The sequence below is a fragment of the Hibiscus syriacus genome, unplaced genomic scaffold (genome assembly GCF_006381635.1).
Source record: "Hibiscus syriacus cultivar Baekdansim isolate YM2019G1 unplaced genomic scaffold, ASM638163v2 tig00111231_pilon, whole genome shotgun sequence".
Lineage (NCBI taxonomy): Eukaryota > Viridiplantae > Streptophyta > Magnoliopsida > Malvales > Malvaceae > Hibiscus > Hibiscus syriacus.
The window spans coordinates 18,970-144,652 of record NW_024063027.1 but is presented as its reverse complement, the minus strand read 5'-3'; the positions used below and the strand labels follow the sequence as shown (position 1 = coordinate 144,652).

Genomic DNA, 125,683 nt, shown 5'->3' with positions numbered 1-125,683 from the left:
GGTCAAGAGTACATCAACTTGGAGCAAGATATGGTTTCATGACGTCTAATAGTGCAGAATCAATCAACACTCTAAGTCGTCATTCCCGGAAATTACCCATTACTATGTTAATGGAGTTTTTTCGAGCCTCTATTCAACAGTGGTACTACAAGAAAAGAAACCATACAGGTATTATTTCTTTGAATTCGTAACTTATCATATATTTTACTAAGTATTATTTATTTAAATTTACAGGAACATTGGAACATCGTGTTACACCATGGACTGAAAAAAAGATAACAAAACGTGTTGTGAAGTCAACGTCATGGAGAGTTGAACCATGTTCAAACACTTTGTTTGAAGTACTGGATAATAACTTAAATGGGCTTGTCGATCTAAATGCAAGGACGTGTAGTTGTATGAAATGGCAAACATCTGGTTATCCGTGTGGCCATGTTATAAAAGTTGCTCTTCATCTAAACCAAGATGATTCAAGCACATACGCTATGGATTGCTACACTACAGAAGTATATCGACAGACTTATGCCGAGATTGTCTACCCTATTCCACATCCTTCTGAGTGGGACATACCAGATGACTTACAAACAGTTTTTCCACCAGCCATGGACAGAAGGCTACCTGGCCGACCAAAAAGTCACGATCGTATACCGTCTAAGGGTGAAGAGAAGAAGAGATCGACATGTAGTCGGTGCAAGGAAAGTGGTCATACAAGGTTGACATGTGGATCACCAGTGCCATCACAATCATCTTTTCCTCTACCAAAATATGGATATTCATCAAAATCCAAAGCTCATATGGTGTCAAACAAAAGGCAATCAAAATCGTAATCATCTTTAAAATCCCAATCACAACCGGCTTCACCTTTTGGGACTGTTAACTTAGGTGATTTTTAAATGCAAACGTTGTATTATGTGTATTTTATGTATGCACTTTTAACATTTTCAGTTAGGCATGTATTAGTAACTTGAGTTTGAACATTGCTATGATCTGTTCAGTTGTTATCACTTATTAGACATTCATTTGACTATCGCAACGGGGCTATCGCAATGCGGAAATGGCTATCGCAATGTGGAAATGGCTATCGCAATGCGGAAATGGCTATCGCAATGCGAAATGAAAATCGCAATACGAAAATGAAAATCACATTGCGATTTTCTCGTTGCGATTTTCATTTCGCATTGCGATTCTCTCGTTGCGATAGTCAGTTTCGTGTTGCGATAGTCTGTTTTGCCTTCAACATAATGCAGATTGAAAATCAACAAATCAACTATTACATTTCAATCAATTAAACAAGCACAAATAAGAATTATGTACACATCAATTAAACAAATCAACATTTACAAATCATTTTTTACAAATCAATTAAACAATCAAAAAATAATAATAAGAATTATTTCCTCATCAATTATTGAATCAATGAATCAACTTTTTCACCCGTACATCCATTTCACGCAGCTCACTTAAGGATTAACCTGCAGAAACCAAACATTTGCTCAAACAAGACTTCCTACACATCTAAAACCTACAAACATCAAATTATTGAATTCTAGGTACTTAACCAAACATTTTCAAACCAAAAGGAGTATATATTTTAACAAAACTTGCATTTGACTTACCAATTAACAATGGATACTTTCATAACGCGGATGCAGGTAGGCAGCGTCTCGAATATATCGCTCTAGCCATATAATGCCGAAACCACAAGCCTACTGCAGCTCTATCTCTATCGGTGGGAGGTAGAAACTCTGTGCTTCCCATCGTCAAACGCGCCAAGCACATGCATACGAGAGGACCACAATCCCCTCTAGCTCCCGGTGATTGTTGTGGCGCGGTCTCGTCTCTGACAACTGTAACATTTAACTTCTTTGGCTTCTTGTGTCCAGAATGAGTCCAATAATTAATCCCATCCAAGAATTTAGCCAAATGAGTGTTCAATACCTTGATAATATCTCTCAAATCAGACAGTGATATGTAATTTATCATGCTGTCATATACTATTATCTTCAGAGATGGGAGCTGAAGTTGGACGAGAAGCCAATGACGACGTTCCAAAACAGGGATAAACATCTGCAATCATAAGTAATAATTCATTTATTTGCGCACTTATTTATGAACACCTTTAAAAAATTTAAAAAATAAATACTAACCTTATCGACCTCCCACCATGCAGGATAAAGTTTAGCTTGTCCATTGCCCAACGAAAATGATTCATCTCGTTGATTCTTCAAGTAAACTGCTTGAAAAGCCACCGGCATTATTGTATATCGCGAATTTTTTTAATTTTTCCTAAGTTTCTTTATTATTAGAAGACGTGACACCCACGCATCGATATGCTGTTTTACAAAAAAGACATATATTAGTGAATTACATTAATTTTTAAAAAAATTAATCAAAATCATATATAAGACAAATATAAGACTTACCTCCCCATCGAAATAGCCATTGTCTTCAACCCCTGATAACACGCCCCACCAAGACCGATTAAGCAACAAATACATCTCATCGTTGAGTTTGCTTATGTCAGTGTAACACTCTTGGCTCCGCTCATGTAGATAAAAATCAACTGCGGTCTTAGCCCAAAGGGTATTATCCAGAATTGTTTCCGGTAGTTGTCTCCTCTCCACTTCAGATACCGGAAGGGTATTAGCCGGTAACTCATACGAGAGCCAACTCTCATCCATCATGTCCGGCAACGGTGGGGGTTTCTCAATAATTCGATATATTACCCCATGTGAATCGGGCTCTGGAATGGTGGGAGGGACCTCTTCAACGATGACAGTGGCCTCTTGAACGGTGGGGGGGGGACTCTTGAGGGATGATAGGGGCCTCTTGAACGATTGGAGGGGACTCTTGAGGGATGACAAGTGAGTCGGGCTTCTTCTTGCGGAGTCTTCGCACCATTGGGGTGAACGGAGACGTAATAGCACGTGCACGCTGTCTGATGCGTGAACTCCGTCGTGCAAGAAAAACCCGACGTAAAGCATCCACCTTATTGGGCCGCTAAAAAAATTAATACATAAATCAGTAAATAAACAAACATTATATTAAACAAAGACAAATATGTTTCAAACTTGCATTGTATTCACCCAAGTCATTATTCTATCATAGTTCACAAAATGCATCAGATAACATTCCAGAAGTAAGCACTTATATAAACATTTAAAAGGACAACATATATAAACATTCCAGAAGAAGAATAGTTTACTTTCGCAACACGAAACTTAAAATCGCAACGCGAAAATGACTATCGCAACGCGAAAATGGCTATCACAATGCGAAATGAAAATCGCAACGACAAAATCGCAATGCGAAATGAAAATCACAACGACAAAATCGCAACGCAAAACACAAATCGCATTGCGATTTTCATTTTCTCGTTGCGATTTTCATTTCGCATTGCGATTTTGTCGTTGCGATTTTCATTTCGCATTGCGATAGCCATTTCCGCGTTGCGATAGTCATTTTCGCGTTACGATTTTAAGTTTCGTGTTGCGAAAGTAAACTATTCTTCTTCTGCAAATTGAAACTTGAATGGATTGCATTACTTCAACCAAAAGACAAAACCAAAAACAAATACTAACTTCACAGGGTTAAAGAATAAACAGTTTAGCAGTATTGGCAGCAACCGAATGAATTTACTAAGCAATCTAAGTGAAATGGTTAATATAAGTAAAATTACGAGTAAATTTATCATCAAGTTAAATATGAAAATTCTTAAACTTACCTCGTTGCGTAGAGTATGAACCTCATTCTGCAACAATGCTATCATCTCACGTAGAGCGGCTACCTCACCACGTAAAGTAGACACCTCAACACGCCATGCACCATCGTCTTTGCGTAAAGTACCGACCTCCTCACGCAAGGCATTGACCTCATCACGTAACTCCCCTAACTCATCCCGTGGAGGTGGAGGTGGAGAACAGGGATATAAACGTCGTGGCATCTTTGCCGGTCGCCTATCTTGAGGTGATGGTGGAGAAGAGGCTCGATGATGTGACAGAATAGGTGATGGCTGTCGTTGTGGAGGTGTATAGTCGGGTCAATCAGGTGATGGCTCTGGGTGAGGTGATGGCTCCCGAAGTGGAGGCTGCTCATCATCCGTTCCATCAAAAAAACGCTTACTAGCTTGCCACCAATCAGTGGCAAGCTCAGCTTCCGTGGGTGTCAGCCTCTGTAGTGGAGTGTTGGCCTCCTAACAATATAAAAGCTCAAACAAAGTTAAACGTGTACTAGTAATAACTTGTTTATAAACATATGATAGTATTTATGTTAACTTACATTATTTATTGTCGTATACCGTAGTAAATCTTCTCATTGCAAGGTTCATTTCCTCTTCCAGGAAATAATCCTGGGAATATCATTTGAAGTTTTTATTGCATATGTCTGCATGGCGAGAAAGGCCTCAAATATCCAAATCTACAAACAATATAATAACAAACATTAGTAATTGTTAAATAATTAATTATAATTTTGGAAACATTATATAAAAATTCTTACCTTAAAGGCCCAAATAAAGCCTGTCAAAGTGTATTTGGAACCATCGCCATGCAAACTTTTTCGATCATCCAAGACATACGATAACTTATTCCATGTAGCTTTCCATAAATACGAACCCCACGGAAACAGGTTCCACGCATTTAGGTCTTCTACCAATTTGATTAGATCATTCGAAATAGGTTGTCTGGCCTCTCTGCCTAAAAAGTTGGCATGCAAAAGTATTAGAAGGCATACTCGGACAACATCGACGTCATTCATCCGAGTAAAACCATCTTTCTTATTCAATAATCTCGTCAAGTCTTCCACGTGTAGATTCGGCCTCTCCAGCTCAGGAAAAACCCGGGATAGCCATGATGGGCGGGTAATATGTCTAGTGTACCGACCTACATCATCGTGTCTGAAGCGTAGACCGGTGATTAAACAAAACTCCTCCCGCCCAAAACACGTATACGCCGGTGGAAAATCAAACCATATCTCTTCATCACGACGTTGTATAGTATCTGGTAGATCGCTAGTCATGGTTTGAAGAAATAGGTGTGTCAACATCGCATCTCCACCGGGATGTTGTACTTTCAGCCATGGCCCGAAGCAAGTATCCTCAAACATTTTTCTTTGTGCAGGTGAAAGCTTCGACGCAATTGTTTTGGCCAGGCTTACTTTATTTCTTAAGGTCAATTGAGCCGAATAAAAGTTCTACAAAAACAATAAACATACTAAGTTAGATATACCAAAAACTACACTGTAAAGATATACCAAAAACAATAATAAACATAAAGAGTAGTAGTTTATCCTTCAAACTTAAATTTGCAACACTGTGAATTTCGTATTTGTCTTTGTTTTTTGGTTGAAGTAATGCAATTCATTCAAGTTTCAATTTGCAGAAGAAGAATAATTTCTGAAAATGAAAATCACAACACGAAAATGACTATCGCAACGCGAATTTGACTATCGCAACGAGAGAATCGCAACGCGAAACTAAAATCGCGTTGCGATTTTGTCGTTGCGATTTTCATTTCGCGTTGCGATTCTCGGTTGATTTAATAAGCAATCTAAGTGAAATGGTTAATCTATTATTGAAATTACCAATAAACTTATCATCAATTTCAATATGAAAAACCTAATAAAAATGCAAAAATTTCAAAATGAAAATAATTAAAAAAACTAACCCTCGGTGGTTGATTTGGTTGATTTTCCATTTCTGATTGTGAGGGTGGCTCTGAGAGAAGGAGATAGACGAATTTCGCCGGAGATGGGGACGGATTTCGTCGGAGATGGGGACGGATGTTGCCGTAGAGAGTGAGAGATGGAGATGGGACTGAGTTGTGATTTTAGGTTATGAGTTGCGATTACGGGATATTCTGTGGATTGTTCAGTGTTTCAATATATTAATATTCGTGTTTGGAATTTGAAAATAAAATACGCGTTGCGACACTAATAGCGCTTTGAAAATCGCATTGCGATTATGTATTATCTCGTTGCGAAAGTCAATATCGCGTTGCGATTTTGTATTATCGCGTTGCGATAGTCAGTATCGCATTGCGATTTTCCCAATTCGCGTTGCGATTTACTTATTCGCATTGCGAATTGGGAAAATCGCAACGCGAAATTAGAAAATCGCATTGCGATAGTCATAATCGCGTTGCGAATCTGGAAACTGATTTGCGATAATGGAGATCGCGTTGCGAATTAGCGATCGCATTGCGATTTTATTGGTCATTTTGGCAAATCCGGAAAAAATTGGTTAAAATTATATATTATATGAGATTTTTTGTCACTGAGATTATTTTCTCTTCAATAAATTCTATATTATTTTGATTCAATAAGGGATAAAATCAATAAAAGAAGCAGATTCAGTATTATTTGGCCGATATGTATTAATGTTTATATAAAGAACATTGTAGCATTGATTATAACATCATAGCTTAACGCTAAAATCCTGAAAATTATTTATGCAATTCGATGAGAATATCTAGAATTACACCTAAATAGAGTTATAAACGAGACGAGACAGATCGTGAGTTATTCGAGATCGATTTGATTAAAGCTTGATAAATATTTGACTGGAATGGATTCGATCTGAACTCGAGCTCGACTTGAGTTCTTAACAAGTCAAAACAAACTATTTGATACTTGACTCGAAAAACTCACGAGCAACTCAGAAATATAATATATATTAAGATTTTATTTATTTTAAAATAAATTATTAATAATATTAACATTTATGTGTTGTTGATTTTTTTTTAAATTAAAGTATAAAGTTTTCATGTATTTAAGGTTCATGTTCGAGTTTAAGTTTGAGCTTCAATCGAATTAAGTTTAAGATTTTTTTATTTTGAGTTTTTATGAGCTTCAATTCATGGTTTTGAGTTCGAGTCGAACTTGAAAATTTAAATATCACGATTTTTTGAGCCGAATCAAGTTTTATTTTAGAGTTTTCGAGTCGAGTCGAACTAAGTAAACTCCATCTCAACTCGATTCGTTTACTGTCCTAGACTTAAATAAATAATTCGTTGTTCAAACAAAAATAGAGACACCAATATGGTTCCTTTAGGTTTTTATGATTTTAATTTCTTTTTCATTTATAAAATAATTTTATAATTTTATATAAATATAATGTTTTTTTTCGGAATTTAACAAAATTAAAGTACAGGGAATAATGTGTAACTCGAATATAATGAAGGGATTAAATATAGAATTTTTCCAACCAAAATAATTACAGGCTTCGTTGAAAATTGAAATTATGAATAAAAGACGATCATTATTATCCACCAATTCGTATGTTTTTTTTAAGAATACAGGGGGGGAATCAACAAAGATTAAGCAGTGTTAATCGAATTCTAGTCCATACCCAGCAGTGGGGTAATAACCAAAGGAGGCTGAATATAGCGAATCGTTCTACACGGTTGGTCCCAAGCAATCCTCTCCAACGCATCAGTAACGCTATTTCCTTCACGCAAAGTATGAGCAGCACCTTGCTGCAAGAGCAGAACCACCTCTGTGCAATCAGATTCCACAATAACATTAGTAATCCCCAACTCCCACGCCATCCTTAAGCTCTAATAAATTCCCCATAATTTCGCATCAAGCACCGAGCACTACCCCAGAGCCTTAGTAAACCCCGTCACCCAGTTTCCATGTGAATCGTGTATAACCCCACCGCAAGTCGATAGACCTGAGGACTGGTTATGAGCACCATCAGTATTTATTTTGCATAAGCAAGTAGGATGGGGTTTACAGGAAACAAGTTCACGATTTGCACAGTGAACAAACGGATCGCTTGAGATATGCAGCAACGCCGTTTGTTTCGCTTCAACGCACAGCCGATGGCCACAACTAAGAATACTTTCCCAAAAAATGGCATCCGTCTCAAAGATTCGTTTGTTCCACCGAGTCCATAGGCACCAAAGTAAAGATCCGAATAACAAATCCCACTCAAAGCCATTGATCGGAAAATAAGATGTATTCGAAAGGTTGGAGCGGATCCATTCGGCCAAATCCATAGCCAGAAATTCTCTCGGTCTCTCCGGTCTAATAAGAGCTAACCAAGTGGAAATGGCAGCATCACAATCTCGGGAGATTGATTCCATCGCAGCACCACACAAGCCACACTCAGGATTATTTTGTCATATGACGCCGAACACGTTCTTCATTGGCCATTAACCTGTTCTTACAAATTAATCAGCATAGCATTTTAATCTGATAAAGGCCTCTATGCTTCGAGATACTACGCCACACGCCAGAGTCCATCGCATCTAAATCACCAAGCCTCCGAGTTTAAGCACTTGACGTGGTGAAGCGTCGTTTTTTATCCCACTTCCAGCCATGGTAATCCTCTCCACCAGACGGGGATGGAGGTTTAACCGCTGCAAGAGCTAAAATAATAGAATCCAGGAGGGAGTTCCTAAGTTGGTTCCATTTCCAATCCTCATCGTTCCCAACCATAGAACAAACCGGAACAGAAACCATAGGGTCAAGAATGGTTCCTACATAGTAATTTATTAATGGTCCTACATCACCCACCCAATCATCCCTCTAGAATTCAATTTGTGAACCCGAGCCGAGAGTCCAAGTTATTCCTTGACGAACTTCTGGCCGGACCATATTCAAACCTCTCCAAAATCGTGAACAACCATTCCGGAATAAAGAAAATGGCAGCATATCCGTCACCTTATACTTAGCTCGCACCACTTTGACCCATAAATGGTCTTTGTTGGAGAGAAGACGGAATCCAAGCTTCACAAGAAAAACCTCGTTCTGATTCTCCATTCTCCCTAAGCCAAGTCCGCCCTTGCTTTTAGGTAGACAAACTTGCTCCCAACAGACCAAGTTTGCCCCTCTCTTTTCTCCTGAATGACCCCAAATAAAGTTCCTTGTGAGCCGCTCAATCTCCTCACATATTCCTTTCGAAAGATGTGTGTTTTGTATTACATAAGAGAGGATTGTATTCAACACAGATTTGGCGAGAGTTACTCTACCAGCTAAGGAAAACGTTTTTGCTTTCCAACCAGCAAGACAATCACGGACACGTTGAACAATGTAATGATATGTGTCAATGGTAGCACACTTATGTAGCAGAGACACACCAAGGTAACGCCCCAAATCATCAACTTTGATAAATTGAAAGCCACAACTAATATCTCCGGCAAGGTGATGATCAACATTACTAAAGAAGCAAATGATGGCCTGAACTATAACAAAAATCATGGATGACCCTCTGAATAACATCCAGTTGTTCTAATGAAGCCTCGGTAAGCAAGACAAGATCATCAGCCAAAAATAGACGAGTCAAAGGAGGGCCTCCCCGTGAAAGAGTAATTGGGATCCAATTACCATCCGAAACTTCTTTCTAAATAGCCTGAGCCAAGCGTTCCATACATAAAACAAAAAGGTACGGCAAGAGGGGATCGTCTTGACGAATACCGCGGGAAGGAGAGAATTTCTCCAATAAAGCCCCATTCTATTGAATATTTGTAGAGACCATCGAGACACAATTCATGATGAGATTCTAGAGGTCGTTTGGGCATTCGAAATCCTACAGAGTATCGTCAATGAAATACCACTCAAGACGGTCATAGGCCTTCTCCAGATCTATCTTAATTGTCATCCAGCCTTTCATGCCTTTCTTCGCGTCGAATGAATGACCTATTGAGCAATTATGATGTCATCGGCAATATTCCGCCCCGGTACAAAGCTAGTTTGGTTGTCAGATATCAACCTCGGGAGGAGGGGTTTGAACCGATTCACAATCACCTTAGTGACCACTTTATACGGGACAATACAAAGGCTTATTGGCCTGAATTGAGAAATATACTTAGGGGTACTAACCTTCGGAAATAGAGCAAGAATAGTTTTGTTCATATCAGCTGGCATTGAGTGAGTTGCAAAACAATTCTGAACAGGCTGGGAGATTTAGTCGGGTCCATACTAAATACAGTTTGACGAATCTCCTCATCAGAAACTTGATCCAAAAGCATAGCAATATAGTCATCTGAAAGAATAGGGAAACGACCACGGATATTACAAATGTATCCAAATTCCTCATCACTCGTGAAAAGCTTTTTGAAAAAGTCAACCGCAATATTACCCAACTCCAGTTGATCTGAACAACAGGTACCATCCAAATGTTTTGACATCATAATAGTATTTCTTCGACGTTGAAATTTAGCAAAGGCATGATAAAATTTTGTATTTCAATCTCCATTTAGCAACCAATTTGAGCGAGATTTTTGCATTCAATGACTCTCCTCTTGTGCAAGAAGTTCTTCTAACTTTCGTTTTAGCTTTTATTCTAACTCCAAGAGATCATCCATCGGTCGGTCAATGGATAAGATCAGAGTCTATCCGCCTTAGCCTGTTCATTAATTTTTTCTTTCGTTCACCAATTAGTCCAAAATTGGAAACATTCCAGTCGGCTAGTTTAGTCTGAAAATTTGCCAAATTTGTAGCTAAGTCTCGCTCTCCATGCCACTATTCGTTAAGCAAAGTTTTGAATTCCCCATGGTGTTGCAAGGCAAACAAAAAACAAAATGGAATAGCCTCATTATGGCTGGGTGCAACGGTAGTATGGAGCAAGAATGGGCGGTGGTCCGAGTCAAGGCAATCAAGATGAAAGTTAGTTGAATCAGTGAAGGTAGTCAACCAGCTGGAGTTAACGAGACAACGATCTAATCTATGGAAGAGGGAACCCCGAGACCAAGTAAACGGAGGATCCTGAAACCCTAAATCCAAAAGAGCACAAGTATCAATCAGATCAACAAAATCCCTACTCACGCCTGAACGACCCATAGCCCCTCATTTCCTCTCATCACAACTGATAATAGCATTGAAATCCCCCACCAAGAATCCAGGGAGTGTGCGGACCATGTTTAAGTTTATTTAACTGAGACCAAAGATGCTTCCTGTAAATATGTTGAGGGTTACCATAGACAACCGTGATAAAAAAAAATGAGACGAATCCAACTTGAGGAAGTAATAGAGCAGTGAATAAATTGATTAGAAACAGATAAAATATCAGCATGCACCTCATTACGCCAGAGAAACCAAATACCTCCACTGAAACCTTGAGCTTCAACTGGAAGGAATTTGGAAATGCTATCATAGTAATCACATAGTCCACTCTTGCACCACTGATACGAGTCTTCATTAACGCCATTACTAAGGGATAGTGATCCCGAATCAATTGGCGAAAATAGCGTCAATAAGTGGGGCTAGCAACCCCTTGACCATTTCAAAAGATGCAGTTTAACATTAAAAATCATTGATTGGATTGTGCCTCAGCACCTGTAAGATCCGAGTCCGAGAGCAAGGAAACATTCTCCATAACAACATCAGCCTGGCTCTCCTTGCCCGAAGCTGGAACAAATTCATTCATCTTATCAGGAAATTACACAGTGGCATTTCTATTAGGATTAACCGGCTGAATCCAATCAGTTAGTACAGGGAGGGAAGGGGTCTTATATGGATAGAGTTGTTTCACTCGAAGACTCTTCGTTCCCACAACGAGACTACATCTATTACTATGGTTGTCTTTAGTCCGATCAAAGATAGAAACAACTCCATGCTGCCCAGAGCGAATACTCGACTCTAGAAAGTAACACGAACGTTCTTGTCTGCTCTCATAGTTTCAACATGTGGTTTTACCACGCGAGTAGGGGGCCCAATAGTACTGGAGTCAGTGATAGCTTTGACTGCAGAAGATTGGGCTTCAGGAGATCCTGTAGAAGTACTCGCACCCACCGTATTCACCTTGGATAATCTATCCTTCTGGTTATTTATATTCCCTATTGGAATGGCTTCCATAGCGTCTTTCTTTCTATGCGAGGTTGTATTATTTCTGGGTTTAGAGTTTTCCTCAATAGCGACCACCAGGCTAGGAACCTGTTCCAAGTAATAAACATCCAAACTTTCAAGAACCGCAAACCTGACAGTGTTGTTAGGGTTAATATTATCACCCTTGACCGTGTCCACTTTCGCATTAGCTGTGCCTTGTTTAACACGAAGACGACGCCTACAGGTCGGAGCTAACATCTAGGGACCATTAAGGTCATCTCCTTTCTTCTCAATTTGTCCACCCTCAGCAGTCTGATTTTTTAAAAGAGTACTAGCACTCACCGAATCTCCAATGGGTATATTCTCACACACGTCCCGAATATATCCATAAACTCCACGCCGAAAGCAAACATTCTGAAGCCCCTCCTACTCAATTTTCTGGACAAATCCATCGATATCAATACATGGTAATAGCGGTTTGTTCACATCAACTACTGCTAATCGTGCAAATTTCTCTAGTTCACCCATGTTGGTGTTATAATCGATCTTAATGACACTCCACAATTCAGCCGTTAAGAATCGAAACATGAACTTTGTGTAGTACCAATAGGGTAAACCTTGAAGACGAACCCATATAATAACATGAGAAGGGTGTTCTTTTGCTGTTGAGAAATTGCGGCTCCAAGGTTGAACGGTAAGATAACTCCCGAAGATCATCCACTGGCCCTCAGATAGGACTTTGGTATAATCATCCGTACGACCAAACTGAACTAGATAATAATCATGATCTAAATCTACTACTTGTATTTGACCTTGTGGGTTCCAAAGTTGATTAACCTTAGTCAATAGAGCATGATAGCATATAGATTTACCAAGAAGACGCACGATCACTGTTTGTTTCATGTTTTGGTCAATCGTTCGTGTACCCTGGTAGAGAATTGTATCACTGGATACGCACCATTTCGATCCATCACAACATCCCCTTCTTGAATACAATTACATCATCATCTTCAAACTCGTGAAAAGGGGGATGGGTTACACTAGCAGAATTAGCAACAGTTTCAACATACGTCATCACTCGTTCAACACCCTCAGTATTCACATGAGAAGTAGGAATAGACATGTTGAGATCTTCATCCATCGGGCTAAAAAGAACTTGGGGATCCATCTTTGTGCCACCAGTAAGGCGGCCCTTCTTCGTTTCAGGCTAAACCATCAGATCGGCTGAAGAGCCTGATCGTTCCAGCTAGGGATCAACCGATATACCCGCCGACAGTAACACCGATTGGTCAGAACCACTCATCAAACCCTAGTTTGCTATAAAGAATTCCTGAATTTTCGGAGCACACTTAATTCGTATTGTTTTATGAAAAGAGCATGGGAGAAGAAACTGTTGAATGTCATGCAAATTTAAGGTTAAACTACATAAATAATCCTCAAACGTTTAGAGTACTTGCATATTAACCATTAAATTTTTTAAACTTACGATCTAATCAGTGGAATTTAATTCATTCTTATTACAATCACAATCGTAAAAAAACTAACATGAAACATTAACTCTTTTTTATTCGATCCTTCCCAAAAAAGGAAAATTTAAGCTCTTTTCTTAATAATTAACTATCTTATAGAATGATTAACGACTTCTATATATTAATCTTTCTCCTCTTTTCCTTTCACTTTTTTATTCGATCCTTCCCAGACATCTATGGTGCTCGAACCTAGGTCCTTAAGGAATATTAACAATTCTTTTACCACGGAGGTCACTTGACTCATGCTTAATGAAATAAATTAGAGTGGTTAAAATAGGAAAGATTTGAAAGTTGAGTAGTTAAATTAAAAAATTTTAATTTTTAATACCAAAATAAGAGTGAGAAAATAGTTGAGTGATAAATGATGTATTTTACCTATAAAAATATAGTTTTGTTAAATTTTTAACGAACGAACTACTAAACTGAAAAATTAGAAAAAAACTATAGTTTAAATATTGAAATAAACCAAAAATTAATAATTTAGAAACCAAACGCCTAATTTACCTAAATTAAAATTGGAAAAAGTGGATAGGGGAGAAACTGATAGTCTTTACTAAAATTTAGAAAGAAAGAAAAAACAAAGGATTAAAATCCTAAAATTAAAAGTAGAAACCATATGATGGAAGTCTGGTTAGCAAACGTTGACCTTCGTAAAAGCCTTTCCAGATAAACCAAAAGAAGGGGTTGTGATAAGCTGAACAAATTTCCAGATTTCCTCTCTGCAACTTAAACAAATTTAAGCTGAACGATTCTTGAATAGAATGGCTGCTGAATTGGTGGGTGGAGCTTTCCTTTCTGCTTTTCTTCAAGTTCTGTTCGATAGGATGGCGTCTCCTGAAGTCATAGACTTCATCAGGGGAGAGCGACTGAACCGCCCACTGTTCCAAAAGTTGGAATCCACCTTGCTGTCCATCAGTGCCGTGCTGGACGATGCAGAGGGGAAGCAAATCGTGAACCACAATGTAAAGAAGTGGCTTAACGAACTTAAAGATGCTGTTTATGATGCCGAGGACCTCATGGATGAAGTTTCAACCGAAGCTTTGCGATGCAAGCTTGAAGCTGAATCCCAAACCAGCACCACCAAGGTACGCAAGTTTTTCTCTTCACTAAACCCATTTCATAAGAGAACTGAATCTAAGCTTCTAGAAATACTCGAGAGGATTGAGTATCTTGAAAGACAAAAAGATGTGCTTTCTTTGAGAGAAGGTTTTGGGGAAAAGTGTTTGAGAAAATTACCTGCCACTTCCTTGGTGGATGAGTCGAATGTATATGGGAGGGATGATGATAAAGAAGCTATAATGAAGTTGTTGCACACAGATGATTCGAGTACCGATGGGATTGGGGTGGTTGCTATAGTTGGTATGGCTGGGATTGGGAAGACCACACTTACCCAGATTGTTTACAATGACAATAAAATGAAGGAAGTGTTTAAGTTTGACCTCAAAGTATGGGTTTGTGTTTCAGAAAACTTTGATGTTTTCCGAGTGACGAAAGCGATCCTCGAGGCCATAACTGGTTTGAGTTGTGATGTTGGGGAACTTAATTTGCTTCAAGTTAAGCTGACTGATTGTTTGATGGATAAGAAGTTTCTTCTAGTGTTGGACGATGTTTGGAATGAAAATTATGTCCATTGGGAGGCCTTGAAGAAACCTTTAACTCATGGAGCTCAAGGGAGCAAGATCATTGTCACCACACGAAATGAAAGTGTTGCCTCGATTATGCGCACCGTCCCTTCTTATCATCTGAAGCAGCTAGAAGATGAACAATGTTGGTTGTTATTTTCCAAGCATGCATTTGGTAATAAAAGTTCCAGAGAGGACGTAGTGAACCTAGAAATGATTGGTAAAGAAATTGTGAAAAAGTGCCATGGCCTACCTTTAGCAGCCAAAACAGTCGGAGGTCTCCTTCGATCCAAAAGGGATGTCAATGAATGGTGTAATGTGCTGGAGAGCAATATGTGGGATTTATCAAATGACGATGGCAACATTGCTCCTGCTTTACTACTGAGCTACCATTATCTGCCCTCATATCTAAAGAGATGCTTTGCATATTGTGCTATATTCCCCAAGGATTATGATTTTGAGATTGAGAATCTGGTCCTGTTGTGGATGGCCGAAGGATTGCTGCCACAACCAACACGAAACAAGAGACCAGAAGATGTCGGGGTTGAATACTTCAACAATCTACGGTCAAGATCATTTTTCCAACAATCAAGTGGCAATAAAAAGCTCTTCGTCATGCATGATCTCATTCATGATTTAGCCAAATTTGTGTCCCAAGGGTTCTGCTTGAGTTTAGAAGTTAATGATTCTAATAAAATCCAAAAGACGGTTCGTCATTTTTCATATGCCAGAACTAGTTATGATGATTCTCAAAAGTTCAATGCCTTTCATGAAACCAAGTGTCTGCGCACCTTCCTACCTCTAAACCCCTTTAATTGGTTTGAAATACTACCTTATCCAGTGTATCATGATTTATTGCCAACATTAAAATGTTTACGAGCTTTATCTTTGTCGAAGTATGAGAATGTAACGGAGTTGCCTGATTCAATAGGAGACTTGCAACTTCTCCGCTATTTGGATCTGTCATACACTGCAATTGAGAGACTACCGGAATCTGTTTGTGCTTTGTATAATTTGCTGATACTATTATTAGCAGATTGTGGTTCACTCATTCAGTTGCCGAACCATATGGGAAAACTTGTCAACTTGCGTCGCCTTGATATTAGCAGGACACGGAGCCTCAAAGAGATGCCACTACAAATGAGCAAATTGGCAAATCTACAAACACTAACTGCTTTTATTTTGGGGGACCATAGTGGATCTAGCCTTTCAGAACTTGGGAGCTTCGGCAACTTAGAGGCAGTCTAGCTATTTTCAATCTTCAAAATGTTGTCGATCCTAGAGAAGCTTTGGAGGCAAAATTTAAAGACAAAGAGTACCTCACCGAGTTGATATTGAAATGGAGTGGTCATACTCTTGATACATCTACTGAAAGAGATGTACTGAGCATGCTTCAGCCTCATACAAACTTGGAAAAGCTATCCATTGAATCTTATGGTGGCACAAAATTTCCTGATTGGTTAGGGGATTGCTCATTCTCAAACATATCATCTTTGCAGCTTAGCCATTGTAAATACTGTTTCTTCTTGCCACCACTTGGGCAACTACTATCCCTCAAAGAGCTCTTTATCATTGGATTTGATGCTGTTGAGAGGGTCGGAGTTGAGTTCTACAGAAACGGATTATCTACGGTCAAGCCCTTTAGGCGGCTTGAAATTTTATGGTTTGAGAGGATGTCGGAGTGGAAGGAATGGCTTTTCTTTGAAAAAGACGCTGAAGGACATTTTCCATGTCTTCAAGAGCTTCATATACAGAAATGTCCCAAGTTAAGTGGGGCTCTTCCGGACTACCTTCCTTCATTGAGAAAATTAATGATCATTGATTGTCAGCAACTCATGGTTTCACTTCCGCAGACTCCAACCATCTACGAATTGCACTTAGGCTATTCAGATAAGGTGTTTTTGAAGCATATTCTGCCTGGACTGCACAAGTTTACAGTCAGAGGATTCTCCACGCTTGAATCTCTACCTACAGGGATAATGCATTCCCTTTGTTTACAAGTGCTGACAATCTGTGATTGCCCATCTCTTTCGTCGCTTCAAGATGTTATGCTGTCCACTTTGAGAAGACTTGATATCATGAGGTGCAAGAGACTAGAATTGCCTATGTGGTCAAGTTATGCTTCCCTGCAAACATTGTGGATGTCCTTTAGCTGCTTTTCTCTAAAGTCCTTTCAGCTACAATCATTCCCCAAACTTAATCATCTCCGAATAAGAGGATGTAATTTAAATTCTCTTTCAGTTTCAGAGGGCCATTATCAGGTTCTTCCATCTCTCAACTCCCTCAGAATCAGTTTATGCCCAAAATTTGAGTCATTTCCAGTTGGTGGATTGCATGCTCCTAATCTCACAGTCCTCGAAGTTTCCGACAGTATGGAACTAAAATCACTGCCTGAAAATATGCACTCCCTTCTTCCGTCGCTGAACTCGTTGAAGATACGCAACTGTCCAGAACTTGAGTTATTTCCTGAAGGTGGGTTGCCTTCGAATTTGAACTCATTCTCTGTCTCGTTTTGTGAAAAGTTTACTGCAAGCTTCAAGCACTGGGATTTGCGGAGGCTTGGCTCCCTTAAATACTTTAGCATCAGGGGAAAATGTGAAGGTGTTGATTCTTTTCCAGGTGAAGGTTTTCTGCCTTCAACACTAACATTTCTTTACATTGCTGAAACTCCCAACTTTAGATCACTCAACAACAAAGCACTCCAACATCTCAGCTCCCTTAAAACTCTCAAAATTCGAAGATGCCCGAACCTTCAATCTATGTCCGGTCCTGAGCTCCCAGAAGCCCTCTCTGTTTTAACAATTAAGGACTGTCCTTTGTTGAAGGCAAGGTTGCTGAAAAACAAAGGGGAAGATTGGCCCAAAGTTGCTTTTGTCCCCATAGTTGAAATTGATGATGCGGTTATATGAGCTTAACACATCAATTCCGCAAAAGTTCCATCATGGTTGTAACTTGCAAACTGCAATTTGCCAACTATTCTGCATGTTCAACAATCAACCTCAGAAACCAGTTCTTTTCCCAAACTGGTATTGAATCTTGGTGTAGTTGCCTCAATTTCTTGATTTGTTTTGTCTGGTGCTACACATGAATTGGATTCTTAACATATTTTGTTATAAATATGTTTAAAATAAGATATATTATATAAAGTTTGAAATGTTGATGTAATCTTGTAGCTCATTGAGGTAGGTTGTTAATGGAAGTTGAATTTAGTATGAAGCCCATATGAGTCGGCCAACTTCGCTTTAGCCGAAATCATAATAAATCCAGAACGATTCTCTCGTTTAGTCGTCTCCTTTCCCTTCCCTAATAACACAGACAAATATCGCATAAAAAGAAAGGAAATTTGAAATCTGGGTTTCCTTCTTTTGAATCGCCTCATCTTTTGCGATTTCCATTCCCACCATATTCTTGTTTCTTATTATTGGATAAATCGCTGACCCAACATCATCACTCTTCTTCCTTCATTTTTTTTCTCACTTTTCCTTTATAGGGGAGGGGTAAAATTCAACATGTTCTACAGGGGGTAAAATTCACTTGCTATTCTTCCTTTTTTGTTTCTTGTTTGATTCATATATGTGATTTTATATTGAGTTAACTACATGGTTAGTCACTTATCTTTTAGTTTTGTACATTTTTAGTCATTGATTTCAAAATTCATAGATATGATAACTTATGTTTTTATTTAAACATGGTTTGGTCATCCGGAGCTAACAACCGTTAATAGCAGTAAATATTTTGATATATTCACACATTTGGTTATTGTTATTTACATATTCTCTCAATTTAGTCATACTTTTAATAAATTAAAATAAATTATATATTTTTAAATGAAAATAAAAAATAAAATATTTTTAAATTAAGTTAAATATAAAATATATTTAATAAGTTAATATAAAAATATTTTAAGTTAATATATATAATTATATTATATATATATAAATTTCTAAAATTTAAAATTTAAAAGTCTATAATATATATAATACACACATAAAGTTAAAAAAATTCAAATTACATAATTGAAATAAAATTATTAAAATTTAAAATAAAGAAATATAATTAAATTTCAAATGTTTTGAAGTTAAAATAAAAATTTTAAAAAATAATTTAGAACATTATTGTGTCAAATTTTAAGAAATTAAGATTTTAGAACGTTAGATTGAAATAATTTGAGGATTATGAATAAAAATGAAAATATATAATAAATCGGGTATCTGGTCAGAGGGTACTCGGTTAACCAACAATTTGTGACCCATGCTCAACTATGAAACCTGGTCGGGTACCCGATCCGAAAAATCGAGTATTTTTATTATAAATACCCGATATTTTTTGACTGGGTCAGCGGGTCGGTACTTTTGAACAACCTTACTGGCATAACATGTGGCATCGTTCGATTGGATGATTAAATTTATTTTAATTTATTAAAAGTATGACTAAATTGAAAGAACATGTAATACAAGACCAAATGTGTGATTATATCAAAAATATTTAATTGCTGTTAACGGCAATTAACTCGGCGGGGTGACCACATCTTAATTAAATAAAAACAAAAGTACCAAATCTTGTTTAAATAGAAAACGTAAGTGACCATATCTTATGTATTTTGAAATCAGTGACCAAAAGTGGACAAAACTGAAAGATAAGTGATCAACCGTGTAGTTAACCCTTTTATTTTCTGGGTTTTGTTTTTCAAGTCTGTTCTCTGATTTTTTTTGAGTCTGGATTGATGAACTTTTACAGTTGAGTTTTATTTATTTTTTTGGATTTTTTTTTTTTGGATTGTCTTTTATGGCTTAGCTCAATTTTAGTCATGATGAAAGAATGAGAAGCAAATAATGAAAAAATTGATAGACTTGAGCTTGAATGGGATAATGGTTTTGTAGGTTTGCATTTGTACTTTTAGTGTTTTTGAGTATGGTGATGTTTTTCTGGATACTCTCAATGTTTGGAAGGTAAGCCACCCTCGAGTGCATATGAAGCTTACCCAAGGTTCCATGATACATGTTGGATACCATTTTTAAACTTTAGCTAACAGGTTTTTCGTGTGTATAAATGTATGCCACCTTTAATCTAAGATATCATGCTCATGTTTGAATCTCAACAAATCTCCTAGGTTTGAGAACTCTCCCATCCAAGTGCCCTTGTCAACACTCTGAGCTAATGTGGACACATGCCCTTAAGTCCACACTCGACCACCCCATATCTTGCGATATTATTCCCCTGCATTTCTGTAATTCTTCGATATTTTGTTCTAAGCATGATTTGATCCTAGGCCCCTTGAGACTAAGAGGGAGATTTCAAGTATATGGGGGTTTTATACACCTTTAGTAGTCAACTCTTTAATGAGTGATTTTGGTTGGTAATTGCTCAAATATATAACAAGTGATTAGTCTTTTGAATGAAATGTAATAAACAGAAAAGGCGATATAATCAAATTGATGAATCATTTTATTCGTGGTGAGTTGTGAATTTACATAAAATTAATGCCATATAATTGATTTTTCATTTTTCTTCATTTTTCTTTGAAGCACTGGAAATACAAGTATCCATCCTTGCATTGCTATTTTATAGAGTTTTAATTACCAGTGTTAAAGAATATATATCAATATTTATTGAAGTATTGACTGGTCTTCTCTGTTGCCTTCATGATCTTTGGAAACCAAAGTAAATATATTGATCAAGGCCCTTCATTCTATGGTAATTCACCAGGTTCAAGCTTTATGTACACTGCCCCTCCTCCTTACTCATATGTTAGCCAACCTCCACCTTTCCCTGTCGTTCGACTTCATGGTCTTCCCTTCGGTTGCACAGAGGTTGACGTGGCCGAGTTTTTCCATGGTCTGGACATAGTTGATGTCCTTTTTGTCCATAAAAATGGCAAGTTCAATGGTGATGCTTTTTGTGTTTTGGGTTATCCTCTTCAGGTTGATTTTGCCCTTAAAATAATAGGCGAAACATGGGCAGGAGATATGTAGGAGTTTTCAGAAGCAAGAGACAGGAATATTACAAGGCAATAGCCAATGAAGTGGTTGACGCTCGTGGTGGTTCACCTCGCAGAAATGCCCCAAGGGCCAAATCTAGCGACGAAGCAAAGGAGTCCGCTGAACATACGGGGATATTGAGACTGAGGGGATTGCCATTTTCTGCTGGAAAAGATGATATAATAGACTTCTTCAAAGATTTTGTGTTATCAGAAGATGCAATTCAAGTAGTGTTGAATTCAGAGGGGAGGCCAAGTGGAGAGGCATTTGTGGAGTTTGAAAATGCAGAAGATTCGAAATCCGCAATGGCCAAGGATAGGATGACGCTGGGGAGCCGTTATATCAGTTTCTCTTTGGAGCTGAAATTTTTTTAGTAGTTTTCTTGATTTAGGAAGATGAAAGCTTCATCTTTCATTAGGCTTTTTATCTTGTCGTCATTGATTGTGTCCTAGCAAAGTGATCACTTGGTTGCAAGTCTAAGCACGAACCAAGTAACTTCAATGGTCAAGAAATTTAGCTCAAAATGTTTACCTCTATTATTTTGATCATTCTTTTTTTTAATTAAATTTAACCCTCAACCTTTTAAAAAAAGTTGGTGTTATTTTAAATAAAATATTAATTAAAATAATAAATTTTTAATGTGATGGATCCATATATTAAAAGATAAGATCTAAAATTTTAATACTTTGTTCTAAATAAATTTGTATATACAATTTTTTTTTTCATTTTCATTACCAAACTAAATTATGTTTAACATTTTTCTTAAAATAATATATGTGTAATTGTTCTCGAAGTCATGTACTTTCGCCCTTGATATTCTACATCGAGTATCAAGTATATCAGTTTTGGTCTTTTTAGTCCTCAACCTTTTTTTTAAAATCATATTTAAAGTTTAGTTTTTATTTCATTTTAGTACCATACCTTTAAAAATTTTAGTTTTTGTTTCATTTTAGTATATTGTTCAAAATTTAACGTCAAGTTTTAAAAAAAATTAAAAGTTTAGGTACTAAAACATACCAAAACAAATAATTTAGGTACTAAATATGTTAAGTTTTTAAAGACATGTATTAAAGTGAAATAAAAACTAAACATCAGGTATGATTTTTAAAAAATTGAAAGTTTAAATACTAAATCATAAAATACACTGATAGTTTAGATACTAAATACATAATTTATTCAAAAATAATAATATTAGGGCAGCGGTCACCCCTGCCCAAAATTTTCCCACTCAAATATTAAAACCCAACATTTGTAAGCTTGTGAAAGATCTCTCTTGCAATTTGATTTTCATTTGTGTTTTACAACAAAGCCCTAAGTCCATCTCTATTCCCCTTCCTTTTCTTCAATCTGATGCTTGGTTTTCTTTGAATCACCATCGCCTTCAAATGATCCATTTTTGGCCTGTGATTTATTTTACTCATCTCTCAGAAGTTTGAGCTTATTTGCTTAGCTTTTTTGTCTCTTTACTACTTTTCGGTCAAATTCAGTAGAGCTTAGCTTTTAAGTACTCACCATGTTTAACCGTTTAACAAGTACTGGGATGACAGAATGAAGAATCTCTTCATTCACCCTGCAATTGTACTTGTTCTCTTTCTCCCAAGTTTAGTATTCTAACTGACAAGTTTCCTCTTGATTCTGTCTTTCAATGGCACCCACCGGCAGAAGAACGTCAAGAAAAGCGAGCAAGCCACGAAGAAGTCATCACCGAAGGAAGCTTGACAAGCCCAGTATTCAAACGACATCAGTGTTGTTGGAGGATTTGCCTTCCAATTCTTCCCCCATAAGCTCAGATAATCTTTCCACCAAAGGAGTTGATGATGATATAAGTCCTTGCTCTACCCCGAAAGCTCCGAGGTTTCGGATACCGGAGGTGGAAACATGCCCTCTGGCACCCAAGAAACAAAGGGTTCTCTCCAATTGCTCATTGCAAAGAACACCTATTACTTTCTTTGCTCCTCCGGAGTTGGAGCTCTTCTTCTTCTTTGCACATAGGGATATCTCAGTCTGATGCCCACAAATATAAACACCGTTTCATTAGTTTTAAGATTATTAGTTGTCTCTTTTGTTTGATTTCACCGAGTACAGTTTAAGAACTTCTTTTATGAGTGATTTGGAGAAGGAAAAGTTGGTAGCTATTTTGCTTAGTTTTTTGGGGCAAATTTTGTTGGGTTTTCAAGTTTGTAGGGTATGCTAATCACTACATCTAGCTGGGGCTCCCTCTCCAACTAAGTTTAGCTTTAATTCCTTCTTTTTTTTATATTTTTCAGATGTATTGCTGACTTTTGGAAGTGTGCAATATTGTAATAGGGTGGGTGTCATTTGAAGGTAAGTGTGGTTTTTGTTTGTTTAAGTCAACTTTAGAAAGTGAAAGTATAGATGCTTCTTCCTCTATTGTGCAAATCCTTGAAGTTTTTATGTTTTACCCATTTTTTTAATAGTATAAGACTGGTTAAAAAGTAGTATATATTCAGAATCATTATTGGTCATGACAATATACTCGCACCTTGTAAAAGTAGTTATTTGAACAAGAGACTTCTAAAGAAAATAATATATTTTTTACTACTGAAATCGTTTAATGAGTTAAGTTTTACCCGTTTTTAAATTTACCAAAATGGGATTATCATGACTGCTAGGCAGCAACTTTTGAGTGTATGAGCTCACCCCAACATGGCTAAGAGAATCCAATGAACAAACCCGTGTGGGTTTTATCATTTAGTGGAGAATCCAATGAACTTTCTCAATTGGGCACTCTATCATGAACTTGACAAATACCCCTTTCAATTCTCTATTTTCATCATTCTTCTTCCATTGCATGCCCTATAATGTATTTCTTTTGGCTAGCTTTTTCAACTTACAAGAATATTATTATTAAATCATAATAAAATCATAATGATAAATAAAGATTATAAAAAACTTTGTTTCCTTTCAACTTATTGAATATCTTCAGTAATAAAGTAAAATAGTTTTTTTTATAGAGAATTTGGGTTTTTAGTAATTTCTTTCGCAGAATATGTATCTGTGTTAATAATTAAAAAAAAGTAACAGATACTACCTTATAATCACATTATACTTTTAAAAAAATATTTTCTTTTATGCATAATGGTGAACTTTGTCATTGAAATGATGTACATTCATTTAGTTTCTTCCTAGGTTTGAACAATTTAACATAGTTGATTTTAGTCAAAATTTACTTTGCAAGTAAAAACGTAAAGGTGATTTTGTTTAATGCCAAGGTAGTTTGTTGATAGTTTTGTTCTTGTTTTAATATAAAATGTGTAGAGGACACATCATTTGGTCCAAATTATGGAATCTAATAAAAAGGGAATAGGAGCCTCATTCCTTGTTTAAAATATGTGATTAGGGATGGACATGGGTTGGGTTGGGTCGGATATTTGGTACACCGATCCGACCCGACCCGAGAACAGTGAATCCTCCAACTGAGATCCGACCCGATCCGACCAAAACAATATTTCACCCGACTCGATATATAACTTAAAAACCCAACCCGACCCAAAATAATAAAAAAATATTATTTTTATTCATTAAAAACAATGACTTAATTGAAAAAAATAATATATAGAGGGGTATTATTATAATTATTCCTAAATATATAAAGTAAAATTATATATTTTTCGGGTTGGGTCTAATATTTTTCACCCTAAACCCAAACCAAACCCAGACATCACATTTAAAAAACTAGACCGACCTGACATGAACCTAAATTTTTTAAATAAAAAACCCAACCTGATCGGGTCGGGTTCAGGTCCCATACACATCCCTATATGTGATGGGTGATTGTGGTTAATTTGTGAACATTTTCCATTAATTAGTTCGCCTTTTTCTTCCTTATATTTTATCTAATGATTGGTATGATTTTTTTTTCATTTTTGTTGAATCAAAATTATGATAGGGAAAATTTTGAAACTTAATGTTTAGTTTAATAAAGAATGAGAATTGATCCCTCAATTTATGTCAGGTTCAAACCATATATTTATAGTCAATTAGTTATTAATTGAATCACTACTGAATTATTAAATAATCTTTCAACATTAAATTCTCACATGAAATATGTAATAAATAATTGTTTTCTTTTTAAAAAATAACATAACATTTGGAACTTGCACTTTAATACTACATGTACTTTTAAAATGTCTAATGTGATACTTATATTTTATTAAAATAAAAGTTTAATTAGAAAAATAAATACTAAAATTATACGTCTGATTTGTTTTAGGTGTTCAAAGTTTTCTTTGTCGAGATAAGTATATATTGTTTATTTGATTACCATTTAAGGTGCTTGACCGTTAACGATTGTTAAATAATCGATTATTCAATAGTACTTAACACGTAGCATGTCTCTTTTAATTTCTTCTAATTTTATTTAAAGACTATAAATTAACAATAATTTTCTAAATCTTTAAAATTCATAAATTACACAAAATCCTTAAATCTTGAATCTTAAATCCCTAAATCTTATTTATCACTATCAAATCAGCCACCATCGATCACCCTTCTTCTGTCACATTCCCACCGATTGACCCCTTGATGTCATACATCTTCTCCCGTAACAGAATAATCGCAACACTTAGTCACTAACACCGTTTAAGAGATTCTATGAATTTGGAGATTTTTTTGAGAAATTATAAAATTTAGTGTTTTTTAAGAAAATTAATATCAAACATAAATTAATTGTATGTGTTAAGCAATTATTGGTTGACAATTTGTTAATATTTGTTAATGATTTGTTAACATGATGGCCTAAAAATGTCAACATAATGAACTTTACGCGCCTTAAAGGGTAACCGATAAAATGTTAGACACATACTTTGATTAAAAAAACTTTAGCACATGTAACAAACAATAGATATAATTTAAGTACTTATTTTTTCAATTAAGCTTAAAACATATATTGTGCTTCTTCAACTATGTTTCTTTATTATCATGGTAACTGAATTAACCTATTAGTATGTCGTACTTGAATTGTCGTTTCATATTATTATATATTTAGAATAATATTATTTTACTTGTTCTCTCTATTCAGGATTTTACCTTAATTAATCTATGTCTATTTATGTCGTGCACTTAATTTTGATGAGTGATGCTTTAATATATATATAAATATGAGGTTGCAACAGCAGTATCGAAGTCACAGCCAAATTTAACCTTTATGGAGAAGTGATATGTTTCACCACAGGCCTAGAGATGATGTGTATATATATATTTATAATAAAAAAATTTGCAGTTTGGGGTACAAATATCACTGCCTTGATGTATGATTAGATGACTGAAAAAAGAGAAAAATCAGTGATCGATGCTTGCCTTTCTTGTCTCAACTTTTAGAAATAAATAATTGTAGGAGTGATGTATAATTATATGATGAATAAGGGGGGGATAGTTTGCATTAATATTCATGCATGCCCCTCTGCTTAATTTCAATGATGATGATCAGGTCCCCCTTCCCCTCGGAGAAATCCACCTTTCTCACACTGCATCCTATACATATATTGAAAGATATAGAGATAAACATATACATGCTATCATGAGTAATGGTATAGAAAATGTATGTACCCTGAAATTGAACTCCTTTCACAAATAGACAGTAAATTAGTACAGTAACTTTCTTTTTAACTTTGAAGTTAAAACAGTTTCACCGACTGCAGTAACTTTTAGTGTACGTACCATTATTCTTTGTGTACACCCTATCTTTATATAACAAATATAAATTCACTTCCCATTTTTCATAGTATAGTATAAAATGATAATAACAAAAATCACACAAATAACTTCACAATGAACAAAATTGTGCACTACTTACTCTACATTTGATCTCACAATAAAACTTTTCAATTTATAGGGTGCGGAAAATGATAATTTTCCAAATAAATAATTATTTGTTATTAAAAAAACCAAATAAAATAATTGTTATTAAAAAAACCAAATAAAATAATAAGAAAATGGGGGAAATTAAAAGCAATGAGAGAATCGAATAGGGAGGAGTATATTATTTTTCATATGTACATAGTTGAAACAATAGCCGCCCCTTTATATAGTTACACAAAGCTATGATATATTCATTAATGTAGAAAATGATAATTATTTTAATTAAAGAGCATGAAATAAAAAAATATTTTTAAGGGTTAGCAACATAATTGATCATTTATGTTTGTATTCTATTCATTTTTTTCTCATCGATTTTGTATTATGATCACTTTTGTTTTTGTTTAATTAAGATGTGATCACCACATGTTAACTGTCATTAGACCATTAGTGATTTGTTGAGTTGACACAGTAATTACATAAAATATAAAATACATAATTTCCACGTGGATTCAGTTAACTACATGATTGATCACTTATATTTGTGTTTTGTTCATTTTTTCTCACTGATTTAAAAAAACCACTACAGTAGAACTGGTCTATAGCAACGTTTTTTTGTCCTATAGCGGTGTTTAAAAGCGCCGCTAGAAATGCTACTGGCGCAAAAAAAAGCGCCAAAAAACATCGCTATTACAAATGCATCAACTTTTAGTGGCGTTTTCTACTAATAAACGCCGCTAAAGGTCATGTTATTTAGCGGCGTTTGTATACAACGCCGCAATATGTCAGCCATATAGCGGCATTTTTTGGCACAAACGCCGCAATAGGTTTGATATTTATAGGCGTTTTCTTGAAATAGATCCGATATTTAGCGGCGTTTGTAGTCACAAACATCGCAATAGATTTGATATGTAGCGGCGTTTGTAGTCACAAACGCCGCAATTGATTTGATATGTAGCGGCGTGTCCGGCAGAAACACCGCAATAGGTTGGTCATTTAGTGACATTTATTCCTAAAAATGCCGCCTAATATGCACTCCATTAGTGGCGTTTTGCCCGTAAAACTGATTTTAACATATCTTATTCGTATTTTGTATTACCCAAATTTAACCTGTAACAATATCCAACAACTTGCAGTAAATTTAATTACGATTCGAATTAAGTAATAATACATAAAAACATAAATAAATCAAAGTTTACAAACATCGAAGTTAAATATAATGTAGTTCAACATTTTTCAATAACATAAAGTAACCATTAAGCTAAGAAAACACCTAGGATGATGAATTCTTCGTTTGTTTCTGTTGCATCATCTACCTCATAGCTTCAATTTGTTTTTGAAGCTCTTCATATTTTCTCTGAAATGTTGCTTCTCTCTTTGCTTCTATTGTTGCTCTCTCTGCTTCTCTCGCTTCTTTGTTTGCTTCTTTCGCTTCAGCTTCGGCTTTCATTTGAGCAATTTTTTCATCAACTTAACTCAGCTGTTGTTTTAATCGAATAACTTCTTGTTGAGAAGACTGGCTGTGTGATGGCATGTACTGAGATGAGCTAGATCCAAAGAATTTGGTTGGAGTAACGAATGATCCCTGATAGTGAACTCGACTATATCTTTCAGGACCGAAAACTTCAGCAATAACTTGATTTTCAATCTCCTCCGCATTAATAGAAGCATGGGATTAAGTCGTAGCTTCGTACTCTACCCTTTTATCGCTCAATTTTTCTTGATAATCAATTAAGAATATAGAACAAATTCAAGAATTATTTAAAATATGAAATTTTATACTATAAATATAACATAATGCAAATTTTATGTCCAATAAATATACCATAATTTCTGCAGCTTCAGGAGCCATATGAGAGCCATATTTTTTGTACGTGTCATTTCAAAGAATTGTATTCGACCAACTCTACTGCCGAACGTGATTGGGCGAAGATGGAGACCGGAGGCTCAACGATGGTGATTGGGCGCGACGATGTGGGCTAAAGATGTTGTATACCAGAGTGAGGAAGAAGAAGTTTTTTAAAGAAGAGGTTGAAATAAATTTTAGGGATCGGGCAGGGGGAGGCATATGTTACCTTTTGCGGCGTTTTTTCCAGTAAACCATCACTAATGTGGGCGTTTTGGCGGCATTTTCACAAACGCCACTATAGTCCAAGTCTCTTGTGACGTTTCTTTAAAAACACCACGATTGTCCGATTCTATAACGGCATTTCTTTAAAAACGCCATTACTGTACAAGTCTACAGTGGCATTTATTGGAAGATGTTGTATACCAGAGTGAGGAAGAAGAAGTTTTTTAAAGAAGAGGTTGAAATAAATTTTAGGGATCGGGCAGGGGGAGGCATATGTTACCCTTTTGCGGCGTTTTTCCAGTAAACCATCACTAATGTGGGCGTTTTGGCGGCATTTTCACAACAAACGCCACTATAGTCCAAGTCTCTTGTGACGTTTCTTTAAAAACACCACGATTGTCCGATTCTATAACGGCATTTCTTTAAAAACGCCATTACTGTACAAGTCTACAGTGGCATTTATTGGAAAAACGCCACATTTTGTCGTTCTATAGCTGCGTTTTTGGGGGAAAACGCTGCTAATCTTTACATTACTGGTTTTTTTAAAAAACGTCGCTATATGCACAATGTTATCGGGTTTTGCTTAGTAAACGCCGCTAGATGTTGAACTTGTTGTAGTGAATATAAATATATGATTACTTTCGTTTTTATTTAATTAAGATGTAGTCACCACGGATTAACTACATTAGACCACTAACGATTGTTGAGCTGGCACGATAATTAAATAAATAGAAAATATATTATTTCCATGTGAATTATACGTCGATAAAGTTTTAAAAAAAAACTTTATAAACATAAAATAAAAAGGTATCACGAACTATTCCTTTCTTAAACTCCCTAAAACAAAGTACTCTTTGAATTAGTTTTCTTCAAATCTCTAAAACAACACCCTTTTGATATCCTTAGTAGCTCTTAAATCCTTAGAAAAAGAAGAAAAAAACTTGCGTACCTACTAAGAAAAATATTATGGAATCAACACCGACTATTTAAACTAAAACTCATGTCATAAAAATATTGGTGGGGCACAGTTAAGGGCAGAAGATTTTTGTTGTTTTTATTTTCTGGATTGATGGAGAACTGAACGAGAAAATTGTAATCCGTCTTCACAGCAGTGAGAATAAGTACGAAGCCATGTTTGCCATGCAAATGCAACTGTCATTTTCCAGAAAAGAAGGATCAAAAGCTAAAATGCTGCCTTCATCTTTTCCACTTTTGCTTTTTTGTAATGAACACAGAATTGCTTTATCATGAACACCATTAATTCACACCCATCCTAAGCTGTTCATTTTCCTGTTTTAAAATTCTAAATTAGTTGTCGGCGCTTTTAACAATTAAATGGAGTATCTAAGTTGACAAGTCCATGGTTGATTTTGCCTGGAAAGTGAATTATTTACGGGTTGTCATCTGTATACATTATGGATCCTTTGTTGGAGAATCATATTCATGGATGGGTATCAGGAATATCTGAGAATTTGCATTTCTTTTTCCAAAACCATGTGAGGGATATACTTTGGAAATTAATTAATATGTGGACCGACTACTTGAAAAGGCTAAAAGGTAGTATATACGTATCTCAAGACATTAAAGCCAACACTGTTATAATCACAGCATCTTCTTTGTCTCACTGTGTTGTTGTACTGCTAAAGTGCTTAAGGATCGGCTATGGATAAAGAGAAGCTCTGCAGATTCTTTTTCAGTCGGATGCAATGCTTGCTGCTTCTATTCTTTGCATTTCAATTATTAAATGAGCACCGAAAATGAAAAGTTGCAATTCCATTTCGTCTTTTATTTTTCTGACCATCCAAACAGATTCTTCTGGAAAAAACATGTGCCGGCTTTTGTTTAACTTTGCTTAGGCCATTGCCATCCAAAGCAAAGAAAAAGCATTTGCTGTGCCTCTTTAGACTGCACCAGGGATTCCATTACTTTAATTCATAGCTTCGTTACATACATTCTCTTTGTTACCCACAGTTATAAGGCTTCACCTTGATTAATTCAAACCGATCCGCGTCGCACAATTGGTTTTGGCAGGTAAATCTCCTAACAAGAATTTTCTGCATACATAAGTAATCAAACTAAGATATTGCTTAAGCAATATCAAGCTACTTACCACTTGAATCAACTCATATCAATAGATAATTTTATATTTTAATTGAAAGGGAAACAACTATACATCAAACTTACATAATATGTAAATATCAATATTATATAAATGGGTGTAAATGAACAGAGTACTCATAAATCGTTCGTATAATGTTTTTTATTAAGCTAAATAAACGAAAATAAACAATTTTTTGTGTTCATTTGATAAACAAACACTAGCATAAGCGTGTTTGATTCATTTATGTTCACGAAAAAATTCATTTATAAGCTCGTTTATTGACTAACTTATAAGTTCGTTTATTCGATTCTCTTTTCTCCACTTTTTACATTTTAAATATTAGTGAAGATAGGGACTAAATTGAAGATAAGGTAAACTTTAAAATTTAAACTGTGAAGCTTAAATAATTTAAAAATCATTGGCGTAGTTTCACCATTTTGTTGCCTTGCAAATAAAAGGATCCAGAACGTTAAATCAACGAACACGAACGCCTTTAAAAAAAATAAACGAACACCTAAAAAAACAAACAAACACAAACATAAATTTATCTGTTCAGTTTCGATTCATTTACACCCCTAATTATAGCAACCTAAAAAAATCTTGAATAGCACCCAACACATAATACATTTAAGAAAGCAAAGTAAGCATAACTTCTTTAATGTATATTCCCTTCTTTCTCTTCTTTTCCTTCAATATCTTATATTCCTTCGTATATTTTTTTCTTTTCCTTTTCTTTCCAAGATAAAAGCGTTAACTCTATTTAGCATCTTCCCAATTAGGGTACCCAATCTTTCAGAGGATGGAGAAGGGTGAAATTTCAGGTATCGCCATTTGTTTTTTTCACTAACTTTGGACCACAATGCCTTTGTTGAACATATCCTGGTGAGACAATAAAGTATAAATTTGTCTGCAAATAAAACATCCTATTCATTGGAAAAAGTTGGAGCTACTGTTTTAGAAACATCATAAAGGAAGAGATAAACTATACCAAAAAAAAAACATGCATGCATGCATGATAGATTTACTGTGATTAATTTATGTTCTGGAAAAAAAACTCATTTTTGTACCAAATTTAATTGAGCCGAGCACTGCACAGAATTATACTGCATGCAGATATAATATATATAAAAACGCAGGGCTTACTCTTGTGTTCTTCTTTCTTTAAAACACATTCAGAGATCAAAAGCATTGATCTATTGCCAGTCCTTATTCACTGAAGAATAATGTTAAGGGCGGCTTTAAGATGACAAATTTTATGTTAACTTTGGTCCACAGATGCCTTTGTTGAACATTTCTTTAGTAATTTAAGACAAAGCATTAATATCTTTCCAATTGGCAAATGTTTTTAGTCTGCAGGAATATCCAGAATCCAGCCATAGAATTGAGTAAGTTTGATTAAAAAGATTGATTAATTTCTTACATTCTTTATGTCAGATGCAGAAGGAAAGGATTCGTTATTGCATATTCTGTTCTTTCTCTTAATTCTACAAACATTAATTTCCCTCCTTTGTACCGGAAAGCATGTTAATTTGCTGGTAATGTAGTAATTAATCTAAAGAGGGAAAGGGAAAGACATGAATGTGATGTTTTATACCGGAAATTTATGTTGCTGCTCTTGGTCCACAAATGACCCTTTATTCCACGCAAAACTATGCAAAGTGTTTATATGTCATGTGAAGATGGTCTTGAAGCCCAAATCTAATCAAGCCTCTGGTTTCATCCCACCCCAATCCAAATCCTTAAGACGCCTATTTCCTTTTTTTGCATTCAAATTTTTACTACAGAGCCTGCGACTCTATTAATCTAGTTTGCTCCATTCGCAAACGTCAAAGTTCGAATTTCTGACCTTATTTAAGAGATCTAACGCCCCATCCCACTAAACCAACTGATTGTTGGTATCAAATAATATTTTAGTATCATTTCTCCCTCACTCATTTTAAGATCATAAGTTATTTTATTGGTTCAAATGGGGTTTTCAGAAATAAGAGATGAGTTTAGGTTTAAGGTGCATTGGGAGGGGTTCTGACTTGTTTTTTCTCATATGTATTTGCTTAGAAATATTGATTGAGATATTATAAAAATATCTGATATCTGATTTATTAAAAGACTGAATCTATAACAAGCACGTCGTTTTTTTTAGAACAATTACTACTTAGGGAGGGAAAAGAGAACTTTGCTCTTAATGTATACTTAATTCATAACCTAAGAGAAAAGGAAAGGGTACCGATCCTTTGTCATATTGAATTGAGACATTTCCTTAGACAAACTTGTACTTACCGCATTTTGTTGATCGGATTAGCACTGATTTTGAGTGCATTTTAAGAAGATAAAATAATGAGCCTTTACTAACCTCGCAATGGTGAGTTAATCAAATCATACTTTTTAGCACAGAAAATAAAACGTAAATGGAGATATGGATGAACCTTCACCAAAAGGTTAACACAAAATAAATATTTTTCACGGGATCTATATTATGACTTCCAACTGCTCTACTGTTTGTGATGTAAGTCTATCCTTTTCAACATACGACTGTTTTTCTTCTTTATTTTCTGTTGATATTACACTCCCATTTTTCGACAAATTCCGAGCTTGAAATGATCTACCCCGCAGTATCATTATGATGTTGATCAGTTTCCTCGGCAGAGAATACAGTCTCTGATGTAACCTTGCTCTCCATTGAATTATCGTTGCTTTCTGTTGCATTAACCATTGTTTGTTTCTCCATCATCCCGGATAGTGCCAAGCTTGGAGACCATTCAAGCACATCGTCGATTATGTTTGACACCCGTTTCTGATACCTGCAAGAGTGATATAAAAACTTCAGATTAAAATTCATAAACGAGGGATCAAATACCACACAAGAAATTGGGGATTGGGGGGGAACTATAAATGTATTAAGACTACGATCGACTTCATGATTCTAGATTTGAGAGCAAAGATGGCTTTCGCAACCAAATTATATATACCCCATGGATCATGATGACCAGATTTCAGTTACGAATAACATCAAGCAAATATATTTTACGATTTTCACAAATCATATCAGCCTTTCTACAACAATAAGATTACTGAACTGTCGTGAGAAACAAAAATAAAAATGCTTATGCAACTATTTAAATAGGAGCAGATTCGCGACTGACCTTGCTCTAGCAGCCTCATCCGGAGCATGGTGCTTCAGCAACAATATGACCAACACAGCTACTACTGCATAGAACAGTCTTGCCGTCCATTTTGGTCGCGGTTCTTCATCCTTTTGGGGCCAAAAAACGGAATAATTCTCGCAATGTTGCTTCCTCAGCAAGGATGTTTGGGAAGAACCAAACACGTTTTCCAAGAATGATCCATGCAGCACCAAATATAGCAGCTCTCACTGCAAAATTTAAAGCCAATGAAATGTGTAAGAAGGTGAAAAACCAAAACAAGCAATTGACAACTGGTATAAAGAAAACTAAATTCAGAGAGAACTGGTAATTTAAACTATATCTTAAACTGATTATGCAAACATAACCTTATACAAACTAGGATCACATTCAGGCAGGTCAAAACCTTCATCTGTTTTAACTCAACAACAATAAGTGCACTTAGCAACACACTTCCACTTCTTACCTACATTTGATGGAAAAGTAGTTGTGTGTCCACAGTGCATCTCTGGCTCACTATGTTACTTCCTTTTGGTGTTTTTGGTGATATAGTTTAATGGGAATCTCTAGTGGAAACTGGAAAGTGAACCAATAGAATGACTTTCATCTTCTTGCAAAGCGTGAGTTTGAACTTTTGTCATTGTTTCCAAAAAAAACATAGCTATATCATATGCTCTCGTACAAGAGAAAGAGAGAGAGAGAGAGCAAAGAAAATTTACCAGCTCTTTATATTATCAGTGTATAAGAAAGTTGTTAATCGGCAAGACAGACATAGCATCTGTAGCAAACAAAACCCTAGACAGACAGTAAAAGGTCTGATGACAACAATTGCAAAACCTTGCTCAATAGGTATGGAATTGTACTACCGAGATCATTGCAAATGCTAGTCACTAACCACAAAATCAAACTAAGAACTAATACTTGCTTCAGACACCATTATAGAATTATGTTTCTTCTTTACATATATAAAAAGTATCCAATATACTAAAGAAGAAAATAACACAGAAAAACTTACATAAAAGCATGGTGAGAATAAGTAGAAGAACTCCCGCACAAGAGTAGAGTATTAGTAGTTTGCATCAAAGTGGATAAACAGGAAACAAGCAAATAGCAAGTGTCAAAACAGGCCAGAAAAATGAGAGAAGTGTCTGCCATAACGGCCGCCGTGTCACAAATGTCCATGCAAAAAAGGCATCATTTTCGGAGAAGACTTGCTCCTGAAAAAAGTGTCAGAATATTGATAATTCCACATAAAAAGAGCATTAGTTTCCAAAAGACATTTGATTCAGCAAAATTTTGTTTCTGCTTTGGTTACAGATCATGAAAAGCATTTTTGTGTGTGTGTGAAACAATCAAAATGTTACGATAGATTACCAAATATATGTACACACACTACTTCAAGAGTTAAATGAAAGAGAAAACGAAGGATGCCAAGAAACAAAAGCACTGAAATTGGGATGAGGGAGGAGGAAAAAAGAACTTTTAAACTGAAATATGTAGAAAGCAAATTATAGTGAATGGTTATAAATAAAACAAAAGTCACTATCCTTGAGATCAAATATATATATATATATATATATATATATATATAATAAACCTCAGGGCATAGGAGGCTTCAGGCTTTACGAATGACTCAATAAGATAGAAAAGTCACTAGGAGGCTAGAACAACACAAAATAATATTATTAAAAAAAGGACATCGTTGGCCAGGTCATGGGTATGTCTATGCCTAATGTATTTGCACATGGTAAACATAAATTCTTTAGAATTATTCTTTGAAAAAGTTTGCACTGGAGTCGTTGTGCAGAACTACATTTAGTAATTGTGGAAAGAGAACTCATTGCACAAGACAATCATGATCAAACACATACGTTACATAAGTGAAAGCAGAAAATCATTTATCAAATATTTTAATGCTAAAATAGTAAGGAACTCACAGGGAAAATTTCTAAATGTGCAGGCCAGGTAGACAACTTTTTCTTCCCCGGACGAACAGTTTTTACGACACGATCGCAACGCACCAAAAGATTTTTTTGCAACAAACTGTTTGCAATAACTTCAGTTTCCAGATTTCTATCTGACTCCAGTATATCTTTAAGCTCAGGATGATTTTTGATAAAGTTTACAAAATCCTTCCCTCTGAAATATTCAACACGAGTTTCCTGCAAAATAGCCCATCTAGACTCTAAATCTTTACGGTCCCTCACTTTCTCAGCAAACAACTGAAACACATCCTTCTTGGCAGCTTGTTTCTGGGTAGGAAGGAAATGATACATAAATTAGACTAAATAAAATTCATGAATCACAAGCAAACAAAAGCATGTCGAAAATCAGGTAAAGTCAAGCCTAAAAGGCAATAACCACAAACCACGACAGGAAAATAGACACACGAGCACAAAATGCTAGTGTAAATTTGTAAAGCGTTAATAAGTTAACATGTAATTTCGATTCACCAGGGAAGCAACATTTTCTGAATCGTTGGAGAAACTAATACGAAAGTAAGTCAACATAATTTCCTCAATTTCTTTTGTGTGATGATTACTACATAAGTACTATCTAAAGTTGAGTAATTTTAATTTTTAGGTGGGATTCAGATACTGTCACTCAAAACCTTAATTTTCTTTTGGTAAAAGGGGAATATCGGATACCACAAGATGGAGCATTCTAGAGCAACGTAACCCTTCCAAATGTAATGAATAATTCAGACATCCTATACGTGTATCCATTTCTGGGAATCTATCCCTTCGTTTCTTTACTGCTAAAGATAATTAAAAAGAACGTTCCAAAAAGAATAAAACTAACACACACACAAAAAAAAAACTGCAGTGCATCAATACAATTAGCTGGCACCAACAGTTAATACGAATGCGATTAACAATTCAAATGAAAAGTTTTCTTTACTGGCGAAATGATTGTAGTATTTAAATTCAACCCATAAAAATAAGGATCAAAGCCAAATGAAACATAAATAAATAGAAAACCCTAGATCAGAGAAACGAGGGGGAAAGACGGACCTTGGAAGGGGTGAATGAACTCTGATCTCTGCTTCCGTTTTGTACGGCGGCCGAAGATCTCCTGGCTTTCTTCTTCTCTGCTGCTCCAGATTTCTTCATTTTTTTTCCTCTGCTATTTGGTTTCCTGTCCTACTAATTGTACTTCCAGTTGTTTTCTGGCTGATGCTTCAGTTTTATGTTATTTTTCGTTTCTGTTTCTTTCTCCCTTTCACACTGCCCGAGTTCTCTTGCATTTATATATCATGTATTACGGAATCCCAAATGAAATCCTGCATCTTTCCTTTAGCCAATAGATTTCAGCCATGTCAGCATCATGGTGACCTGGATTTCTCTTTTGTTTTCTGCATATATATATATATATAGAACGAAATATACATTACGAAAATGAGTCAATGAGAACTATGTATTATATTGTTAATGTCTTTTTATTAATTCAAAAATTAATAAATATATAAATTTTATAATTTGGTAATGTTTTCTTATGATTTTAAACTTGAATAAAAAAATTTGAAAAATTTAAATATCTTTAATAATTTTTATAAATTAAACAAATTTATAGGATTAGCTTGAATAAGCATGTGTTTTAGCATAACGATTATCATTGATAAATGGATCAAATGTATATGTCATGTGTGATGTGATCTTCGATGTGCGTTTGGTTCACAGAATGTAAGATTATCAGTGGGAATGTAAGATTATTAGGGAATAAGATTACAAGGAATATTGTATTTTGTGTTTAGTTGATTTAGCAGGAATGTAAGATTATGTTGTCTGGTTAAAGGAATAAAAGATTATTGAAATGTATATTTGATCAAATTGTCCTTATTATATATTTGTTTTTTAACAAGTTGAAAAATATTTATATATTTTCTTTAAAAAATTTAAATTCATAAAATTTATATATATTTTTTTACAAAATTAAAAATATAAAAAGGTTTAATGAAAGGGTAAAATTTTATTTTAACCTCTGAACTTTATATAAAATTTTAATTATAGACTTTTTTGTAAATCTAAAATAATTTAAGGATAAATTTGTAATTTAACATTCGTAGAATTTTCATTATTCAACGACAGAAAAATGATATTTTAGTCCAAAACACTTGTAATCCAACAATACCTATGGAAAGAGATGTAATGACATTCTCGATAATATATCCCAAAAAATTCACTATTGGTAATTTTACATTACCGGGAATGAGATTCCCAGCTAACCAAACGTGGGAATGTGGATTTCATTCTCATGGGAATCCCACATTCCCCATCCAAACGCCGCCTTAATGAAATCTCGATAAACATGACAAGTGAATTATGTTAAGTTGAAATTAGAGAAACTGTTGATGTTTGATTGTAAAATTATATTGAATAATAAGATTTTAGAGTTATTTTCTTTGTACATCCTTAAATTATGATCATTTTTCTAAATTGATCCTAAACTTTTTAATATTTTAGTTTCATCCCTAAACTATGAATGCCATTCTAAAATTGTTCTCAAATTGTTGAATATTTTTGTGTCATCCCCAAACTATATCCTTCATTCTAAATTGGTCCCTAAACCTCTTCAACATTTCAATTTCAACACAAAGTTTATGTATATACTAATCACATTCCACGTTAATAAATCGTTAGGCCAATATATATTATTATAAGTTTGAAAAAAAAAGTTTAGGTTAAACTATGATTAAAACTAATTACATATTTGGATGGATTTGGGGAATGAAATTGGAAGATTTAAAAGTTTGGGGACTAATTTAGAATGCGAGTCATAGTTTGATGATGAAATTGGAATGCTCAAAAGTTTAAAGACTAATTTAGAATGAGTATCATAGTTTGAGGATGAAATTAGAATATTCAAAAGTTTAGAAACTAATATAGATGAGAGCCATAGTTTGAAAACATATGGTGCAATTAACTCTAAGATTTAATCCTTTATATACTTGTATGTAGTTTGTATCTTGAATAATAAATGTATGCTTGGTGACTTTGATAGCTGAAAATCAATGTAAATGGTTTCTTATAGTTTAAGAATGCATTTTAAGTTTTTATTTTTTCTTAAGAAAGTTACTTTGGTATTTTTTTAATGTTCGAGTTTCGAAACTTAAGCCCTAATTTTAAAATTACAAGCTAAATTAATTTCTACTTTTCATAGGGCATGTAAATGGTCCTGATTATAAGGTACTTCTTTATTAAATTCTTCGACAATGAATAGTTATAAAATAGTCTTCTGACTAAAGAGTATTGCTTTATTGAATTCCTCAACTATTAGAAAACATTTCAAGGCAAAACTAATCCGGAAGCATACTTAGATTGGGAAGCCAAAGTAGATCATGTGTTCGAATGTCACAACTACTCATAGCAAAGGAAAGTGAGACCGACAACAGTGGAGTTTGTGATTATGCCCTTGTTTGGTGGGATCAATTAACTTCTACAAGAGTAAGAAATAGGGAACAACCTATCAACAACTGGCAAGACATGAAGGCCATTATGAGGAGAAGGTTTATACCTGTGCATTATCACCGAGACTTGTTCCAGAAGTTGCAGAACCTTAAGCAAGGAAACATGAGCTTAGAGGATTACTTTAAAGAGGTGGAAGTAGCCATGATCCGTGCAAATATTGAAGAAGACCGGGAGGCAATTATGGCAAGGTTTCTGGCAAGTTTGAATACTAAGATTTCTAACACTAGATCTGGGCCGTGAGCTGGGGCGCTGCAAATTCGGGGTGACATATCTGTGTACCGATGTGAACTCTGGTGAGAAATATGCTTGTAAATCGATATCCAAGAAGAAACTGAGGACTGCGGTGGATATCGAGGATGTGAGGAGGGAGGTAGAGATAATGAAGCATTTGCCTAAGCATCCTAATAACGTGACATTGAAGGATACTTATTAGGATGATGATGCTGTTCACATTGTTATGGAACTGTGTGAGGGGGGAGAGTTGTTCGATAGGATTGTTGCAAGGGGACACTACACCGAACGAGCAGCCGCAGGGGTTATGAGGACTATTGTCGAAATTGTTCAGGTTGAATTCTGAATGATCTTTCTGTTGTTGAATTTGCATTGTCATGCACATCATGTTTATGGTCTTACATGAGGTTCATTTGCTGGAAACTAGTTTAAGCCTTTCAGTATTACAGGAGCCTCAGATCTAGTTTTTCACTTTAATTTCTAACTATAATTTCACTGATAAATGAGTTTTTCTTATTGATGTGAACCTCTTTGAAACAAAACAATGATTTCCATCGGTTTACCGGGTTGGTTTTTGTAGGTTTGATATGCTATCCGTTGCACTTAAACCCAGTTCGGTAGATTGAATCTTGTCATTTGATATAAAAGCTACAGCTGTGAACAATTTCAGCCATTCATTCGGATTGATTATCTCGGTGTTTTGCAAGTAATAAAAAACCAAACTCTTGTTTTGTACTTCCAACTTTCTTTCCTTTCACGTTTCACTGATCACTGTCTATGTAACATTAAGCAATTGCTTTCTTTTTTTCTCTATCTTGATGATGGTGCTTTTATTTCAGATGAAAACATTTAACCGGCTGTATTTGATTTATGTTGCAGATGTGCCATAAACAAGGAGTCATGCATCGCGATCTCAAACCTGAGAATTTTCTGTTTGCAAATAAGAAGGAAACTGCACCATTGAAGGCAATTGATTTTGGGCTGTCAGTCTTCTTTAAACCTGGTATTGCATATCAACTATTCCATTAATTATCGACTAGATGAATTTCACAAGTCTTCTCTCCTTCCATCTTTGAGTTGTCTCCTTTTTTATATTATGCTCAAGCTGCTCAAGTTTTCCTCAAGAATGTTCTTTCTTAACAGGTGAACGATTCAATGAGATCGTAGGAAGCCCATATTACATGGCACCAGAGGTTCTTAAACGAAATTATGGCCCAGAGGTCGATGTCTGGAGTGCTGGAGTTATCCTCTATATTTTACTCTGTGGTGTGCCACCATTCTGGGCTGGTTGGTCTTTAAATTTTCAACAAGTTCTCCTTTTTATCATTCAACTTCATGAAGGTTACATCTCAAGATAAATGTGAAGACAGTGTGTGTGCTTCCAGAGTTTGGGAAAAGATAGAGAGAGACTGAGCAGAAAAATAAATATAACATTGCAGGTGTATCTTTTTGCATACATTTTCTCTATCTACTCCCATGCCGTCGTCAATATATATATAAGAAAACGTTTGCGTTTGCATGCAGAGACTGAGCAGGGAGTAGCGCAGGCAATTATTCGCTCTGTTATCGACTTTAAGAGGGACCATGGCCTAAGGTTTCGGACAATGCAAAGGACCTTGTAAATAAAATGCTTAATCCTGATCCAAAGCTACGTCTTACAGCACAAGGAGTGCTTGGTAACCTTCTGTACATCTTACATGCTTTCTGTATGTTGATATATATTTTCCATGTATGAAAACTCATCCAAACTACCGTAACCAGAATATCCGTGGATTCAAAATGCCAAGAAAGCACCCAATGTTGCATTGGGTGAAACTGTGAAAGCTCGGCTCAAACAATTTTCTGTAATGAACAAGCTGAAGAAGAGAGCTCTAAGGGTAATGATTCGCAGAACTCTTGTAGTTTATCTACTTTAAAGTTATAGGATGCAAATTTTTGGGGTCTACCTATTAACCTGCTCAATATTGGCAATGTACGTACACCCACAATTTATACTTTTAATGTTTTAAATTTTTCGATTTGCAAGGTGATTGCTGAGCATTTGTTGATGGAGGAAGCAGCTGGCATAAAAGAGGCCTTCGATGTTATGGACACTGGAAAACAAGGCAAAATAAACCTTGAGGAGCTTCGGGCCGGGTTGCAAAAGCTTGGCCAACAAATTCCTGATGAAGATTTGCAAATCCTAGTGGAATCTGTAAGATCATATGAACCCCAAAATCTTGTTTCCAATTCCTCCTGATCTAAGAACTAAAAGTATGACTAATGTAACCGATTTATGTTTGTGGGGTTATTGAAAGTAGGCTTCATTATGCCCTACTGTGCGGCTTGATTCTTCTCCTTTTGGGAGATGCATCTTGCACGAATTCTATAATCTGCTCCTCCGTTTATTGCATACACTCGGTTTACAGCATTTGACCTCCTATAATTAATGTTTCATATTTAAAACTTTCGGTTTCATCAATGGAATAACTGCAACCTGCTTTTAACAGGCTGATGTTGATGGCAATGGTGCTCTGAATTATGGGGAGTTTGTAGCAGTTTCGGTTCACCTTAGGAAAATGGCCATGATGAGCACTTGCATAAAGCTTTTGCCTTCTTTGATCTAAATAAAAGTGGTTTCTTAGAGATAGAGGATCTGCACGATTCCTTAAATGATGAAGTTGATACCAGTGAGGAAGTTATCGATGCCATTATGCACGATGTCGACACTGACAAGGTGACATTTTCTTGCTTGGTTATAGTGGATTTGATTTGAACTTGTCAAAGCGTTTTCTTGACATTTTTGCCATGAAATTATCCATGCCAAGGGCTGACACATCATCTTATCAATGCTTATCGTGCTTGTCTCTGTATTGCACCTGATCATTGCTTTAAACCACCACTACAATCTTTGTTTTACGAGCTTGGTTTCGAATGTAGATATGGTTCAAAGCCTAATCTTTTGTTGCAGGATGGGCGCATAAGCTGCGAGGAGTTCGTTGTGATGATGAAAGCTGGCACCGATTGGAGAAAAGCATCGAGACAATATTCACGTGAAAGATTCAGCAGTCTAAGCCTGAAGTTGATGAGAAATGGTTCATTGCAATCAGCCAATTGAGTACAAGTCGAATGTAGATGAATAAAAAAAAAGTTAAAAGTACTGTTTCTACGAAAAAGAAGACGACGATCTCCTTGATTACTGTTTGGTTTATACTCTCGATTTCGTTTTATTATTTCATTTTGTTTTTCGAGTGGAACCTTTGAGGTAGATACTGGTAGATTGATGTCCATGTGTTTTATTAGCCGAGTTACAGATGAATTAGTTGCAAAAAGAAGGAATTAGAGGGGAAATGTTCAAGTGATGTGATCCACAATTTTGTTTGTGGTTGTAAATATGTCCATATCTACAGTCTGTCCAACGGGTCTTTTTCGTTAAAAAAAGGGAAGTTTGTGGATGTCTACCATTATGTGCCGTCTGTTGAAAGACACAACTACTTTGTGCCTATTTTAGGTGATTTCCCATGTAACAGAATTCAGTATTCATTGCCCAATGTTTCTTGTATTTAAAGAAACAGATGGTTTGTATTCCTACCTGAGAAAAAAATGACTCGAATAGTCGAATTTAATTGGTAATTGTTGAGTCGAGCTCAAACTACTCAAGTCATCAAACTAGTTGAAGTTGAAATCAGAACTAAAAATAAGCAGGCATTCCTTGAGCTTGAGTCGAGGTTTGAGCCATGGGTTTCGATTGAACTCGAATTTCTCATTATTCAAGTTATGTTAGGCTCTTACTCGGGACCAGAAGAAATTGGCATTGCACATGATATAAACAGTTTCATTGTGCAATTTTCAACCTCAATACTCCCACGACAGTTAATACAAGAGGCTATCAAAACTACGTTTAAAAAACATAAATAAATGGCTTCTTCAAATGCAAAATTCATATATATATATGATCATTTAATTTTATGATTATTAGCCTGCCCTTTAAACTCAAGTTTCTTCACTATTTAAGTTGATCAAGTTATGGATAATTACCTGCTTTTTAATTTTATGGATGAAGTTAAACAGAGAGGAGGATTCTACAATAAAAAAGATGCAAGTTTTCATACAAGCAAGTACATGAATCTCGCACATTGAATACAAAGGAACGTAAGGTTTCTCACTTGCGACAGATTCTGGCAGTAGGCATTGTGACACAAATCGGAGCATACTTTTTCTTTGCTTCAGGAGTCCCATTTTTTGGCTCTACACCCATGGCAACATTTGCAAACGAGCAAGCAGCAGCTGCTGCAGCTGCAAATATCAACTCCCTCCTCCCATTGCTGCTCTCTGGTTTCATTTCCAAGCCGCCCTTCTTGCCTTGATCCGCGCCGGCTGCCTTCGCCACGATCGCACCTCTGCGAGCAGGTCTCCAAGGAAGTCTAGTCAAAGCGGTGCTTGAGCTCGGAAGGAGAGAGGCGGTCATGCTCATTGAAGCCATGTCTGTGCAAGTAAGGGAAACTCCTCTCTTCTTCAAGTTTTGTTTGTGAGTGAGATGCTGGACTTGGATTGTATTTGAGAAAATTGAGTGAAATAAAGGCCAAAAGTGGCTTGTTGGTAACCCCTCATCCATTTCCTTATCCAAAGAAATGATGGGGCAAATGGGTCATTGCCACGTGTAGATTTATCTGTAAATTCCAGATGTTTTTTGGTGCTTGTGGTTGTCAAAACCACCTTTATCGAGTGCCAAATTTCTCTCGATATTTCACAGCAATTATTGACATTAGCTTGGAAATATTACAACACTAAATAACTTGGATCAAATTATTTAACTTAATTAACTGCCGGATCTGAAACTGCTTTCAATGAATACAAACACAAAAAGGGGTAGACATGCCGATAGGCAGCTACTGCATGCCTCAAACTCACAGGAATTGAATTCTTTTCTTCTCCTTTTTGCTTCTGTCACTAAAATCGGCAATGCTATTTGTTGATTTATTTGATCTCGAAATAAGCATCAAGGAACAAGCAGCACTAAGAAGAGAAGACAAAGTCATACATCAACCATATGCTTTGAAGAACAAAATCCGCACCGATTCAAACAAAACTTCAAGTTGCTGAAAAGGTGCTAAATATCTTATGACAACCAAATAAGCAAAGAACTAAACATAGGCATCGTCTTAACAGGCAAAAAGAACTTGCATTGCTACCCTATGGCGCTCAACACCATCATGCATCAACCACCCTCTCTGCATCTTCGAATATAAGAGTCTTCACCGGCTTTCCCAATAGATCAGTATACTCCTGGAAAGGAGACCTTGTGAAACGAGTCTCTTTCCAGAAATCGGGAGTCAAGAAACCGTATGTTTTCAAAAGACACTCAAAGGTTGCCTGCATTTTTTATTTCCAGAAGCAAAAGGTAATCAGATATCCAAAATAACTCAACAAGGGATCATATCATAACGCAGGCATCTAGACAAAACATCTAATGTTGTGATAATTAAATAAAAATACCTGCAAGAATCAGTTAGATTGGGAACATATAGTAATTACAATTTGCAAACACATAGCCCAAAAACCACATATTTACACCAGAAAATATTTGATTTCAAATAGTATGGAAGAAACCGACATCAATTATAAAGGTGTTGCATCAACAATTGAGTTCAAAAATCTACACCCACAAAACGCGTAGGGCAATACAAGTCATAAAACAATAGTATATAATAAGAACACTATCAAAGTAATATAAGTAGAACTTATTAACAGAGCATTTGGAAACTAACTAATCTATCATCAGATTCCAAACCAAGAGCCAGGCAGAAAAAGGTAAAATACCTTCAACACATTTCAACTCAAATAATTGATAAGTTGTATAATCAATGAGACTTGTACGTATTACAAATTCATTACCATACACCAATAACAGATTTATTATGTCATGCTGTCAACACCATCAACAAATCAATTACAATCACAAGGAGATAAGTTCAAGATAACATTACTTTTTCCAACATATGATGGATTGCACCAGAGATATAAGAAAAAATTGAAACCCATAAAACATCTGGCCACTCATAAATTATGAATATCCCAAATTAAGACAGACAATCCACTATATGTTGAGTTGTAAACAATTTATATAGAGTTAATCCAGCATTCATACATACACATTCCAACTCTAAGATAGCTCATCAAAGACCAAGCAAAAAATCCCATTACTTTAAACAATAGAAAAGTTAAAATAAAGATAAACAAAATTAGTTCATACAATTAAACGTTAAAACCCATTTCCTACTAGATATAAGCAAAATCGAAATCAATACTAAATAACGAAAGCCAACATTTTTCGTAAAAACGTACTTTAAAAGGAAAATAAAAGCAATACCTTTACAAAGTTACCAAGAGTCTTAGTAGAACCCCGGGAAGAAGTGAAAACATCCTCAAACCCAGCAAACTGAAGCACCTTCTTGGGCACCCTAGCAGCCACAATCCCAGCACCTCTAGGCGCCGGCACCATCCTAACAGTAACTGACCCGCATTACCCAGTAACTTTGCACGGCACCGTGTGAGGTTTCCCAATCTTATTCCCCCAATAACCTCTCCTCACCGGTATCACAGACAATTTGGCCAATATGATCGCTCCTCTTATAGCCGTTGCAACTTCTTTGCTACACTTCACTCCCAACCCGACGTGCCCATTTCCATCGCCAACGACGACGAAGGCCTTGAACCGGGTACGCTGCCCGGCACGGGTTTGTTTCTGGACTGGAGTGATCTTCATGACCTCGTCTTTCAATGAAGGGCCAACGAGTTGGTCGATGATTTGGTACTCCTTTATGGGGAGAGAGTGGAGGTAGATTTGCTCAAGGGACGTGATTTTCCCGGCTTTGACCAAACGCCCGAGCTTTGTAACGGGAACCCATTTCTCTTCTTCATCTCTGCGGCCGCGGCGCCTTCCTCTTGGGCCACGGCCGGATCTTCCACCAAAGCCACGCCTGAAAGCGCCACGCTCACCTCCTCCTCTCTCAGCCATTTTGTTTTTGGATTGTACGCGTTTACAATAACGAGGGCTTTGTATAGAGAAATCCGATTGCAGCGCGCAATAAGAGCGGCGACACTGAAGTATTTATACCTAACAAGAGACCGAATCTGGGGTTTTTACATTCATTTGTCTGGCCCAGTGTGAAGCGGATTTCCTTCTTTTTATTTTTAAGGCTCGGGCCTCGGCCATTTGATTCTTTTGATCTTGCGTACAAATACCAAAGATAAAACAAAAAAAATTGAATGTTGTTATGATCCAACCTTCTTTACGGCACAATTACTTTTGAATTAAGAATTTTTATGATAGCAACACCCATAATTCAACATATTGATCGATTAATTTTAATAGAATTCTATAGAGACGAGTCTTTGTATAATTTTTCTATCAACATTAGAATTCAAGCTCTTAACCTTTGTTTAAAAGACTTAGTGTCTCATATGTTAAACCAACTTATAGTTAATGGTCTGGGATATGGATGGCCATGAGTGGGGTCGAATTTTTGGCCTACCCACACTCGATCTGACCCAGATTTAGGAGGATCCGATATGACTTGAAATTTGACCTAATTTTAGGTCAAAACCTGAATTCGATCCTACCCTACCGACCTATATATATATAATCATTTTTATTTGATAAAATAAGGACCTAATAGAAAAAAATATAGAAATAAGTATTATTACAATTATCCCTAAATATATAAGAGATAATTATACTATCAAGTAAGATTTGTTTTTTATCCTAAACTCAAACTCGACTCAATTCGACTCTACCTTTAAAAAAACTCGAACTAAACACATTATTTTCATAAAAATAACTTAACCGAATCAGATCAGAACTCATCGGGTCCAAGTAAAATTCTCATTCTACTATTAGATTAAGCATTTATGGTAGATCTCTCTTGTTAGAATATGTTATCCTTCATGTTTGGGACATTGCTTGATCCTTAAACATGTATGGTTGCTCTTTAGTATCTCATGCTTTATATCATAACCACTTATACTAGCCAAGATTCAGAAAATGTTAAGCTATGATGGAGGAAGTTGCTTAACTTATGGCAATTAACCTTGTGATTTGATGTTTCCCAACCTTTGCATGGACGACTCACCTCCCACTAAGTTTTTCTATAATAGATACATGAAAATGCTTATGCAGTATGATGATAAAGGTGATATGATGCAACTTTGTTTGGTTTCCCTAGTCTAAAATGTTAGACCCATCAAATTACTTCAATAATTAAAAGAAGTGTTATTTAAAAAAAAAAGTTTTAGATTCGAACAGTTATTTCTATAAGAAAGTTTCTACGATAAATGTATGGAAATCCTTGTGAAATATATATATACATAAAATATGGGAAGTAAAGTTTTGTATTGATTTAATAGTCTTATATCAGACAAATTTCATCTACACAAATTTTCGTGTTTTTTCTTTCTTTATCTATTTATTCATCATACCATTTGTATCACACACTCTTCGAACGATATCAGAACAAAACCGGGTCAGAGTTCAAAGACATATAACTCTTATAGATGGAATGAAACTTCAAGTATCAAAAAAGATATTTGAAGTTACGTATACTACATTAAAAGATTTATTGTAATTCAGGGATCGTTCATGCAACTATCCCTAAATTTTGATATATTAACAATCATTTAATAACTGTATAAAATAACATTTAATACATCATTATGAACACATTTATTGTTTTGAATTAATGACCCACGGTTAAAAACATGAAATACTTTAAACGGCACGGACTTTCTTTAATGGTTAATCGTGCATTCATACTAAATCTGTGTGGTGACTGAAGTAAAGGGCTTGGTCACTGTCGAAAGTGAAAATGGACAGAGTGACTCAGTGAGTCAGTTCACATCCAAATGAAATTCACAAAATTGCATTGTTTTGTGTGATCTGACCTCCTCCCCCCGGGGCATTATGGTACTAACCAACCACAATTTTAAACTCTTTTAAATTAAGTTTAAATTTTGATATTATAAATAAAATTAATCATATTAAAAGAAGCACCCACGTAGTAAATTTTTATATGATTCGATTTAAAATTAATTCATCAATAAATTAAATATGGATAAATATAAAAGAATATAATATATTAATTTGTGTTATGATTTTTTAGTAGGTCTAAAATCATTAGCTTTATAAGATGTGATATATTCTTCAAAATCTAATTTCTAACTCAATTAAAATATATTTACATTTTGAATTGGATGAAAAGGATTAAACATCTCAACTGGTATTTTATAAGTAAGGTTAATTTTATTTTGAACAGAGCTGAAAAGAATAATTGCAGTGGGGAGAGATGACAATCACACTGCCTTCAACATTAGACGCCAAATATGTCCTTTATATAGTTTAAATTATATTCTGATTTTATATTTAATGGTTTACATCGAATTTGAAGTTTTGGACCAGTTAGTAACTTAAGATTATATTGATAAAATATATAAATAAAGAAAATTAGATATATAATTATATTAAATTTATGGGTTAACTACATGGTTCATCGTCGGTCTTTATTTTTTATCTACTTTTACTCATTCATTTCAAAAACATAATATATGATCATTTTCGTTTATATTTGTAAGATACGATCACTTTCGTTTTTTATTTAATTAAGATATGGTCACCACAGGTTAATTGACGTTAAGAATTAACATATTAGGTGACGTGGTATTTTGGTATAATCGCACAGTTGGTCCATGTTATTTATATATTATCTCAAGTTAGTCATACTTTTAATAAACTAAAATAAATTTAATCCTTCAAAAACGATGTCACTTGTCATTGGTGTCACGTATCACCATTCGGTTGGATGATTAATTTTATTTTAATTTAATATATTTATTTTTCACCAATACTTTGAAAAGTTAGTCCTGCAATCGAATGGTGACACATGATACCAATAACACATGACATCATTCGATTTGAGGATTAAGTTTATTTTAATTTATTAAAAGTAGGACGAAATTGAGAGAATATATAAATAATAGAAACCAAATATGTGATTATATTAAAATATTTAACGATATTTAACATGTGGTGACCACATCTTAATTAAATAAATACGAGAGAGACCATATATTATGTCTTTTTAAAATCAATAAGTAAAAATGGACAAAACACAAACATAAGTGAGCAACTATGTAGATAATCCTAGATTTATTATTAAATATTAATAATAAATGATTTTATTGACATTGTTTAAGAAATTACATAATTTAATTGAAAAAAATAAAATATTTCATAATTAAGTGATCATTATAGGTATATTTTATTATTTAAAAGATTTTATTGAAACTAAAAGATTTCAGAGAGACAAAGAGCCAATACGAAGGTAGAGAGAGAATCACCGGCCTAGAAGCCACCTATTTTATAACTGTATATTAAGACTGTCGTACGTTAGACTTTCTCGTATGAGTAGGTAATTTTATTTCAGTTTGATTGCTAAATGTATCGCACTAACCCCACCTATTTTATAATCAATTCTTTGGGTCCTGCAGAATATTTTACTTCTTTTATCAAATTCCTTGAAAACAAAATTTTAAAATATCATTTGAAATACCCAAAGCTACAAAAATTTCACAGTGTTGCCTTGTGCTTAGCTTCCATATCCACACGGGTCTGTCATTTTATCTGATGTGAAACCAGAGTACCAGACCCCCAAAGAAGGACAAAACAACCTCTGCGTTCATTTAATTATTCATTTTTTGTTTCAGACAAACATAAAGGAGAACAGTTTGCAAACGTTAGGCATAACTCTCACTGTCTCTAACTAATTAAAACTGAGTACCCAATCATAGACAATCTCTTAAATTTTCAAAAAGGAAATCTCTTCTCAAGAAAAATAATGTATTAGTAATGCAGTGAAGGTGAATATACCACTTATAGTATACCAAGGGAGTTCAGCATTTTCAAAACCGAGCAAAGATTGAGTTTTTTTTTTTTGGCATGGAGAGGATATCAATGGGAACAACCATAACAAGGAGAGCGAAATGGAAATACCCGCCTGCGCAGCCAATTCCGAGAATCATCCATTTGCCACGCCGGCCTCGGAGGAAACCACCCAAGGCGAGTCCTTCGAAACTACCCGGTTCTCACAAGGAGAGAAAAGGGGTGATGCTGGAGAGATTGTTTGATCAGGAACGGTCTTTTACGAGAGGGACTGTTCCGGTGATGCCGATGAGTTCGAGGGAGAGTGACGACGAGAGGAGAAGAAGGGGAGTGGTTGAAAAGGATAACAGAGAAAATAGCGGCGGCGTAGCCTTTGTTGAAGAAGAGAGATGGAAGTTCCAAGCTGAGATGTTGAGAGCGGAGTGTAACTTGTTGAGGATGGAGAGAAAGATCGCCGTTAAGAAAACGGAGAGAAGGAGAGTTCACATGGAGAGGACTTTGAAATACGCCGCTCAGATTTTACTTTCCGTAGGTTTCTTGTCCTCCCTTCTTTTTCTTTGATTATTGTCTGTTTGGTTCTCGAGAAAATATCGCTCGGGTTTTAGTTGACAGAATGTGGTATGCAGGCATTTATTTATTTATAGTATTTTCCCAGTTTGCATCTCTATTAAATTTCTTTACAGACCACATGTCTATTTCTTGTTTTTTGTCTTCATTTGCTTAATAATGGCTTTTTGGCTTTGGTTTTCACAGGGAAGAAAGAACATTTGTGAAGGAAAGGACGTGAACATGGTATTACTGGAGGAGCAGATCAATGGATTAGTGGAGAATATAGAGAAAATGCAAAAGAGATCACTTGTTAAAGACTTGGAGGTGAAAAAATGCAGTAACTTTGATAAAAGAGTTTCTTCTCTCCAGAAGCAGCTTGAGAAATTCCGGCTTAAAGGAACATCTGATGAAGAACTATGCCTGAAAGAGATTCGAGATATGGCCGAAGCAAGCTTGTCGGTCAAAATCTGCAGCGAAGGGGATGATCATAACCGCAATGTGAGAAACGATTGTCTTCTTTCTTGTTGATTTTGGTTTGGGAATTGATTGTTTGACATTGTTTTTTTCAGGAGAAAATGCCCCAAGAGGCAAGTGTGTGTTCAGGGCATTGCAAGGCCATTGTGCATAGGATTGTAGAGCAAATTCGTGCCGAGACCGAACAATGGTCCCAGATGCAGGACATGCTGGGGATGGTAAGGGACGAGATGGATGAATTGCATGCGTCTCGCGATTTCTGGGAAGATCGAGCATTCGATTCCGACTATCAGATTCAATCCCTGCAATCTGCTGTAAGATTTTCATAAGCTACTTAAGAACTACTAAAACAATCATACTTCACTTGTACTTGCTTAACATGTTGGTTGTGATTTCATTAGGTGAAAGAATGGAGACAGAGAGCTCTCTCATCCGAAGTGAAGGCGAATGAGGTACAGACACAAATATATGTCCTTCGTCAAGAGGTCGAGAGATTGATGAAGGAACGAGATAGAAAAGTAGTTCGAGCTCAAATTGCTTCACCGATCTATCAAGAAACAAACACTGAAACAGAGAAGAGGGTACTCGCTTGTCGCTTAATGGAAGACGATCCCAGTCCAAAGGATCTCGTAAGAGACAGAAGACGGAAGTCCCAAACATGCACAGCCGGACTTCTCCCGATCAGACGTTCACCCCTCAGAGAAATCGGTAACATTTCAACCTTGAAGAAAAAACAGCAGCAGCAGCAGCAGCAGCAGCAACCCCTGGAGCAAGGTGAAGGAACCTTGCCATTGTTTAGCCTTCATAAAGAGGAAATGAAACGCTCATTGTAGACCAACTCAATCAATATCTATGATCCTATATATCAAACAATTGGTTCACAATTATGTAACGTTCACAGTTCGTGAGTCGAACATCGATCGTGTGGCCAGTTTCGGAGTTTTAAATTATCCATTTGCCTCGGATAGGATCCATTTCTTTGTAGGAAAAGAAAGACATCAAAGTAATGGAACATTTACTGATTTGATGAAACCTACTGCAATTGTTTAATCCAGCCTTTATAATCTAGATTAGCCTATCTATCAGATTAAAGGCTAAAAAATCCTAATTATGATAATAAATACTCTGAAACTGTTAAAAGCAAAAAGCTCATATAATAATACATAATGCCAGGATTTCGATGAACACCCAAAATCAGGGATAAGACAATAAAAATGAACTTGGACGGTAAAAAATCTATAAATGTCCACCCGTTCCTCCATGAAGTAAAAGCTTGATCGTGTTATAATCGTTGGGGAACAGTTTACAAGTAAATGCTCAAAATTGCTTTAATTTTCATTGTAAAACGGTTTTCTTTGACTAATTCTACTTGAAGACTAGCTGAAATCTGATTCTTGATGAATGCAAAATCTTGGTTTTAATTCTACTATAAGTATCCCCATACGTCCATCTTTGATTTTGTATCTTCTTCAACAATGGTTTCGATCCAGGGTCGCCGGAAGATCGAAATGAAGAAGATAACAAAGAAAAATAATCTTCAAGTAAACTTCTCCAAACGTCGTTCCGGACTTTTTAAAAAGGCCAGTGAACTTTGCACACTTTGTGGAGTCGAAGTTGCGATCGTAGTCTTTTCCCCTGCTGGCAAGGTCTTCTCTTTCGGCCACCCTCAAGTCGAGTCCACCATCGACCGGTTCCTCACTCGAAGCCCTTCGGTTCATAACTTTAACGCGTCGTACAATGTCGTCGAAGCTCATCGAGATGCTAACATCCGTGAGCTTAATGCACATCTAGCTCAACTCGTTGACATTTTGGAAGTCGAAAAAAGAAAGGGACAAGCACTCGATGAAGTAAGGAAAGCTGGCCAAAGGCAATGGTGGTGGCAAGCTCCGATCGATGAACTCGGATCGAGTGAGCTTCAGTTGCTGAGAAATGCGCTCCAGGAGCTGAAGATGAATGTGGAGAAACAAGCTGATTTGCTGCAGGCAGCGGTTGAGTGCAGCAATTGCTGGCCAATTTTGGCCCCAAGTGGTATCGGAAGTAGTGGTTTGGGCAGTGAAGGAAATAATGAAATGCATACTTCTTCTCCATTGCATAAATTTGATCAGAGCCTATATTTTGATTTTTAAGGTTTTAAGAATTTTATGTTGGAATAAGAACAATTACAAAGAGGAAGAAATAAGGATAATTTTAATCTAATTTGTCTGTTTCTAATATTAAGATTCAATGAGGTAAACTATATCAGATGCTATTGAACTTTAATGAATGTATTGATTTTATCTTTGAATTTTAAATCAATTCACTTATTGCACTAGACTTTTATTTTATTGCGACTTTTGGATAAATCTATATTTATCATTTACTAGAAATATTTTTGAGAATATCCTAGAATAATATAGAAATAATATATGACTAGAAATATCTAAAAAATAATCTAGATATTTATAATATTTAATATTATATCTATAATTTTTTAAAAGTAATATTAATATTTATATGGCTAAGATATTGACATGTATCAACAGTCTAATGACTACTAAAATCTATAAATATGAGTGAGAGTTATCATTATTGTAAGAGGTTAAAAACTGCAAAAAGTATGGGTTTAAAAAAATTAATATACAGTCGATACTACAACTTGTATAATATATGTTTTCTTCTACCATTTAAATGATAAATGATTAATTATATTACTTAAATGATATGTGATCAGTTCTGAAGTTAAATTTTATTATGCACTAAAAAATAAAAGATAAAAGATTAATTAATACTAGAAAAATAAAGCAATATAAACAATGTAAGCAATATTTAAAATAAATTCTAAATAATCTATAATAGATGTGTAAAGTTCGTGATATTAACAATGTAAACAAGAATTCTAGGTAAAACCAAAATGTACATGAATAAAAAATATAATTTAGTTTAGATTTAAAAAATAAATATGTAATTTATTTGAATGATACTTTTAGACACCCATTTTTGTCCGAGTTTTAAAAAATATTATTATTATTATTATTATTATTATTATTATTTGTATTTATTATTATTATTAATAATTATTATTACCATACCTAAACACTAAATAAATTAATACCCACCCAAATCCCACTTAAACCACTAAAACAATATAAAAATCAAACCTAACTCTCCCACCACCCTTTACCACCACCATGAAGTAATTATAAATAAAAGAGGGGGCCAAACGTGGGGAGGGGGGTGGAGACCAAATAATACACCAGGGGAGCAAAACGTGGGAAGCCAGATACGAGAGAGAAAAGGAAAAAAGCTTCAATGATTCTGTTGGATTCTCGTCGGTGATTGGAATCTCCGACCAACATTTCGAACGGTTAAAAGTTGCGCAAGACCATCACGAACAACATACTGAAAATTCAGGACGATCAGACGGTGGACGGCGATGGATTGAAGAAAATAAGCCGAACGATTTTTGGCCTCTTACAGGTGATCGGATCTCTGATCAACATTCCAAACGGTGAAAAGTTGTGTTATGTCAACACGAACAACATACTGAAATTTGAGGATGATCAACGATGGACGTGGTGAATCAGAGAAAATAAATTCGAACTGTTTTTGGCCTCTCGCCGACGATTGGGTACTGCGATCAACATTTCGAACGATCAAAAGGTGCGCGAGGTCAACATGAACAACATATTGAAATTTCAGGACGATCGGACGGTGGCACGACAGCGCAGCAACACGATGGTCGGTGAATCATTTATGACACATGTTATGTATTTTTGGTATAATGTATGTTTAATCCCTGAACTTTTATGTGTGTTTTTCATTCCCGCATATGAATATATATGTTTTCTTGATTTTGACACTTTAGTTTCTGTTATTTTATTTTAGTCACTTAAGTTTCTGTTTTTGCTATATATATCATTTAAATTTTTGTTTTAGTTATTTTAGCCTTTTGAGTTTATGTTTTTACCATTTAATCCTTTAAGTTCATGTTTTTGCTAGATTTATTATTCAAATAAATAGTTTCTTTAATTAATTAATTTGAAGCAAGTTATTAATATTTAATAAATGGATCATATTTTAACTTGATATTTGACTCAGGATTTCCACCATTACGACAACGTGTAAGCGAAACAGTACCAATTTTGGACGCTGTGGGGGTGCTAATCCTTCCCCACGTGTAACCGACTTCCGAACCCGTTTTAATCGAATCTTTGGTAAACGCAGACTAACTTTTTTCTTAAAAAATGATTTTTCTTAAAATTGTTTTAAAAGACGTTTTTTAAGTATTCGACCTCCCTAACCCAAAGGTTGATGGTGACTCTACCCAATTTTATCCAATTTAATTAAAAATACTCATTTTCCAAAATTAAAAGTCGTAACTATTTTTAAAATAATAAATAATTGTTCCAACCTAAAAACAGTTATGACAGTACTCAAGACTACATTTTTTGTGTGACAATGTATAAGATTTTGATGGCTCATTAATGTTAAATTATATGATTTCAATGTCTATTTTTAATTAATTCATGTTCCTTTACAAGAAAGATATTAAACAATAACATATTACTCATACGACACTTGAGAAATAAACTTTGTTGTTGTGCGATGTTAAGCGATGGGAGTGTAGGTGGTATTGATGAAATTCTTAGAAATTCTGACAGTAAAAGTCTAGCTTCTTTTTTTTTTTAATTTATTGGCCCGAGTCCTCTTATTCTTGTCGAATTATTGACAATGAAGTTCGGGTTAATTCTATCTTATTCTTTAATTGAGTGCGATAAGCTTCATTCGATTTTGGAAAGCGATTGTAAACCTGTAGTTGGCTGGATCGCAACCCCTTTCTTCGTTGCACCGATCTTCTCCACTTGTGTACGTAAGATTGCTCTATTGGTAATGGAAAGGGCTGTTATTGTGCAATTTATTCATAGAAGTGAAAACACTTGACTGATGGGTTGGCTATAAAAGGAATGAGTTGATTCTTTGTTTGAGTGTTAAACTACTCTGGACGAGCTTTTGTTGTTTAGTTTCTGATTTGTAATTGTAAGTTCTTTCTGTGCTGGTTGTATTAGAATGTTGGTTTATAGAATAAAATTATTAGGTACTTTTTTTCTCCTTTCGCTATTCGACGATGTACACCCGTGTATGTTGTTTGATATGAAGGAGATTTTTAACGAAACCTCCAGTTCTTATAAAAAATAAATAAACTTTGTTATGAAAGTAAAGTCTAAACAATTGGAAAGATTTTTACCATTGTTGGAGAGTATCATAGGAAAATATAGACTATTTGATAGTTCATGCGATATCCACATTTCATTAGAGTTGAAGAATGATCATTGTTATTGTAAAGTTATGTAAATGTAAATGTATGAGAGTTTGAATAAAAATAGAATCATTATCGTTTATTTAAAGTTAAATATGATCAAATTGTAACACCCTAATCCAATATAATCTAAAATCTGGACGATTAGAATGTCATATGGAACCACCGAAATGACTAACCATTTTTTTGAAATCAATAACCATAGCCATCATTTAAAACCAATAATTCAAATACAATAATAAAATACTTTTTCTAAAATCGGATCTCTATGACACATAATTTAAATGAAATAATACAACTAGAGAGTTTACTAATCCCAAATACATGAGTAACGGTCCTATTAATACACATGCCAATTACAAGTAACCAAGCAATACTGTGTGAGGAATGCTAGAAGTCCTGCTGCGACGGTGCTCCTTGAACGACTTGATATACTAACCTAAGAACATAACATTCAACGTTGAGCTTACAAAGCCCAGTAGTATAATCGCTAATCTAGAGTAACATATGAATCTCACAGACATAAGCATGCTAGAAGACATGGTAATAAGAAGTAGGTACAAACATGATCCTAATCAAGTGCTACCTATTCAAGGCTCGGCAATTCTACCTCTTTAGTGTAAGTCTCACACTTCCCTTAGTCTCTACTAAGGGCTTCGTCATGAGTAAACATATACTAGGTCTCTAACCTTAGTATCATCCTACTATGCATCATCACGCAACACAATGACAATACCCGGTATCACAAGGACGCCAGGTACAACCACACAACAACAAGTAAGCATCATGGTGTAGCTCGGGATCATATAGAATCATAAAACCCACACCCCTATTTGCTTACTAGAGGTACCTTGGGCAAGACCTGAGTCACACAATATCAACATCTCCCAAGTAGCTCAGGCGAGGTCTGAGTCACACAACATCAACACATCCCAAATAACTTAGGTTAGGTTTGGGTCACACCACATCGACACCTTGCCTAGCTAGTCTACTCCTCAGAGTACTTGGGATGCCTCCGGGTCACATAGCATCAGAGCCTACATCCAACTAGCGTTTAAAATGTCCTCTAACTGTTTTGGATATATTTGAATATTTCTCAAACAATTGGACGATCGTCACACACATAAAAGTAACTCGGGTGTCCACATCGTTTCCTGAGTAGCAAACAAAGACATAAGTCTAATGGAATCTTACCTCATAAGGTTCTTATGGTTATCAAATATATACTATTATTATCATGAGGTTATTTTATCATTATTAACAGTTATAACACTAGTAGGGGAGATCACTCCCTCACTTACTACTATTTTATTTGTTCTCTCCCCCTAGAACTTTATTGATTAGTGCTTAAATTAGTTAATATTTTGTTGATAATTACTCTTTGATTAGTCAATTTAAGTTGTTGATTTGGGCGTTTTCGTTCATTTTCTATGTAGGACAGTAGATTCCAAAAAATGGTGCTAAACGAGATGAAATCCTATATATTTTTTTTATTTTCTGGAATCAAGGCCGGCTTAGTGGGCATGACTTTGGGCATGCCTACGTGTGACGTGGCATCCAGTCAGCATCTTTTATAAAGCCTAGTCAGTATTTTCGTGAAGATGGGAGACTCAGTCGCAAATCAGAATTTTAAATTAGGATTATCTCTTGTATTTAGGAATTATTTTTTATTTTTAGGATTAAGTTTGAATATTTTTTCAAGAATTAGTTTTTGTTATTTCTTTCTTTATTTTTAGGGTTTTAGTAGAGTATAAATACCTTATCGAGGTAAGCTCAAAATCATCATCTCTCATATCTCAAATTCTTTTGTCCATTTCTTTAGTTTTTATAAAATTTCTTTTCTTTTTATTTTCGCTTTTCGTTATTTTTCTTTACAAGCTTTCTTTATTTTTAAAATGCCAAGTATGGTTTCTAACATGCTTAGCCAAATTTTTCATATCCAAAGACTGAAACTGTAATACCCCAAATTTTGACTAGTGACTAAAATATAATTTTTTTAAAGTTTAATGGCTAAAGTATAAGGTTTTAAAAGTTTAGGGACCAAAATTTGTAATTTTGAAAAGTTATATATTTTAGCTTGTAAATGATTGCAAGATGTTAGAAAATGGTTTTAAATATAATTTTCATATTTTAGATCAAAGAAATTTGGCTCATAATAGTGTGACTTTTCATATTTGACCGAACAATGGATTTTTAGTGACTAAAATGTAATTTTTGAAAATTGCATGGCTAAATTAGAAATTAAAAGCCAAGTTGATTCAACTTTGAGCAAGGAATATTTTAATGGAAGATAGTGCAATGGCCCTTGGTAATTACCAAGTTTCATTAATCGTATTTTTGGGATTTTTTATTAATTGAATTTTATATTATTATGCCAAGTGTATTAGTTGATAAATACTAGAATAATCAAGAAATTTATCACATTTTAAGCCATCTTTTTTACCTAAGACGAACCACCATTGCTCTCTAAGGTTTTTAATCTACATACTTGATTTTTGGATTAAGCTATTAGATAGAGAATTAATCTACATGAAATTCTCTATCATTTTGTACCAATATTTCATGGTGAAAATGCTTATATGTTGAGATTTAAAGTTAGGGTTTATGTAAGGTTTAGGGATTTTGAAAGATTGATGAAATATTTTGATGTTTTTTTAATGTTGGAGATTAATTCTAAGGCTTGTGTGATGATTAAAACTATGTGTAAAGCCTTGTATTGAATTCAACCTAATTATGGTTTTTAGGAATGTTTGGGTTTTGATGGAATTTGATGTTGTGATGATTAGAATAGCATGAATTTGAAGTAAGGAAGTTGACTTCATGCTTGAAATTGAATGGAAATCAAGTCCTAGTCTACTAAGGGTATTCAATCATAAGAAATAAATTAGGTGGAAATATTGAAAATTTTCCTACGATTTAGAATTGATATTGAAAGTGTTCTATGTGATTTGGAGATCGATTTGGATTAATTTGGAAGCTTGAAATAGAAAAAGGGCTAATTTATAAGTATTGGAAATTGTAGGACATTATAGCATGAATGTGAGTCTTGGAGTATTCAATGATAATATTTAGTATTGAGATGCTAGAAAATTAAATTGGAAAGTTATTTGGAACCAAATTGAAAATTTGGTAAGAGTTTGGGTTGGAATTCGAAAGGTCCTAAGAAATGGGGACTTGTTTGCAAGTTAATAAATGTAGAAGTATCATTTGGGTAAATTAGGACACTTTTGGAAATTCTGGAAGCTTGCTGGAATTTTTGTTTAATTATTAAGTTTGAATCAAATTACAAGTTTACAGAGATTGGAAGTTGGATTGACAAAGTTTAAGAAAGTATATGATGAATTTGCAAGCTTTTGAATGCTTAAGTATTGATTTGAATATTTTATTGAGGTGCTTGAAATTTTATGTTATTAATGTGAAATAATCATAATGGTGAAGGATCATTATGAAGTTAATAGAAAAGTTAAGGTGGATTCTAGAAAGAATTCATAATTAGTGGTTTAATTGTGTAGTTGGCAAAAGTTAAAGGGTTGATAGTGGAAATAAATATTCATGAGATTGAATAAGTATTTTGAGAAGTTTGAAAGTTATGATGGAAATACGATTTAGTTTTATATCGATTTAAGTATCGAATTTATTTCTATCAAATTTTATATTTAAGTTTAGATTATGTTAGTTCGATGCTAACATATAGTTTGAATATTTTATGTTATTATGTAATGTCGTCAGATCAAGGTAAATCTAGTGATTTAAGTAGCTTGAAGGGAAGAAAAAAGTATGAGATCAAGAAGATTATCGTGGAGAAGGTTCGATAGCTAGGCAAATGTGAGTGCATTTAATTCGTGTTTGTGTTATCGTATAAACATTGGCTTGCAATGAGCCAATGACGGAGTTACTCCGGTAAGAAGTGACTCCTAATGTTATGTGAATTGTGATTCTAGCCTACAAGTTCATTTATTAGGCTAAGGATGCTAATTAAGGAAAGTTGTATAGAAATCAGAATTCGAACAGTGATTTTATAAATTTACCATAAATTATACAGAATTGATTAGAGGATGATCTTTATACCGTTAGATTCGTATATCATTCTAGCTTCGTTTAAAATACACGATGACTAATTTCAAGGTTTACACAAAAAGATATGAATTTTTAATCGGTGATAGGTCAGAAAACAGGGTAGCAAATTATGTTGAAAATGCTTCTATCAGTCAACTTTGAAAATTTGTTATAAATTGTACAAGTGGAACTAAAAAGATTTCCTTATATGGTTAAATTCGTATTCAAGTCTAGTTTTAATTACTGCAAACAAAATAAATTTTCAGTATATTAATTAATACATAATAATTTTTGTTTGAAGGTAGTGTAAACTACCATAATATAGAATTTTGATAAATTGTATATTGAAAGTAGTGGAAGGCAAATGATTTAAATCTAAAGCTTAGCGAGTCTTATTTTTGATTTGTAATAATAATAATAATAATAATAATAATAATAATAATAATAATAAAGTGTTAAAGTGAGTATATTTTGTTTGTTGATTATTATAGTTGATGACAACTTGTGACAAGTTAACCTGATTTTATTTTCTAGAATGATTTATAAATTTTAGTATGGAATATTTCTATAAAACTTTTCATCAAGTTTTATGAATAATTTTGGGTATGAACTGCCTAAGTATGATATTTACGATGATGAATTCTAAATGTTTAAAATTATCAAATGATTTTCAGTTATCAGATATTTACAGTTATCAGATAATTACAAATATAATATATTTTACAATTATCAGATACATATTAATACATGATTTTATGATGATAAATATAAGCTCATTGTATGTTGCATTGAGAGTCATAAGTACATTTGGAATGTCATTAAGTGAGTACTTATCAGTTCAACTTTGGTACATTCGTGTATCAATGTTCAGTTATCAGTTATCACTTCAGCTTTGGTACATTTTTGTATCAATGTTCAGCACCGTTGGTGCTCATTCAGGTTATGATTGCACTAAAGTGCATCATATCGCAGTTTCAGTCATGATTCATCACTGTGTTGTGCCTAGCGCACACCTTAAACTCACGTACCTTATATTCTCTTACATATGCATTGGACTATAACATTAAATGTGAAAGTTATAACAATATTGAAAGAAAGAAACATAGAATTGAAAAGAAAGTATTGAAATATATTCGAATGAAAAGAACAAAAGTTATTTACGATATTCGATGTTGACTTACGTGATTTTTGATAAAATCATGAGATGATGATTTTTTAGGTTTTCAGAAGGAAAAATGACTTGCTTCGTCTGGTTTTCAAAATGACTTACTTAGCGCGTGATGATTTTCATAGTAGGTTCGAATAAAGTAGAGGTCATGAAGTGAGGAGCTTGCCTCCATCTTATGCGAAATCAAACCTGCCGACAGTATAAGCAAGACATCCTAACTTTGACTTATTAGTGGCATGTACATTATATTTGTTGGGTTGCCTTATAAAAATTTATTTTTAAAAAGGCTTTGTAATAATAATTAAGGTTATTTTCTTTAGTTTTGTCTAATTTTAGTATCAATTGTATTTATGAGTGAATATTATAAATGTTATATTTTAAATGATTTAAAATCAAATCGTATTAGGCAGTTGTGTTCGATTATGAAACAACATTGAAATGCTTAATTACTGATTGAAATCAGAATAGTTTTCAAGGATCAAACATTATTTTATAAATTTATATGATTATGGAAGTTAAAAAGTACATTATTAAATGAAACAAAATTTTAAGCATTTAAGTTCAGAAAATGTCAGTTGAGTTGATGTGACATCTGTGACTTGTATTACGAGACATATATGAGTTGTGGGTGTTACAGAAACAATGACTCAATGCCATCCTAAGAATTGAAAAACACCTTATATCCTTCGAGTTACATTTTCAGTTTTCTGGAATCAAGGATTGGCAATCAGCCATCCTTTTATAATAAAAAAAACTTCTTTTCAAAAAGTGTACGTTGGATTGATTTTGATTTCAATTAATAAGTTGGGAGGAACTAAAATCGAATTAAATTCTCATTGAGACGCTATAATCCAAGTCGGGTTTTTCCAAAACTAAAACGAAATTGGGATTAACTAACAATTATCACAGTTAGTCCACATAAGGAGTGAGATCCAAAGATTGATTTTGGATTATCAGTTAATTGAGAGAAAAATAAGTTACAGGGGTTGAGCCCCGTGGACTGTAATCAATATGAATTCGAAGCTAAAATCATATTCAATGATCGGTTGAAATTGAAGTAAAAGCTCAAGCTTAAGGCTGACTTTTACCAATAGAATTTTCATCTTTACTTTCTTTAAATCAATTTGTTTGTTTTCTTTAGATTAAAATTTTATTTTCTTTACAAACTTTTCAACAAATTCCCCACTTTTTATATTTATTTTTTTTGCAATTCACACCAGGATCAATGATCAAGAACCAAATTGTCGAAAAATTCCTTAGTCCCTACGGATCAACCCTTACTCTCTTGATACTATCTTTTTTCTATTTTTTTTCTTGAGATTAAGGGATAATTATTTGACATAGAAAAGACGTGTGCCAAATTGGAGCCGTTGTCAGGGACTTTGACAAAAGTTACTAATTTATTTTGTTTTTGATTTATGACCAGGAAAAACCTTAGGAACATTAGAAGAATTTGATCCAGAAATCAAAGCACGAGCTAGACGAATCCGTGGACAAATGCTTCGAGAGAAAAAAGTCCACAATAACAAATAAATCTCGAAAAACCGATTAACACCACATTATATTCATAATCGACGCACATATCAGAATCATCATCCTACACTGAATCACCCTCCATACCCAAGACCCAAAGTAGCCTCACATAACGTCGATCTCACATAATCAGATTCGATGGGTGATCGTACCATTCGCGAGTTGGCCGCGACTTCTTCGGTTTAACAACCTCTCTACATCACCTTTCCTCAATGTGAAACTCTGTTTCAACTAAAAATGGGTTTGAATCATCTTCTTCCTACTTTCTATGTGGTCTATTATAAAAACGGGGTTGAATCATATTCTTCCTACTTTCCATATGGTCTATTCTAAAAATGGGATTGAATCAACTAAAAACAAGACTTCCCAGTGAGAATCCGTATAAACATCTCAGAGAGTTCCATATGGTTTGTTCTACTATGAAAACACAAGGAGTATCAAAATACCAAATTAAATTACGAGCTTTTCTATTTTCTTTATCTGGTTAAGCAAAAGAATTGTTATTTTATTTGCCTATGAATTTAATTAATACATGGGTTGATTTAAATCATATATTCCTTGATATGTTTTTCCTAACAGCAAATGTAAGCGAATTGAGAAGAAGCATCATGAGGATTAAACAAAAAGATGGGGAATCACTTTACGACTATTGAGAGCGATTCAAGAAGCTTTGTGTATGTTATCCGCAACACGGATTAATCGTATAAACACTTCTCCAATATTTCTATGAAGGACTATTTCTCATAGAGATGAAAAATATAGATGTTGCTAGTGAAAGAGCTCTTGTCAATATGACCCCAAACACAGAAAGTGAATTAATTTCGACAATGACAACCAACTCTCAACAATTTGGCTCTACATTTAAACCCATCCGACGGGTTCACGTGGTAAGTATTGTTTCTCTTGAAAATAAGATCAATAAATTAATTGACATGGTTAATGCCCTTTACGCATGTAAAATTAGACCAACAAGAGTATGCAAGATATACACAATGCCAGATCATTTGACAAATTGTTGCCCGATGTTACAGAAAGAAACAAGTGCATAAGTTAATAATGAGAAGAATTTTCCAGGACCTTTCCAAAGGCCTTAAAACCTTCACGAAAACACATATAATTTGGGATGGAGAGATCACCCAAACTTTAGTTATACACAAAAACTATGGCCTAATCAAGGCTATTAACAAGACCACCTTCACAGCAACCTTATCAGCTGTAGAGAACATCACTCGAGTCGATCGTTGAAAAATTGGCTTTATCCCAAGAAAAGTTCCAGAATCACACTGAGTCACAGTTATAAGAAATATATAAGCAGATTAGTCAATTGGCTCAGGCTATAGGGCACTTGGAATCACAAGGTAAACTACCCTCTCAAACCGAAACAAACCCACAAAAAATGTAAGCACTATCACCATTCAAAGTGGAATAATTAATGAACAACCAATCCTAGAGAAGTTAGATGCAAAATCCAGAAGAAAGATGAAGAACTAAAATCCTAGAGGGAAGAAACAACAATAAGTGCAGACTCTTAGAGAATAAATGAAAATGGTACAAGATCCCAAAGAAACAAGAAAAATTATTCACAATATGATATTGTGCCATCTCCCTATGATGCTCCACCTCCCTATGATGCTCCACCTCCTTTCCCCTCAAGTTTTGTAAAAAAAAGACAAACAAGCCGAGGAAAGAGAGATCTTGGATTTTTTTGAAATGTAGAAATCAACATATCACTTCTTCAAGTAATCTGAAAGGTTCCGAAGTATGCCTGATTTCTTAAAGAACTCTTCACAATAAAAAAGAATTACCGGGCACGAAAAAGTAAATTTAGGAGAACATGTTTCCACATTTTTTTCAGCGAAGACTTCCACTAAAGTTAAAGGACCAAGGTATGTTCGCTACCCCATGTAAAATTGGTAAAATTGGCATAAAACGTACAATATGTTATTAGAGAGCATCCATAAATATGATGCCTTTATCTATTTATAACTTACTCTCTATCGAGCCATTGAAAAATACTAGAGTGGAAATACAATTGATGGATCGCTCAGTTATTTATGTCGAATGAGTTCTAGAGAATGTCTTAGTGAAGATAAATAAACTTATCTTTTTGGCGGATTTCTATGTCATTGACATGGAAATGATCGGATAAATACTTGTTCTGAAATTCTCATTGGACGACATTTCCTTAGTATAGAAAACACAAATATATACTTAAAAAGCATAATTCTTATAATATAATTTGATGGTGAGATCATTATATTTAATGTTTATAAAGCGATGCGGTATTCTAATAATATTCAAAGCTTAAATTTTGTTGATGTAATTGATCATGTAGTTGATGAATTTATAGAAACTATTTTTTATGATATGTGCAGGGAATCAGACGAATTTTATTGGGAAATCAGAGAATTAAAAAAAATTTCTATTTATTTGGATAAACTTATTTCACCTTCAAGTTCTAAAATTTTACCTTATATTTTGTAGGCTCCTCAAATTGAATTGAAGCAGTTACCAGATCAGTTGAAGTATGCATTTTTGGGATAAAATGATACCCTACCAGTAATAATTTCGAACAAGTTGACGAAAGAGGAGGAACAAGATCTTGTAACGGTCTTGCGTGCGCACAAAGAGGCCACAATATGGACTACCATCGACATTAAGGGACTTAGTTCCTCGACTTGTATTCATAAGTTCAAGATTAAGAAAAGAGCTAAACCGTCATGTGAAAGACAAAACTGGTTAAATCAACCAATGATGGAAGTGGTAAAGAAAGAAATTCGAAAACTTCTTGATGCAGATGTTATCTATCCAATCTCGGATAGTAATTGGGTAAGTTTGGTCCATGTTGTTCCTAAGAAAACATGAGTTATAGTAATTGAGAACTCGAAATATGAGTTAGTTTCGACAAGAGTACAAAATGAATGGCGATCCGACATCGATTATAGGAAGTTGAACTCTTAAACTAGAAAATATCATTTTTCTTTACCTTTTATAAATCAAATGATAGAAATATTAGCCGGTAAAACTCACTACTATTGTCTTGATGGATTTTCAGGTTTCTTCCAAATCCTAGTGGCATCATAAGGTTAAAAAAAGACGGCTTTCACATTCCCCTTCAGAACGTTTGCCTATCGAAGAATGCCCTTCGAACTTTGCAATGTGCCCGCCACGTTTCAAAGATGTAAGCTTAGCATCTTTTCGGACTACATCAAGAAAGGCATAGAGGTCTTCATGGATAATTTCATGATTTACGATAACACTTTCGACGAATGCCTTCTTAATTTAACTAATGCATTGAAACGATGCCTAGAATTCAACTTTGTTTTGAATTATGAAAACTGTCATTTTATGGTTGATAAGGGTTTGATTTTAGGACATATCGTTTCTTTTGATGAGATTGCAGTCGATAAAGCTAAGAATGATATTATACGCTCACTCCCTTACCTCACAACGATAAGAAAAATAAATTTTTTTTCTTGGCCATGCAATATTTTACCTCAGGTTCATCAAAGACTTCTTAAAGATAACACAATCGTTGTGTAATCTACTTCAAAAAGATAAAGTCTTTGATTTCAACCAAGAATGCAAGGAATTGTTCGTCATTTTGAAGGAAAAACTAATATCAGCTCCGATTGTACAAATGCCAAATTGGGATTATCCTTTCGAGATCATTTATGATTCCTCAGACACTAGTGTTGGAGTAGTTCTCAGTTAAAAAGTCAGCAAAATAACGCATGTCATTGCCTATGCATCACACACCTTAGATTCAAAGCAGAAAATTACTTTATAACCGAAAAAGAATTTTTTACTATAATATTTGCTTTGGAAAAATTTAGATCATATTTGCTGGGAACTAATATTGTTGTTTATTCTGACCATGCAACATTACGATATTTAATGAGCAAAAAGTAAACGAAGCCGAGACTTATTCGTTGAATTTTACCCCTTCAAGAATTTAATTTAAAAATCAAGGATAAGAAAGGATGTGAGAATTTGGTGCTCGATTTTTTTCTTGGCCATGCAAGATTTTACCTTAGGTTCATCAAAGACTTCTCAAAGATAACACAATCGTTGTGTAATCTACTTCAAAAAGATAAAGTCTTTGATTTCAACCAAGAATACAAGGAATTGTTCGTCCTTTTGAAGGAAAAACTAATATCAGCTCCGATTGTACAAATGCCAAATTGGGATTATCCTTTCGAGATCATGTATGATTCCTCAGACACTAGTGTTGGAGTAGTTCTCAGTTAAAAAGTCAGCAAAATACCGCATGTCATTGCCTATGAATCACACACCTTAGATTTAGAGCAGAAAAATTACTCTATAACCGAAAAAGAATTTTTTACTATAATATTTGCTTTGGAAAAATTTAGATCATATTTTCTTGGAACTAATATTGTTGTTTATTCTGACCATGCAACATTACGATATTTAATGAGCAAAAAGTAAGTGAAGCCGAGACTTATCCGTTGAATTTTACCCCTTCAAGAATTTAATTTAAAAATCAAGGATAAGAAAGGATGTGAGAATTTGGTGCTCGATTTTTTTCTTGGCCATGCAAGATTTTACCTTAGGTTCATCAAATACTTCTCAAAGATAACACAATCGTTGTGTAATCTACTTCAAAAAGATAAAGTCTTTGATTTCAACCAAGAATGCAAGGAATTGTTCGTCATTTTGAAGGAAAAACTAATATCAGCTCCGATTGTACAAATGCCAAATTGGGATTATCCTTTCGAGATCATGTATGATTCCTCAGACACTAGTGTTGAAGTAGTTCTCAGTTAAAAAGTCAGCAAAATACCGCATGTCATTGCCTATGGATCATACACCTTAGATTTAGAGCAGAAAAATTACTCTATAACCGAAAAAGAATTTTTTACTATAATATTTGCTTTGGAAAAATTTAGATCATATTTGTTGGGAACTAATATTGTTGTTTATTCTGACCATGCAACATTACGATATTTAATGAGCAAAAAGTAAGAGAAGCCGAGACTTATCCGTTGAATTTTACCCCTTCAAGAATTTAATTTAAAAATCAAGGATAAGAAAGGATGTGAGAATTTGGTGCTCGATTTTTTTCTTGGCCATGCAAGATTTTACCTCAGGTTCATTAAAGACTTCTCAAAGATAACACAATCGTTGTGTAATCTACTTCAAAAAGATAAAGTCTTTGATTTCAACCAAGAATGCAAGGAATTGTTCGTCATTTTGAAGGAAAAACTAATATCAGCTCCGATTGTACAAATGCCAAATTGGGATTATCCTTTCGAGATCATGTATGATTCCTCAGACACTAGTGTTGAAGTAGTTCTCAGTTAAAAAGTCGGCAAAATACCGCATGTCATTGCCTATGCATCACACACCTTAGATTTAGAGCAGAAAAATTACTCTATAACCGAAAAAGAATTTTTTACTATAATATTTGCTTTGGAAAAATTTAGATCATATTTGCTGGGAACTAATATTGTTGTTTATTCTGACCATGCAACATTACGATATTTAATGAGCAAAAAGTAAGCGAAGCCGAGACTTATCCCTTTGAATTTTACCCCTTCAAGAATTTAATTTAAAAATCAAGGATAAGAAAGGATGTGAGAATTTGGTGCTCGATTTTTTTCTTGGCCATGCAAGATTTTACCTCAGGTTCATCAAATACTTCTCAAAGATAACACAATCATTGTGTAATCTACTTCAAAAAGATAAAGTCTTTGATTTCAACAAAAAATGCAAGGAATTGTTCGTCATTTTAAGGGAAAAATAATATAAGCTCCGATTGTACAAATGCCAAATTGGGATTATCCTTTCGAGATCATGTATGATTCGTCAGACACTAGTGTTGGAGTAGTTCTAAGTTAAAAAGTCAACAAAATACCGCATGTCATTGCCTATGCATCACACACCTTAGATTCAGAGCAGAAAAATTACTCTATAACCGAAAAAGAATTTTTTACTATAATATTTGCTTTGAAAAAATTTAGATCATATTTGCTGGGAACTAATATTGTTGTTTATTCTGACCATGCAACATTACGATATTTAATGAGCAAAAAGTAAGCAAAACTGAGACTTATCCGTTGAATTTCTTCAAGAATTTAATTTAAAAATCAAGGATAAGAAAGGATGTGAGAATTTGGTGTTCGATCAATTAAGCACAATTCCTCTCTCCACAATTAACCCATTGATTAAAAAAGAATTCCCAAAAACAAATTTGATGTTGGCACAAAGAGAAACTTCTCAATGGTTCGTTGATATGGTAAACTATTTAGCCACAAGTAAAATACCATCAGATCTACCAAGAGCATAAATTAATCGAATTAAAAGGGAGTCATGATTTTACATTTGGGATGATCCTTATCTTTGGAGGCACTGCTATGATTAGGTAATCCGGAGATGCATCGCCAAAAATAAGGTAAATTCGATCCTAAATTTATGTCTTTCATATTTTTGTGGTGGTTATTTTGGATCGAAGCGAACAAATCACACGAGTTTAAAATGCGGTTCTTTGGCCAAATATTTTTAAAGATGCTTATATTTACTGCAAAACATGTGAGAAGTATCATCTCACAGGTAATTTAGGCCATATAAAGAAATGCCTTTAAATATAATTTATATTTGTGAGATTTTTTATGTATGGGGAATAGATTATATGGGTCCCTTTACTTCTTCATTTGGAAATAAATATATAATTCTTGATGTTGATTATATTTCTAAATGGGTAGAAGCTAAAGCTACCCAAAATAATGATGCTAGAACAATTATGAATTTTTTAAAATTTTTATCTTTTTTAAGTTTGGCATACCACTGGTGATAATAAGTGATCGAGGCACCTATTTCATCAATCAAATTATCGAGACGTTCATGAAAAAATTTGAAGTAACTCAAAGAATTGCCACAACCTACCATCCGTAAACAAATGGGCAAAGTGGAAGTGTCAAATTGTAAAATTAAGGTATCTTTTAGAAAATTGTCAAGTTAGATCGAAGAGATTGGAGCATTAAATTACCTGATGCCTCATGGGCATACTGAACCCGAACACGTTCATTCATCCAAGGACCATCTTCGTCGCCAAACCTATTCCATTACAATTGAGGAAATTCTTCAAGGCTATCTCCACTTTAACGATGAAAATTTCAGGTTTGCAAATACATTCCCGATCGAACTCCTGATTTTTTTGCATTTGCGTAAATCAGTTGTGACATATTTTGTTGCGATTGGTTGACGATTATATTATGAGATTACATGTAGTACTTATTATGAATTGGTCTTTGAATTTAATGCTACATTTACATTTTTACCAAATCGTATTGTATCAAATGACACAGAAGACGTAATTTCCTTTAGATTGCTTGGAGAGTGTTTTACTTTCTCTTTAGAGAATTTCAACTTCTCCATGGGGTTTGTGACGGATGTCATAGACCATGATTTTATAACTGATTTACATGAGATACCGCAAGATTTCAATACATACATAGCTTATGAGGCGCTCATCGGCTCGGCGAGTGCCACTTTCAATGCTCGCACCACCAAAGTGTGGCACATTCATGATCTCGCTCTTCGCTACATACACCAGTTTCTCCACAAAATAATACTTTAAAATGGGGTGATCCTAGAAAATCTTGAAAAATCATTCACCGTCATCGTTCTCATCAATAAGTTATTTGAAGATACCAAGGAAGTGGTCACGATTGTAAAAGTCGAAGAAAATACGGATGAAGAGAAGTCATGTGATCAAGACTTGGTGGTATATGAGAATCATTGTTTTGAAAACCGGACCGGACCGACCGGTTCAACCGGGAACCGTGTGCTAGTCTGGTTCAATCTAAACCGGTTGAACCGCTACTAGTGAACCGGCCAGAACCGCTGAACCGTTCAAATCGGACCGGCTGAAAACCGGAAAAACCAGAAATTTTGTTTATTTTTTTATAAAAAAATTAAACCAAACAACGTCGTTTGTTAAACGAGCCAAGTCGAACTCGAGTATTGCTGAGCTCGACTCGAACTTGAAAACTTTAAAAGTAAGCTCAACTCGACTCAAACTCACAAGCTAAAAAGTATCAAGTTCAACTCAAACTCGAAATATAATATTGAAACTTGAACTCAAAAAGGCTTGAACTAAAAAAAATTTAGAAGCTTGATTGAAGCCTAAAATTCGAGCTTGATTGAAGTGAAAGAATAGTTCACTCAATGCTCACCAAAAGGCTCCATGATTTTAAATGCCAAATTACCTCTATTATTTATAGAAGTTAGTTGTGATGCTCTTCTATGTTTCTTAGCAATGTGGGATTGTTTTGTTCTCATATTTTTACTCTTTAGACTTTTGAGATGCTCTTCTATGTTTCTTAGCCATGTGGGATTGTTTTAAAAAAAAATTAAACGAAACAATATCATTTTGTTATGATTTTTTAACCCCAAATTTATTTTTTAATTATAGTTATATAATTATATTTATTATTTAATATGTTTTACCTTAAATATTATGTTGTAGTTAATTTGAATCATTTTGTTTCACTTGATTTTATGGTTTTTAACTTATATATGTTATGACTTGCTTTGAATATGACTTGTGATATAAAAAATTATTTTTTATTAAATATTTTTGGTATTTTTATTTAATTTTTTTTAAATAATTATGACGTCGTCCGGTTCTTCCGACCGGTCTGACCGGTTGAACCAGTGAACCGGTAGTATGGCCGGTTCGCTAACCGGTCCGGTTCTGAAAACCATGATGAGAATCTGCTCCCTATAAAGGTAGAGAGGAACCTTGTGACTCTAGTTCAGTCCAAGCCGAAAGAGCCCCATATCCTAAGGAATATAATGTTAATGACAAATGTAGCTATCATATTGGAAGCTCAGGATACACTACATAAAATTTTAGGGCATTAAAAAATAAAGCATTTCTTAGTTTTTCTTCCTTTTAATTTATAAAGGAAATCGATACAAAAAAATAAGCAATACACAACATTTCTTATTTTTTGGTTTTTCGAAAAGAAAAAAACACAATATTTCATTTCTTTCTTAAAGGTATTTTTTAGATCTAGCTCCTAATAAAAAATAGTAATCATTTTTGTTTTCTTGTTTTCTTTCCTTCAAAACCAAAAGCAAAACGAGAGAGAATGGGGCTAGTGAGTTACCTAAATTGTTCGGGTTTCTTGTCAGCGAAATCGTTGCCGTCGGAGAGTGAGAGATTCAAATGGTCGGGGAACTCTTGTAGACTTGAAGAGCTTGCATGGTGGTTTTAGTTTCAAATTTAGCTTTAGGGAGTCGAATTGGAGGCTCTGGGTTTATTTGGGATAGATTTTATGGTTCCCGACCACCACTTGCATGGTGGTTTTAGTTTCAAATTTAGCTTTAGGGAGTCGAATTGGAGGCTCTGGGTTTATTTGGGATAGATTTTATGGTTCCCAACCACCGCAAGCGGTGGTCGAAACAGTGGTTGGAGTGTGAAATGAGACCGAATCATGACTTGAGGGCTATAGTCGAAGAGATAGGGAAGATAAAGGTTCATTTGGTTTAGTTTTGGTTTCTGTGGCCATTATAAATGGTGGCTAGAGAGATTCGAGCTTCCTGACAAGCGACGTTCATGTGGTGGTCGTAGGGTAGAGCAAGACCAGTTTACGGTAGGGTTTTGGAACTCACGAGAGCTTTCAGTCGAGCGGAGTAATGGGTCGTCGTGGAATGGCGATTGGCGGTGGCGTATGGGTCTTTGTGAGCAGCGCCAGAGAAGAATGAGAGGGATAGTTTGAGAGAAAACACAAAATGGGGGAAAGCGGCTGAAGAAGAGAGACTTAAAGGATGAGTTAAAACTAGATTTGCTATAACTATATATTTATATAAATTAATTAGGGTTAATTTTCTTTTAGTCCGCACAATTTTAGTGTGAAATTGCACTTTATTCACCTACAGGGTTCTTTTCGAATTTAATTTAATATTGATTTTCCCAATTTCATAATTTTATAGATTTTTATTGTTAGAGTATTTTAGGGTTAATAAAAATGAAAAATCATGGTTTAGTCCCTCTAGTTCAGGCGATTATTTTTATTTAGGTCACTGGAATAATTCCAATTTTGCATGTTTAATTTACATTTACTTCAATTTAGTCACTATGCTAGAACTTGTATTAAATTAGGTCATTCTTCAGCCGCTTTAAGTCTTTCTTCTTCAGCCGCTTTCCCCCATTTTGTGTTTTCTCTCAAACTATCCCTCTCGTTCTTCTTCAGCACTCGAATTTTGCATGTTTTTCAAACTTTTAGGCAATATTCTTTTACTTAGATCAATAATGAAGCTTTCGCATTACATGCTCAAGGGTGGTCATTATTGGTCTTAGTAAACCAATATCCTTTTTCCAAACTTGACATCCATAATGATTTTTGAATTAAATAAAACGTTAAACTTAAAATTTCTAATTTTTTAATATAGGTTAATCAACTAGGTACTAATTTTTGGGTGTTGTGGAGGTGTTAACCCTTCCCCACGCGTAATTGACTCTTGAATCTTATTTCTAGTTTTCGTAGACCCAAAATTTGATATTTTTGATAAAACAAAATGTTTTATTAAAATTATCCCATTTTAGGTATTCAATCACTTGAAAATGATTGGTGATAACTCTAAACATTTCATTTCAGCTAACTTCCCTATGAGTTCCTCTAATGATGGTATTTGAGTTGCTCCAGATTTTCCTGCAATAAGTGAATTAACTACTACTTCAGTTAATTTATCTAACTTATTTTCAAGGGAAAATATACTTATCTAGTGAACCCGTCGGCTGGGTTCACTTGAAAACTATTGAGAGTTGGTTTCCATGGTTGAAATCAATTCCCTTGCTATTGTTGGGGTCATGTTGACTAATGCTCCTCCAGTAGCGGCATCCACCTTTTCCATCTCCATTGGTAAAAGGCCTTCATAAAAGGATTAAAGTAACATTTGCTCACTTAATACGTGTTGTGGACAACGTGCGCAAAGCTTTTTAAATTTCTCCCAATAGTCATAAAGACTTTCTTCGTTCTTTTGTTGAATGGAAAGAACGCTCATTCGCAACTCGCTTGCTTTAGCCGCTGAAAAGAACATGTCAAGAAAAATTCAATTCATGTCAGCCCATGAATTAACTTAATTTGGAGGTAAATAAAATAACCAGTCTTTAGCCAAGTCGGCTAAAGAGAAAGAGAAAGCTCTCAATTTAATTTGATCATCGGTAACTCCCTGTGGTTTCATGCTAGTGCAAACCATGTTGAATTCCAACAAGTGTTTGTGCAGATTTTCAGTGGGAAAGCCGTGGAAGGTGGGAAGAAGATGAATAAGTCTCGTTTTTAATTGAAACGGAGTCCTGCCACTAGGAAAATTAATGCATAATGGCGTCTGAGTGATAGGAGTTGTAGCTAGTTCTCGGATCTTTTGTTCTTCCATCAGAATATTGTATGTGTCTGCTTAAGAGTCCAGATTTGATTCTGTTTCTGATTTCTGCTCTTGTTCTTCTTGACTTTTTCTATTTTCTCGAAGCGTTTGTGCGTGGATTCTTCGTGCTCGTGCTTCAATCTCCGGATCTAGATCTACTAATTCATCTGGGTTTCTTCTGGTCAGAAATCAAAAAACTAGAAAAATAAATCAGTACTTGCCGTTAGTCTCCGGAAATGGTGCCAATTTAATAACCGTTGTTTTTCTATCAAAATAATTTTTGGCTTCTTAATAAATAAAAAGGAAAATGTAGTATAGAGAAACAAGGTCGATTCACAGGGACTATGGGTTTTATGATTTAATAAAATTGTTTCTTGATTTTAGAAGAATATAGAATTCCAGATGAAGTTGAAAAGATATATTAAAATAAAATAAATAAAAAATGAAAACTAATATAATAATAAATAATAATAGTAATAAATATAAAAGGGGATTTTTAAAAGTTGTTTTTAAAATAAAAAAAAATAAGAATTAAATAAAAGTGTTGAGTTAATCGATTGACGAATATGGCCAAGAGGGGGGTGAATTGACAATTAAAATTTTGGTGGAAGCTTTTGCAGAAAATTGAAAGAAATTTGCACAGCGATTTAGAGTGGTTCGACTTTCTCAACCAAAGTCTACGCCCACTACCTTAGCTATCCACACTAAGGATTTTCCACAAATTCACTAATTTGTCTTCCTTTTGAGGACAAAGAGTAACCTTACAAACCCTCAAGAATTATACCCCAAATTCTGAGAACACTCTCCCAAAGAGAACAATACAAATTTTCAAACTTACAAGGAAATCCTCACAAGGTAGATTGTTTGCACAATTCTAGAACAAAGAAAAGAACACTCAAGAATGAATACAATTGAGCACAATAAGTGTTCTTGAAAGCAAAATGAATATTGAATGAAAAATAGGCTTGAAAGCTCAACTTGATGTTTGATGCTTTCTCTTGATTCTCTCTGATTCTAGTTGCTTGATGTTTCTTGTTTTGATCAATGGCTTAAGCTTACTTAAATACACCTTGAATCATTCTGAACGTTGGGGGATCATTAATGAAGTTTTGGAGCGTTTAAGTGTGAAAACAATTAATATTTCTGCTTGGAGCGTTGGGGGAATCGGTACCCCTAATGGGGAATCGGTTCCCTAAGTGTAAAATTCAAATATTTCGACGGTTGAACAGTGGGGGGGAATCGGTATCCCCTGGGGGAATCGGTTCCCTCTAAGCATACTGGAATTCTCGGAGCCAAACCATTCAGGGGGGAATCGGTACCCCCTTGGGGGGGGGGGGAATCGGTTCCCTCTGAGCAATCTGGAATTTTTGGCTTTGAAATAGTTCGAAATATTTTGTAAAATCGTTTTGAAATTATTTTAAGATTAAAACTTAATTTTACACTTGAGTAAGGATTTAAAATGAACTTTGAAATGCTTTGAGTAATATTTTGATATTCGATTTAATATATCGAATATGCTTAGAAAAAAATCTTTTTCAAAATTAAAATTCTTTTAATTTAATTTGTTATATCGAAACATCAAAATGTTTTCAACAATCTCCCCCTTTTTGATATAACAAAATATTTTAAGATTTTCTAATTTCAAAATGAATTTTGATTTGAAAATATACTCCCCTTACTTAACACTTCCTCTTCAAAAACTCCCCTTTTAATTTAATAACATTTCTCCCCCTTTTGTTAAATCAAAAGATTTGTAAAAGAATTAAACAAGGTTTTGAAATCATATAGCCAATTGATATATATAGTTTAAGCTGCTAAGATCACAATCAAGAGAAACGTTAGCCATTAGTTCATAATCATATTCATAATTAATGTGACATGGCAAAACTGGTCATATTGCTAAAATGATGTAAATGATGCAATAAATTTAACTAAACCAAATATTCAAACATCCAAACAAATCCAAAGTTTAACAATAAAAAAAATCAAACATTCCAAAATATTCAAAATGTTGAAACAATAAGCTTTAAATTCAAAGTACTAAAGCAAAACAAAGAATCAAGCATCCGTAGGAGGATCGGGAGGAGGAAAACGAGCTTGCATAGCGGTCATTTCATGAGTGAGTTCATTAATACGAGCGTTGGTTGCTTCATTATTTGCACGCATCTCCTGAAGAATTTCCAATTGTTGAGCTCCCATTGTGGATAAATGGGACTCTATAGAAGTAAAGAGCGAATCTATTGTAGCATATCGGAAATCGAATGTCTCCATAAAAGATTGAAAATATGGAGGCATTTGATTCGTTTGTTGTGCTTGCTCCTCGGGCTGCTCAGGCTCATCTTCGGCTTTATCGATGTCTCGCATTAATTGTTCAAGCTCGGGATCGTCGTCAGCTTCTAGTGGAGCTCGTGAAGAACTAGCTCCTGGAGTATTTTCAGAAGATCGAACCCATTCACCGATTTCCTTATCCTTTATACATCCCGCTCTCGTTAAGGAAAGAAGATTAATTTGTTTCTTTAGAGGAAAGATGACATCTAGACCTACTCTAAGCCCGGCTTTAGAAAAAAGATTACTCAGAATGCAACCGTAAACTAGAGATGAACAAAGTTTCTTGTTAGGAACAAGATTTACGGTTTCAACGATTTCAGCAAAAATAATCTAAGGTAGGTTTATTTTAATACTGTTTTGGAAACAATGTAACCAACAAAGATCTAAAGCACGAAGAGTAGAGTAACGACCTCTGGATGGTCGAAACCACAAAGAAATCATTAGATGAAGAAAACGATCATGAAGGTCTAAGACACTCACACTATCCATTCTTTTATAATGAGAACCTAAAACCTGTTTTTCATTTGATATACCATTATCATCTAATCCTAATGCTTTGGCTATGTAAGCCGAGTCAATATGTAAGAATTATCCTAGGAGGTAGGAACGAACTTCTATGGTTTCAGTTTGAGCTCAGTTTTTGACACAAACGGCATTAGAGTAAAAGATGCGAACAAGTTGATGGTAAACTATAGGTTCAAGGTCAGAAAGTTTATCAAATTTTCACTCTTGTAAAAGAGGAAGATATCTAAAATCGATATCTAACATAGCTTGACGAGAAGGGATACGTTCTTCTCTAATTTTGTAAGAGTCAAAATATTGATAATACCAAAAATGATGATTTCTAGGACCAGGATGATCGAAGCACGAGTTTTGGATAGTCATATTAGGATTAATAGGATTTAGGATTAGGAATTGGAATTTTAGGAATAGGAGGAGGATTTGGAGGTGGATTTGGTTGACGGTGTGAGCGACTAGATGATGACCTAGCACGTTTAGGATTGGACATGGTTTAGGAAGTCGGAATAGAATGGATAACCTGCAATTTAGAAAACACATGTATGCAATTCAATCAATCACAAAACTAAATTGAGTCCTCAATAATTCAAGGTTCTCTAAACCAATCCTAATGGGCAAAGTTTTCGAAAAACTTATTGAAAAATAAGGTTTTAAAAATCAATATATGTATAGTTTTTATAATAACAACGTAATTCAATCAAAACACAATTTTTTTTTATTTCGAAAATTTCAAAAATTTTGGAAAATCTTGTTTTTTGATGAAATTAGTTGTAAAACTTTAGTTTCTAAACACTAATAAGCAATGCCCGATCACTATTTCTATTTAAAACTAGTCCTATGTTCAAAATTAATGAAATAGAGAGTTTAGAAAAATTTACCTTGAAAGATGAGATTGAGTGGATTTTGATGTTGTTTGCACGATTTTAATGATGCTAGCAGGTTTAGAAGATGATATTTGAAGTGAATTCCGATTAAAAACGTTGATTTGAGGCAAGAATGGAGATAGGGAGAGTAGAGAGGGGAAACGACGGTAAGGAAGAAGAAGAGGGTTTAGGATTTTTGGGTGTTCTGCTCGTGTTAAAATCTAGAACCCCAGGGGGGTATCGATTCCCCTAGGGGGAATCGATTCCCTCATGGGGGTATCGATTCCCTTTGCACCAAAATGCTAAAATCCGATTTTAAACACACAAAATGCTAAATTAATTTTCTCTAGTGGTATTGGCAACTCATATATTGAAAATTAATCACATTCAAACAACCAAATTAATCTTTAAACTATATTTGAACATAAAGTTAATTTTCATCAAGAATCATAAACTCCCCCTAACTAATATCAATTAATGCAATCAAAAATTACTATTCTAAGCATTTTTTATTTAGTCTTAAAAGTGCTAAAATTATTTTAAACACTAAGTGAAGATAGGTTGGTCAAACCTAATTCTCTCCTAAGTGTCCAAAATCTTTCGTTGTCTAAAGGTTTTGTAAAGATATCCGCTAATTGGTGCAAAGTATCAACAAATTCTAGAACTACATATTCCTTAGTGACATGGTCTCTAATGAAGTGATGTCTTATTTTAATGTGCTTAGTTCTAGAGTGTTGGATGAGATTTTTAGTGAGACAAATATCACTAGTATTGTCACACTTGATAGGAATGGTACATACTTCAATTCCATAATCAAAAGGTTGTTGTTTCATCCATAAAACTTGTGCACAACAACTACCAGCTGAAATGTATTCGGCTTCAGTGGTAGATAATGCAACACAAATTTGTTTCTTTGAAAACCAAGAAATCAGCATATTTCCAAGGAATTGGCAAGTACCGGAGGTGCTTTTCCTATCTAATTTGCATCATCCATAATCCGCATCAGAAAAGGCATGCAAGCTAAAGCTAGAGTCTCTAGGATACCAAAGTCCTAAACTAGGAGTGTCCTTAAGGTATCTAAAGATTCTCTTAACAACTAGTAAATGTGATTCCTTAGGACATGATTGAAATCTAGCACATAAACAAACACTAAACATAATGTACGGTCTACTTGCAGTTAGATAAAGCAAAGAGCCAATCATTGACCTATATAATTTAACATCTATACATTTACCTCCTTCATCTAAGTCAAGCTTTGTTGAAGAGCTCATTGGAGTGTCATGAGGTTTGCCATTTTCCAGTCCAAACTTCTTGAGCATATCTTTGACGTACTTAGCTTGATTGATGAAGATGTCATCTTTTCTTTGCTTGATTTGGAGTCCCAAGAAAAATGAGAGCTCCCCCATCATGCTCATTTCGAATTCGCTTTGCATTAGCTTAGAAAAGTCTTGGCAAAGAACATCGTTAGTAGAACCAAATATTATATCATCAACATAAATTTGAACTACTAATAAATCTTTACCTTTATGCTTTAAAAACAATGTAGTGTCAACCTTCCCTTTTGAAAAACCTTTTTTAATTAAAAAATTTGACAGTATTTCATACCAAGCTCTAGAAGGTTGTTTTAAACCATAAAGCGCTTTTGTCAATTTAAGAACATGATCCGGAAATTTTGAATCTTCAAAACCTGGAGGTTGTTCCACATACACTTCTTCTTTATAAAACATTTAAAAATGCACTTTTAACATCCATTTGATATAGTTTAAATTCATGAAAACGTGCAAATGCTAATAACATTCTAATTGTTTCCATCCTAGCTACGGGAGCGTATGTTTCATCATAGTCTATGCCTTCTTCTTGAGTATACCCTTGAGCAACAAGTCTAGCATTGTTTCTCACTATATTACCACTCTCATCAAGCTTATTCCTAAGTACCCATATAGTACCTACAATAGATTTATTACTAGGCCTTTCAACTAATGTCCATACTTTACTTCTCTCAAATTGATTTAATTCTTCTTGCATAACCATAATCCAATGTTCATCTTTTAATGCTTCTTTAATATTCTTAGGCTCTATGCATGAAATAAATGCAACATAATTACAAATATTTCTAAGAGAAGATCGAGTTGTTACCCCTTTGGATGGATCACCTATAGTCTCACCATCCTTAACATAGTTGTACTCTCTTGGATAAGATACTTCCCTTTCTTCAATGGTTGGATTCTCAAGAGGATCATGAGTTACCTCATCTTTTGTTTCTTCCTTTGATGATGGTTCTTCAACGTCATATCTAACTTCATTTGTATTTATAATACCTATATCATCATTCACACAGGAATCCTTCCTCGAAAGGGGATTATCATCGAAAACAACATGTATAGACTCTTCTATAACTAAAGTTCTTTTATTAAATACTCGATAAGCTTTAGAATTTAAGGAATAACCCAGAAAAATTCCTTCATCACTTTTAGCATCAAATTTGCCAAGGTTTTCTTTACCGTTGTTCAAAACAAAACATTTACATCCAAAAGGATGAAAATATCTAATGTTAGGCTTTTTATTTTTGAAAATTTCATATGGAGTTTTCTTTAAAATTGGCCTAATCATTACTCGATTTACAACATAACAAGTGGTATTTGTGGCTTCCGCCCAAAAATATTTTGGCAAATTATTTTCACAAAGCATGGTTCTAGCCATTTCTTCTAAAGTTCGATTTTCCTCTCAACAACTCCATTTTTGTTGAGGGGTTCTAGGTGCTGAAAATTATGGCTAATACCATTAAAATTACAAAACTCAATAAATCTAAGATTTTCAAATTCAGTGTCATGATCACTCCTAACACTAGTTATAGAGTAACCTTTTTTCATTTTGGATTATTTTTGAAAATGTGATGAAATGTTCTAATGCTTCATCTTTAGTACTTAAAAATAGAACCCAAGTATATCTAGAATAGTCATCTACCAAGACAAATGCATATTGTTTTCCACCCAAGCTAGTAGTCCTAGTTGGCCCCAAAAGATCTATATGGATCAATTGTAATACTCTACTAGTTGATACGTCATTAATGGATTTAAAAGAAACTCGCTTTTGTTTTCCTTTAGCACAAGCATCACAGATTTTATCATTATCAAATTTTAGTTTAGGCAGCCCTCGAACCAATTCTCCTTGAACTAACCGTTGCAAAACACTCATACTAGCATGTCCTAGTCTCTTATGCCATAACCAACTATCATGTTCATCCTTAGCAACTAGGCACAAATTAGTAATATCAATAGAATCTAAATGCACCATGTATATGTTTCCTATTCTATGACCAATAAGCATAATCCGATTAGATGCAATGTCAATGACTTTACAACCGTTAATATCAAATATGACATTGAATCCCTTATCACAAAATTGACTAATACTCAATAGATTATGCTTTAATCCATTCATATATAAAACATTCTTAATTTGTATGGAAGAGGTATTACCAATAGTACCAATACCTTCAATGTGACCTTTTGAATCATCACCAAAAGTCACTTCTCCTCCATTTTTGGCATTAAGCTCAATGAACCGGTTTTTGTCTCCGGTCCTGTGTCTTGAGCATCCACTATCAAGGTACTATGAATTTGGATTTGTTTCCCATGCCTTGTAGCATTGCTCTTTTTCCTACAAACATAGATTAATTTCTAATTTTTGGTACCCAAATTCTTTTAGGTTCATATTCATTAGTTTCCAAAATTCTAGTCCCCTTAGGTATCTATTTGTGTAGGATATCCTTATCTTTAGTAGTAATGAGCTCTTTAGGAACCTATATACTTCTAACGATTTTTCCATTAGAGGTTTTTTGGGGACCTCTATGATTGTAGTTAAAACTTTTTCTAACAAAGTTGGATTTTGAATTTTCTCTATTTTCAAAATGTTTTGTTCCAACTTTATTAAAAGAAGCTTTAAGATCATCAATTTTCTTTTGATGATTATCATTGACCTTTGAAAGTAAATTTTGCAAATCCAAATTTTCCTTTTCAAACTCTTCTAGTTTGATTTGCAAATATTTGATTTTACTTTCAAGATCGTTGTTGGTTTTGGATATGAGTTTATTTTCATTTTTCAATTTTGAAACATCATTTTTATATTTTAAAAACAATTTCTCATAATCCGAAGCCAACCCATTATATTCCTCTAATAGCTCATCATAGGATATCTCATCAAAATCAGATGAGTTAGAGGTTACCTTAGAATCTTCCCCGAATGCCATCAAGCACAAGTTTGCTACTTCTTGTTCCTCTTCATCGGAACCTTCTTCATCGCTCCATGTAGCCACATGAGCCTTGTGCTTATTCTTTGATTGACCATTTCTCTTCAATTGTGGGCAATCATATTTGACATGCCCCGACTTTTTGTATTCATAGCAAATGATCGGGTCCTTCTCTTTTGGTTCATTTTTGAGGCCTTCATTTCGTTTGAATTTTCTTTCTCGGTAAGGTCTCATCATTTTTCTGAACCATTTGGCAAATAATGCCATTTCCTCGTCATCGTCATCTTCATCCAAATCACTCTCATCTTTTGTGGATTTGAGAGCAACTCCAATGTTTTTCTTCTTCTCATTCTCCTTTGGTGTCTCTTCAATCTTATCAAGGTCCACCTTATCTTCAAGCATCATTTCATGAGTGAGGAGTGAACCGATTAGCTTTTCAAGAGTTAAGGACGTTAGATCCTTAGACTTGATGATTGCCGTCTTCTTTGATTGCCACGATTTTGGAAGGGAGTAGACTAACTTCCTCACAAGCTTTTCATTTGAAATAATCTCTCCATATGATTTGAGACCATTGAAAATCGTTGAAAATATATCCGTCATAGCTTTGATATCTTCATTTGGTTTCATCTTGAAATTTTCATAGCTATGCATTAGAATACTAATTTTAGATTTCTTTACCTCATCGGTACCTTCATGAGTGACTTGAAGTTTGTCCCATATTTCTTTGGCGGTTGTAGAAGATGAAACTCTTCCGTATTCATCTGGTCCAAGAGCATAAAATATGATATGGATGACTTTGGAGTTGAGCTGGAACATTTTTGTCTCTCCTTCACTCCACAATCTTGGACGAGTGAGAGGCATGATGTATCATATTTCTACGACATTCCATGTTCCCATGTCACTTGCTTGAATGAAGTACATCATCCTATTTTTCCAATAGGCATAGTTAGTCCCATTGAAGAAAGGAGGCTTGTTGACGGGCATCGAATCGAGATCGGAGTCGAAGTTTGAAGTAGAGGCCATTGATGACTTTGATTATCGATGCAACTCTTCCCAAATCGACTCAAGAGGCGATTAAACCTTCAAATGAGTTAGGCTCTGATGCCAATTGTTGAGTTAATCGATTGACAAATATGGCCAAGAGGGGGTGAATTGGCAATTAAAATTTTGGTGGAAGCTTTTGTAGAAAATTGAAAGAAATTTGCACAGCGATTTAGAGTGGTTCGACTTTCTCAACCAAAGTCTACGTCCACTACCTTAGCTATCCACACTAAGGATTTTTCACAAATTCACTAATTTGTCTTTCTTTTGAGGACAAAGAGTAACCTTACAAACCCTCAAGAATTATACCCCAAATTCTTGAGAACACTCTCTCCCAAAGAGAACAATACAAATTTGCAAACTTACAAGGAAATCCTCACAAGGTAGATTGTTTGCACAATTCTAGAACAAAGAAAAGAACACTCAAGAATAAATACAATTGAGCACAATAAGTGTTCTTAAAGCAAAATGAATATTGAATGAAAAATAGGCTTGAAATGCTCAAACTTGAGGTTTGATGCTTTCTCTTTGATTCTCTCTTGATTCTAGTTGCTTGATGTTTCTTGTTTTGATCAATGGCTTCTAAGCTTTCTTAAATACACCTTGAATCACTTCTGAACGTTGGGGATCATTAATGAAGTTTTTGGAGCCGTTTAAGTGTGAAAACAATTAATATTTCTGCTTGGAGCGTGGGGGGAATCGGTACCCCTAATGGGGAATCGGTTCCCTAAGTGTAAAATTCAAATATTTCGACCGTTGAACAGTGGGGGGAATCGGTATCCCCTGGGGGGAATCGGTTCCCTCCGAGCATACTGGAATTCTCGGAGCCAAACCATTCAGGGGGAATCGGTACCCCCTTGGGGGGGAATCGATTCCTTCTGAGCAATCTGAAATTTTTGGCTTTGAAATGGTTCGAATTATTTTGTAAAATCGTTTTGAAATTATTTTAAGATTAAAACTTAATTTTACACTTGAGTAAGGATTTAAAATGAACTTTGAAATGCTTTGAGTAATATTTTTGATATTCGATTTAATATATCGAGTATGCTTAGAAACAAATCTTTTTCAAAATTAAAATTCTTTTAATTTAATTTGTTATATCGAAACATCAAAATGTTTTCAACAAAAAGAAAAATAATTAAATAAACAAATTAAAGAGATTGAGATAAAGATAAACTTATTGTGAAAGCAACCTCAGACTTCAGCTTCGCCTCAAATTCCTTGGATCATCGAAACATATTTTTACTTTAAGATTTAAGTCGGTTACTGCAAGAACAATTCTTCGTTGCCAACTCGGATTGTGTCGTTTCAATAACAACTGATTCCGATCTCAGTTTCCTCTTTGCAAACAATTTTGCTAAGTGTATTCTCGGGAAGTTGAATATGCTTTAATAAGCAAATCCTTCTTCAAACGTTAACCATAACAATATCCGGACCAATGTCGAAATCATTTTGATTTAAAAAGTAAGCTCAGAAAACAGAGAGAAAATCCGAAGCGATTTAAGTACCTTACAATTCTCACGTTTGGAATTGAGTCTTCGCTTTAACTTTCGGCTTGAAAGAAAATTAGCTAAGCATAACCGAAGTCATACTTAGCATAATAGAAAAGTATGCGAAAAATAGAGAGAAAGCTAGAGAGAAAAAGAAGATTTTATTCTCAAATGAGAAAGATATGTTTCTTGGCTCACCCTTAGAGGGTATTTATAGCCTTCAAAATCCTAAAAATAAGCTAAAACATCTTAAATCCTAATTAAAACACTTAAAACTATTTAAACTAAAATACCTAAAAAATAATATAATATTCTAAATCCTAATACAAATACTAAAACCTATTTAAACTAAAATACCTAAAACAAATATAAAATATAAAAATAATATCCTAAAACTTAATTAAAATACTAAAACCTATTTAAAATAAAATACAAAGATAAAATATAATGTTTAAAATATTATCCTAAAATTTGAGTTTAATCTAAATCCGAATTCCAGCCAGCTTTGATTCCGAAAATAAAAAAAATCTGCAGAATTTTGTTATTTTTGTGCAATTTTCAGAATCTTACATCCTGTATAAAAAATAAATTAAAATGAACAAATAAACTACAAAAATCAATGATTAAGGAATAATTTAAAAGTAAAATATTAACTAAATTAATCACTTATCATGTACCAAGTGCTGGCGGGTGTAATTGAACAGCGTATTTTGGAGCCTTTGCTACACCATCACAAGATCATGTTGAGTGCAATATGCTTTGCCGTTCGAACAGGCAACACGTACTTAGGTTCCCTATTGTAAGATATGATATCAATCTTCGAAACTACTGTACTCACTAGGATAGTCGTTTTGTTGCCAACAGCCCCTCAAATCTCACGATTTCGAATTCGTTTCGTAGGTGGGTGGACTATGCTCGTTTGGTCGGCATTCAAAAGGCTCACGAAGAAGAAAACACCGCATTGGAGTGACTAATGTCGGTTCCTAAAATTAAGCCATCACAGTTCCATGGAAGCAGCTTCGCAGGTCTCGTAGTTCAGGGATGCGAAAGCATGGTTTAAGCTGACATTTCATTGCTTTTGAGTCTTCTTTTGCTTGTCATTGCAGTTAGAATAATATATTTTTTAGGTTTAATACACTTTTAGATGTCTAAACTATACTTTAAATTGACTTTTGGTGTCTAAATTTTTTTGTTAAAAGTATGTATCTAATGTTACCAACATTACACTTTTAAGTGTCTGGACCGTAACGTCTGTTAAATTAAATCGTTATCTGACACATGTCGTACATATAAAATTTCAAAATAATTATTTAAAAAGATATTTAATATTATATTTAAAAAAAACTAAAAAAAACCAAAATTCCACTTTTGATCGGCCATTGTTAGTTTCTGGTCATCACTGTTGATACCAACAAAATCGTCTCGCTGCTGGGACCAAAATCTAGTCCTCCACCAGTCGTGAAACTCTGTCGATTGTTGTGGTTGGCAGTTTTCTAAATTTTCCTTCATCTTTTATCGACGATTCTTATGGCTATAGTTGATCGTATGTTACACAACTGTAACCATTGAGTTCTTCATCCTTATCCGAACAAAATTCAGTCGGTGGTGAGCCTTCGTCATCATCGGATATGGGGGAGATGGGGGATGGGAAGGAAAGGGACAATGCGGGGGTTTGATTTTTTCTTTATTATTAGAAAAATAAAAAAAAATATAATGGTAGGTTCGTAAAAGTATAACGGAAAAAGCATTGGACACCTATTTTTAACGAAAAACTCTTTATATACTAAAAGTAAATTTGAGGTATAGTTTAGGTACCTAAGAGTGTATATATGGTTTTATAAAAAAAATTATATGCGTGACATGTGTCATATAACAACTAAATTTAACGGTTGTTATAGAATTTTTTTAAGACATTTTTAACTTGACTATTTGTGTGTTCATGTCGTGTTCGTGTAATTTCTTTTTCGTATCATAATTGTGTGTTTATTTTGATATAACTTTTGTGTTATAGCTTTAGGCTTAATGTTATATTCATGTCGTGTTCGTGTTATTTTTCATCTTGTGTCGTACTCGTATCAAATGCTTGAAAATTAATAATGTGACGATCTATAATATGTGGTTTCTTTTAGGATTTCACTACTTAACAATGGCCAACTTATATGTTTTTATCCATGGCAACCGTTCAACTAAGTTGAATGACTCCTATAACTAGTTAATATACTACTAAAAAATCATAAATAGTTTGTAATCGAAATCTTATTAAGAGTCTAATTTTTTTTAGGATAAATAAGATAACATTTTAAGTTATAATTATAAATATTACGTTTTCCATAATAAATCATATAAATTGCATTACTATTCCGGTTACAATTTAAAAGATTATTGTCAAGACATTCTCGATTGTAATCAAAATTATTATCAATTGAGTAACTTTTTAGAATAAATATATAACATTTTAGGTTAAAATTATCTCGATGTAATATTTTCGGTTGAAACTGAAATTACTAGTGATTGATAATTTTTTAGATGAAATAGATAAAATTTTAAAATAAAATCCGATAGAAATTAACTTGAAATTAAAGCGACAAACAGCCGAACAAGACTGGCATTATAAGATCCTAAAATTCTAGATGATAGGAGGAAGAAGGAGGAGGAGGAGGAAGAGGAAGAAGAGGAAGAGGAGGAGGAGGAGGAGAAGAAGAAGAAGACAAACGGCATGGGAAAGTTAGCTTAAAAATCCCTTTTGGAAAGTGATTTCCCACTCAAACTAAAGATATTTCCTTTTACTGAAATGCTCAAACCAGAGGGAACGTCCAAATTTGTCCCAAACTAAAATCATGAAAATCATAAATTAATTCATATTTTAAAATTATTTTAGTACTTTTGTTAATTTTTTTTAAAAAGTATAAAGGATATTTAAAAATATTTAATTTACATATTTAAATTAAATTGACAAGTCAATTATTTAATTCTTTATAATATATTTTAAATTTATGTCTGTTAAGATATTTATATATAGAAATATCATAAAATATATTTATACTTTTATTATAATTTATATTTAAATTTTTTTATATATTATAACATTAATATATTTAAATTTTATAATATAATATCTTAAATAAATATTTTATTCCCTCAATAGTATTTTTTACAACAATATTACATAATAAAAAAACATTTTTCGACAATATTTTTAAAAAATATTTTTTTTGAAAACAATGTTAAAAAGTACTAGATACGTTTGGGGAGAAACTTCAAAGAAATTAAGATTTTTGCTAGAGAAATGGGGAATATAGTTTTCCTTTTTTTTCAACTTGTTCATAAATGTATATGATATTAATTTATTTTAAAATTATAATTCAAATTATACAATGTAAAACCTTTTAATTTTGTACAAATTTAAGATTGTTAGATGAGTGAAATTTTTTTAAAATTTTATTGAAATTTCAATCCAATTTAATATTAATTTTTATAGAATTAAATCTTCCCAACTTGTTAGTTAAAGAATCGCATTCAAATAGGGGTGTTCATTTGGTTAAAACGATGGCCAACCGAATCGAAATACCCTTAACCAAACTTTTTTTCTTTAACCGTTAATCGAACCGAACTTTTTTTTGAAAGTATTAACCGAACCGAATAAATTTCGGTTAATTCAGTTAATTTTCGAATTAACCAATTTTTTTTAGAATTTTAGAATTTAATATTTTTTTAATTAAAAAAACAATTTACAATTAATTTAAATAATATCTAATTAATTTGATTTAAACATTTTGCATTTAGTTTTGAGATTATTTTAATTAATTAATATTGATTTGAGTTTTAAATAGATTGTGCCGGCTAACTCTCTTAATATAATTATATTTAAAGGTTAATTCGGTTAATTAATCGATTTCAAACTGAATTAATCGTTAACCGAATTCCAGAAAAATCTTTAACCGTTCCCCGACCGAATTAACCGAACTAATTTAATTCGATCAATTAATTCTGTTAAAATCGAATTTTAAACACCCCTACATTCAAACATGAATTATGTTATTTATGTTCACTAAAAAACCCATTAAATTTGAAACTAATTGACCCGAACCAATGAAACCTAAATTATGTTGGTACGGATTTGAACCCATTGCTTCATGCTCCTACATTGACCCTGAATTTGGGGACTAAACGGTAACAAACGGCAAGTTTTTCTTTTGAAACGCTCTCTTAATAAAGCATGTGGACACCAACGTAATCATATTAAAATCAATGATATTTATCTTAAAATTTTATTTATGGGGCCGTATAAAAAGTTTATATTATTAATATATCGAAAGGTATGAAAGCTGAGTGCTTATATTGAACATGCAAAAATCCATGAGCATTTTCTCTATGAATCTCCCTATTTTTTTTTTTTGAAAATAATATGTGCCTCATTAAAAATCTCTTCCAATCCTAAAAAAAAAAATAATACCTAAAATTTCATTAATCAAAAAGTAATTACACCTTTACTAATGACATTAACAATGATATCAGGACAAATTGAATCAAAGAATAATACATTATCAGAACAACCGACCCAAATAACGAGAGCATGAACAACATGATTACAGTCACGATTAATATATGTAATATGAATTCTAGGATTAGATTGAAAAACAACACGCTGAATCTCCCTAATTGTTGACCACATAAAATGTGGAAAAAATCTGGCCACACTTGGACACATGAAGTTCAAATGACGAAACTGACCAAAAACAAAGCACACCACTCCCCCCACCCCCAACAATTAGACAAAGACTAATGAACTAATCATTTTTGTCTGTAAACGAGTGAAAACACCACTGTATCTCTTTTCTCCACCAACTTTCTTCTCCATTCGATTCGGTTCATCTTGGCTCTTTGTTACTGAATTTAATCGAAAACAAAGTCAACATGTTCATTCAATGAGGTTATGTTAAATACTCCAGTTCATACAGATCTGCCTTTGAATGCAGCAAAAAAAAACCTCAGAAATTCTGGTGAGTTCACTCGTTTCCTTTGAGTATCAATGAAACCCAGATTTCAGAATCGTCCTTTCATAGATTTAGCTAAATTGGTAGCTGTTTTGGGTCTGCTTCTTTTTGATTTTCTACACACTCTTGTATAATTCCACATGCAAAGTCTCACCCGATGTTATGTCGCCGGTCAAGGTGAAACTGTCGAACAAGACGACCCAATTACCTGTGCATTATCCGACCAACATTAGCCGCATTAAGTTCGTTCTTGTCGGCTCCACTAAAACATGGCCGGCGAGAAGACCATACACCGAAGCCTGGTGGAGACCGAACAGAAAAAGGGGGAACATTTTCATCGACTTACCGCCACCTAATGAGTTCCTCCCTTGGCCTGAAACTTCTCCGCCGTTTAGGCTCAATTCAGACGCCGCGAAGCTGCTGGTGTACCCGAAGCTGGCGAACCCGATTGAGGCTCGAATTTTCGGATCCTTTCTCGACTCGTTTAACCTGGGAGATAACCAGGGGGTGAGGTGGTTCGTAATGGCGGACGATGACACTGTGTTTTTTGTAGGCAATTTAGTGGAAGTGTTGGGCAAATATGATCACACCGAGCACCAGGGTTTTAAAAAACGATCTTCGACCACGATTTCGGTCGCGATATAACGGTTTTGTCGCTGTCCGAGTTACCCGCGACGGCCGCAATAGCATCTGCGAAGACCGCAATAGCATTCTCGATGGCCACAATCACGGTAAATCCGAAATAACCGAAACCATGACCACGATTTGAAACCCTGCCGAGCACTATTACGTTGGGATGTACTAGTCTGATTTCGAACTTCCTCTTCGCCTTCGACATGGCGTACGGTGGCGCCTGATATGCTCTGAGCTATTTCACTGGTGGAACAACTGGCGCCATTGATGAATGATTGCCTCGAAAGATACCCCTTCAGTCATACCAGTGACTCTTTAACATCATCTTGTTTATTCGACTTGGGGATTTCTCTGACCCTTGAAAGGGATGTCCATCAGGTAATTGCCCTCATACTTGGTAAAGTTTTAGCCTACTTTTTTCTTGAAATATCGAAAACTAATAACAATGTGGTTGTCTCTAATCGAATTTATTAAGTTCGAATCGAAGTTGTCATAACCGTTTTTAGGGGTGAAACAATGAAATGTTTTAAAAAGCAATTACTTTTAATTTTGGAAAATTTGGTAATTTTGGATTAAATTGAAAAAGTCGTCATCGACCTTTGGGTTAGGTAGGTCAAATACCTAAAAACGTTTTTTAAAAATAATTTTAAGAAAAATTATTTTTAAGACAAAAAATGATCTGCATTTACCAAAGATTATATTAAAACGAGTTCGGGAGTCGGTTACGTGTGAAAAATGATTAGTACCACACAATGCCAAAAATTGGTACTGTGTCGCTCGTAATGGTGGAAACCCTGAATCAAATATCAAGTTAAAATATGATTCATTTATTAAATATTGATTAATTTGCTTGAAATTAATTAATTAAATAGCAAAAACATGAACTTCAAAGATTAAAATGATATTAACAGAAATTAAAAGGGCTAAACATTAATTACAAAATAAACCAGAGTTTAAATCGTAAATGTCAAATAATAACATTAAAAATATAAATAAATCATCAATAATATATATGACTAAAATAAATATAAAGGATTAAATAATAATTAAATAAAATGCCCAAACAATAAATAAAATAAAAAAATTTACAAAAAGTAAATTATATATTATTGCATATGATTGATAAGAGTTAGGTGATATGTTAAAAATTGCATTCTTTTTCTTTTTTACTATACGAAAATGACCAATAGCCCTCACATACATTAACGCATGATATAGGTGATATGCTGAATTCACTTTAAAAAGTTTAGTGGGATATAGGGGCCATACAATAATGGTGCACAAGTAAAATAGTATTATAGCTGATCTTAGCTATACTTAATTGTGGGATTTCATGTTGAAATAGAAACGTTAAGCCTCTCGACTTATTTTCTTCTAGACAAAATGTTTTTAAAGACAAATTGGCCATATTTGAATAACCACAAATATTATACACTACATGAAATCAGCGACTAAAAAATAATAATAAAAATAAGGGCTCAAATCCAAATGTTAGCAAAAATACACAATCCATACATTTAGTGACTAAAATGAAAATGATACAAAATCAACAACCAAAAAGTTAAACAGATAAGTAAATATAATAAAAAACAAATAGGACTAAAACAAAATACGAGACAAATACAGAGCCTGAAATAAAACCCAAAGTTATATGAGGGACCAAAATGAAACAAACTAACAATTCGTAGAGTAAATAAAAATTATACCTAAAAGTCACAATATACAAAGTCAGGACTGAAATAAATAATTTACAAATATCATAACCAGAATCTAATACCATCATAAATAGTATAATATAAACAGAATAATGGTATAAATATAAATATTAAGAGATAAGTACCCAAAGTAGAATGCTACAAAAGTTTCATTACTGACGGAATAAAAGGTTACAAATTAAGAAAGAACTTAACAATAATTAACCCATAATAATTAAAACACGCGTATGATATAAAAAAATAAAGAGGACAAATATTGCTTTTATCCCTTAAACCAAAACACGCTGAAAACTAAGTCCCCTAAACGGTGTCGTTTTAATTTGCATATATATATAATTTCATTAGCTTAAAACCTTAGCCCTTTTCATTTGTTTCATTTTTAAACCAAAGAAAAGAGAGAACCACCACAGTGGCCGAAGGCTTCCATGGCGGGGCGGCGGCGGTGCACGGAGGAGTACAGTGGTCGGAGAAGAGCACTACCCCAAAAGAAGCCTCTTTTCACGCTTAACCCAAATATTAAACCCCTCTTAACCTAAAACTGACCCGAGCGACCTAAATCTAGGAAAATAGACGATTTTCTTTTATCTTCAATGAAGAGTTTTTCCAACTCCAGTGAGGTGACTAAAGGCTAGATCTATAGGGTGAGATTTCTATTTTATTTTCTCTTTGTTTTTCGGTGTTTGGTTTTGTATTTGGTTCGGTCTTTTTTTACTCTCTTTGAAACTGATCTCTCGGTTTTTTTATCGTTTTCGATTTTTTTTTCTCTCGAATGAATCTGCCTTTTTTCTTTGGATTTTCTGCTCTCTCGCCAATGCTCTGGTTCGAGACGCCCCTTTAATCTCTCACCAAATCTCCTTTAGTGGTTGCTTTATTGAATTTAGTCGTGGATTAGGTAAACTAATTGATTTATTTGCTGACTTTCCTTTATTTGTTCACTGTTCGGACGACTTTGATAAGGATAGCGATGTTGATGGCTCGACGATGACTTGGCTTGGTGACTCGTCGGTGCAAGCGAGGCTGGAAGTTGAATCGTCACTGGCGGCGGCTGTTGATAGATTTAGGGTTTAGAAACCCTAATTTCAAATATGGAACGGGTCGGGTTGCTGGGGCTCAATTCGGGTTGGACCTTCCTTGGCTTTTGTTTGGGCTTGTAATGGGTTCTTTCTGGGCCTACAAACATGTAATAATAATAACAATAATATATAATAATAACAATTTAATGTTTTTTCGACCCGGACAAAAACGGTTGTCTACAGAAGTATCTATAATATCTTTCATTTTCCGTATGATAGCCTAATTGGGGTGTAGGTGACCTGGTAGATTTAGGATTTGAATCCCAACATTTGCATCCTTTTTTCTTATTAGTCCGATTTGGGTTGATATGGATAGATTCGAATTTCAACATCTGCAACCAATCAATTGAGTAAAACTCGAGTTTAGTTCAGTTGGGTTTAACCACCCAACTGAACTAATTACAATTTGATTGCATCACATAGATTAGAGGTTTGAATTCTACCATCTCCAATTTGATTGCATCACATAGATTAGAGGTTTGAATTCTACCATCTCCGTACTAAAATAACAATTTGATGATATCAAACCCGGGTTTAGATCAGTTTGGCCGAAACCAAACTGAATTGGTAACAATTTGGTTGTCAAATGTAACCTGGGTTTGCCCCAATCAGGGTTTGTTGGATACTTGCTAGAGGTGACACAATAGTAGCATCTACGGAGCTTTCTGTTATCCAAGATTTCTTATTGTGATGTTATAAGCTGCAGGTTGATCTTCTCGGTGATATATCAGGCATGCTATTGGCTCATCCACCATCACCAATCATTACGCTTCACCATTTCGACAACATAGACCCAATATTCCCCAACAAGAACCGAACTGACGCAGTAAAACATCTCATGCAAGCAGCCAAAGTCGATCAATAACGTTTAGTGCAGCAAACAATATGCTACGACAACCAAAAGAACTGGTCCATCTCGGTCTCGTGGGGTTATTCGGTTCATATATATGAAAGTATCACCCCTCGAAGTATTCTGAAGAGACCCCTGGAGACATTTAAACCCTGGAAGAATGGTCCGCCTCCATTGTATACGTTCAACACCAGGTTGGTCACAAACGATCTGTGTCAAGCTCCTCATGTATTGTTCATGGAGAACGTTGGGAGAATGAAGGGGGATTCCTTAGTTCTCTACGTATAGGTGAAGAGCTCGATGTAAGTTACCACCCTGTTTCTTCTCCGGAAACCATACCGCCGATGACGTCCTCAGGATTCGTGTGTCTTCAAACGCATCGGTTCGTAAGCAGGTTTGTATCGGACACAAGTAGTGAACAATCTCGGTAACATAAATTATCTTTAAAATTCGTTCTTATTAATCGATTTCTCTCTGGTTTTTTCAGCCCGGAAAAATCGAATGCTGCAATATTATGAACATGTCTGGCATGAGTGTTATGAACATCAAGTTAAGGGAGTGTAGGAAGGGTGAAGTAATTGCATGGTTGGGATGAACATTGAGATCAACAATGTAATGTAAAATCGTGAGAAACCTACATATAATACGAGTTATTGTTTTATTTAATTTAATTTAATTTGATCATTAAAATTATTCTGTTTCATCAGATTGTGCTGAATATATTTTATTGATATATCGAATTCTGATATCTGCAATCTTATCTTATCGATGCTTCATAATTAGGTTGACAAACTTGTCAATGATACGTTTCAATTGGTTACATAAAATAATTATATAAAATATGAGTCTGTTCCATTAAAAGAGAACAACGACTGCCTCCGATGACACCCAAAACCCGCTTAAAGCTCCCCGGAGCTACGACGAATTAGAAGACGATGAAGAACCTCTACCCAAAAAGCAAAAACAGCTGTCGTCTTTAACAGCTCCTCAATATCCTAATTCAGTACCCGCAATCAACGATGATAACCCCTCCAACGCTGCTATCGAAAACAGTAACAATAATGGCAATGCCCATCAAATCCTTCCCCTGCAACAAAAGCCAAGACAACAAAGAAGTCTAAGAAGAAAAACAATAATGTCTGGGTAACGAAAACGTCGAGAAAAGGGAAAAAGAAGAGTAAAGTGAATTGGAGGGTTTGACAGCCAAGTGGAAAATGGTGTAGCCAATGAGAAGAAACAGTAGTGAGCTTGAATTGGAGACTAACATCAGTATAAAATGCCTGCTAATTTGAGGGACTGTTTTATATGCTAACTTTAATACTTTTGAAATTAGGTCTGCTGAGTTAATTGATTAGTTCTGTAAAATCTGACTTTTCTTTAAAGATGAGAGAAAGTTGGTTTCCTGCTTGCAATATAAAACAGTCCCTCAAATTAGCAGGCATTTTATACTGATGTTAGTCTCCAATTTCTTAATCAGCCTTGCCTTAACGCGTTGACATGTGGAGACTTAAGGAAGGTTACTGGCCTGTCGAACTTCTACTCCAGTGTCTACTACTTCCGACCAGTGCTCAGGTTGTTAGGAGTCTTATTGGTTCCATTGCCAAGGGTTTTGGAGTTTTTGCTATTGTTTCGGTATTGGTTTAGTATAGTATTGCTGCAGGTTCTGTGTTATTATGGGTCGGTATTCTATTGAGTTGGTCAAGTTTACGAGTATTATTTTATCATTTAAATTTTATTTGTAAATTTTTGGGTCGAATTGAATTTATTTGTTTAAGTCTATGTTCAAATTTGAATGAAATTATTTGTAATGTTACGATATTAGTTCTATTTTGAACGACTCTTTAACAATATAAGATATATACATATATTTTTTATATTATTTTTTAGATGTTTAAGTAAGATTTATACAGTTATCCTCACACAACCGATTCTTTGAATTCAATTTTAACTCTGTTTTTAAATGCAGATCACTAAAATTGTCGAGATCCCAAGGTAAGTGTGATTATGTGGATTGCTCGACTATTATTAGGGCTGGCAGGACACAAAGCAATGGTAGAAAAAGATGGAACATGGATATTACCTGTACAATACCTATCCAAATTCTGAAAAGAAAAACTATAAAGAATCCGGTTTAATCCATCTTTGGGACTTTGAACCTACAGTTTTCGTTAGCACTTGGGTAATTCATGCATCAGCACTGCAAAAAACACAAGAACATAATAATAGTACACATAAACAAAGTGGTATCATTAGATGTTAAGATATTGTTCTGCTACAGCATTTTTCAGACAAAATACACTAAGAACAATGGGACCTTTTTTTGTATCTGTTTATCCTATCGGGTAAGAAGCAAGGAAAGTCGCTCAAGAAGAATAAATAAAGCTGATATCCATGTTTTCGTAAGAAATGCTGCTACGGTACTCTTGATTTGTTGATTCTTCTAAAGAATTGGAGAGTTTAGGCCCTCCTGAGAAGACAATGAATGTAGAACCTGGTGCCTCTTGGATGGGAAGGCTAATGTTTTCCTAAAAGAAGGTCGGTTTTTCAAGTGTTGTATCGTTCGCTTCGTATAAAGAGTCCGAAACAAAGGCGAGACTCTCTCCTTGAACTTGAGTATGATAAAGAAAAGATATCTATATGTTATCAAAAGCATTATAACAGCTGCTAAATCCCACCACTTTGAATGCTCCAGGTTGATGCCGAGCATGGTCGTGAGGACGACATCGCCTTTTAGTTTTGGACCACCAGGTATGAAGCCATCGAACTCGAGCCCGACCATATCATTCTTGTATGCACCCTGCATTCTCCATTTCATAGAAAGTCAATTCACATTGTTTCATTGGGACATTTCTGCATTCCAATGAAAATTTACCTGTAACGCCCACGCGCCATAGTTGATATATGAAACAGGGTAACGCCAGAATATCTTTGGGAGATCTGGCATCGTTCGGAAATATCCGGCTGTCATCATCAGTAAACCCTGTGTAAATGGAAAAAGGAAGAATTAATTGATGACATTAATGATGGAGCTCTAAAAATTTGTTAAAAAATTATAGTTCTTACTATAAAACCGGCTCCAATTATGACTCCCATCATGAAGTTGGGAACTAATGATGCTATCATCATCATGCAGCTCTCTACAGTTGCAATGGAGCTAATGAGATCAAGTGCGACATACATGAAATGCGAAATTCTGGGCCGGAGTTTCACCATGTAATAGGTAATTGATGCAGTAGCAAGGGACATCACAGTCAAGAATGGAAATGTGGAGAGAAAATTTGACAGTATATAAACAGCAACCCCATAATGTCCATTGCGCCTTTCCCGATGAAAAACCTATGATAGAACACCGAACAGAAGAAAAAAAGGAGTTATTGAAAGCTTTTAGTATCATTAGTTCTTCAATGAGATTACTCACCTTGAGTTCTTCAATGAAGGATGGGAAGCCTCCTATGGACATGAATGTCATGAAACCTGATAAGAAACCGCCGCATGCTCCCCAAGCTAAGATTGCATTGTAGTTTGTTCCAATGTCGAAGAAAATAGAGCCAACACAAATAGATAAGGCCACATAGATTCCTATCCTTAACCAGTAATATCCCAAATCTCTGGACATGTTTACAAAGGACCTCTTTGTCAAAGTAGATAGTTGTTTCAACCATTTTGCTTCACTGCTGTGTTTTTCCCCAATAACGGGTCCCTCCTGAAATATGAGCAAGAAAAATCTAAGGAACCGTAGGCTTACAATGGTCCATGACTATGTTCGAAATGCTTACAATGGTCGAAATTTCTCGGATTCTCGCTTTCGCCTTTGCCGCATAATCTGAGCTTCTGTATTTCTTAACGAGCAATGCTTTTATCCGTGCTGTTGTTAGGCTTGTCAAAGGATCTAATGTGTTTTGAAGTTCCTGCAGTTCATAAATGAAAAACATATTTAACCATGCTTTTATCAGACGTGCATGGCCTGAAAATCAGATTTATGACTTCCCTGTTCCTTGTTTAAAATGTGAAATTGTTTCACAAAACTATGATACTACATATATTTTGTTGTCTGTTAAATACTGAGAAAATAAATTTTGGAAAAATGCAGGGAAACCAAGTGACTGCTACATGGGGAAATGTCTATGTTGTTATCTCCTTGGAAAATGAAGAATGAAATGCTTACGGTCATTCTGTGAGATTCCTTCAGAGTCTCTTCTACAATGTCAAAATCTGAATTTATGCAACGAAGGAAGTGATCCGAAGGATTTCTCCGACTCGGACATGGGAATCCTACTTCAGCAAAGAACAGCAAATTCAATTTTGTAAGTAGAAATGAACGAATTTAATTCAATTATATGTGATGAAACACTATTATCTGCAAACAAGTTTGATGACATTGTTGAGATATTTATGTTGTTTCACTACCTTTGCAGCCATTTTTGCCTCCCCAAAGTAAACTTGTTCTCCACCAGAGAGTAGAAACAGATCATCAAAAAGCGAGAAAACCTCGCTTCTCGGCTGATGGATTGCGGTGATGATAGTCCTGCCATCACGGCCAACGTTCCTAAGAGTTTGTATCACAAAAAACGCCGAGGCACTGTCTAGGCCACTTGTAGGTTCATCAAGAAACAAGAGATGAGGCCTGGTGAGGATTTCGAGTGCAATGCTTAGCCTTTTCTTCTCCCCCCCCCCCTTATGCCGCGTAGGTGCCAGTTTCCGATAAGCCGATCGGCACACTCTTGGAGACCTATTTCTGTGATTGTTGTTGGGGAAATCAGTTATTTCTCACACGAACGCAGTTTCAAATTGACCTAAAATATCAAGATCAAAACCACCAAAGGTTGCACAACGGATAAATCTGTCAAACTATTGAATATTGAAACACAATGGAAAAACCGAATAAAAAACAATAAAGGAGAGAGAACACACCAAATTTACGAGGTTCGACGAGAATATCGTCTACTTCTCGGGCACCACACCGGATGATAACTTCACTATATCGTCAATATTACAACAAATGGAATTCTTTAGAATTCCCAAAGTGGGAGAATGAAAAATACAAGAGGAAGAGAGAACTTGTTTTGGATGATTTCTAATGAAATACTTAGGCCTATTTATAGTTGAGTTTTAAGGACTAAACTTATAAATAATCTAATATTTTAGGGATTAAACATGAAAAATAAGTTGGCCACCTACCAAAGAATTTTCCAATGTGTACAAGTTAGCCACCAAATATGAAATTCCCATGTTCAAAGTTTGGCCACCAACCAAGATGAAATTTCTAATAAGTTGGCTACCAACCAAGATGAAATTTCCAACTTGTCAACTTAATTTCAAGCCAAATCTAACAAATCTCCACCTTGGCTTGCAATTACCAAGCCTACTCAACTTCTTCAACTCTCCAAATTTGTATGGCCTCTAATTGCGCTCACAAGCGCCACACACCCGAAGGTGTTCATACTTTCAGGATGTTAATCAAGTTCAAACAATGATTGAACTTGATTACTGTTACCACCTTGGTCATCATATCTGCATGATTTTCTGATGTCGCAATTTTCTAAAGTAGAATTTTTATTCTTCAAAGATCTCTCGCACAAAGTGATACCTCACGTCGATATGCTTAGTCCTTGAATGATAGACTTGATTTTTCGCTAAGTGAATAGCGCTCTGACTGTCACAATAGAGACTAATGTGACTTTGAACAACTACCAAGTCTTCCATCAACCCGTTAAGTCAAATTGTTTCCTTTACAGCCTTTGAAACTGCCATGTATTATGCCTTTGTAGTAGACAAGGCCACCGTAGATTGCAATGTAGACTTCCAACTTACTGGGGCTTTAGCAAGAGTAAACAAATACCCAGTAGTTGATCGACGCTTATCCAAATCACCAGCATAATTGGAATCAGCATATCCAACCACACACTGACCAAGTGCTTCATCCTGTTCAAAACTAAACCAATATCCACGGTTTGTTAGAGATACCGTATAATCCATTTCACATCTTGCCAATGTCCTTCTCCAGGATCATGCATGTACCTGCTCACAACTCCAACTGCTTGTGAAATGTCAGGACGCGTACACACCATTGCATAGATCAAGCTCCCAACTGCATTAGCATATGTAACTTTTTCCATATACTCTCGTTCTTCGTTAGTCTTAGGAGATAATTGAGAACTAAGTTTCAAATGAGAAGTCAGTGGGATACTTACATGTTTGATATTTTCATTCACGCCAAAACATTGTAATATCTTTCTCAGATATTGTTTCTGTGTTAAACAAAGCTTCATTCTCTGTCTATCTCTGCTTATCTCCATACCAAGAATCTTCTTGGCCTCACCTAGATCTTTCATCTCAAACTCTTGATTCAACTGAGCCTTTAATTTGTCTATCTCCTTTTGACTCTTCGAAGAGATCAACATATCGTCAACGTACAAGAGAACATAAATGAAAGATCCATCTTTGAGCTTTTGCAAATACACATAATGATCATATTTGCTTCTAGTGTACTTTTGCCTCTTCATAAAGCTATCAAATCGCTTGTACCACTACCTCGGAGATTGCTTCAATCCATATAGTGATTTGTTCAGCTTACAAACCCATTTCTCACGACCACCATCTTTGTATCATTCTGGCTGAGTCATATAGATCTCCTCTTCTAAATCACCGTGCAAGAAAGCTGTCTTTACATCAAGTTGAGCTAGCTCCAAATTCAACTGTGCTACCAAGGCCAACAATATTCTAATGGAGGAATGCTTCACAATAGGGGAAAATACTTCATTGTAGTCGATTCCCTCCTTTTGAGCGTAGCCTTTAGCTACCAACTGTGTCTTGTAGTGAACATCTTTCTTGCTATGAGATCCATATTTCTTTTCAAATATCCACTTGCATCCAATTGCTCTTTTACCTTTCGGTAATTGTGTCAGTTTCCAAGTGTTGTTCTTTTGGAGAGATTGCATTTCTTCATCCATGGCACTTTTCCACTTATCACTTTCCAAGCTTTGTATTGCTTCTTGGTAAGTGATAGGGATATCATCATCAACAACTGGAAAAGCATAGGTCACCATATCAATAGATCGAGCAAGTCTACGAATTTCTCTCCTTGGCCTTGTAACTGCAAATGGTTCTGGTGTCTCCAATGGTTCTTGGGTTTGAACCTCTTCATCTTCTGATTCTTCTATTGGAGTTGAAGAATCAGCTGCATCAACTTCTGGGATCATCGTCTACTGAAACTTCACCTGTTTTGGAGTATGCTCCACCTGCTATGGAGTACTACTTGTCTGGATAGCTTTATTTGTTACCTTATTTACTAGGGCAGCTTCATCAAAGGTAACATCTCTGCTACAAATTATCTTCTTGGTGTCTAAACACCAAAGGTGGAATCCCTTCACTCCACGGGTGATTCCCATAAAGAGAGCCTTCTTTGCTCTCGGATCAAGCTTGGATTCCTTCACATGATAATAAGCAGTGGATCCAAATACATGTAAGGAATCATAATCAGTAGCAGGTTTTCCAGACCATACCTCCAATGGTGTTTTTCCTCCTATCGCTGATGACGGCAGACGATTGATGAGATTGCCAGCATATGTCACAGCCTCAGCCCAAAATACCTTGCCTAACCCAGCATTAGACAATATACATCGAACTTTCTCCAATAATGTTCGATTCATACGCTCTGCCACCCCATTCTGTTGTGGTGTATTTCTAACAGTGAAGTGTCGAACAATAACATACTCATGGCAAACGTCAAAGAATTGGTCACTTTTATATTCCCCTCCATTGTCCGTCCTAAGACATTTGATCTTTCTACCAGTCTGGTTCTCGATCATATTTTTCCATTTCAGGAAAATTCAAAGCACTTCATCTTTAGACTTCATCGGATACACCCAAACTCTTCTGGAAAAGTCATCTACAAAAGTTACAAAATAATGGTTTCCTCCCAAAGACGATGTCTTTGAAGGGCCCCATACATCTGAGTGAATATAATCCACAATACCTTTTATATTATGTATAGTGGTGCCAAACTTCACTCTCTTCTGCTTTCACAGAACACAATGCTCGCAAAAGTTCAATTTGCAAGCCTTTGCACCTTTCAACAATCCTTTCTTTGACAGAATTTGCAAGGATTTTTCTCCAGCATGTCCTAACCGCATATGCCTCAACTGGGTTGCGTCCAAATCATTACCTCCGGAAGCTGCTGCAACTGCTCCAATAATTGTACTACCTTGGTAGTAATACAAATTATTTTTCCTGATGCCCTTTATCATCACATGTGCGCCATATGTGACTTTTAAAACTCCATCTCTCATAGTGACTACTGAGCCTTTGGATTCCAAGGCTCCTAACGAGATGAGATTTTTCTTCAAACTGGGCACGTATCTGACATCCGTCAGAACTCTGGTTGATCCATCTTGATTCTTCAATCGAATTGAACCTATCCCAACAGTTTTACAGGCATTGTCATTGCCCATATAAACAACTCCTGCATTTAGTTCTACTAAATCAGAGAACCACTCCCGATTAGGGGACATATGATAGGTGCAACCCAAATCTAATATCCATTCATCTGAATGAAATGTTGTTGATGAAGCAACCAATGATATGTCAGAGTCATTTGCATCATGCTCTGCAACACATGTATCTGGAGCAGCTTTTCATTTCTTCTTCAGCTTCGGACAATCTTTCTTCCAATGGCCTTTCTTATGACAAAAGGCACATTCATCTTTACCCAGTCTGGACTTTGACTTTGATCTCCCTCTCCACTTTGGCTTTTGACTTTTCGAGCGACCTCTTGCCACCATGGCCTCCGCTGCTTCGTACTTGCTCTCCTTCTTGGTTTTTTTCCTGAGCTCATAACTATACAAAGCATCAGTTACATCTTTAAGGGTAACATTATCCTTACCATGAAGTAACGTTGTCTCAAGGTGCTCAAATTCATCTGGAAGAGATGACAACAACATCAAGGCTAAATCTTCATCTTTGAAGGTTTCATTCATGCCCAATAAGTCTGCCACTAGCTCATTGAACGCAGTGATGTGTTCATTCATACTGGTGCCTGGTTGATAATCAAATCTAAACAATCTTTTCTTCATGTGGAGACGATTTTGAGAGCTTTTCTTTAGAAATTTTTCCTCCAATGCTTTCCACATCTTACTTGTAGAAGTCTCGTTCTTGTAGCCATACTTCTTCTCCTTGGAAAGACAATATCGAATCATTCTACACGCCAAATGATTGATTGTTCCCCATTCTTTCTCCTCCATATATTCGGGCTTTTCTTCCTCAATGACGATGTCTATACATTGTTGGAATAAAGCATCTAACACCTCGCCTTGCCACATGCTAAAATGATCGGATCCATCGAACAACTCCACCGAGAAATTTGCATTTGACATCATCCTCCTCACCGGTCCGGATTAAGAGCTTGATGTCTCAATTGATCCGTATTTTGGCATTTTGATTCTAACGAACAATATTCAATATCATGAACTATATTTTTTTCAGCAGCAGAACCACCATGATAACCTCAACCGAAGCTCTGATGCCAATTTTTGTGGAAATCGGGTTATTTCCCACACAAATATAGTTTCAAAATTGACCTAGAATGTCAAGATCAAAACCACCAAAGGTTGCACAGCGGATAAACCTGTCAAACTATTGAATATTGAAACACAATTGAAAAAACCGAATAAAAACAATAAAGGAGAGAACACACCAAATTTACGAGGTTCGACGAGAATATCGTCTACTCCTCGGGCACCACACCGGATGATAACTTCACTATATCTCCAATATTACAACAAATGGAATTCTTTAGAATTCCCAAAGTGGGAGAATGAAGAATACAAGAGGAAGAGAGAACTTGTTTTTAGGATGATTTCTAATGAAATACTTAGGCCTATTTATAGTTGAGTTTTAAGGACTAAACTTATAAATAACCTAATATTTTAGGGATCAAACATGAAAAATAAGTTGGCCACCTACCAAAGAATTTTCCAATGTGTACAAGTTAGTCACCGAATATGAAATTCCCATATTCAAAGTTTGGCCACCAACCAAGATGAAATTTCTAATAAGTTGGCTACCAACCAAGATGAAATTTCCAACTTGCCAACTTAATTTCAAGCCAAATCTAACAATTGTTCCCTCCACAATGTCATCAATATCTTTTCTGTTCAATGATGATGGTAGCCTCAACTGAGCGGAGTAAGTTATGGTCTCTCTCACTGTTAGAGTTCCCAAAAGTATGTCCTGTTGAGTCGCATAAGCCTGAAATTTCACAACAGGTAACTCTTCATTGAATAGCCAAAATTTTCAGGGAAGTTCAATTTCTTGTTGTCCAAAAAAAAAAAAAAATCTTTACGGTACTTACGACACTACCGTAGTCTAGCCTCTTCTTTCCATTAAGGAGAACATTTCCTGTCATCACAACATTTCCAGATAGTCTACCTGCATACTCTCATTCGATTACCTTCGTGTTCAACATTAGCATGAAAAGAAAATACGATTATAATACGAAAATATTTTAATATGATATTTTATTTCGGTACTGAAATTATACTTGCAGGTTGTAATTGTCTACAATGGCTAGGCATTGGGTTTTGCAGCCTGCCCTGAAGTACCCTAAGCTAAGGCCTCCCCTCTATTTGTTCTTTGTTTTTTTAATTTTAATGAGTACATTGAGGCAACATTTAATGTTAGCAGGATTGAGAGTAAAAGTCATTTTCCATTTTAATGTGGGATTTTATCTTTGGGTAGTTCAGGTCATTTATCAGCAGCTTTAACATTTAAACAACTCCCATACCTGCATCTTCATCAACCACTGCAAAATTTAACCTATTCATGCATCTCTCTTTATGTTCATTTATCAATATCATCCTCTTTCACTTTTTTTAACTAGCAAGTTAATTCAAGTTTGATTTTCATTCTAACAAAAGTAGATTGCTGATTAGAAGGATTTGAAATATTAGTAAGAAATATTAAGATTAACGACCTCCAAGAATGGAAAAATGTTAAATTTGCAACTAAAAAGTTAGATTTATACCGGTTATTGGTTGACATTACGAAATGAAATTTTAAAAGCTTTCAATTTGATATTAATTTTTGAATAAAATAAATTAGATTAAAAAGATAGTTTTTTTAATAAAATTTTGTAATGTTTGATTAATTAAAAAAAATAGACCCACAGTAGCCAAGAGGAAATTTCTCTACTATTTTTGTAAAATGCTATAAATGGTTGAATCCATTGTTATAATTAGGGTAATAAATCGATCCTATATTATTGAGTCATAATTTAATTGGATTTCATATTGACGTTGCCCCATGTTCAACCTAAAATGGACATGTTCGGGCATGAAAAAAATCAAAATATATAAAATTTCAACATGATCAAGACACGAGCAAACATGAGAAGAAGAGGGACATGAGTGGCGGAAGAGGGCGGCCGCCGCCAATAAGGCGGTTTAACTTTTAAAGCAATTGAAAAAAAAATAAGAAGACAAAACATACATTAACTTGTGAAGTGATTTAAAAGCAAGGATTTTTCGCCGACACCGTCCTTGAACAGAAAAGATGGAATGAAGTTGTCTTGCATGCATGCATGCTTTAACATATGCTATAATGAAACCAAAAGAACAAAACTAATATGTATGTATGTTGATAGAGGGGAGACCTGATAAAGCATCGAGTAGAGTGGATTTTCCGGAGCCGGAAGGACCCATGATGATCATGATTCTACCAGGTTAAGCACACCCTGTAACTCAATCAAGCAATCTCCTGGTCGGTCCATTACCGAAGTTCGACAGCAACACCGTCAGATCTTCCCACACCAAGTACATATTCCGTTCATGATGGGGAGGATGAGGGGGTTGTGCACCACCGTTATCACCGCCGTTCATATCCTCAATCTCCACCTCAGCCATCCAAAACAACAAGAATAATAATCCCCCGTCTCTCTATACAAACGAAACGAAAGAGAAGAAAGAAAGCAAATTGCTTTAGTGCAATGTACTACACTGCTACTTGTAGTGAAATGAATGAGGGTCGGGTGTCGGAAAGGAACAGATATTTGGCAGATGCGAGTGTAAGAAAGTTAGTTCGGAAAATAAAGTTATCTTTGTATGTTATTAGGGTTTGAATCTAGAAATTTACAATGAAAGAATATTAACCGTATTAATATATAATAAATATCATACCAATCCGAATTATACATTTAATTTTAATAGATAAACTTATCAATAAATTTCTTTCACGTTTATAAGGATTCGAATTCGATATAAAGTAGTTTTTTTTTATGATAGAAGGGAAAACACCTTCAGCCAATAAACCTAACGCTGGATTCGATCATTGAGAATCTAAAAGAGTGTTAAAAGGTAAATGGTAGAATAAAAAAGTAAAGGTATATTTTAATAATATGAATGATAGGTTGCAGAAGTGCAGGTGAAATAAATAATCATGTGGAGGGAGGTGAGATTTAGCCACATCAATTTCAACATTAACTCCTGCAGTAATTAGCAGATCCTCCACCCAACTAAATTAAATATAATTTAAACAAAAAATAATCTTATTTATCTTGAACTCGAGTGAAATAACGCTATTACCAGCTCCAAGTGTATAAGGGCTTAATTCACATTTTCGATTTCCACAGCACATCATAGTAATTGATGTCATAAACACACCCACGTATTTATTTGGATTTTCACAACAATTGCATGTCCTAATAAAGTTTGTAGGTGTTCATAAATTGAATGAATATTAATTATAATAAATAAACTTACTACCCTTTATGAAAGGCGTGTGGGGTCAAAAGAAGAAAGCTTTCCCATTCAATATTCTTGCTAAGCAGTTGCCATCTCAATGATAAAACGGTCCAAAAACTTTGGATTGGTAGACAGAGTGTTGAATTTCCATGGCTGACTGAACCTTCCTCGACCATGAAAGCATTTGGTTTTTATATAAAATAGGTGATTGCTAAGATTTTATAAAATTAAGGTTATAAGGTGAGAGGAGTGTAGTTTTTTTGAGTTGAATAGGAGATAATTGGATAGGGTGGTGGTAGATATTTTTTTATGAAAAATAGATTATTGGTAGTTGGACTCTCCATGGAGGGGAGGGTTTCTAAATTCGAGTAGGATATGTGGGGATGGATATGAGTTTGGTCGGGTTAGGATTATGTTAGAGTTGGGTTTAAAGTTTGGATTATCCATGTTAAATGGAACGGTCATAAAAAAGAAGGCTTATAAAGAAAATTATATAATTTATCATTTCTGAATTGTACGGAGAATTGTCAGTTTTAATATAACATCCTTCAATGTTCTTTTAATTACACAAACTTCAATGTTTCCATTTTAATTCATCTTTAGATAAATTTATTATATTGTATTTAGCAGTTCGTCTCAATGCTTGCTTGGTTATTTTTTAAAATTTTGGTGAAGAATTATGTATAATCTTTTATATTCTTGTAGAGGGATGTATTTTACACTTAAGAAGGCGTCCTAGTCATCTCAACGCTCTTCATATATAAATGCTATGTGAAGTATTGTAAATTACTATATTAGTAATAATAAAATTAAAAGGATAATAATAATTACAACATGTAGCGAAGTCGTCTAATACTTTCAATGAAATATAAAAGGTAAATTATACATTTAGTACATAAACTATCAATTTTAGTCCTTTTTAGTACTTAAACTTTTAATTTTTCAAAACTATACTTAAAGTTTAATTTTTGTTTCATTTTAGTGCCCCATTCAAAATTCAAAATTAAGTTTTGAAAATAATTAAAAGTTTAGATACTAAAACAAACCAAAACTGATAGTTTAGATACTAAAAGCGTTAAATTTTTAACGACATGGTACTAAAATAAAACAAAAATTAGATGTTAGGTATAATTTTGAAAAAAATTAGAAGTTTAGATAGTTTAGTTACTAAATATGTAGTTTACCCAAATATAGAGGAATCTCAATCCAATAATCCTAGGTAGTCTAACATGGAATATATCCTAACTAATGCTTAGAATAATTAAACAAATAATAACATTTACCATGCTAAATGTAGCATCCAACTGATTCAGCCAAATACTCCTTTCCATGCGGCAACGTTATTCCCATACAATCCACATTTTACATAATATTCAGGCCAAATTAAACAGTTGTCATATGAACCATTATTTATGAGTGCCAAATTCAATTTTTCAAACCCTACAACCCTAACCTATTTTCTTATTGGTTCGGAGAAATTTATTTCTCTTCCTAACAAAAAGGACATTTGTCCCTTTTGTCTCTTCATTCTCTTTCCAAGTTTCCTAGTTTCCTAGTTGTATGATGTCTATTTCGGGAAATATAATTATTATTATATCAAGTTATATTTAGACATTTATTTAATAATAAAAATATATGTTTGTGATAATAATTCGATTAAACGATTTATTTATAATTATCAAATATTATATATTTATTATAAAGTATTTAATTAAATAATGTGAAATATAATTTACCCGAGTGTTATTAGTCAAATAAGGAAGACAGGAAGAGGGCATAAAAGGTGGGGTGGTAGAGATTACTCCATAACCATAATATCATATTTAAAAGCTAGGTGACACGTCGTACCATCTCATCTATGACCAATAGACTATCCTTCAACTGTTTTTTTAACAAAAAAATTAACGGAAAAATGTCGCACCTTTTTTTCTTCTTCTCAATGCTTATATTTATGATAATTAAAACTTAATCGGTAATGATGTTTGTTGGAAAAATTGTGAATTACATATTTAATATTTATATTAAATTCAAGAGGAAATATATGTCTAATATTTAAATTTAAACTATATTATTATAATATGTTATCGGTCAAAACTCTAAAAAAATTATAATATGTTGGAGTAAAACTCTCATGTTTATTATAATCTGTTATCGGTCAAAGACAAGGAAAGTTCGTGATCTCTACTGTTGTGCTATTGTAGTTGATCATTAAGTCGTTGTATCCTGGGAGACAGATGACCAAAAGATCTCGAACACTAAAGAATGATCGAAAATCTATCTTAAGGAAACTGTGTAGTGACAGGCCTCAACTGATTTCGATTACAAGATCAAATATAAACGAGTATTTTTTATTTCCTTTTTAATTCTCTTTTATTTTAAAGAATTTGTTTTTTTCTTTTACTTTTTCTCAGGTTCCATTTTGTCTCGAATTGTTACCTGGTTAACAATCGTAAGACATATTTTTTTCTCATGTTCTACCTTTCTTGATCCGAAATAATTCGAAATTGTGGGAAAACATGATAGCAAACAAATTTGTTTCGGAATTTATCCCTCCGTCTTAACGGGGTTTACTATAATTTCAAGTGGACAAATATGTGTAACAGAAATTGTCGTAAAAGTAACTGCAGTTACTGATTTTGTTTCAAAATATTGATTATGGCCAATAACAAAATCTAAAGTAAACGAGAATTAAGTTTTCGTTCATTGGAATTATTTCTAATTCCAGTTTTGTTTCTTTTACAGAAAATGGAAACAGTAGACTCTACCGATTTACCCAACATGGATGCTAAAATGGTGGTACCGGCTCAGAATTCAAATATGAATGTGAGTCAATCGACAGTGACAATTAACCACAACGAAAAACTGGTAAAATTCTACAAAGAATTTCAAGAAGTGGCAACAGAAGATGGCTTTTTATTTGACCACATGGAACCTTTCAAGGTTTTTAAATGAAGTTCCTCATGTTCTTAAAGATGGAGAAGACAATGTTACTGCTTTCAACATTGTTGAAGCTTTGAAGCATTCAAATTATATATGTCAGAATATAATATTGAATTGTCTTCAAGATTCATTATATCCGGTATATGTTGCTTATTAAACATCAAAAAAAAAAATTGTGGGAAGCATTGGACTATAAGTACAAAGCTGAAGAAGCTGGAACTAAAAAGTTTTTAGTTGCCAAGTTTTTGAATTTTACTATGGTTGACTCTAAACCAGTAGTAAAACAAGCAGAGGAATTCCAACTATTGATTAATGGAATTCTTGCCGAAAGAATGGTCATAGGCGAATCTTTTCAGTTAGTCACCGTTATTGAGAAATTACCTCATAGATGGAGTGACTTCAAAAATTATCTGAAGCATAAGAGGAAGGAAATAACCATGGAAGAACTGGTTGTCAGACTTCGAATAGAAGAAGACAACAAGATTACTATCAAGAAGCTCAACAAAGAAGAGACTAAGGCAAATGTGATGGAAGTTAAGGACTTCAAGAAGGGAAAACAACCCAAAAAATAGGTCAAAATTGGGACCTAAAGGTGGAATTTTCAAGAATGAAAAATTCTAAATGAAGTTCTTTAATTGTGGAAATATGGGGAACAAATCATCTGAATGCAGACATCTAAATAAAGTGAAAGCTCACGAGGCTAATGCTGTAGAAAAAAATATCTAAGGATGTGAAGGATATAGATATATGTGATGTGATCTCTGCAGTCAATCTAGTTGACTCTAATCCAAGAGAATAGTGGCTCGATACTGGAGCTACGCGTTACATTTGTTGTGACAATGATTCATTTTCTGAATTGACACCTTGTAACCATGGGGATAAGCTCTACATGGGCAATGTTGCGACTTCCTAAATCAATGAGAAGGGTAGTGTAGTCTTGAAGATGACTTCTAACAAAGAACTCAAGATGCAGAATGTGTTGTATGTACCTGACATACAGAGAAACCTTGTTTCTGAAATACTCCTAAGTGTTTATGACTTTAGAATGATTTTTGAATCCCAAAAGATAATTTTGTCTAAAAGGGGAATGTTTGTGGGTAGAAGATATGTATTGAATGATATTTGGAAACTCAATGTTATCTTTGTAAAACCCAAAAACATGAATAAGAAAATTGTTTATTCTTCCGGTTATATTTGGAAACTCTGCGGAGATTAATTAACTTAGAACGCATCCCTTCGTTACGTATTAATTATAATCATAAATGTGTAAACGTGTGTTGAGGTAAAATTAACAAGGTCGTCTTTTCAAATTGTTGAAAGAAATACTGAACCGCTTGATTTAATTCACAGTGATGTTTGTGACTTTTATGTTTAAACGAGAGGATGGAATAAATATTTTATTACCTTCATTGACGATAGCACAAAGTATTTCTATGTATATTTTCTTAAGAGCAAAGATAAAGCTATAGAGAAATTTATACTCTATAAGTAAGAAGTCAAAACTAACTTAATAAAAGGATTAAGATGGTAAGAAGTGATCATGGTGGTGAATATGTTGAACCATTCAGTGAATTTTGTTCACAACATGGAATTATTCACAGAGTAACACCACTATATTCTCCTCAATCAAATGGAGTGGCCAAGCAAAAAAATTGGACTATAAAAGAAATGATGAATGCTTGTTAGACAGTTCTGGGTTATCACAAAACATGTGGGGGGAAGTTATCCTTTAAGCTAATTACCTTTTAAATAACGTACCCTGAAAAGAAAAAGACAAGACACCATATGAATTATGGAAAGGTCAGAAACCTTCCTATAAATATTTGAAAATGTGGGGGTATCTTGCCAAGGTAATGACCCCATTACCGAAGCGAAAATAAGTCCTAAAACCATGAATTATATTTTCATAAGCTATGTAGAACATAGCAATGCATATCGATTTCTTGTGTATAAATCAAATAATCCTAAGATTCACAATAATACAATAATGTAATCAAAGAATGCATTATTCTTTGAAAATATTTTGCTTATAAATCTAAGGAGGTTGATCAAAGTTCAATAAAATGAACCTTAGAGACTAATAATGAGGATAATTCATATGATAAACAAAATGTTGAAACTGAGATAGAGCCAAGAAAGAGTAAATGGGCAAAGGTTGAAAAATCTTTTGGGCCAGAATTCTTAACCTTTATGTTGGAGGTTAAACCTCAAACATATAATAAAGCTATACGATACTCTGAAGGAAATTTATGGAAGGAAGCCATTAAGAGTGAAACAAAGCCCATCATGTAGAATCATACATGAAAATTATTGGATCTCCCTCCGGGGATTAAATCACTAAATTCTAAATGGATTTTCAAATAGAAAATGAAAATAGATGGAACAATTGATAAGTATAAGGCTAGATTGGTAATAAAAGGATACCGATAAATGAAGGTCTTAACTACTTATACATATTCTTCTGTATCAAGATGAACATCCATAAGAATGATACTCGCAATTATCGCTTTGCGAAATCTAGAAGTACATCAAATAGATGTAGAATAACTTTTCTGAATGGGGACCTTGACGAAGAAATTTGCATAGAACAACCTGAGGGTCATGTAGTTCTAGGTCAGAAAAGGAAAGTTTGTAGGTTGGTGAAGTCTTTGTATGGACTTAAACAAGCACTAAAACAATGGCATGAAAAGTTCGATATTGTCATGATGACAAACGGCTTCAAGAAAAATGAGTGTGACAAATGTGTAAATGTCAAAACTACAAACATATGATATGTGATTCTATGCTTATATGTTGATGACATACTCATTGTTGGGAGTAACAATGAAATGGTAAAATGTATCAAAGAAATGTTAAATTCGAGATTTAACATGAAAGATATGAGATTGGTTGATACGATTCTAGGCATCCAAATTAAAAGGTCATTTGAAGGCCTTATTCTAACACAATCACACTATGTGGACAAGATCCTTAAGAAATTTAACAAGGATGATTTTGGGATTACCATAACTCTAATAGACTCATGTGTGCATTTGTCTAAAAATCAAGACGAAAGTGTTCATTAGGTGAAAATATGCAAGGGTCATAGGTAGCTTAAAGTATCTCATGAGTTGTACAAGACTAGACATCGCTTGTACTGTGAGCAGTCTAAGTACATTCACGAGCAATCCAAGTGGAAATCACTAGAAACCAATAAAAAGGATATTGAGATATCTTAGATATACTTGAGATTATGGGTTGCATTATTCCAGATATAATGTGGTCTTAGAAGGACACTCCGATACTAGTTGGATATCTGATATTCAAGATACCAAAGGTACAAGTGGATATGTATTCACTTTAGGAGGAGTTATATCTTGAAAATCATCAAGACAAACAATTATAACTAGATCTACAGTGGAATATGAGTTTGTAGCTCTAGATAAATCTGGAGAAGAAGAAGATTGACTTCGACTTTCTTGAGGATATTTCAGAATAGACAAAAGTTGTACCCATAGTATGTATATACTGTGACAACCAAGCAACAATTGCTAGTGCACATAATTTTATGTATAATGGTAAATAGAGACATATGTGTCATCAACACAACACCATTAGACAACTAATCTCAAATGGAGTTATCTCTATTGATTATGTAAAATCAAAAGATAAAATCGTGGATTCGCTAACCAAAGGGTTAAATCGATATCAAGTTGAGAAAATATCTAAAGGAATGGAACTAAAACCCATGAAATTTAAAGGCGTCATGTGAAGGAAAACCCTACCTTGTTGACTGGAGATCCCAATATCTAGGTTCAAAGGGATAACCTAATTGCATAAACTGTGTACGGTCATTGTGGGGTTTCTTATCCCAAGTTTGTTCCTATGATGTAAACAATTATCAAAGTGGTATAGGCTAAGCTAGGCTTTTAATGGCCATTGTGTGCCACAGTGAGCCGAGCAACATAAGTTACCTATGTGAGAGTAAAGTGGGGTCGCTTCAAGGATCCTATCGAGCATAGTTCTCTCAAACTTTTACAGAACTAGGCGATGTCAATGGCTTTAAGGACATACCCATGAGAACTAATTTTTTGTCAGAGGGGTAATTGTGTGAATTATGTCATCGTTTACACAAATAGCAGAACAGTTCAAGGACATCACATCTACTGTTTAACCAGTAATGTAAATATACTTTCACAAATGAAGGTTCAAAGGAGGAAACCTACATATCCTATGCAACTATCGATCGTAAAGGTTATCACCACATCGAGTCAAAATGTTTTTTGATTAAATCATCAATTTCATTCATGTGGGGGATTGTTGGAAAAAAGGGTGAATTACATCGATGTATTTAATATTTATATTAAATTCAGGAGGAAATATATATTTAATATTTAAATTTAAACAATATTATTATATATTTAAATTTAGATATTAAAAGAGTTTAGGTTGGAGTGAAACTCTGAGATTTAATATTATAAATTTAAAAGATATTATAACATGTTTAAATTTAGATATTAAAAGAGTTTTGGTTGGAGTAAAACTCCCAGGTTTAATATTATAAATTTAAAAGATATTATAATATGTTTAAATTTAGATATTAAAAGAGTTTTGGTTAGAGTAAAACTCTCATATTTAATATTTTAAATTTAAAAGATATTATTATCTATTTTTAGATATTAAAAGAGTTTTAGTTGGAGTAAAACTCTCTCGAAATTCCCCTATAAATACTGAGCAATCCTCTCAATTTTTCATATATCATAATTCAAAAAGTATTTTTGTCTTGAAAAATATTTTCTCTCCTTAGAAAATATTTTTTTCTCCCTTAGTTTTCCGGTGATAGTCAAAGGCAAGGAAAGTTCGTGATCTCTATTGGTGTGCTATTATAATTGATCATTAAGTTGTTGTTTCACGAGAGACATACGACCAAAAGATCTCGAGCACTAAGGAGTGACCGAAAATCTGTCTTAAGGAAATTGTGTAGCAACATGCCTCAACTGATTCTAATCACAAGATCAAATATAAAATAGTATTTTCTATTTCTTTTTTAATTCTCTTTTATTTTAAGTTTTTTTTATTTCTTTCTTTTATTTTTCTCAGGTTCCTTTTTGTCTCGGATTGTTACTCTGGTTAACAATATTAACTTTGAGAATATATAATAATGTTATTTTTTATATAAAAATATATATTCTAATAGTTACATTTGTATGATGTGTACATATAATCAATAAATTAAAAAAATCTAAAAAAAATATTATTATCTTATAACTATTAAAAAAACTAAGGTGATATATGGTGACGTGGAAGTATTAGGCAGGAATTAATTATTTTCACCAAACTCCCATTAATACAATCATGTGATGTTATGTGCAGTGAGGAATAGAGAGTAAAAGTAATGGACATTGACACTGATAGATGTTTCCCTAACTTATTTCATTTTTCTCTCTATATTTTCGTTATCTTCTTATTGTATTTAAATTATTTCCTCATGTGTCCTGACAAGTTTGAATATAGACTAACAAAAATGTGAAAAAAATAATAAATATATATTAAATAAAGACAAGTTTCCCCTATCTAATCACTATAACAGAATGGGTCTATAACGATGCTTTTCGCAGTGTTTATAGTGTAAATGCCAGTAAGAATTCACATACAGCGGCGATTTTATAAAAAAAATGCCACTGAATGTCAAAATTAGCGGCGTTTGTCAATAAAACACCATTATAGATCCGTACCTTAGTGGCATTTGTTATAAAAATGCCATAATAGAGGCAACTTAGTGGCGTTTGTTACTAAAACGCCACAATAGAGGTGAACCTTAGTGGTGTTTGTCACTAAAACGCCGCTATAGAGCCGTACCTTGTGTCATTTGTTATAAAAACACCACAATAGAGGCCACAATGGAAGATGAAGCCACAATGGAAAAAACACTTTGAAACTTTTAGACAGTCGCCAAGAGCCTAAAATTTCGGAGAAAATATCTCTTTTTTTTTCCATCAATCATTTTTTCCATGGCATTCCTCCACTGACAAGCTAGAGGGAGTGATAAACTAGGCATCCGAGAGGAGCTAGATCACTGAGACAGTTCGTGGTGGCCGAGGAAAGCTCCGACAGTGCACGTCAAAGGCTTTTCATCATTCTCTTTACTCTTTGCTTTTGTTATTTATTATTTTGGTTGTAAGGAACATATTAAATTGTTTTGTGCTTGTTTATTTTGAACCCCACCATGAACTAATCCTATTTTATGGGAGTTTATTTTGGATATTTAAGATTTGCTTTAATGAATGGTTATTTTTCTATATTATAATATGTTTTATTTATGAAGCTTAATGCCTTAAGGTTGTAGGAGCTATGAGAGTACCCATTCTTTAGGTGATTACTTAGTGTTCGAGAGAATGTCTAAGTAGCACATCTTTAGTATTCGAGAGAAACTAGGGAGGAACCACATAAGCAAAGGGTTCTAGATAGAACTAGGCCTAATCCACCTTAGAGATAAGGCTAGGATTTCATTCGACTAAAAGGAGTTATGCATGAGCAATAGGTTAGATGTTAATGCTGCCGCAATAAGGTATTTCCGATACATATCATGTTATCTGGACCAATAGGATCCCTGTAGTAGCTAACACTAACTGATTTTTCCAAGGCATCTTCAATCTGTCGAGTCCCTTAACTAGAGATAGCATAGGGCACCCTTAGTAAAATCTGTCGGGCAGATAAGACATGGAAGTAAGATCATTCTGAGAAGTAGACTTAAATTTACTAAGTAACTCCTATCATTCATTCCCATAGTAGCTTATCGTGTGAGAAGTCTAAAGTCCTTATAAGCAAATCCAATATTTACAGTTTATTTTTCCTTTACATTTTTATTTGCTTGCACTCAGCACAATTCAATTTGCCATAACATCTCAATTTACTACCATATTACCATCAGATAATTTCCACAACATCCATTCATTTTGCCACAACGTTTTTATTTGCAAATAACATTACTAACTTTACTTAGGTGACATAGTAAAGAGCTTTGATTAAACTTATCAATTTCCTCCAATCCCTGTGGAGGCTATACTCACTCATCACTGTATTACTTGTTCGATTATGTATACTTGCACATAATTCTTCATCCATATATAGTACTCACAAACAACATACAAGTTTTTGGCGCCGTTGCTGGGGATTGGTAACTGGAAGTTAATTTGTTTTGTCATAGCATTTTTATTTTACTTGTTTATTTGTCATTTTTTAGATAGTTTTACTTTTTATTTTCCTTATCTTTTTCAAGTTATTCTCGGTGTATGACCAGAAGAGATTCGAACGAGCCATTAGAACCGGTTGAACCTGAGATCGAGAGGCTTTTTAGCCAAAGAAGGCATGCGCAACGTGCAAATATGTATCAAATCGGAAATCAAGGCATTGGTCACGAGGAAGATCTGAATATCGGGGCAATTCCAATTGTTGGGAATATAGTCAGACCTCGTGCCATTTGTGATCACTTAAACCCTATCATGGACGACTTAAATCCTAGAATGGTGGCACCAGAGATTCAAGCAGCCCATTTTGAGCTCAAACCTGTCATGTTTAATATGCTGAATTCCATAGGGTAATTTGGGGGCATGCCAAATGAAGATGCCAGATAGCATATTCGTAACTTCTTGGAGGTGTGCGATTCATTTCGTCAACAAGGAGTGAACGAAGATGTCTTGAAGTTAAAGTTATTTCCATATTCTCTGCGTGACTGAGCAAAGGCTTGGTTGAGTGGTGTTCCAGTGGGATCAATGGAGTCTTGAACTGATCTGTGCAAAAAAATCTTACTACGATATAATCCTCCGAACATGAACACACAACTGAGGAACGACATCGCTTCTTTTCGTCAAGCTGATGACGAATCAATATATGAATGTTGGGATTGGTATAAAGGATTGCTTCGTAAATGTTTGAATCATGGTTTTCAAGATTGGACGCAAGTGGTGATGTTCTACAATGGAGTAAATGCACCCATTAGGATGATACTAGATGCCTCGACAAATGAGACATTACTTGGCAAATCACCAGCAGAGGCATTTGACATTCTGGATAGGATTGCCAACAACGATTATCAATTTCAATCCACAAGGCTTGGAATTAGGCGAAAAACACATAGAGCATTCGAGCTAGACACTAAGGATTCCGTGTCCGCCCAACTTTCTGCTATCGCCAATATGTTGAAGAATTTGTAAAGGCCAAGTGAGGTGAGAGAAGTGAAGGCAGCCAATTCAGCATGTTTATTATGCCACGACAATCACCATAAGAGTGACTGCCCGACCAATCAAGAATCCATCAACTATGTGGGAAACTACAATCGAGGTAACAACAACCCCTATTCTAACACATATAATCATGGATGGCGTCAATATCCAAACTTTTCATGGGGAAATCAAGGAACCAACAATGCTCATCAACCAGTTCGACAACAGAATTTTAACGACTCTTAGGGTTTTCAATCGAATATGCCATGACATAATTCTCACAAGGGAGGGTCATCTTCATCTAACACCAGTTCTTTAGAAGCCACAGTGAAAGAGTTCATAGCAACTACGAAGACCATGCGACCTCTATCAAAAACCAAGGAGCCCTACTTCAGAGCCATAGTTCATCGCTGAGGGCATTGGAGGGTCAGGTTGGTCAAATTGCCGCGACATTACAAGAACGATGACCAGAACATCTGTCGAGTGACACTGAAGTCACAAAACCTCATGGCAAATAACACTATAGTGTGCTAACTCTACGGAGTGGTACACAAATCAGTATCAAAGACAAGTTTAGGGGAAGATCGAAGGATGATTCACCCCCTGATACTGTGCAAGCTGATCAATAAGTGCTAGAAGAAGCACCAGTGGAAGATGGTAATGATGAGGGTTTATCGAGTAAAGCAACTAAGGGGGCACACAAAAATGCCAAGGCCAATTCTGTTCCCACCCCGTCAGTATAGGAAGTCAGACCCTCACCTCCTTTTGCGCAAGAGTGAAGAATCATAACAAAGATATTCAATTCAAGAAGTTCGTTGACATTCTGAGACAACTTCAAATCAATGTTCCTTTTTTGGAGGCTATAGAACAAATGCCTACATATGCTAAGTTCTTTAAGGAAATTGTTACTAAGAAAAGAAAGGTTGAGCAGTACGAGACAATTGCCACGACAAAAGAATTTTGCTCTTCTTTAAGCAAGCTGCCACTGAAGAGACATGATCCAGGCAATTTCATCATTTCATGTTCAATAGGAGACAAATTTGTTGGGAAGACACTATATGACCTTGGCTCAAGTGTGAACTTGATGCCTAAGTCAATTTTCGTAAAGCTTGGAATAGGAAATGCGAGACCCACCTCTGTTATCTTGCAATTAGTCGATCGATCACATTTTCTGATTCTGGACTGTGAGGTCGATGCCACAATACCCATAATTCTGGGGAGACCCTTCCTAGCTACCAGTCGCATTCTTATCGACTGCGAGAGGGGCGAGCTAACCATGAGAGTGGCTGACCAATGCGTCACTATGAATGTCCTCCGATCTCTCAAGTACATGGATGATTCTGAAGAAAGCCATATCATCTTTGAAGTAGACACAATAATCATAAGAGAAACATATCAATTTTTCTAGGACAATTTCATTCAGCTGGAAACTGATGAGAGGCTACTTGAAGACTTAAGGGCTGAAGAGCCTAATGATTTTTTGTTCGAGGAGCAGCAGGTTAGCTTCCTCATAGCTAGCCCAGGTACGCATTTTGAACCCCTTAATTTTGATGAGTTTGTTCCTCCTAAGCCCTCATTACAGCATGCTCCTACCCTAGAGCTAAATAATTTGCCACAACATCTTAAATATGCTTATCTTGGTAGTAATGAAACTTTACATGTGATTATATCCTCTGCCCTTACTCCTAACCAAGAATCTAGTTTGTTAAGAGTTTTGACACAATATAAGAGAGCGTTAGGATGAACGATGACAGATCTGAAGGGAATAAGTCCAAAAATTTGCATGCATAAAATCCTATTGGAAGAATGCCATGGCAAATCCATAGAACCGTAGCGAAGATTAAACCCAATCATGAAGCAAGTTGTGATGAAAGAAATTCTCAAATGGTTTCACGCTGGAGTGATCTACCTCATTTTTTATAGTTATTGGGTAAGTCCCGTTCAATGTGTGCCAAAGAAGGGAGGCACGGTCGTGGTGACAAGTGAAGATAATGAGTTGCTACCAACACACATTGTCACCCGGTGGCGAATCTGCATGGACTATCGCAAACTCAACAAGGCCATCAAGAATGATCACTTCTCTTTGTCGTTCATCGTTCAAATGTTGGATCGACTAGCCGACAAGGCATTTTATTGTTTCTTAGACGGATGCTCAGGGTATAATCAAATTTCCATCGCACCAGAAGACCAAGAGAAGAAAACATTCACGTGTCCCTATGACATTTATACTTTTCGAAGAATGCCTTTTATACTCTGTAATACCCTAGCAACTTTTCAGCGCTGCATGCAAGCCATATTTTCTGACATGGTTGAGGACTTTCTAGAAATTTTTATGGATGATTTCTCTGTTTCTGGAGATGACTTTCAAAAATGCCTCGATAATTTGGTAAAGGTACTCAAACGATGCGAGGAGGTCGATATCGTGCTGAACTGGGAAAAATGCCACTTCATGGTGACCGAAGGCGTTGTTTTAGGCCATAAAATTTCTGCAAAGGGCATTGAAGTGGACAAAGCAAAGATCGAGGTGATCGAGAAGCTTCCCCCACCAACTTCTGTCAAGGGCATTTAGAGTTTCGTTGGACATGGCTGGTTTTATAAACGATTCATCAAGGACTTCTCCACGATATCCAAGCCCTTATGCACCCTGCTACAACATAATCAGCCGTTCATGTTCGATCAGAAATACCATGGCATATTCAATGAGATGAAGCGAAGACTTATCTCTGTATCGATCGTGGTTCCCCAGATTAGATGTCACCATTCGAATTAATGTGTGATGCAAGTGATTTTGCCGTGGGAGCTGTGTTTGGGAAACGTAGAGGTAAATTTTTTCATGTTATATATTATGCTAGTCGTACCTTGAATGAGGTAAAATTGAATTACACTACCACTGAGAAAGAATTACTTGCTGTGGTATTTGTATTTGACAAGTTTAGGCCATACTTGATAGGCACCAAAGTCATTGTTCACACTGATCACTCAACTTTAAAATAGTTAGTGAACAAGAAAGATGCCAAGCCTAGACTTATTAGGTGGATATTACTACTGCAGGAATTTGACTTAGAGGTAATAGTAGGAAAGGTACTGAGAACCAGGTTACAAATAATTTATCTAGGCTAGAAAACATTTCAGAATGCCATGACATTTTTTATATTAAAGAAGAATTTCCATATGAGAAAATTTTATATGCCACGACAATCCCTTGGTACGCTAACCTTGTTAATTTTCTTATTAGTGGTATTTTTCCTTATGAATTGAACAGCCAGGGCAAGAAGAAGTTTCTGCATAATGCCAAGTTCTATTTTTGGGACGAGTCGTACTTGTTTAAACAATGCACCGATCAAATGATTCGACGATATGTCCCCAAAGAGGAGCAACGAGACATCTTACACCATTGCCACACAGCACCCTGTGGAGGACATTTTGGAGGTTCGAGGACTGCTGCAAAGGTCCTCTAATCAGGTTTCTATTGGCCATCATTGTTTAAGGACGCCCACGACTTTTTCAAAGCATATGATAGATGCCAGCGCACTAGAAACATTTCCAGACGACACGAAATGCCATTGCAAAATATTTTGGAGATAGAGCTCTTTGACGTTTGGGGCATTGATTTCATGGGACCGTTCCCATCTTCTTTTGGAGACTTGTATATTTTGCTTGCGGTGGACTACGTATCTAAGTGGGTTGAAGTGATTACCACACTGAGGAATGACTCTAAGACGGTGCTTAAATTTCTTCACAAGAATATCTTTACTCGATTTGGAGTAATAAGAGCCATCATCAGTTACGAGAGCACTCACTTTGATAACAAGCTAATAGCCAAGGCATTACAAAAATATGGAGTGCGACATAAAATTGCCACGACATATCACCCACAAACTAATAGGCAAGCTGAAGTATCCAACCGTGAAATCAAGCAAATCTTAGAGAAGGTAGTGAACCTAGACGAAAAGATTGGTCCCCGAAACTGAACGAAGCACTCTGGGCCTACAAAATGCCTGTCACCTACCAGTGGAGTTATAACATAAGGCATATTGGCGATCAAGAAGCTGAACTTCGACACACAACTAGTTGGGGAGAAAATGCTACTAGACCTGAATAAAATGGAAGAGTTTCGGGCACAAGCTTATGAAAATTTCAAGCTTTACAAAGAAAAAACCAAGAAGTGGCATGACAGAATGCTTTTGCCATAGAATTTTCATGTTGGCCAGCAAGTGCCCTTGTTTAACTCTAGGCTCAAGCTCTTCCCAGGCAAACTAAAGTCACGATGGTCGAGACCATTTGAAGTCCACCATGTTTACCCTCATGGCGTTGTAGATATCAAGAACATGGACGATGGGTCCATATTTAAAGTCAATGGCCAGCGTCAGAAGGCATATCAAGGAGCTCTGCCCATGCATGACAAATCTGCATTTTTCTTGCACGATGTTGAAATCTACTAAGCATCTTAAGGATGCCATTGCATTTTGGATATACTCTTGTGCGTAAATAAATGTTTATTTTGTTATTGTTTTTATTCAGTTTCCTTTTTATTGGTTATTATATTTTTCTTTGCAAGGTTAGAGTTCATCCAACCTTCAACCGTACTGGCATCAGATTCTGATTCTAGCCCCACACAACTATGAAAGTGGACACGTCGCAGGACCGCCACACCACCACAAGCGTAAAGTCAAGGTACCTTGCATTGCATTGCATTTTATAGCATGTAGTCTAGTTTTACCTTAGTTTTTAGAAAACATTGAGGATAATGCTTCTCTCAAGTTTGGGGGAGGTAAGGTTCTCAAATCATTACATGATAGTATTAGTAGAATGAATATGCCATGACATTAGTAAGTGTTAGAATTAGTTTTGTGGAGTAAATTAAGGATGCCCGATGATGATGAATTCTTGATGTATAGAATTGAATGTACATGACTGTTGAGGATGATAGAACTAACTCTAGGACTTGCTTCTTTGAAACCTTTGAATACAAGATTGTATGTTATACATGCTTAAGGAACTTAGAAATTTTTTATAAGAGAACTCTTACATATCTTGGCATAAACGATGAAAACCACTTTAAAAAAAATAAAGTTGTGAATAAATGCTTCGGCATATCTATAGTGGGACACTCCACTATACCATGCCATTGCCTAGAAACTACAAATAAATAAATGGCAGTTATGGTATATGAGTGAATGAAAGTAGTCACGGGATGATACTACCTAACTAGCTCGGGGGTGGAAGGTATGCTCCCTTTCACCTAGAGTGTGGGATGGTAGGTGTGATGGGATGACTCCTCTCATAGTAGAATTAATAATAAAAAAAACAATGTGGGAGTAAACTTGTCAATGTCATGGCAAAACAAGAAAGCTTGCGTAGAAAATTTTTAGGTTTGTTAAGCATGGACTGGATACAAACACGCACACACCACACCCACACAAAGAATCTTTCCCTAGGGGACAGTACTTGATTTCTCAAACTAGTCTAGCATGTTGAAGCCAATGTTCTGAGGCTGAAATTTTATCCCATACAACTATTTTGCTTCTGAACTTGCCATGGTATTTTTATTTTGCTTAATATTATCCATTGCTTGAGGACAAGCAATAACTTAAGTTTGGGGGTGTGATAACTCCGTAAAAATGTCATATTTGAGACCTTTTCACTTAAGTTATTGAATGTCTAAGAGATCATATAGGATCATATAGATGCATTTAGGAGTATATAGTTGTATGTGGTGGAATTCTGTTTGCCGCGACATTTTATTTTGTAATCAGTGCTGCTTTATGGGGAATGTGTTTTGTTTGATGATGTGTAGGATTTGGGAGCAAGGATAAGCAAAAGGGAATTACCATGACATGATGAGACTACTGAGCAAAAAACGATTGCCGCGACAACTCGGACGATATTTCTGGGCAGAAAAAATTAAAGAATATATTTTTAGTAAGAGCCAGCTATCATTGACTATATGTGATTTCTACAATCAACCATATAGGAGGGGCCCATTACCAGCTATGCACCATCTTTCACATAAAAGGAATGAACTTTAGGGTACTAGGGTAATATTAACACAAAACCCTAGGTTCATTCTCTCCCTATAAATAGAAGATGAAGTCACAATGGAAAAAAACACTTTGAAACTTTTAGACAGCCTCCAAGAGCCTAAAATTTAAGAGAAAAAATCTCTTTTTTCCGTCAATCGTTTTTGCCATGGAATTCCTCCATTGACAAGCTAGAGAAATTGGCAAACTAGGCTTCCGAGAGGAGCTAGATCGCTGGGATAGTTCGTGGTGGCCGAGGGAAGCTCCGGCGGTATACGTCGAAGGCTTTTCCTCATTCCATTTACTCTTTCCTTTCGTTATTTATTATTTGGGTTATAAGGAACGAATTAACTTGCTTTGTGCTTGCTTATTTCGAACCCCGCCATAAACTAATCCTATTTTGTGGGAGTTTATTTTGGATATTTAAGATTTGCTTTAATGAATAGTTGTTTTTCTATGTTATAATTTGTTTTGTTTATGAAGCTTAATGCATTAAAGTTGTAGGAGCTATGAGAGTAGTCATTCCTTAGGTGATTACTTAGTGTTCGAGAGAATGTCTAAGTAGCACATCCTTAGTATTCGAGAGAAAGTAGGGAGGAACCACATAAGCAAAGTGTTCTAGATAGTAACTAGGCCTAATCCACCTTAGAGATAAGGCTAGGATTTCATTCGACTAAAATGAGTTATGCATGAGTGATAGGTTAGATGTTAATGCTGCCAAAAAAGGTATTGTCGAGACATATCCTGTTATCTGGACCAATAGGATCCCTGTTGTAGCTAACGCCAATCGGTTTTACCAGGGCATCTTCAATCTGTCGAGTCCCTTAACTAGAGATAGCATGGGGCACCCTTAGTAAACTCTGTCGGGCAGATAAGGCATAGAAGTAAGATCATTGTGAGAAGTAGACTTAAATTTCTTAAGTAACTC

At 34.7% G+C, this 125,683-nt stretch overlaps 8 protein-coding genes and 3 pseudogenes across 8 annotated transcripts; 6 read left to right on the top strand and 5 right to left on the bottom strand.

The window, feature by feature from the left end:
• Positions 1 to 7,592: 7,592 nt before the first annotated feature.
• On the bottom strand, positions 7,593 to 8,084 carry LOC120156562. The gene has a single exon (XM_039167863.1). It carries the CDS (start codon positions 8,082 to 8,084, stop codon positions 7,593 to 7,595), a length of 492 nt encoding a protein of 163 aa, XP_039023794.1.
• A 5,972-nt stretch (positions 8,085 to 14,056) lies between these two features.
• Positions 14,057 to 18,056, top strand: LOC120156561 (putative disease resistance protein At3g14460). Its single transcript, XM_039167862.1, has 2 exons — positions 14,057 to 16,069; positions 16,123 to 18,056. Exons 1-2 carry the CDS (start codon positions 14,057 to 14,059, stop codon positions 17,824 to 17,826), a joined length of 3,717 nt encoding a protein of 1,238 aa, XP_039023793.1. The 3' UTR covers positions 17,827 to 18,056.
• Positions 18,057 to 20,559: 2,503 nt separating this feature from the next.
• Positions 20,560 to 21,269, top strand: LOC120156560 (G-rich sequence factor 1-like). The gene is given in 2 exon segments (XM_039167861.1): positions 20,560 to 20,854; positions 20,857 to 21,269. Coding segments are annotated over 2 exon segments (708 nt in total).
• A 1,108-nt stretch (positions 21,270 to 22,377) lies between these two features.
• LOC120156551 (cyclin-dependent protein kinase inhibitor SMR13-like) lies at positions 22,378 to 23,202 on the top strand. Its single transcript, XM_039167855.1, has one exon. The coding sequence runs from the start codon at positions 22,541 to 22,543 to the stop codon at positions 22,901 to 22,903; it is 363 nt and encodes a 120-aa protein (XP_039023786.1). The 5' UTR covers positions 22,378 to 22,540; the 3' UTR covers positions 22,904 to 23,202.
• Positions 23,203 to 33,320: 10,118 nt separating this feature from the next.
• On the bottom strand, positions 33,321 to 37,233 carry LOC120156542 (annotated as a pseudogene).
• Positions 37,234 to 39,372: 2,139 nt separating this feature from the next.
• Positions 39,373 to 43,174, top strand: LOC120156559 (annotated as a pseudogene).
• Positions 43,175 to 43,787: 613 nt separating this feature from the next.
• On the bottom strand, positions 43,788 to 75,187 carry LOC120156554 (photosystem II 5 kDa protein, chloroplastic-like). The gene is made up of 2 exons (XM_039167856.1): positions 75,170 to 75,187; positions 43,788 to 44,219 (listed from the first exon to the last, which is right to left on the bottom strand). Exon 2 carries the CDS (start codon positions 44,183 to 44,185, stop codon positions 43,865 to 43,867), a length of 321 nt encoding a protein of 106 aa, XP_039023787.1. The 5' UTR covers positions 44,186 to 44,219; positions 75,170 to 75,187; the 3' UTR covers positions 43,788 to 43,864.
• On the bottom strand, positions 44,744 to 46,824 carry LOC120156553 (annotated as a pseudogene).
• On the top strand, positions 50,611 to 52,575 carry LOC120156558. The gene is made up of 4 exons (XM_039167860.1): positions 50,611 to 51,163; positions 51,389 to 51,682; positions 51,748 to 51,972; positions 52,060 to 52,575. Exons 1-4 carry the CDS (start codon positions 50,693 to 50,695, stop codon positions 52,489 to 52,491), a joined length of 1,422 nt encoding a protein of 473 aa, XP_039023791.1. The 5' UTR covers positions 50,611 to 50,692; the 3' UTR covers positions 52,492 to 52,575.
• Positions 53,134 to 53,784, top strand: LOC120156557 (agamous-like MADS-box protein AGL62). Its single transcript, XM_039167859.1, has one exon. It carries the CDS (start codon positions 53,134 to 53,136, stop codon positions 53,782 to 53,784), a length of 651 nt encoding a protein of 216 aa, XP_039023790.1.
• Positions 75,188 to 98,585: 23,398 nt separating the features above from the next.
• On the bottom strand, positions 98,586 to 100,836 carry LOC120156556 (ABC transporter G family member 15-like). The gene is made up of 5 exons (XM_039167858.1): positions 100,770 to 100,836; positions 99,638 to 99,653; positions 99,268 to 99,595; positions 99,026 to 99,148; positions 98,586 to 98,768 (listed from the first exon to the last, which is right to left on the bottom strand). Exons 1-5 carry the CDS (start codon positions 100,834 to 100,836, stop codon positions 98,586 to 98,588), a joined length of 717 nt encoding a protein of 238 aa, XP_039023789.1.
• Positions 100,837 to 125,683: the final 24,847 nt, after the last annotated feature.

Bases quoted from the DNA above. Each gene is read 5' to 3' on its own strand.
- LOC120156562 (XM_039167863.1), bottom strand. From the start codon at position 8,084: ATGGAATCAATCTCCCGAGATTGTGATGCTGCCATTTCCACTTGGTTA.
- LOC120156561 (XM_039167862.1), top strand. From the start codon at position 14,057: ATGGCTGCTGAATTGGTGGGTGGAGCTTTCCTTTCTGCTTTTCTTCAA. The intron at 16,070-16,122 runs GCAAATCTACAA...TAGTGGATCTAG, and splicing joins CACTACAAATGAGCAAATTG to CCTTTCAGAACTTGGGAGCT.
- LOC120156551 (XM_039167855.1), top strand. From the start codon at position 22,541: ATGGCACCCACCGGCAGAAGAACGTCAAGAAAAGCGAGCAAGCCACGA.
- LOC120156554 (XM_039167856.1), bottom strand. From the start codon at position 44,185: ATGGCTTCAATGAGCATGACCGCCTCTCTCCTTCCGAGCTCAAGCACC.
- LOC120156558 (XM_039167860.1), top strand. From the start codon at position 50,693: ATGGAGAGGATATCAATGGGAACAACCATAACAAGGAGAGCGAAATGG. The intron at 51,164-51,388 runs GTAGGTTTCTTG...TGGTTTTCACAG, and splicing joins CCGCTCAGATTTTACTTTCC to GGAAGAAAGAACATTTGTGA. The intron at 51,683-51,747 runs GTGAGAAACGAT...TGACATTGTTTT, and splicing joins GGGATGATCATAACCGCAAT to TTTCAGGAGAAAATGCCCCA.
- LOC120156557 (XM_039167859.1), top strand. From the start codon at position 53,134: ATGGTTTCGATCCAGGGTCGCCGGAAGATCGAAATGAAGAAGATAACA.
- LOC120156556 (XM_039167858.1), bottom strand. From the start codon at position 100,836: ATGGATTATACGGTATCTCTAACAAACCGTGGATATTGGTTTAGTTTT. The intron at 99,149-99,267 runs GTAGTGAAACAA...TTGAATTTGCTG, and splicing joins AGGCAAAAATGGCTGCAAAG to TTCTTTGCTGAAGTAGGATT. The intron at 98,769-99,025 runs GTAAGCATTTCA...TATGAACTGCAG, and splicing joins AGGAATCTCACAGAATGACC to GAACTTCAAAACACATTAGA.